The sequence below is a fragment of the Phaseolus vulgaris genome, chromosome 10 (genome assembly GCF_000499845.2).
Source record: "Phaseolus vulgaris cultivar G19833 chromosome 10, P. vulgaris v2.0, whole genome shotgun sequence".
Taxonomy (NCBI): domain Eukaryota; kingdom Viridiplantae; phylum Streptophyta; class Magnoliopsida; order Fabales; family Fabaceae; genus Phaseolus; species Phaseolus vulgaris.
Window position 1 is genome coordinate 8,047,132 of NC_023750.2, and position 144,179 is coordinate 8,191,310.

At 30.4% G+C, this 144,179-nt stretch overlaps 15 protein-coding genes and 1 pseudogene across 18 annotated transcripts; 11 read left to right on the forward strand and 5 right to left on the reverse strand.

The window, feature by feature from the left end:
* Positions 1–6,399: 6,399 nt before the first annotated feature.
* On the forward strand, positions 6,400–8,796 carry LOC137819557 (uncharacterized). The gene is made up of 3 exons (XM_068623443.1): positions 6,400–6,514; positions 6,611–6,812; positions 8,467–8,796. Exons 2-3 carry the CDS (start codon positions 6,655–6,657, stop codon positions 8,558–8,560), a joined length of 252 nt encoding a protein of 83 aa, XP_068479544.1. The 5' UTR covers positions 6,400–6,514; positions 6,611–6,654; the 3' UTR covers positions 8,561–8,796.
* Positions 8,797–9,858: 1,062 nt separating this feature from the next.
* On the reverse strand, positions 9,859–14,311 carry LOC137818281 (peptidyl-prolyl cis-trans isomerase FKBP20-2, chloroplastic). The gene is made up of 7 exons (XM_068621601.1): positions 14,189–14,311; positions 13,671–13,764; positions 13,366–13,580; positions 12,648–12,757; positions 11,656–11,764; positions 11,427–11,503; positions 9,859–10,223 (listed from the first exon to the last, which is right to left on the reverse strand). Exons 1-7 carry the CDS (start codon positions 14,205–14,207, stop codon positions 10,104–10,106), a joined length of 744 nt encoding a protein of 247 aa, XP_068477702.1. The 5' UTR covers positions 14,208–14,311; the 3' UTR covers positions 9,859–10,103.
* Positions 14,312–15,750: 1,439 nt separating this feature from the next.
* On the forward strand, positions 15,751–19,339 carry LOC137818283 (actin-related protein 2/3 complex subunit 5A-like). The gene is made up of 4 exons (XM_068621604.1): positions 15,751–16,066; positions 16,175–16,247; positions 17,010–17,110; positions 19,034–19,339. Exons 1-4 carry the CDS (start codon positions 15,969–15,971, stop codon positions 19,167–19,169), a joined length of 408 nt encoding a protein of 135 aa, XP_068477705.1. The 5' UTR covers positions 15,751–15,968; the 3' UTR covers positions 19,170–19,339.
* Positions 19,340–21,076: 1,737 nt separating this feature from the next.
* LOC137818282 (homeobox-leucine zipper protein HAT3) lies at positions 21,077–24,509 on the reverse strand. The gene is made up of 4 exons (XM_068621603.1): positions 24,220–24,509; positions 23,566–23,906; positions 22,701–22,780; positions 21,077–22,089 (listed from the first exon to the last, which is right to left on the reverse strand). The coding sequence occupies exons 1-4, from the start codon at positions 24,377–24,379 to the stop codon at positions 21,753–21,755; spliced, it is 918 nt and encodes a 305-aa protein (XP_068477704.1). The 5' UTR covers positions 24,380–24,509; the 3' UTR covers positions 21,077–21,752.
* Positions 24,510–52,074: 27,565 nt separating this feature from the next.
* LOC137818984 (transcription termination factor MTEF18, mitochondrial) lies at positions 52,075–55,491 on the forward strand. The gene is made up of 2 exons (XM_068622665.1): positions 52,075–54,092; positions 55,040–55,491. The coding sequence occupies exon 1, from the start codon at positions 52,135–52,137 to the stop codon at positions 53,773–53,775; it is 1,641 nt and encodes a 546-aa protein (XP_068478766.1). The 5' UTR covers positions 52,075–52,134; the 3' UTR covers positions 53,776–54,092; positions 55,040–55,491.
* A 2,696-nt stretch (positions 55,492–58,187) lies between these two features.
* Positions 58,188–61,039, forward strand: LOC137819662 (oxygen-evolving enhancer protein 3, chloroplastic-like). Its single transcript, XM_068623563.1, has 3 exons — positions 58,188–58,637; positions 59,980–60,275; positions 60,826–61,039. The coding sequence occupies exons 1-3, from the start codon at positions 58,361–58,363 to the stop codon at positions 60,922–60,924; spliced, it is 672 nt and encodes a 223-aa protein (XP_068479664.1). The 5' UTR covers positions 58,188–58,360; the 3' UTR covers positions 60,925–61,039.
* Positions 61,040–63,514: 2,475 nt separating this feature from the next.
* LOC137819525 (UPF0481 protein At3g47200-like) lies at positions 63,515–65,422 on the forward strand. Its single transcript, XM_068623403.1, has 2 exons — positions 63,515–63,755; positions 63,927–65,422. The coding sequence occupies exon 2, from the start codon at positions 63,946–63,948 to the stop codon at positions 65,326–65,328; it is 1,383 nt and encodes a 460-aa protein (XP_068479504.1). The 5' UTR covers positions 63,515–63,755; positions 63,927–63,945; the 3' UTR covers positions 65,329–65,422.
* A 3,853-nt stretch (positions 65,423–69,275) lies between these two features.
* LOC137819270 (UPF0481 protein At3g47200-like) lies at positions 69,276–71,518 on the forward strand. 3 transcript variants are annotated; one of them, XM_068623067.1, is made up of 2 exons: positions 69,276–69,779; positions 69,931–71,499. In XM_068623067.1, exon 2 carries the CDS (start codon positions 70,065–70,067, stop codon positions 71,448–71,450), a length of 1,386 nt encoding a protein of 461 aa, XP_068479168.1. In that variant the 5' UTR covers positions 69,276–69,779; positions 69,931–70,064; the 3' UTR covers positions 71,451–71,499. The 3 variants fall into 3 exon arrangements, with proteins under 3 accessions (XP_068479168.1, XP_068479170.1, XP_068479169.1); XM_068623069.1 differs by having other exon boundaries at positions 69,606–69,779; positions 69,968–71,518; XM_068623068.1 differs by having other exon boundaries at positions 69,682–69,850; positions 69,968–71,499.
* Positions 71,519–71,610: 92 nt separating this feature from the next.
* LOC137819272 (E3 ubiquitin-protein ligase MBR1-like) lies at positions 71,611–73,603 on the forward strand. The gene is made up of 3 exons (XM_068623070.1): positions 71,611–72,972; positions 73,085–73,243; positions 73,340–73,603. Exons 1-3 carry the CDS (start codon positions 72,685–72,687, stop codon positions 73,472–73,474), a joined length of 582 nt encoding a protein of 193 aa, XP_068479171.1. The 5' UTR covers positions 71,611–72,684; the 3' UTR covers positions 73,475–73,603.
* Positions 73,604–85,811: 12,208 nt separating this feature from the next.
* On the reverse strand, positions 85,812–89,056 carry LOC137819663 (UPF0481 protein At3g47200-like). Its single transcript, XM_068623564.1, has 2 exons — positions 88,949–89,056; positions 85,812–87,414 (listed from the first exon to the last, which is right to left on the reverse strand). Exon 2 carries the CDS (start codon positions 87,387–87,389, stop codon positions 85,998–86,000), a length of 1,392 nt encoding a protein of 463 aa, XP_068479665.1. The 5' UTR covers positions 87,390–87,414; positions 88,949–89,056; the 3' UTR covers positions 85,812–85,997.
* A 19,416-nt stretch (positions 89,057–108,472) lies between these two features.
* LOC137818923 (UPF0481 protein At3g47200-like) lies at positions 108,473–111,794 on the forward strand. The gene is made up of 3 exons (XM_068622582.1): positions 108,473–108,659; positions 109,101–110,014; positions 110,728–111,794. The coding sequence occupies exons 2-3, from the start codon at positions 109,161–109,163 to the stop codon at positions 111,371–111,373; spliced, it is 1,500 nt and encodes a 499-aa protein (XP_068478683.1). The 5' UTR covers positions 108,473–108,659; positions 109,101–109,160; the 3' UTR covers positions 111,374–111,794.
* A 4,763-nt stretch (positions 111,795–116,557) lies between these two features.
* On the forward strand, positions 116,558–120,287 carry LOC137812707 (UPF0481 protein At3g47200-like). Of its 2 annotated transcripts, none has more exons than XM_068614877.1 (2): positions 116,558–117,012; positions 117,964–120,287. In XM_068614877.1, the coding sequence occupies exon 2, from the start codon at positions 117,984–117,986 to the stop codon at positions 119,316–119,318; it is 1,335 nt and encodes a 444-aa protein (XP_068470978.1). In that variant the 5' UTR covers positions 116,558–117,012; positions 117,964–117,983; the 3' UTR covers positions 119,319–120,287. The 2 variants fall into 2 exon arrangements, with proteins under 2 accessions (XP_068470978.1, XP_068470987.1); XM_068614886.1 differs by having other exon boundaries at positions 116,725–117,001; positions 117,964–119,928.
* On the reverse strand, positions 119,664–122,886 carry LOC137812699 (obtusifoliol 14-alpha demethylase). The gene is made up of 2 exons (XM_068614868.1): positions 121,885–122,886; positions 119,664–120,826 (listed from the first exon to the last, which is right to left on the reverse strand). Exons 1-2 carry the CDS (start codon positions 122,344–122,346, stop codon positions 119,825–119,827), a joined length of 1,464 nt encoding a protein of 487 aa, XP_068470969.1. The 5' UTR covers positions 122,347–122,886; the 3' UTR covers positions 119,664–119,824.
* Positions 122,887–131,854: 8,968 nt separating this feature from the next.
* LOC137819417 (transcription factor DUO1-like) lies at positions 131,855–133,957 on the forward strand. Its single transcript, XM_068623265.1, has 3 exons — positions 131,855–132,054; positions 132,692–132,929; positions 133,410–133,957. Exons 1-3 carry the CDS (start codon positions 131,858–131,860, stop codon positions 133,920–133,922), a joined length of 948 nt encoding a protein of 315 aa, XP_068479366.1. The 5' UTR covers positions 131,855–131,857; the 3' UTR covers positions 133,923–133,957.
* A 1,824-nt stretch (positions 133,958–135,781) lies between these two features.
* LOC137819091 (uncharacterized) lies at positions 135,782–138,455 on the reverse strand. The gene is made up of 4 exons (XM_068622832.1): positions 137,990–138,455; positions 136,677–136,835; positions 136,447–136,558; positions 135,782–136,231 (listed from the first exon to the last, which is right to left on the reverse strand). Exons 1-4 carry the CDS (start codon positions 138,326–138,328, stop codon positions 136,047–136,049), a joined length of 795 nt encoding a protein of 264 aa, XP_068478933.1. The 5' UTR covers positions 138,329–138,455; the 3' UTR covers positions 135,782–136,046.
* Positions 138,456–139,268: 813 nt separating this feature from the next.
* On the forward strand, positions 139,269–140,956 carry LOC137818909 (sugar transport protein 1-like; annotated as a pseudogene).
* The last annotated feature ends 3,223 nt before the right edge of the window (positions 140,957–144,179 follow it).

Consider the following 144,179-nt stretch of genomic DNA (forward strand, 5'->3'; position numbering starts at 1 on the left):
AATCTTGCAGAAGTATCCATGGTGAAAAAGCTACTCTTAGAATTATTAACATATTGACCCGAAAAATCATCATATATTTTAAGAAAAATACTCAAATTTCTAAGGGACCTATTATCTGCCCTATAGAAAACAAATATGTCATCAACATATAAAATATGAGAGGGAGTGATATAACCTTGTGGACTAGCCATATGTTGAATCTTCTTATCATTCACAAGCTTAGAGATACCTCTACTTAGAACTTCCTCTACGAGGTAGAAAAGTAAGGGAGATAATGGATAACCTTGTCTCACACCTCTACTACAAGGAAAAAAACCACCAAACCACCATTTATCCTGATAGAAAGCATAGCTAAATGAAGGATTGTACTAATCCAACCGAAAAATGAGGGATGAAAACCAAAGCGTAAATGAGGGATGAAAACCAAAGCGTGTCAAAACTAACACTAAGAGCTTCCAACTCTGAGTGTCAAATGCTTTATGAATATCAACTTTGTAAGCCACATTAGCTCCTTTAACTTTTTTATAAAGCATGTTAATAGCTTCAAAAACAATACCAATACAATCATGAATATGTCTACCCTACACAAACTGATATTGATTAGGATAAATGATTCTAGTAGCCACAATTGCAAGTCTATCCACAAGTATTTTGGAAATAATCTTAAATTTGAAATTAGCGACAACAATTGGCCTGAAATCTTTAATGGATTCATCAGCCTGAGTCTTAGGAATAAGAGAAACCACATTACTTTTCATTCTAGGAAGAATCCAATTTTGTTTAAAAATTGTTGAACATCTTTACAAACATTTGTCCCAATAATCTCCCAACAAAAATGATAGAAAACACCATCAAAACCGTCTGAACCAGTAGCATTATTACCATTAAGATTAAAAGTTTCATTTTTTATTTTCAAATAATTCGGGCATTTAATCAAGATAATATTCTCCTCAGAGGAAACCGTTTCAGGGATATAAGTACAAATAAACTCTTTCATACTGTCAGTAGCCTGATCATTAGAATTAGACTCAGCATAAAAATTCAAAATATGATTCGTAATGAGTTTAGAATCCTCAATAACACTGTTATCAGTCTGTAATCTATGAATTCCACTAAAATTATTATGCCTTTTAACCACATATGAGAATTAGTGTTAGTATTAGTTGAATTTTTTTTATTTGAAAACAAAAATTATGTATATATGAATCAATTTAGTTATGAATAGAAAAATCAATTTTTTTACTTAATTATTTTTAATCTATATTAAAAACACAATTAAATTTTATATTTTTCATTTTCTATTAAAAAATAATTTGAAAACTAATAAAATAGTTAAAAGTAAAATGAAAGAAATCATAATAAGAATATAATGAAAGAGATCAAAATGCTCCTATAATCTTAACATATCTATGCATCCTATTTTGAAATATTTTGTTTATTTCTAAGTTTTTAATTATATATTTTGATTATATATATATATATATATATATATATATATATAATATCTTAAACCTATACATATACTAAATATAAGGATAAATTGGACTAGTTGTCTTGGAATTTGTGATGAATTTGGAAGGGATAAGGTGAGTGAGGAGAAAGTGAAAGCTATTAGAGATAAATTAGAAATAGATGAGTGAAACTCTCACTAATATAGTTTTATCTAAATAACCTTTTGTGAAGAGGATTATACAGTTTTACAAATATTTTAGTACTATAATTTCTTGTTTGAATAAAATTGTGAGGAGTTATCTTTGTCTTTCTCTAAATATCTCAAAATGAAATGTTTTATCATAAGAGATTTTTAATGAATTTTTTTTTTTTTTAAATATCATTTTAATTACACTACATTTCATACCGAATTTATAAACTTGCTAAAGCTTTATAAAATTAATAATACTATCTTTTTATTTTACAAAATTCAAATTTAAAAGTGGATTAAACACACAAAATTTCAAGTGAACCAACTACTCTAACAGTAAAATATTTTCTTAAAATGAGTAATGGTAACCTTTACTTTAGAAAATAAATAATGCAACTATATATTTTTACTATTCATTATTTTAACGAATTAATTTGTGAACTAATCACCTAATTAAAAATTGACAATTTTAGTAATGTGTTGGTTATTAATTCTGATTTTATTATTATTAATTCTGATTTTATTACCCTTAAACTATTATACCGTTATTATTGTATTAATGGTCAGTTTATAGGGTTGTTAGTATTCCTATTTTATACCTTCCAGTAATTGTAATTTTATTATATATATTATCGAAGTAAATCAAAATTAATAAGATCAGTTCAACAATTTTGCAATCTTGCAATTACGTTCAAATAGTTTCTACAACCTTTTCCTCCTGTTATTTCCTTCAATTAGTTCCTCCAACTGGTATCAAGAGCTAGTCCATTATCATGAACTTTACCCAATTATCAGTCCATATCCTTCATGAAAAAAATTGCAATCGATGGTGTGTGCAAATGAGAGTTTTGTTTAATTATCATGAGTTATGGGATGTCGTTGAGAGTGGAGTGTCTGCATTAGCTGCTAATGCAACTGAGACGCAACGAATAGTGCATCGTGATCAGAAGAAGAAAGACAATCAGGTTTTGTATCTCATCCATCAAGGGATGAATGACGAGACGTTTTAATAAATAGAAGGAGCTGCAAGTGAGGCTTGGACCATTTTGTCAACCAATTATAAAGGTGATGACAAGATCAAAAGGGTGCGTCTTCAAACCCTAAGACGCCAATATGAACTGCTGTAGATTGAAACCACAGAGACTGTTGATGTCTATATAAATAAAGTTTTTGCCTTGACAAATCAGATGAAGACCAATGGTGAAACACATTCGGAGCAGACAAAGGTGGAGAAGATTTTGAGATCTTTAACTCCCAGATTTGAACATGTTGTTGTCGCAATTGAAGAGGTCAATGACATTTCAAAAATGACAATAAGGTTATTGTCTAGTTCCCTACAAGCGCATGAGCAGCGGATGAATGACAATATTGAAAACCAATTGAACAGACTTTACAAGCACAAGCCTCAATTGGTAGCTCCTATAATAAACACGGTAGTTCACGAGGCAGAGGACGGGGACATGGTGGTAGCTATTCCAGCAAAGGTCGTGGTGGCTAGAATCATGGAGGCGTTGAGCAAAACAACACTGGTTTCAATCACATTCCAAGTTCAAATAACTTTTGGCACGAAGAACGTGGCCGCGGAGGACGAGGAGACATTTATAATAAATCAAATGTGGAGTGTTATAAATGTCATAAACGCGGCCATTATGCAAATGATTGCAGATCAAAAGGTGATAATCATGCTGCCAATTGTGCTCAAGAAGATAGTAATCACGAACAAGATGAAGAGGATCATGCAGTATTGATGGCAACCACATCAAATGAAACTCCAAACAATCAGACTTGGTATTTGGATACAAGTTGCACATATGTGTGGTTAGAAAGAGTTGTTTGCATATTTGGATGACTCATTTCGCACAAAAGTGAAATTCAGTGATGGCAGGTTCATTTCGGTGACTGGAAAAGGGCGAATTTTTATCACATTGAAAAATGGTGATCACAAGTACATCTATGATGTTTTCTATGTACCTGATATGAAAAGTAATCTGTTGAAAATAAATTTGATTCTTAAAACCTTCTTATAAAAAAAACCGCATGTTTTCCAGTAGAGATTTATATGAGTGATTTCAAGTGCTTGAATGCAATAGTGAATAATGAATCGTGGTTATGTCATTTACTCTTTGGGCACTTAAATTTTCAAAGTTTGGAAAATCTCTCCAAACGAAATTTAGTGAATGGTTTACCCCATATTCATCACCTTGATCAATTGTGTGAGGCTTGCATTTTTGGAAAGAATCACAGGATACCATTTGTTAATGAGCCTTGGTGTGCAAAATTTCCTTTGGAGCTTGTTCATACAGATGTTTGTGGCTCGATAAACATATCATCAATTGGGGGTAATAAGTATTTTTTTAACCTTTATTGATGATTTTTCAAGGAAAACCTGGATTTATCTATTGAAAAGCAAGGATGAGGTATTCCACTGCTTTAAAATATTTAAAGCTTTTGTTGAAAGACAGAGTGGCCAGACAAATTAAGATGGTGCGTAGTGATGGAGGAGGTGAGTACAAGTCTAATGAGTTCAAGTGGCATTGTGAAGAAATTGGGTTGCAACATAACATAACATGTCCCTACACACCTCAACACAACGGAGTTGCCGAGAGAAAGAATAGAACAATCACGGACATAGCGAGGAGCATGCTTAAAGCAAAAGGTATGCCAAATTATTTTTGGGCTGAGGCCATAACATATGCGGTATATTTGATAAACATATCACTCACTCGGAGTGTTCCTAACACAACTCCGATTGAGGCATGGAGTGGATTCAAACCCAATGTGCAACACTTGAAGGTATTTGGGTCAATTACTTATGCCCATGTCCGCAAGGCAGCAAGATCGAAGTTGGATGATAAGGCAGTGAAGACCATTTTCATTGGATATAAGCATGGAGGATACAAATTATACAATCAAATGGCAAAAAAGGTGATTGTCAGTCGTGATGTTACATTTGCCGAAGATGAAGAATGGAAATGGAATGCAGCAGCTGAAATGGATTAAAAAAAATGATATATTTACGTTTTAAATAATGATGTGGAAGATGGAGTCACTCTTGAAGCACCTGCAGTTCAACCTGAAGTTGTAGTTCAACCGAAAGCTGTAGTTCAATCTGAAGTTGTAATTCAACCTGAAGTTGCGCTCCAATTGCAACTATGATGGAGCGACCAAGAAGGCAACAACGACAACCTGTACACCTTCAAAATTGTGAAGTAAATCTTGATGATGAAGTTGATGACAATGGAGATTTAGTTCACTTTGCTTTTCTTACAGATTCAGAACATGTGAGACTTGCAGATGTCATTCAACACCCCAAATGGCAAAAGGCTATGAATGAAGAATTGATGGCGATTGAGAAAAACAATATCATGACTCAAATTGGTTTTAATCTAGATATTCCAATTAAGATTTATGTTGACAATGTCTCTGTAATTAATCTTGCAAAGAATCTGGTTTTTCATCAAAGAAGTAAACACATTGATATTCGATATCACTTCCTGCGAGACCAAGTTGGGAAGAACATGATCAAATTGGAATACTCAGAAGATCATATTGCAGATATTTTCACTAAGCCATTGAAGATCAATGCTTTCATCAAGTTAAGAGATCTATTGAGCATGAAGGTTGTTCCAAATCCGAATTAAGAATTAAGGGAGGATGTTGGTTATTAATTCTGATTTTATTATTATTAATTCTGATTTTATTATTATTAATTCTAATTTTATTACCTTAAACTATTATACTGACTCTGTTATTATTGTATTAATGGTCAGTTTATAGGGCTATGTTATTATTCCTATTATTGTGCAATTACATTCAATTAGTTTCTACAACCTTTTGACTCCTCTTATTTCCTTCAATTAGTTCCTACATTATAATCTAAATATAAAAATAACTAAGGAGTTATTTGTTTCCTCAACCTTCATATTATTTTTAAATAATATGAATTCATAAATATAGATAATAAATTAGGAGTGGCAAACCCATTCTAATCTATTTGGTTTAAAGTTTTTTTTTTCTTTTTCTAGTGCTTATTTCATCAACATAATTTTTTTATTTATATTCACCTCTAAATTTATAACCTAATATAGATAACCTACATTAGTTAGGTCAATATGATAAAAAAAACAATAAAAGATTCTCAATTTTCTTTGTATGAGTTTTAAATATATAGAAATGCTTTTGAATACACATGTATTTAAAACAAAACCTCTTTCTATAATATGATAGTAGGCATTTCTCAATAGGTAAGAAGTTTGGTTAAAAAAATTAAAATTCCAAAGATAAACTTTGTTAAATAGTATTACTTAATTGTAATTGGAGATAACCTACAAATATATTTTATCTTTATAGAATAATGTGTAAATATTTCTTCGTTTAAAATTTTTCTTTAAAAAAAGTTTGTTTTCTCATATTGTTTGTCTTTATTTTCCTTGTTTTGCCCATATTTTTACTAATCATTTAAACAAAATCTAAGAAAAAGATGAAAAATACACAAAAACCAAAACTATTTTTTAGAATTTAATTATATTTTGAGTTCTTAAATTTGTAGGTGAATCATGCTTTAGTCCACCAAATTAAAAAAAAAAAATTTTAATCTCTCAAATTTAAAGAAAAATACAATTTAATCATAAATACTAAATTTGAATAGCTAAATAAACATCTTATAAAATCATTTAGTCTCTTAAATTTAGTGTTAAGTATTTTTTTTCCAATTTTAAGGGATTAAAATAGTTTTTTTTATGAAAACCAAATTTATTGTAAATTTGGGACTAAAAATGTCATTTTTATTTTTTACTACAAAACCCAATCTACTTTCAAAGGCTCCTCAAGTTCGTAAACTGTTATCGACGTAACAATCTTGAAGTTTCAAAGGTGGATGCTTTTCTTTGTGCTTAAATAAGCTCCCATTTATAATTTATAATTATAATATAAAGCTCAAATCTTTTATTCTCATGTTTTTGTTTTCAGAAATCTCTTGAGGTTTTTGATTGTGGTGAAGGTTGGGTGATTCTATGCGTTGGTTGGCTTCATTTGATGAGAGAAAATTGTGGGGATGTTTGTTTCTGTCAATTGGCTCTGTTTTCTTTGTTGGGTATTTCTTTGTTGCTGTGATTTCCAAGCTTCTGCCACCTTCTCATGTTCCCCTCATTTCTGCAGTGCAAAATGACTGGTAATTAACTACTTGACTGCTCCTTATATTCACATGATTCTATGAGTTGGTTTTCATGTCAGTAATTTTTCAGCATGGTTGTTGGATTTTGGAGATGGTATGATAAAAGAGTGTAGAACATAATAACGGTTTGAAATTGCAATATGTTCTGTGATGGATTTGTTTTCTTTTTCTTTTTAATTGTTGTTTTGTTTCATATGCTGATGATAGTCAGTGTGTTATACCGTGTTTCGTGAACATGTCATTCATGAATCATGATAGACGGTAAAAGGTTACAGTATGTGCCATTCATGACAAGGATCTGATTTTCTTAGTTTAGAATTTGGGTTTGGTGATGACTCTAAACCCTAAACCCTATAATTAGATGGGATTGTGTTCTTGACTTTTTTTGTCATTTTGTGTATCTGGGAAGTGAAAAGTTGAGGATTGCACCATGTTTGAGTATGCTTGTTTCATACATCTTTGAGGGGGAAAAGTGTTTGTTTTTTAGATATATATTAGAATGAGTGTCTGTGGCTAATGAAAGTTGTATTGATACACTCAAAAGTCACATATGACTTAGTAGTGAAGATCAATAATATTTTATGTATACCATTTTTCTTAACTATATTTTAAGAAAAAAACCATGACAAATTCGAATCCAAGTTCTAAAGGAACAATGCCTTGATGCATTAACCCTAGCAATGTCCAGCAAGTTTGTAATGATCATTGACACTTGAGGTAAGAGTTCCTAGGCCACTCAAGTCCCTTAGTGTAGTCAACTAGGAGTCGAGGACAATAGTAATTCATAAATATCTTTCTCTCTTAAACCCACTGTAATGTCTTTTGAAGTTAGAGTCAAGTTTGAGCTCGAAAGCAAATAATACCTTGATTTTGTGACCGTAATGATGTCCAATGGAGTTGCTCTTATGGGAACAAAGAATATACCAGAACAATGCCTGAAATCCCCAGATAACTCTCATTAGTTCTCTACAATTAGGGGGTGATATTTGGTGTCACGGAACTGCATTATAGTAGCATCAAGTCTGCACTAGTTAAAGATTTTGTACTCTATTGCAGTCTAGACCAAACAGCTTGGATATCTTCTTATTAAGGCAGTGAATTTGGTAGCATAATAGCCCCACTGATGATGCTTTTTGGAAAAATGTTAGGGAAATGATCAAATCAGAAGAAACAAAATGGTGGAGATGAGGAGAGAAGCTGTTTTTTATGATTAAGTAGTTAGTGAAATACCATTTCTTGATTGATCCAGAATGATGTTTGTCCTAGCTTCCTAGGTGATTCTTTCTTTCTTTCATTAGGGCTTGAGATCCTCCAAACTTGGGTCTAGATTGTTGTAATTGCTGTATGGTTGATATGGATTAATGCCTTAAGTTAGGTGTTCTACTTTTTGTCACGGTTTACCACCACCAAAACATCACCCTGTTCTGGATTCTCGGACTAAAATGAGAAAAATAAATGACGTCTTTGATAATGATTGACAATTACATATATTGTTGGAATAAAATGTGTTGTTGCAATAGTTTTTGTATTACCAATTTTTGTTATCTCTGTAATTATTGTTGTCTGTTATCTCTGTAATTACTGTTGTCTCTACCTGAGTAAGACAGAAAAACTTATCATTTCCTGATTATGTTTTTGACAAATATAACAGGTACTATTGCTTCTTGGTGCCATTGAGTCTTCCTATCATAGTGGTTGCTGTGTACTTTCATTGGCTCAGCATGAAGTTGTTTAAGCATGCTTAGCATAACTTTGCCAAATTTTGAAGGCAGAAATACATGTATGCTGTTGGAGCAACAACCACCTATATCAATTTCTGTTTTATTAGATATTTCTGCAACTTGCACTCATCCCATCACCTAAAAAGAACATAAGAATTAAGATGTTAAATGGGACTGCATACCTGTCAAATACTATTCATGTTTGTTGTACATTTGAAGGTACTCAAGGCCTAAGGAAAGTTACGTACATCATTTAGTCATTCCAGCAGCATAACTTCTTTCGGAGGTTCATTTATGCCTAATTAATCTAAGAAGTTCGAACACATTTCCAATGACGTGTTCAAATGGCGTGTTCGTATCGGATACACATATCAAACAGAGACACGCGTATGATACATATTGGTCAATTCAAAAAAATATTTGTTGGGTCTCTGACAATTTTAAGAGGATTCTAATACAGATTTAAAAATGACAAATACAGTTATTTTCTAAAAATTCAAAATTATTGTTTAAGTTTTATTTTAATTACAGAAATTAGGAACAAATCATTTTGAATTAGGTATGAGAAACATTATTTCTCTTACAAAGAAAAAACTCAGTCATATTTATTCACATAATCTTGATTGTCAATTTATATAATTCATAATGATATAATATATAGATTCATTTTGAAGATTAAACATTAAACATCATTAGGTTAATTATTTTGAATTTTTGTAATGAGATTCACTATGTACCTTGTTAAAATCTTAAAGCGGTTGAACTATGAAAGCTGTCAATAACTCTTACATTGAAAGAAACGCACTATGCTTTTAATTGAAGATATCAAATTGTGTGTAAAATTAAAGAAACAACAACAGACTAAAATTATCAGTGTGTAAAATAAAAAGAAACAACAGACAGTAATGTCGTGAAGTTTATTCTCATTCAGTATGTCTATGATACGCACGATTGTTGGAAACTGGCTATTGGAAACAATTACATGATACCAATGTTGGCAATGATAATCCCTTTATTAAATGGCTTAACTCTTCTAATTCACATGACTGATGCACTTGAGTGTGTCAATTAACATGCAAAAGCACGGTGTAGGTGGATTTAAATATTGAATATGGAAACAAATATATAAAGGGTGCTTATGTATTGTCAAAGTTAAAGCCATTTTGTTCAGCAGAAGTGGAAAGTACTTTCTGGTTTAGTAACCTGTTTTTATCATATAAGGATGGAACCGTTTCATGTCCATGCTACAAAGCTGTCATTGATTTGTGATCCAATCAAACAAAGATAACAGGATCCTACAACTGTGAAAAACTCATGACAAATTTACCAATGAATGCTGTATGTCTGTAGCCTTTTTTGATGATTGACAAGGTTAACAACTTACAAATTAGAGAAAAAGAAAATATCTTAACAATGTCAAATGATGATTGCCTCAAAGCAAGAAGCTAAAAGTTGTGAGAGTTACTATTTCTATATAGTGCAATCATAATTGAGTTCCTAGCTAGAATAATCTGTGCTTTATGCTTTCGGTGGTCATGCTTTAGACAACTCAAATGGCAGCCTTGTCTCAATTGCAAATGACATCTGAGTAAAAGGCTACCGTCCTCCTTTCACAGTTCTGTACGCTTAATAGCTCAACATCAAAAACTTCAAACTGTTTTGCGCTGAAAAAGGTTGAAGGTCCTACCTGCAGAACACAAAACATCACTCATTCTACTCGAGAGAATACTTACTTTGAAATTGTGCTTCTGAGAGAAGTTCAGTGCAGGTGCAAGAACTGTAAATTAGACAGTCTTAGTAAATCGATGAGTTATTGTTAAAAAAGTGCTCAGGAATCTGATTGAAATCTATACTTCACTCCAATTTGGACTTAATATTGAAATGAAAATTTTTATGCAGAGAAATAGGGAGGGGGGAAAGTAGAGGTTCAATCTTCCAAGTAATAGTCTCCAACATATTAATATTTTTGTTTTATTTTTAGCGAATTCAACATATTATTGAACCATGGTTGATTTGCTCCATCACCGAGGGGCATTGCCCAGACAACAATGCTTGTCACAAATTCTGCTTAAGTGTTCCCTATCCTGGTGGTGGTTCCTGTATTTCAAACAAATGTTGCTGCAAACCATAGAACAACTCCATTTTTCTTCTTCTTTCTTCTCCATTAATAACACACATAAACATATTATTGAATCTCATGATAACAGTTTAGATTAGTTATCGCAAAAAGAGTAAGTTGGATCCAAGTAATAGACTACTTCACTATTCTGACAAAATTTCTTCTGCATTTGGTGGTGTCTAAGATCAAAATTTACCCACTTAAAAGAAAGGATCATGACTAATCATAACAAGCTGCTCTCATGGTTGGGGGTAAGGAGTGTGCATAAATTAAGCATTCTGATCCCAACATTGTGTCAGCCATTATTGAAAGATAATCTAAAATCCATTCAGGAAATGTATACACATTTATCAATTACTTGCTAATACAATGACATTAGGCATAAAATAAAGGAAACAGTAACTATTGACAGAAAATAGACAATATAATAATTTTCAATATAACTCTGTATGGAACTAGGTATGCTGTTTTCTTGACCAGAGATCCAACGAAACTGTATATATTCAAACTCCCAAAGACTATTCCTTCATTTTTTATCAACACATCTATTTTGTCCTAACTAGATCCTATCATGTCTCAAAGTTGAATTAGAGGCCTTCATTGTTGAAAATTGTCAATACATGACAATTTTGTGAGTAAAATGCAACAATAATTTCTTCGACCTTAGAATGGATGAAGTTCTATGCAGTCAATATCATATAATATGGAAAAAAAAAACCAAAATCAGTTAAGAAAGGTGATAAAAGAAAAATGAGATATTTTGGAACTCACTGGTGGTCCAAGTTCAGGGGGGATGATGATTCTTCTCTTCCCACCTGGTCTCATGTCTCTAATTCCTTCCTCAAATCCTACATTAGAAAATGTACTTTTCTCACTTCCTTCTGCACTAATTTCCTCCCCTTTTGGGTTCTTTAAGGGAGAGACAGAAATCAAGCAAAGGATGAATACTTTTTTCATAAAGTTGCAAGGAAATTGACGGTACTTAGTCTAAAAATTTAACCTGGAACTAATGCCTTGGTACCCATGCGGATTTTGGCAGGAGTACCCTGCATGTAAGAGCTGTCGATTCGACGACCAGATTCATTATAACCAACATAGTGAAAAGTGACCTGCAAGGCATGATTTACAAGCAAATTAGCGAAAATAATTTGTGCATACAAATCATGCTTCAAAATTTAGTGCCTACTCCTAGTGCCTAAAAGTTCCAGTTTTGCAGCTGAAAATGACATTTTTTAGATTGCTTCCCACTTTCAACCAATCACCATCTCACCTAACAATAGTCTAATCCTTGACAGATGATAAAACAATGTTAAAAAAGGGTAAAATTTTGCATTGACTAGGAGTTTATTTTGTTATACACTAAAATTAAGAAAGCTTAGTAACACAGAAATCACATATGGTCTTATTAATTTCACTAAGAAGAACCCAGCAATGCAGATTCACAAAATTTCTTGCAAAAATTCTTGAAGGAAGTAAAATGCTGTTGCCGTAATATTTTGGCTGACTTACTAAGCAAATTCCTCGAAATACATAACTTTGACATCATTAGTTTACACAAAACCAAACTTAAATATCAATTTCCAAATTTTCCCATCTCAACAAACTAAAGATATTCCTCAAAACAACACCGCGTTGCTACTACCATTTGATGGGAATGAACTGGAATCAGCCATGGTGGTTTTACTGTTTTAGGATCGAACCTAATGCTCTAGATAGCATGTAAGTAGGAAGGGAATAAAACTTTGTTCTAATTCTCACGTTAATGAATTACATCATATAAATAAAAAAGGAATAAAAAAACCTATTTCTACAATAACAAAGTATCAGCAATTGATTTGATCCTGATATATCCTCCCCTTAACTGTAGGGATGTTATTTCCTATCATAATCTGAATTTAACACCAGAATTTCAACCTTTCTAATTTACTGATAAATATTCATTTAAAAAGAAAAAAAAAAAAAAGCAGTAGATTGGAAAGAAAAGAAAAAAACCTGCTGACCATCCTTTGGGCAATCACCTTCACCAACTACAAAATCCCGGTATATGAGCCCTGAGTCACTCTTTACATAGTTCTCTGAAGATACTATTTTAACTTGGAAACCTGAAATATATAACAATAAATCAGACCATCATATCCAAAAAACCATCCAAGAGGTTCAAAACAAATGAATTTCACACTAGGCTCCTAAATTTAACTCACTGAACTTCAGTAGACAGCACAATTGAAACACTAACCAGCGGCCAGTGTAAAAAGTACTAGAACTTGTTTAACTAAACTTAGAAAGTAACATAATAACAACAACAATATCCCGTAAAATGAAGTCAGTTACGTGGATCATAGACGTCATTGGACTTAGTTAAGAACCAAATTCTTAAAGATATTATTCACTGGGTAGTCTCTCTGAACAACGTTTGCCTTGTGTGAACAAGTTTTACAGAAAGTAAGACAATCATGTGCCAAAAACTAAGCTCAGAAACCATGGTCCGATTTACAGAATATACCATGGAAAGTAAGACAATCATGTGTCAAAAACAAATGTAAGCTCAGAAACCATGGTCAGATTTGCAGCATATACCATAGAAAGTAACATAATCATGTGCAAGAAACAAATGTAAGCCAGACATTATGGAACGGAAACTGGAAAGCATATATAGCTAGCTAAATTATAAGTAGATCTTTAAATTGATAAAAGAAAAAATAATGATCACCTTCTCTAATAAAATTTGGGAATTCCTCTGGCGCATTGTTTTCTTTCTGTATCCGCCGATTTTGTTGTAGCAACCGATTTTCGTCGTAAGGATTCTTACCCTTTGTCTTCCCATAAGAAGACAAAGTTGGAAAAAAACCAGTTGAGACCAAGACAGAAAGGAAGAGTGTTCTCCTCAATGGCTTTTCAGAATGCAACATGCAACTATCCTGCACTCTATCCTCACAGACAAAACACAACACACCAAATCACAATCCATTACCGAAATTTCACAAAAGAATATCAGTCCACATGCCACTCTCTTACAGGTAATAATCCTTTGAATTTTGGTTTGTGCATCCATGAGTTAATTGCTTCCTTTGAGAAAATATAGTTCCTTGTACAGCACAAGGGAAGTTCACTGCCCAAAACAGTAAAACCCTTTTAGTACCTGCAAAAACTTCCATTCCCTAATTTGTTGCCTAATCATGTAAACCCTAAAGCAGCATTGCCAGCTCCAAAATTGTTCAAAGAACTACTATTAACATTAAATTTCACTTTCTCTTACACCATCACAAAACTGGGATGTGAAATTCCAACAAGAACTAGAAGATTCTACCATCATATGAGAAAAGTAAAACTGGGAAGGGAAAAGGAAAGTGGCATCAAACCCCAGCATCACATTACACCCAAATGCTAAAGATTTGGACAGGCACAATATACTAACTTTAACATCAAAAGAAGCATAATACCAATATAGTTCACAGAACACTGAACATAAACATAGAGATATATTTAAGGTGGAATTGGGACTTTGATGCAAAGGGTGTCTCAGAAAGACTTACAACGAAAAGACGACAACATAGCCTCTGAGAGTAGAAGCAAGCACAACACCTGTTTCCTGTTGCTTCTACGTTATCTACTCTGTTTGCTGCTTAAGCAAATAAACAAAAATTGGATCATTTTTTACTTTACACAATCACTTTTGTTAAATTTTTAAGACTTTATTCAACATAAATTATTTTACTATCAATTGTTTAATTCTATTAATATTTTTTTTAAAAAAAAAATCTATTGCTAGATTCGATTTTAAACATAAGGATTACCAGCGATAATAGTAGAAAATTAATAGATTAAAAAACATAATTTCTCTTAATCTTTTTTTAACAAATCTAAACACAAATAATTAAGATAATAATATGTAACTAAAACTCAACTGCTAGATAAAAATACTAATTTGCATTTAAAATGTCAAGATAATTTTAGAATTTAATTTTTATTCCATGTAATCTCATTATAAATTATTATTTCTATGACTTTTGAAATAATTATTATAAAACTTATATATAAAGATATATCAAATGTTATACCATAATAATTTTATATATAAAAGTAATTTTTGTTAATTAAATTATTAAATTATAATTTGATATTATCATAATTATTTATGTCAAATTTTATTAAAATTGAATAATTTAGTATAGTTTGAATATATATTATATCAATTTTAATTTTTATATATGTATTAAAATAAGTTCATATGAACATAAAGGTTTTATATATAATTTATGTGATATAAATTTTCAATACAATTATAAGTTTAACATATTATAATTTAATTAAATATATTAAATTGTGTAAAAAAAAATTTATCACATGAAAAAAAATATTATTAAAAAAAAATACAAAAATAAGAGAGGATTAGGTCAAAGTTCATATGTTAACAAAAACCATACATACTAAATTATATATATTCATAAAAAATTCTAAAAATACCAATAAAATTATTATCTATCAATAAATCATAAATTAGCCAACTTATCAGCACACACATTCCCTTCACGAAAAATATGAGTAACCCTAAACCTGATTTTCCTACTGTAATTAAGACAAGTATTCCATCGATTCTTCAAGGAACATTTGTCCTAGCAGCAGCACAAACCAAAACAGAATTATATTCCAACCAGAACAATCTGAACTTCAAGAAATGTAGAGAAAGTTCCAATAAATTCTCTCATACTCCCACGAAAAATACTTCCACAAGTAGCAAAACCAAAATATCCCTAGTAGCTCATCAGTGTAAATTTTAACTCAACCTGATAAAGGAAACTTCCTCGAAGAACTTTACCAATAAGAATTATTCATAAAAAAAAAACTTGATCAAGTTGAAATTCAAAATATCATTTTTTATAAAAGTTTTAGACATACCCACCAAACAAGTTAAATCTTTAATAACCAAAATAGCCGAAGAAACATCAATCTTATTTTTAAAACAAACAAAATTCCTCATATGCCATATTATGAGAAAAAGTTATCACGTAATATTTATTTCATGTTGACTTAATTCATGCTAGTCTAATTTGATTATATATATATATATATATAACATTGTTTATGATTGTATCACAGTTTAAAATCATTTTACACATGTTATATTTTTTTTCTCATAGTTAATTGATACATTTTTATTGTTTCCATTAATATTTCTTTGTCTCTTCAATTTTATTTTATTTTAATTTTTAATAAGCAAGCATTGTTTTTGAGGAAGAACATAGGACCCACCTGACGAGGTAAGGTTCTTCCACCCTCGGCTTGTCTCTGAAGAGGAAAGGAAGAAAATTGAAAATGGCAGATGCAGAAGGGTTCGTTGAAGCAGATAATGCAGAGGCCATTATTACCAGAATTGAACACAAATCCCGCAAGATCGAAACTTTACTCAAACAGTACCAACCCCTCTACTCCTTTTCTCCTCTCATCACTGCATCCATCAATTAACTGTTTCTGTTTTTTGTTTACAATTATATCGTCTGTGGTTTGTGATGCAATTTCAGGTATAAACCTGTAGAAGCCCTTAAAACTGCCCTTGAAGGCACATATGCCATCATTGGGGATGAACGTTGCAAGGTTTCTCCCTCAGCCCCACTATTTTGTTTTGTATTTTTTTTCTTACATCTTTTTTCAAAAGAAATATTTATACTTAACTGTTATTTTGACAGTGTTTGCGTTTGCATTTTATTTGGATCATTGTGGAACTGAAGCAGTGTTTATTTAGTTGGGAAAATTACCCTGATAGTCATGATTTCTTCGAAATTCACATAAAATTCCTGGCTTTTTAATGTAGCCCCTTTTAGGATCACAGTGTAATTCCTCTCATGGATAACAGAACTGTCATTGTAATTTATTTCAAACAATTAAGGAGAGATACTGTAGAAAAGCAAAAGTAAGCTCATGTGAATTTCAAAGAAATCATGGGAAGTGTCGGTGTAATTTGTTCTTGTTATTATCATCATTAATAAGCTATTTTCAGCTAGCAACAATGTGTAGTTTCTGCCCCCTATTGTTGCTTTGGAGATCTTGTGCAATTCAATTGATGTTTTCTATTTTCTTGAAACCATACCATATCTTTCATGTATTTTGGATTTCTTTTTATGTTTTCCTTTTTACATTTTAGAGTTTGGTGATTAAATATTTGTGAATACCTTTTATTTTGATTGCTGAGTAACAAAAACAGTGTTCCCCCCTCCTCCTTTATGTCCAAGTTCAACCTGGAAAGACTACTCTTTTTATTACATGCACAATTGTAATGGAACTTTTGTAATATGTTTAAACTTGAAATCGCGGCATATTTTATTATGCCTTTGTCTTTTCTTTTCTTTTCTTTCCCAGTCAGCACATTGGATTGCGGTGCATAGAGCTATAATGGCTATAAAAGATGTGGATGGGATGCTTTCTTCATTGGATCCTGAGTACTATGATATCCTAATGAAGTGAGTGGTGAAGTATATCTTACTTGAATTCATTTTTACTTTTTAGTTCTAATTTGGCTAGCTTGTCATTCTTTCAGTACAAAATTCTTGCATGATATGTGTTGTACCAGAACAGTTTGGCCTGTTGTGTGTGAATCGATATGCTCTTTCAGTATTTTTTGTAGAACTTTCCTTGTGTGTTGGTGAATTCTAGAATTTCTGTATGTATTCCTTGGTCATTTCATAGAATGATAACTAGCTCACCCTTTTCATATCCCTTTCATTTCTGCCCTTCATCATTTTCCCCCTTCTCATATTTCAGTTATAGTTGATACATTAACTCATAATAACTAAGTTACAGGATCTTAGCTGGACTCTCTGCACACAATTCTTTAAGAAAATTATCTTATAATAACTTGTAGTAAGATGCTTTAAATCTCTCATTAGTTCTCAGGTGCTTGTTATATGTTTATAATAACTTTCGAAAGATCAATTTGATGAATGACTTTGGTGTACCTCTGCTATCATGTTCCTCTATTTTCTTTCTCTGGCTGTCAGATCTCTTACAAACCCTGTGTGTAGTGAGACAATAGTTAGGCCTCAAGATCCTGGACACAAACTTTCAAATCTATTTACACTTTAATTAATAAATCCAATATAAATTTGAATTTAAGACTCTGTACTCTATGCCAAATGTGTATTTGAATCTCTCAATCTGTGTTAATGTTATTCCAAATTTATCAGACTCCAATCTGTGCTTCGCTGTATATATTAATACAACCACAGATTAGAGGAGATTTTTACTATAAAATTCTTTTTCGTTGGTTATGCATGAGGTCTATGTTAAAAGTCACAATTTTAGGATCCTCATTGATAATTTTGTCAACGTCAAGTATCTGCTCAGGATCAACAGGATTATTGTATCCATTCAACATCACTCTCACTCGTGAATAGTTTTTTGTCAACCCTCATTGAAGCAAACTCCAGATTTCTTTCAAATTCATTTGTGATTTTCTTAGATTTCAGGTAGAAATACTCTTGCTTTGTAGTTAATGTCATTCACACAACTATATCTCCAAGTTAACATGATGATCCCTCCTAGAATCTCCTGCATGACCAAAATTAAGTGATCCATAATTTTTGCCACCCTCAGGAATTTTAAAAAGATATAATATATAGGAAATACATAAAAATCATTCCTTAAGTGATCTTCCAAAGGCCATTTTAAAATCTCAATCAATCAACAGCAATATGCATATCAGACTGCTTTTAGCCGTACTAATATGCAGATCATGAACTTCCTGTAAAGTTTGAAACCTACAACAAAACACAACATTTCTGAAAATATCTGTTTTCTACTAGAGGAAAAGGGATAGCATGTTTGTCTGCAGACCACAAAGGGATGCCTCTATCTATTGTTTTTAAAACCAAACCGAATGTGCCGATTCAACTGAGAACTTTAACACCTGTCATCACCTTCCTCTAGTTCCACCAAAAGGCCTTTAACAGAACCTCACTTCCAACCTTTCATTAGTTAATGACTGAAGACATTCATCACCTCAGTGAACATAAAGGGCAATAAGTTCAGCACTGCAACCTGCCACGGTTCTCTTTACTTGAAACTAATTTCTACCTTCTCGGTTCATTAACTGTAACCTCAAAGGTAACTAAATCTCTCCCTTTCCAATACCTAATGTCCTCTACAACTTGCTTAGCAAAAAGAACTCCACCTAAGATATTCCCACAACAGAAATTCTTTGAAACAACACTTTCTTCTGTTCTTTCAGATTTTTAAGAAAGTTAAGGCATTAATGAGTCTTCTTTTAACAATATTATAGTTAACTGTAGTAGATAACTACTGGTATTTAACAATATGATTGTAAGTAGTAGATAACTAATGATATTCTTGCACCATTTTCTGTCCTAAGAGGTTATCTGCCTTAGGTACTTGTATAGAGGCTTAGCTACTGGAGATCGTCCAACATGTGATCAATGTCTTCGAATTCATGAAAAATTGACAGAGAAAGCAGGACTTGGTTGCATCCTACGTTTCCTGACTGATACTGTAAATACAGTTTGATTTCTGAACTACCTTTATATTTGAATTTTTTGTTCTTTTCCTCGGGTGTTTTTTATTTTTCTTTTGTCCATGAAAGACTACAGCAGTCAATGTAGTGAAGTATCAGGGAAATATATTAATCTTGAATTATTGGATTCAAAGTAATATGACTTTTACCTTTTCAATGCTCATTGTATAATCTTAAACCTCAAACACTTTTACAGGAGCTTCTAACTTCATGACTTACCTCTAGCATTCTCACAAAACACACTTTCCCCTGACCTATAGAGTTTTGACTTACTTTTGGAGAACTTCAATACATTTTGATGGTAAAACATTCTTTCAAATAGAATGAGATATGTCCAGACATTAAACTCATACCATAGGTTGAAATTTAAAATGAATTTTGATGTCATTGGTCAACTTTTTCCTTCAGAACCCTGTATTATCTAAATATGTACCTAGTTCCAGAAAAAATACTTGTGAATCTCATTAACTTCATGCTAGGACCCTTTAACACATTTTTTTATTGGCTAAAATGTATGAGAATCTCATTAATTCGAGAATGAAATCTACAAAAATGAAAAATATAACTTACACATTTAGTGAGATTCATGAATTTTACCCAATAGAAAGTATGGATTAAAAAGAGTGTATTTAAAAACTGTTTTACTAAATTTTTCAATATAGATAGGGTGGCACCAGACTTATCAATGGTGAAGGTTTTATTTTATCCAGTTTGATTTGGACCTGGAAGTTGCATATTGATTTTTTATTTTTTTTTACTTTGGTTAACTTTTATTCTAAGTGTATTTTGTAAGTTGGCAAATTCATTCCTTGATTTTGCTTATACTCTAAATTAATTTTTTAAATGTTTAATTGCAGCTTACGTCAGAAAATAATATCTACCTGACTTTTACGTAACACTAACATTGTATCACTTTCACTTAAATAATAACATGAACGAGATTAATTCAGAAGAAATAAAGAGTATAAAAATACTATATTAATTACACTTAGAATCCCCCGAGAGTGTTTTGGAAAAGAATTGATTTCTCCATTTCAGCTGTATTTTAAAAGATAGTCTTTTTTTATCAGTCACTTTTAATTCAAAAATAGTTTTTCTTTTAATACAACAATAATCAACTACCCTTTTTTTGGTGATTTACTATATATAATCATTTGTTAAAAAACACTCAAACAACTTACTAGATTAAACTTGATTATCAACAAACTCATTATAATTCTTTTAATTATAATCTATGTCAATGTAATCTAAGATGTCTAGAACACACTTTTTTTGTTAGTGCTTTGCATGCTTAAAGAATTGTGTAACCTCAGCAGAGAAAGAAAATAAAGGTGAACAAAAGTGAACATGTGGCAACTGCTAAATAAGTTTTATGTTACTATATGTGAGGTAATATTATCTTTTATCAGGAAACAAGAAATAGAGTGGAAGAAACAGTTAAAGGGTTGTTAGTGGATCAAATTTCACACAGCACCACATAGATAGACAAATTCTTTGTATACAAATTTGATAATAAAACCAAAAACCAAAGTCAAATGCAAAAAAGGAAAACACTCAAACACAGCATTGGCTAAAGTTACAACATAAAAGTTGTAGTCATGGGCATGATGTGGCCCATGATGCTACCTTTAATCATGCTTGTTAGTTACTTCCCTTTGAAAAACTTTGACACACCCGTGATGATGATACAAGTTCTGTCACCACTCACTAGTGCGTAACCACACATTTTTTTTTACCTTTGGTGTTTGTTGTTCACTTCTGGAAAAAGGGTATTGCAAATCCACATCTTAAGGAGAATGAAGTGTCCACAAAGAGCCAAAGTTGAGTCCCACAATCTGACTCACCCAACCCCATGTCCCAAGCATATTAGACCAAAAAAGATGAGAATCAGAGCAAAAGATAGAGAAAATCATTTATAATTGAGACCACCCTCATTATCCCTTCATGAGAATCCCTTTGATTCTGTCCCCCTCCCCTGCCTTGCACAAAATCCCACCTCTCATCTCACCATGTGGCATCACAAATCCTATGAAAAGAAACAGATAAAATAAAATAAAACACATTATTCCAATCCCCTTTCCATCTTTCCAAGGTTAACAAAACTATTCAGCATATGAAAACACTAACAACTTTAACATATCCAAACTTTACTAATCCTAAAGTTCACTAAAGCATGTTCTATCCAGGCTCAAAATAAAATAAGCCTAGACAAAAAGAGTTCATAGCAAAAACCATGATGATTCCATTTGCCTCCCTTTTTTCTCTTCACAATTCCCACTTTTTTTTACATTCTGGAAACTAGTTTTTGGAATGTATTTTCAGAACTGTATTTATACAATCCAAAAAGTAATTTCTGGAATAGTATTATCCATTCTAGAAATTAATTTTTGAAATATAAATAAAAAAGGAAAGTGCAACAAAAAACAAGGAAGCAAATCAAATTTTCCAACCTCAAGACCTAGTGAGTAACCAACATCTAACATAACTATTTTTGTTGATTCATTTCTGTCTAACACCTAAAAATGTCTTAGTTTCCATCGTGATCATTACCCTACCACCTCAGCAGCCAGGATTGATCAATTACGGCAGGGGCGTTGAATTGACATTGCTGCCCAAGGGTTGACCGGCACTGGCCGCTGGATGGTAGGGCCTAATGGGTTGTGATTAGCTGGAGGTGGCACAGAAGGCATGGCAGCTGATGAGGAGGAGGATGCAGATGAGACAGCAACACGCTCACAGGAAGGACACATTGTAAGAGTGGTTGGAGGATTCATGTGCATGTAGAGCTGTGGAGAAAACTTCAATGCTCTTAGCTCTTGCACTTCCTTCTGTAGCCTCCTATTCTCCTCAGTTAGATTCTCACAACATCTCTTTAAGTATTCACAGTCCACTTCAGTCTGCTTCAGCTTGGTCCTATTACACCAAAAGCATTGGCATCACTTTCCTTTTTTTCATTAGACAATGCAAGACAAAGTAGCACCACACAACAACAAAGCCAAATCTATTTTCATTGTCAATCATCACACTTTAGTTTACTAGTTCGCAAAATTGGAAATTTGTGTACTTCCTTTAACTAATGAAAAAATTAATGCACTCAAATGAACATCAAAGATTTCAAAATTTTACTTCAAAATTCATCTTCACCGAACATACTACATGTTTCTGTGTGTTGTGGGCCCAAGCATACACACTATTTACCCGTGCCCGAGTTTTATTTCAAAAACAATTAAAATCTAAACCATCTACAACCTTATATCTTTTCATGTCTCACAAATGTTGTTATTGATCACTCTCAAATTGGTCAAATTTCATTATGAATGTTGGAGTTGTCTTGAAGTTACTGTTAGTTAAAGAAGAATGGCATTGATATGAATCTAGGAAACTTTCTAAATAGATAACAACAGTGGGGCATACATGTTACAGAAAGTTGTTTAAATACAGACAATAAACAATGTCACACAATATTTATCATTCAGTGATCATATATAAAAGTGTCAATATGCCCCTTGGATGAGAATCCTCACCTTGCTCTTCTGTTTTGAAACCACACCTCAACCTGTCTAGGACTCAGATTCAACTGCTTTGCCAAAGCTTGCTTTTGTTTCTACAAATAACAAAAATAATTTTAAGACTAAGTGTCAATATTGAATCATACATCCAACACAAATGAAAACTATTATTCAAAAAATATAATTTAGAATAAACTTCATCCTATCCTGAAATTATAAAAAAAGTTTGATTTAGCAACTGATCTTACAATTCTAATCACTTCTTTCAATAACTTTATTGTCATTTTGTAAAAAATAAGAAAACCAGAATGATTTATCACAAAGTGGTATACTAGAGTCAATCCACTTGAGATTAAGAAGTAAATGTATGCAAATAAGAGTTGTTCTTCACTTATTTGAAGAATTTATGCAAGGTTTTAAGAAGATGACCGCAACCACAATTTCAGCCGCAAGGTGTTTGACTTCTTTTTTGTTTTATGTCACCATAACTGCAATTTCTGCCAAAAAGTTTCTGGTTTTGTGTCATCATGACCACAATTCCAGCTGCAAGGCGTTTAGTTTCATGTCACCGTACCCTAATTTCAGCCGAAAGATTTTTCATTTTGCATCACTGAGACCACATTTTGGCCGCAATGTAATGCTTTTGGTTTTATGTCACCGCCACCATAATTTCAGCCTCAAGTTGTTCAGTTTCATGTCATTTTGACTGTGACAAAAACACTTTTTTGTAGCACATTGCACAAACTCCAATTCTAAATCAAAAAACATCAAAATTACTTAAAGAAACAGTACCTAAGTTTTGTAGTTAGGAGTTTGGTTACTCCAAATAGGTATTATCATTGCAATTGAAATTACAAAAATTTCATTATCTTTGACTGACCGGATTCAGAGTGTTGTGTTCCTTGAATGTTTCTTCCAGCACCAAGGCCTGTTCCTTCGACAACCTCAGTTTCTTCCTTGACATGTCGCCATCGCCTTCACCACCGAACCCTCCGCCATCCTCATCTTCACTTCCATGCGAACACGACCCTCTCTCATTCTCCTCTCTTTCGCTCCTCTTCCCGCTGATGCTTGATACTGCGCTGTTCTGCGAAGACACAAGATTGTCCTCTTCGCATGGTACCACCGACGGTGTTGGTGTTGGTGGCGGCGGCAAGTTAACATCTATTCCAAAGAAAAACGGTGGCGGCTCGGAGTTCCGATTTGTTACATGAGAAGCTCCTGAATAATGACAAAAATTCTTAATTTACACAAATTAAATATCAAATATAAAAAAATAAAAATAAAAACCTGTTCCTCATTGCATGCTTTTTTTTGTAAAATATGAAACAAAAAATCAAAGGGAGAGTGTTCTTCGGCCCATGAAAAATGGGTTTCTTGTTTCAGCAAAGCATGCATATGAAAGAAGAAAAAAGAAATGTTTTAAAAAAAAAAAAAACATTGGGAGGAATCTAGAAGCCATGGAAAGGGAACAAGTTAAAAGGATGAAGAAATGAATTGAAAAAAATGGAGAGATTGTGAGTAAAAACTTTACCATGGAAATGGAACAAATTATTGAAAGAAGTCCTTTGGTTTGGAACAGGTTGAGGAGGCTTGTGCATGTTGAAAGGGTGTTGTTGATTCATGTTATTATCATCATTTTCTCCCCATCTCAAACTCAACCTTAACCCCAACCCATCATCTTTTTCACCCATTGTTGTGTCAAAGTGAAGACTTTTGTTTGATTTTGGACTATGTAGAAGAGATTAGCAAAATGGGGTAGGCTTTGGTGACAGTGAGGGAAGCTTTTTGAAGAACAGTAAAAAGAAGAACACAGAAACATATACATATATATATATATAAAGAGAGATGTAGATAGATGGATACTAGAGGAGAGGAGTGAAAGAGAAAGTTGAGAAAGAGTAAATAGGCACAATAGACTTAATGATGAGTTGTGTCAGAGAGCCAAATTGGTTCAATCATCATATGACATGGCTGGTACTAGTACTACAAAGCAACCTTGTCATACGATGAATTTCAAAGTTTAGGTACCTAGATATACCATGAAAATGTGAAAAATGTGGTTGTTTTTTAACCATGGTTGTGTTGTGGTGAAAAAAAATTACAATGATGCATTCAAGTGTTGTTTGTTAGAGTTGGGAAATTCATTTATTGCACAAGGTTCAAGGGTAATTAGAAGAGAAGTAACTTACCTAATTTAAGATTTGTATATTTTTTTAAGTTGACCAAGATTAATTTTATGGTTTCAGTTGCAATGCTAGTTAAGATATTTTATGTAGATTTGTTTAATCATGCATTACTATTTATATCCAATTTATTAGCTTTTATAATAATTGTTTTGAAAAGAGTGTATTGTCAATAGGATATTAAATTTATACATTGTTTAAAAAAATTTACTTAATTTTATTAATCTTGTATCAATTTTTTTTTAATTTTTCTTGTTAAATAGAATATGAAAATAATATTCATTAAATAAAATTAAATATTAAAACTTCTGTGTTTTTTCATCTCGATTAAGAGCTTTTTTATATTTTTTTTATAATGGAGTCAAATACTTTAAATTGCTTACAATTAATTAGTAATATAAATAAATTTACAATTTTCAAAATTAATTTATAATAGAATTAATTTTCAACTATTAATATAAATAAAATGTACAATGTTTAACATATTTGTACTAAAAATATATAATTTATTTTATAAAAAATATTTTTCAATTAATAACGGTGTGTAAAAATGTAGTATATTGTCAATATATACCTGTTCGTATTAATATATATATATATATATATATATATATATAATTTAAAAGGATAGAATTGAAATCTAATATTAAAATAAGAAAAACTTAGAAATGATATTAGTTATTTTTAATTTAAAGAAACGTTTAATTTGATAAATAATGTTAGTTTGATTATTAAAATAAAAATAAAGATTCTAATTTTTTAAATGATATTTCTTATAAAATTATTTAAATGTTAATTTTAATTCAAATAGCAACTATATTATTTTAACATAAAAATATACACTATCCATGCAACAAATAATAATAAAAAAATCCTAAAATTTATTATGATCAATTATTTATATTAAGAATAAAAAAATTTGCTATTACTTTACCTGTTTATTTATGATAGTCATGTGGTTTGTTTGTGTTTTCTGTTGAAGTGAGAAGAAAAAGTGAAAATTTTCATGGTTGACTGTTGAATTTGTAGATGAGAAGAGTGAGAAAAAGATTTGGTTTCACTTTGGAATTATGATCTCATCATGAACATGATCATGATGATGATAGATGATAGATGTTTGTGTGCCATCATTCAAAATGGGTCCCACTGTGACTAAATAGTGAAAGTGAAACCAGAAGAGTTACATAATTAATATTATACTAATATATCTTTTAATATTTTTTTAAAATATTATATCACCTAATTTTTTTTTAGTTTTAAATTAATTATTATAATAGTTCACTACCTTAAAATAAGGATTTTGATATAACATATTTTTTCTATTGAGGCACTCAAATATTGGAAATATATTATGAAGAGTAACAATATTCTAATAATTTTTTTAATATTTTTGTCATAAGGACAATTTTTTAAATAAAATAACTTTTCAAACACATCTTTTAATAACTTTTATAACATCTTAAAAATTTAAATTTAATAGTGTTAAATCTTAATTTTTGGTCATCATGTTTTAAATTTGAGTAAATGATAAATCAGTCTGCATGTTATGTTTTATGTGTGATAATTATCTTTTGTGCAATTTGGAATCCAATAGTGACCATGATGATATTAGAAAGTTAATCATAGTGTAATCTAGTTATTAAATAGTGTGGAAGTTATAAAATATTGTATTAAAGTATATAAGATTTATTAAAGTAGAATATTTTATATTTTATACTTAAAATGAAAGTTTTTATAAAAAATTATATATAAAATTTATACTTATGTGCAAATTTAGATAACACAAATCTTGGATAATTATAAAATTAACACTTAAATTAATTAACAACAATTTTGTTAGTTTTGGTAAAAATAAACTTTGTATTTTGTTGTAATCAATATGACTTCTCAATTCTTTTTTTTTAAATTAGTGACTTATTTGGTGATTAAATTTTCAGTCACTAAAATCAATCTTTGAAACTGATTATTTAAATATTAAATAACAGTTATTTTTTAGTTACTAATTAGAAAAAAAAATTAAGCTAAACTACTAGGTGTTTATATTATTTATATATATTTATAGTTTTATTTTATTTAAATCATAAAATAGAAAAAAAATCATTAATAAAATAAAAAATTATCTTGTAAATTCCTGCTTAAATTTGTTCAAACTAGCTTTATATTTATTTTGAAGACAACCTAATAAAATTTATTAAACCTTGTTTGTTAATCGTGTTTTGTAAACTTCTAAAAGTATTAACTAATTAAATTATGAGAATAATTGATTATTTTAAAGTCTTTACAACTTTTTTGAGTTATAAAAAAATTTAAATATCTATTTGTGGAGGTATTTTCATCGGAGTGTGGAAGAGTTTATTGGAGTTCTTTTTGTATTTCTTGAAGATTATACTGCTCTGGTTGTTGAATTTTATGGGGTTATATATGCTATGGAGGAAACTCAAAAGACGGAGCTTACTAATGTTTGGTTGGAATGTGATTATGATTTGATTTATGTTGCGTTTACTGCTAGGACTAATGTTCCTTGGATGCTTCTTAATCGATGAAATACTTGCCTTAATTACTGTGGGAAAAATCAGATTTAGGGTTACTCATTTTTTTTTTTCGTGAAGGAAATGTGTGTGGTGATAAGTTGGCTAATTTAGGATTTATTCATAGAGAATCTTTTCATTGGTATAATAGGCTACCATCTAGTCTGTTTTTAGAATTATTTATGAATAAATATAATCTATCCATGTATCATTTTTGTTAACATATAGATTTTGGTCTAATACCCCATATTTTTGTATTTTTTTTAATAATCTTTTTTTTAATGTGATGGCAAATGATTGTTGTTACTTAAGGTGTCAACATAGCTAAGATGTCAAGTTTCATAGTAATGCCTAACATGAAAACTTTTATTTAAAAATAATATTTTAAGTGAATAATAATTAATAAGTGAATAATTGATTATTATAAATGAATATTTTTTTAAAATAATTGATTATAGTAATAAGTTATGGATAATAGATTATAAACTAAATGTGAGGCCGTATCTCATTATAAACTTAATACTGGCTAGATTAACAAGTAATAATGACATGTTAATGTATCAAATATTATTTAATGTTGTTTGTGTGTAATATCTTGAATTTGTGATGAATTTTGATGTTTGATGTTTATTCGATTTTTTATCTTTTATTTTATTTAATACTTTAGTATCCTCCTAATGAATTAGAAACTATATCACTAAGAATTTGATTCATTCGAGTTGAATATTTAGTGAGTCAACTAATGATAAAAAATAACTCATACAATTAACTATTGTAAAATAGAATCAGGTATTGCAAATAAAAACAGGGTATGCGAGAAAACCCTAAAATCAAATGCATATAGATCTAATGCGTAGAGATATTTTTGCAAAATCCAAACAGGGTATGCGAGAAAACCCTCAAATCAAATGCATATAGATCTAATGCGTAGAGATATTTTTGCAAAATCCAAACAGGGCATGCGAAAAAATCCTAAAATCAAATGTATATAGATTTAATGTGTAAAGATATTTTTGCAAAATCCAAAACTGAAATGTTACCGTTGCAAGTGCACTTTCTGCTTCACCTTACCTGGTCTTTCGGAAGTTGAGAAGGCGTTTCCGCCCTTGCACTGGTCTTTCGGAAATGTGGCTGCAGTGGAGAAGTCGTTCCGCCCCTGCTATGCCTGGTCTTTCGGAGGTTAAAGAACGTTGTTGCAGTTGAGAAGCTGAAATGCTCAAATGCGGATTGAGAAGATTCAAATCGGTTGTGAAATTGGTTGGTTCCTCTCCCTATATAAAGAGAGCTCCACCCACTTCAAAAAATGCATCTCACACACTCACCTCTTCATTTTCTTCAAATCCACCACCGTGACCATCTTCTTCCCCTCACCTTTTCCCACTTTCTCTCTCCTCATTTACTTTATTTTATTTTAATATTATATAGAGTTCTATTGGGTTCTTACTCTTTTGAAGAGTAACTTGCTAGTTTTGATCCTCAGAAATTACTGGGAAAATCCTGTTGTATCTTGGGGGACTTGCGCAATACACCGCGAATAAGTCCTTATGGACAGTGATTACTCACGCCTCGGGAAACCAATTTCTTTTGTTTTAAAGCCTCATTTACTACAATCGTAAGGACTTATGGCTGAAAATACGGACAACAACAACGCTGCTCCGGGAACGTCAAATATTGTTTCCGCAACGCAAACCACTTTTGCGAAACTATTTTCGGATGTCTTAAAAATTGAAGTCTTCACCGGTCAGAATTTCCGACGTTGGCAAGAACGCGTGTCCACCTTATTGGACATGTACGGAGTTGCTCTTGCATTTACAACTTCCAAACCCAACTCAACCACGACTGCGAAACAAGTTGATGATTGGATCCATGCAAATAAGGTATGTCATCACACCTTACTCAGTGTGTTATCTAACGATCTGTTCGATGTCTATACTTCTTATAAGAATGCAAAAGATATTTGAGATTCTCTTATCCTCAAATATACGGCCGAAGACATCGTCAGACAAAGGTTCGTAATTGCAAACTACTACCGCTGGGAGATGATCGAAGGCAAAGATATCAAAATCCAGATAAATGAATATCACAAGCTGATTGAAGATATCAAAACTAAAAGCATAACCTTGCCGGATGAATTCATGACCGAACTCTTGATCGAAAAGCTTCCGCAATCTTGGATGGATTACAAGCAACAACTGAAGCACAGACACAAACAAATGTCACTATCATACCTGATCACCCACATCATCATCGAAGACACAAACAGGAAGGAGTGCGCTGCTGTAAAGGCCAAAACTTTGTCTGCCAAAACAAATGTGGTAAAAGACAAACTGCCTCCAAAAGGTACGAGGAAAATTTGATCATAAAAAGAAATATAAAAAATTCTTTCGTCCCAGTGGAACTAACCCCACTTTCAAGAAAAAGGGTAATTGCTTTGTTTGTGGAAAGCGAGGTCATCATGCACCTCAGTGCAGACATAGGGCCAAAAACGACTATCCTCCTAATGCAAATCTAGCCGAAGGGGAAGATACTATTGTGGCAGTCGTTTCACAAGTAAATCTTGTTACAAATGTGAGCAAATGGATGGTAGACTCTGGGGCTACCAGACACATCTGTGCAAACAAAAATGTGTTTACCTCCTACACAAGTGTGGGGGATGGAGAAGAACAAATTTATCTCGATGACTCCAGGACAACTCATTTCCTAGGAAAAGGAAAAGTTCTTCTGAAGCTCACATCTGGTAAAACTCTGGCTTTGAGTGATGTGCTACATGTGCCATCAATTAGAGTTAATTTGATCTTTGTGGCATTGCTAAGCAAAGTTGGGGTTAAAGTGTCATTTGAATCTGACAAGATTGTTATGACAAAAAACAATGTTTTTGTGGGAAAGGGATATTGTGATCAAGGTCGTTTTCTATTGAACATTTCTGAAGATATGAATGAATATGAATCTTCTGCTTATATTGTTGACTCCTATGATATATGGCATGCTAGATTAGCACATGTGAATTCTTCGTATGTTATGAAATTGCAACGACTAGTATTAATCAACATGCATGACAAACAAAATAGTAAATGTGATGTATGCGTAGAATCTAAAATAACGAAGAAAACATGTCACTTTGTAGAACGTCAAACTGAAATTATTGGTTTAATTCATACCGACCTTGCTGATTTAAAACAAACCATGTCTAGAGGTGGTAAAAATTATTTTGTAACTTTTATAGATGATTTTTCTAGATACACCAAAGTATATTTAATTAAACATAAGGATGAAGCTTTTGACATGTTCTTAACTTATAAAGCGGAAGTAGAAAATCAACTGAATAAGAAAATTAAAAGAATTAGATCAGATATAGGTGGTGAATATGTTTTATTTAATGATTATTATGTAAAAGAAGGTATTATTCATGAAGTAACCCCACTGTATTCACCTAAGTCTAATGGAGTAGCTGAAGGAAAAATAGGACTCTTAAAGAAATGATGAATGTCATGCTTATTAGTTCTAATGCTCCTGATAATTTATGGGGTGAATCTTTGTTTACTGCGTATTTTTTGCAAAATAGGATACCACATAGGAAAACTGGTAAAACACCATATGAGTTGTGGAAAGGTTATCAACCTAATCTGAAATACCTAAGAGTATGGGGGTGTTTAGCTAAAGTGATGTTACCTGATCCTAAGAAAAGAAAAATAGGCTATAAAACATCTTATTGTACGTTCTTAGGATATGCAGAACATAGTGCTGCCTATAGGTTTTTAGTTCTTAATAGTGATATAATTGAATGTAACACTATAGTAGAGACGAAAAACGTTGAGTTCTTTGAACACATCTTTCCTCTAAAGAGTAGTGATACATCTGAACAACCTATAAATAGTGCTAGTTGTTGAACCAAGTGGTGTTCAATGTTTTGAAGAATCCAAATCCTTTGAAGGATGTTGAAGCCTCTGCTTTGCTTGATGTTGCTGTGCTGGTTTAAGCTTTGTTCTGGGGTAGTTTATATGTTGTAATCCACCCTTTGACTAAATCTCAAGCAATTAGCATCTCAATCTTTATGAAAGTAAAATGTTTTTCAAACTAAGTTGAAATAATCGATTGTTTTGTCGAAACAACCGATTGTTTATACTTAGGTGTTTTGAGAAAGATTGAAAACTGTTTTTGAATGGTTGAAACTGTTAAGTACCAAAAAAACCGATTGATTCGAGGAAACAACCGACTGTTTGTTTTGGAATCATAACAGAAAAACTATTTTGTGTTTGACTGAGTTTTAAATGCTTTAACTGTATACGCTCCAGTCATTAAATGCTTTGACCAATCTTTTAATGCAATGTAAGAGTTTGTTAAGATTTGATAACAAACTACATCTTTGAATATATTAAGAAAAACAAATTTGAGAATTAAGAATCTTTTGACAAAGTTTTTCTAAAGAGTTTTTCAAAGAGCTGAGATTGCTAAGAGTTTGTGATTGATCAAGGTGTTGGAATAGGATTCTACTTGTATTGATTTCAGATATTCATCTGTAACAAGTGTAATCTTTGTACTCTGTTGAACAATTTTGTTTCTGTGTTTGCTAAGATTGGTTGTGTGTTCTTGACGTGTTCAAGATCAACAATCTTAGTGTTGGCCAAGGAGAGTGTTTCTTGAGGTGTTTAAGGTCATTCTCTTGGTTGTTGTGTAAGTGATCAAGGTATGGTTGCTTAGTGGATATCCTCAGGGTTTCTGAGAAGACTGGATGTAGCTCTGGATTTGGAGTGAACCAGTATAAACAACTGTGTACAATTTCTCTATCCCTATCTCTTTAAATTCAGTTTTGTCATTTAAAAACTGGTATAAACAACCGATTGTTTCGTTAAAACAACCGATTGTTTTTCCAGCTTTGTGCTTTTGCTTTTTGTTTTGAAAAACTGAATCCTTAATCAAGGTTTTCTAAAAGAATTTTCATTCTAAGCTTAAAAGTTTACTAAAATCTTTCTTAAACAATTCACCCCCCTCTCGCTTAAGGCCATATATTCTAACAATTGGTATCAGAGCTTGGTTTTTGAAAGTTATTCAAGTTGATCTAAAAAAAATTTTATGGCTGGAAAACTATCTTTTGAGGAGGGTGCTTCAATCTACAAACCACCTTTTTCTTATGGATTGAATTATAAGTTTTGGGAAGCAAGAATGAAAATCTTTATTGAATCTATTGATCAAAGAATTTGGGAATCAATTGAGAATGGTCCTTACATTCCAAAGTTCAAAAAGGATAATTTTTTCATTGCAAAACCTTTGTCCAAATGGACAGATGATGAATGTAAGATGGCTCAGCTTGATAGATCTGCTCAAAACATTATAGCTTCTGCACTAGATACTAATGAATTTTTCAGGATATCAAAGTGCAAAACTGCTAAGGAAATGTGGGAGACACTCAAGGCTGCTCATGAACCAAAGGAAGCAATGACAAAAAGTCAAGCAAGAAGAAAGAGAAGACAAAATAAGAAAAGCCTAAATCTTTGCTTCATGGGCAGAAAAGAGGATGACTCAAGTAGTGTAAGTTCATCAAACTCTTCAAACTCTGAAAATTATGGCCAATTGCTTCAAGCCTTTCAAGAAACGCATGAAGAAGCCAACCGATTGGCTCTCTTGAACAATCGATTAAAAGAAAAGAACATCCGGATGGAAAATAGAGTAAAAATACTGGAAGAGGATTTAAAACATTCAAAAATGGATTTTGAAAATTTGGAAATCATTTACAAAAACTCCTCTTTGCAAGTGTGATACTCTAGTTTGTGAAAATCTTGAAAAGAAGGTCCACTATCTTGTTAAAACAGTGGATAAGCTTTCTAAAGGCCAATCAAACTTTGAGAGTGTGCTAGCATCTCAAAATTGTGTTTTTGGAAAATCTGGATTGGGTTTTAATCCACAAAACAAACAAGATAGATTTTCAAAATCATTTTCGAAAATGCCAGAAAAACAATCGATTGGACCATCGAAACAACCGATTGTTACATGCTTCTATTGCATGAAAAGAGGCCATTCTGTGAGATTCTGTAAAATCAGAAAACATGTTGTTCCTAAAGGGCTTATGAAGTGGATTCCCAAGGGAAATAAAACTTTTATTGATGAGTATAAACCAGATGGACCCACATTCATAAGGGGACCAAACCTTTGTACTTGAAAATCTCTTTTGTAGGAAATCTTGGAGGAGAGTAAGCAACTTTGGTACTTGGACAGTGGATGCTCCAAGCATATGACAGGGGACAAATCAAAGTTTCTGAGAATATCCTTCAAGCAAGAGGGTCATGTCACCTATGGAGACAACAATAAAGGAAGAATTCTTGGAAGAGGATCCATAGGAGATGAGGACAACTTGGTAATCCATGATGTGCTCTTTGTTGAAGGTCTAAAGCATAATCTGCTAAGCATTAGCCAACTCTGTGACAAGGGGTATCAAGTGATGTTCAAGACAAACACATGTGAAATCTGTCTACCCAACACCAAAGAGGTAATGTTGGTATGTAAGAGAATTAATAATGTGTATCTTCTAGATATCTCTTCACCATGTTCAATTGGATGTCTTCTATCCAAGCAAGATGAATCTTGGCTTTAGCATAGAAGAATTGCTCATATTCACATGAATCATTTGAATAAGCTAATATCAAAAGATCTTGTGATTGGGCTGCCAAAACTCAAGTTTGAGAGGGATCACATTTGTGAAGCACGCCAAAAAGGGAAACAAGTGAAAAGTTCTTTTAAAACCAAAAATGTTGTCTCTTCCTTGAGACCTCTTGAACTTCTTCACATGGATCTCTTTGGACCCTCTAGAACTATGAGTCTTGGTGGAAATTATTATGCTCTTGTTATTGTTGATGATTTCTCTAGGTACACTTGGACCTTGTTCTTGGAATCAAAGAGTGATGCCTTTGTTGCATTCAAAAAACTAGCAAGAAGACTACAAAACACAAAGAGCAGTAACATAGGTTCTATAAGGAGTGACCATGGAGGAGAATTTCAAAATGGGAAGTTTGTCAAGTTCTGTGAAAAGTTGGGGATTCTACATAATTTCTCTGCTCCAAGAACACCACATCAAAATGGAGTTGTAGAGAGGAAGAACAGGTCTCTTGAAGAGCTTGCAAGAACAATGCTTAGTGAATCATCACTTCCTAAGTATTTTTGGGCAGATGCAATGAGCACCTCTTGTTATGTGATGAATAGGGTACTTATAAGGCCCATTTTGAAGAAAACTCCATATGAACTTTTCAATGGAAGGAAGCCCAACATCAGTCACCTTAAAGTCTTTGGTTGTAGCTGTTTTGCTCTCAACAATGGAAAGGAAAGCTTGGGAAAGTTTGATGAAAAAGCTGACCTTGGTATTTTCACTCACAAGCCATGCATATAGAGTCTACAACAAAAGGTTGATGACTGTAGAAGAATCAGTTCACGTTGTCTTTGATGAGGTAGATCACAGAATTAGTTAGATCCCAAAGATCAGTGCTGAGGAAGATGAACATAGCATCAGTTTGGAGAAGCTGGAAATCTGTGCAGAAAAACAACCAGTTGATTCGCAGAAACAACCGATTGAAATTCTGCAACAGAGTGAGCTGCCCAAAGAGTGGAGGATTCCTATAGATCTGTCAGTGGATAACATCATAGGGCAGATAAAGGAAGGTGTCTCCACACGTAGCTCCATCTCAAACTACTGCAGGCACATAACTTTTGTCTCTCAAATTGAACCAAAGTCAATTGAGGAAGCTCTCAAGGATGAGAAGTGGGTTGAAGCTATGCATGAAGAACTAAATCAGTTTGAAAGGAATGAGGTATGGTTTCTTGTCCCTAAAACTAATGAAATGAATATTATTGGTTCGAAATGGGTTTTCAGGAACAAGCTAGATGAGGATGGAGTGATCACGAGGAACAAAGCAAGGCTAGTTGCCAAAGGCTACAATCAAGAAGAGGGCATAGACTATGGTGAAACCTTTGCTCCTGTGGCTAGATTGGAGGTTGTAAGGTTGTTGCTGGCCTTTGCATGTATGAGTGGTTTTAAACTCTTCCAAATGGATGTAAATAGTGCCTTCTTGAATGGCTACATCAATGAGGAAGTCTATGTAGATCAACCACTGGGTTTTGAAGATCACAAGTATCCCAACCATGTCTTCAAGTTGAAGAAAGCTTTGTATGGACTGAAACAAGCTCCAAGGCAGTGGTATGAGAGGCTTAGCAACTTTCTGCTATCTCATGGTTATGAAAGAGGAATGGTAGACAAGACTCTCTTCATCAAGAAGTCAAATGCAGAAATAATTCTTGTGCAAATCTATGTTGATGACATCATCTTTGGTGCTACACAAGATAGATTGTGTGAAGAATTTGTAGCTGCAATGAAAGGTGAGTTTGAAATGTCTATGATGGGAGAACTATCTTTCTTTCTTGGATTGCAGGTTAAGCAAACAAAGGATGGGATCTTCTTAAGTCAATCAAAATATTGCAAGGAGATTCTCAAGAAATTTGAAATGGAGAATTGCAAAGAAGCAAACACTCCAATGCCATCAAGCTGTTACATGGATGTGGATGCTGCTGGAAAGAGTATAGATCAAACAAAATACAGAGGTTTGATTGGATCCTTGCTTTATCTAACAGTTAGTAGGCTGGACATCATGTTTGCAGTGTGTCTATGTGCAAGATGTCAAGCAAATCCTAAAGAGTCACACTTCAAATCTGCAAAAAGAATTTTGAAATATCTCAAAGGAACATCATTTGTAGGACTATGGTATCCTTCTCACTCTCCAATACATTTAATTGGTTATTCAGATTCTGACTTTGCAGGTTGCAAGCTAGATAGAAAAAGCACAAGTGGCACTTGTCACCTTCTTGGCTCAAGCCTAATCTCATGGCATAGCAAGAAGTAACCATGTGTTGCTCTTTCTACTGCTGAGGCTGAATATATAGCTGCTGGTAGCTGCTGTGCACAGATTCTATGGCTCAAGCAACAACTTGCAGATTTTGGTTTACAAATCAGCAAGGTTCCCTTGATGTGTGATAACACAAGTGCAATCAATCTCACCAAAAATCAGATTCAACACTCAAGGACCAAACATATTGAGATAAGACATCATTTCATCAGAGATCATGTACAAAATGGGAACTGTGAAGTGAAGTTTGTCGAGACCAAATTGCAGTTAGCTGACATCTTCACAAAACCTTTACCAAAAGAGAGGTTTTTCTTCTTAAGAAATGAGTTAGGTATTCTTGATCTTAATAATCTCTCTTAAACCTGTTTTTGGTACATGTTAAAGTCTATTTGTGAAGACAAATAGGGGGAGAATTATTGGTTCTTGTATATCTTTGTCTGGTATTGCATAAAATGTTAAAATCTCTGATATAAAAGTGTTTTCTGCTGCTGCTGATAGAAACAACCGATTGTTTCGTATTAACAACCGATTGTTTATTATGTTTAATACCTTGAATGTGTAATAAACTGTCTTACTGCTGTAAGAAGCTTTGGACAGTATAAATGTTTTTTTTGTAGGAACTACTTCAGATTTAATCAGATCAAACACAAGTACTAGAGATTTGTCTTCATCAAATAGGGGGAGATTGTTGAACTAAGTGGTGTTCAATGTTTTGAAGAATCCAAATCCTTTGAAGGATGTTGAAGCCTCTGCTTTGCTTGATGTTGTTGTGCTGGTTTAAGCTTTGTTCTGGGGTAGTTTATATGTTGTAATCCACCCTTTGACCTAATCTCAAGCAATTAGCATCTCAATCTTTATGAAAGTAAAATGTTTTTCAAACTAAGTTGAAATAACCGATTATTTTGTAGAAACAACCGATTGTTTATACTTAGGTGTTTTGAGAAAGATTGAAAACTGTTTTTGAATGGTTGAAACTGTTAAGTACCAAAACAACCGATTGATTCGAGGAAACAACCGATTGTTTGTTTTGGAATCATAACAGAAAAACTGTTTTGTGTTTGACTGAGCTTTAAATGCTTTAACTGTATACGCTCCAATCATTAAATGTTTTGACCAATCTTTTAATGCAATTTAAGAGTTTGTTAAGATTTGATAACAAACTACATCTTTGAATATATTAAGAAAAAAAGATTTGAGAATTAAGAATCTTTTAACAAAGTTTTTCTAAAGAGTTTTTCAAAGAGCTGAGATTGCTAAGAGTTTGTGATTGATCATGGTGCTGGAATAGGATTCTACTTGTATTGATTTCAGATATTCATCTGTAACAAGTGTAATCTTTGTACTCTGTTGAACAATTTCGTTTTTGTGTTTGCTGAGATTGGCTGTGTGTTCTTGAGGTGTTCAAGATCAACAATCTTAGTGTTGGCCAAGGAGAGTGTGTTTCTTGAGGTGTTCAAGGTCATTCTCTTGGTTGTTATGTAAGTGATCAAGGTGTGGTTGCTTAGTGGATATCCTCAGGGTTTCTGAGAAGACTGGATGTAGCTCTGGATTTGGAGTGAACCAGTATAAACAACTGTGTACAATTTCTCTATCCCTATCTCTTTAAATTCAGTTTTGTCATTTAAAAACTGGTATAAATAACCGTTTGTTTCGTTAAAACAACCGATTGTTTTTCCAGCTTTGTGCTTTTGCTTTTTGTTTTGAAAAACTGAATCCTTAATCAAGGTTTTCTAAAAGAATTTTCATTCTAAGCTTAAAAGTTTACTAAAATCTTTCTTAAACAATTTCCCCCTCTTGTTTAAGGCCATATATTCTAACACTAGTGATGCCTTGAGTGAGGATCTTAGGAGAAGTAAAAGACAAAGAAAGGAAACATCTTTTGGAGATGACTTTTATACTTATCTAGTTGAGAATGATCCAATAAGTTTTTTAGAAGCTACTAATGCTCCTGATGATAAACATTCTGATGGATCCATATAGAAATATAAGGCAAGATTAGTTGCTAAAGGTTTTACTCAAAACATAACATAGATTACTTTGATACTTTTGCCCCTGTTACTAGGATTTCCTCTATCCGTGTGTTGCTAGCCTTAGCATATATCCATAAGTTAGTAATTCACCAAATGGATGTTAAAATAGCCTTTCTGAATGGTGAATTAGAAGAGGAAATTTATATGACTCAACCTGAAGGTTGTGTAGTTCCAGGTCAAAAGGAAAAAGTATGCAAATTTTTAAAATCTTTGTATGGTTGGAAACAAGCACCAAAATAATGGCATGAAAAACTAGATAATGTTTTACTTTATGAAGGTTTTTCTACCAATGATGCTGATAAATGTGTGTATTCTAGATCTGAAAATGGTGAATATGTCATTATATGTTTGTATGTGGATGACATGCTAATTTTTGGTACATGCAATGATATAGTTTTTCAAACAAAATTGTTTCTTGGATCTAAGTTTGAGATGAAAGACATGGGTGAAACAAGTGTGGAGTTGAGAAGTCGTTTTCACCCTTGCACTAGTCTTTCAGAAATGTGGTTGCAGTGGAGAAGTCGTTCCGCCCCTGCTATGCCTGGTCTTTCGGAGGTTAAAGAACGTTGTTGCAGTTAAGAAGCTGAAACGTTCAAATGCGGTTTGAGAAGATTCAAATCGGTTGTGAAATTGGTTGGTTCCTCTCCCTATATAAAGAGAGCTCCACCCACTTCAAAAAATGCATCTCACACACTCACCTCTTCATCTTCTTCAAATCCACCATCGTGACCATCTTCTTCCCCTCACCTTTTTCCACTTTCTCTCTCCTCATTTACTTTATTTTATTTTAATATTATATTGGGTTCTTACTCTTTTAAAGAGTAACTTGCTAGTTCTGATCCTCAGAAATTACCGGAAAATCCTGTTGTATCCTGGTAGGCTTGCACAATATACTGCGGATAAGTCCTTACGAATAGTGATTACTCATGCCTCGGAAAACCAACTTTTATTATTTTAAAGTCTCATTTACTACCTTAACAACAACTTAATACAGTTAAAAAATTGGAGGGAATCTCATTATTTTAAAGCTTACTAGTAAGCTTAATCATTTTAATACACCATATTACCAATCTATAATGGACTGAATTGGTTAAATACTCTATTTTAACAATTGTTAATATAAGATTAGTCTATTTTAACTAGTGTTAATATAAGACTAGTGATTAAAATCAAATTGTGAGTAAAAAAATATATGTAAATGATATTGTGAATAAAAATAGTTAGAATTTATTATTTATGATATATTATATTTAAGATTTTGTCTTTGAATACGTTTTGTAAGCCATTTTCTCTTTTAAAAGGATTTATTAATTCTTATAAGATGGCTTAGATATACTTTTTGGTTCCATAATTACGTAATTTGAGTTGTTTTAAAGTTTTAATTGTGAGTTTTTAATGTTTCATAATTAGCAATCTTGATCTATTGATAATATATGATTTAATTGTTGGTAAAAACTGTTAGTTTGTATTTGAGAATAATAATGATAAAAAATTGTTGTTAACCAATTTTGGGTTGATTTGGCCCATTGAGAATAACTCATCCATATTAAGATTTCTTTGGTCAAGTTAGTGTAGTCAAATAAAATTTTGAATATTTATTTATTCTTATTTAATAATATTCATTTTCCTTTTGTTAAATTAAAAAACACACAAACTATATATATATATATATATATATATATATATAAAATTTTAAATATTTATAAAACATTACATATTTACTTTAAATATTTGTTTGTGGGTATATATATATATTGAGTTTTGAGTTCGTTATCTCCTTCCCTTTCTTTTTTTCTCTAAAAAATACAAAATCTCTCAATTCATGGTTTCTTTTCTCTTCTATTCAAACATTTTCAATTTCCCAGAGTCAATCGGTGCATGTACTACCTCTAATCGTCACAAAAATAATTACAATTTTTTTGAATTAATCGTTGCATGGGTCAATCTCAATTTTTTTAAGGTTACTAATAAGTAGAGTGGATCATATTAGCACACTAATGGAAAATTTTCCCTCTACCTCCTTCGTACTTTTTCATACATCTTTATATTAATTGTAAAAAGTTAATTTTAACTTTTTTAAAATTTTTAAATAACATTAGTTGCAATTTCGCACCCCATATCTTCCTTCCAATCGTAACATTTTCATTATTTTTCAACGACAACGTTTGAGAGAATATTTTTTTTTTTTTTATAAAAGTTTTCATGTTAGGCATCACTATGTAACTTGACATCTCAGCTAGGCTGACACCTCAAGTAACAACAATCATCTGCCATCACATGAAAAAAAGTATTATTAAAAAAAAGAAAAAGAAAGAAAATACAAAAATATGGGGGCACTAGACCAAAACTCACATGTTAACAAAAACGATACATAGGTAGACTATACCTATTCATAAAGAATTCTAAGAACAGACTAGATGGAAGTCTATTATACCAATGAAATGATTCTCTATGAATGAACCCTAAATTAGCCAACTTATCAGCACATGCATTCCCCTCACGAAAAATATGAGTAACCCTAAACCTGATTGTCCCACAGAAATTAAGATAAGTATTCCATCGATTACGAAGCATCCACGGAACATTAGCCCTAGCAGTAAAAGCAGCACAAACCAAGGCAGAATCACATTCAAGCCAAGCTTTAGTAAGTCTCATCTTTTGAGCTTCCTCCATAGCATGTATAAATCCATAAAACTCAGCAACCAAAGCAATCTGAACTTCAAGAAACGCTGAAAAAGCACCAATAAATTCTCCCATACTCCCACGAAAAACACCTCCACAAGTAGCAAGACCAGGATACCCCCTAGCAGCCCCATCAGTGTTAATTTTAACCCAGCCTGGTGAATGAAATTCCCATCTAACAGAAAGAGGACGCATAACTTTCCCACTACGATTCTTAATACCAAAAAACTTAATCACGTTGAAATCCAACATATCATTCTTCATTGAAGCTTTAGACGGATTTCCCACTAGACAAGTTAAATCTTTAATTACCGAAATAGCCTTAGAAACCTCAATCTTATCCTAAAATCTAGCATAATTCCTCATACGCCATATCATCCATATAGAAAAGGTTGTCACAACAAGCTTAATCACCATTTAAGCATGTGTGACAGGGTTGACAAAAAGATTTGTTGTATTCTACACTTCCCATTGTGAAGATAATTTTTTTTTTTTAATTTAATACTCCATTTTTGAATCTTACTGTTTTGTTTTTAAGTTTTGCATTTTTGCATCTTGTTGATTTTTTTCTAGGTTGTTTAATATGAATTTAAACATGAATTTTTGTTTTGTAAGTTTAGTTGCATTTATTCACCTTGCAATGATGTAATTTTCAAATACTATACAACAAGAATGGATGCACGTGAAGCAAAACCGAGTAGTGGACAGGGAAAGCATGCATTTGAGAGTGGTCATATCAAAATTAATTTCAATTACATTATCAACGAAGTAAAAGTTAAAGTTAAAGTTCAATACACTTTAAAATCATTATTCATGTTAGCTATCGTGGAAGAGATTATTAATATATGACATATCTCAAAGATAAATAACACCATCATAATTCAAACATGTGTATTATTTGATCCAAAATTTAGTTAATAAATAATATAAAATTATACAGAGAATAGGGGAGGGTAAATTTTTGTCCTATTCTCAATGGGGTAGGAAGGAACATCGAACTTTTATCCCGACATGGATAAGGATATGTTAATGATGATTTTGAAATAAACAATGGCATGCCACTATACACATATATGTCAGATTTGTTAGAATTTATAATTGGGGATTAGGAGCTCAATATAAATATAATTCATTTTCTTATGATGTAAGTATCTTTACCTATATTTCAATTTAGTTTATGTTAAATTATTTTTTATTGTGCCTTAACTAAAAACTTGTAGGTATTTGCATGAAGTTTCTATCAATGAAAAGAATGAAGATGTCTATGGATTCTTAGATCCCTCGTATACTAATCCCACTAGAATAAAGAAATTCGAAACCCAGTCATACATCAGTAACACCTTGGAAAAAGAGGGAAAAAAATTTACATATGCCCTTACATTAATGAGTAAGCTTAATTATAAGTCGTAAATTATTATTATTTCATATTTTAAATATTTACTAATTTTTTCATGGATGATATAAGGGTCATTGGTAGTTACTTGTCTTATCCATGATCGATAAGACTAATGTGTGGTTTTGTTCCCTACACAAGAGGTCATCCATACATCAGAAGAATATGATTGATACGTAAGTAGACCTATAAACTTAACTTTGTATGTTAGTAATTAAGCATCTACTAACGCGGTTTTTTGTATTAATCAGTTCATGAAAAACCGCGTTAGTAGATGCTTAATTACTAACATACAAAGTTAAGTTTATAGGTCTACTTACGTATCAATCATATTCTTCTGATGTATGGATGACCTCTTGTGTAGGGAACAAAACCACACATTAGTCTTATCGATCATGGATAAGACAAGTAACTACCAATGACCCTTATATCATCCATGAAAAAATTAGTAAATATTTAAAATATGAAATAATAATAATTTACGACTTATAATTAAGCTTACTCATTAATGTAAGGGCATATGTAAATTTTTTTCCCTCTTTTTCCAAGGTGTTACTGATGTATGACTGGGTTTCGAATTTCTTTATTCTAGTGGGATTAGTATACGAGGGATCTAAGAATCCATAGACATCTTCATTCTTTTCATTGATAGAAACTTCATGCAAATACCTACAAGTTTTTAGTTAAGGCACAATAAAAAATAATTTAACATAAACTAAATTGAAATATAGGTAAAGATACTTACATCATAAGAAAATGAATTATATTTATATTGAGCTCCTAATCCCCAATTATAAATTCTAACAAATCTGACATATATGTGTATAGTGGCATGCCATTGTTTATTTCAAAATCATCATTAACATATCCTTATCCATGTCGGGATAAAAGTTCGATGTTCCTTCCTACCCCATTGAGAATAGGACAAAAATTTACCCTCCCCTATTCTCTGTATAATTTTATATTATTTATTAACTAAATTTTGGATCAAATAATACACATGTTTGAATTATGATGGTGTTATTTATCTTTGAGATATGTCATATATTAATAATCTCTCTATACAAGGGACTAAAGAGAGGTTGTTTGCCAGAGGGAGAAAAGATATACAATACACAGTTTCGTTTACCACCTTCAGAGTGCCATTCACGGTGCTTCGATACGGAGGTGTAGAGTTTTGGTGTTTCTCGCTAGCTGACTTGAGCGTCGGAGTGCAAACGGCCGCTAGGGCGCCCTTTTGTCCTTCTTTGCAGGTACCCACAGGTAGCCAGAGGGAAGGTGTCCCTAGCTGACGGGCAAGGTTGCGCACAAAGACGTCCCAGGTCAACCGACCGGAACAATGTGAACCTTATTTTGTAATGCAGTTATTTATGGATGAGCAAGCACTGCCTTCTTCTGCCATAGATTGTGTGACACATGCTTGGGCCACATATTTACTTGATTTTTATAACTCTAGGATAGCTAATCAATAGTGTAGGAATTAGATAGATAGATAGGAATATAGGTAAAGATATATGTTATTAGTGTTTGTAATATACTTTTTTTTATCAATATATATAATTTGATTCTCTGAATTTATGAATTTGTCTGGTTGAATTATAATTGAACAAGTAAATTTAGATGAGAATTAGAATTAAAAAAAATGTACTAAAAAATTTAGCATTAAACAAAATCTACCAGGGCGACATATAATATATAAAAAGAATTGCATGCTTCTATATAGTTAAACTATAAATTATTTGAATTCCTTACACATAAATACTGACTATTTGAATAAAAAATTGAGAAACACACAAATAATTAACTAAAAACATATTTTGTGAGATATAAACTTAAATAAATAGAGATTCATAGATCAAGACAAACCAACAAATATTGAGACATATTTTAAGAGAACACTTAAACACTTAAAAATCCTACACTTACTTTAATTACACAATATAAAATCTAAATAGGTCGAACAATGACTATAAATAAACAAATAAACCATAAACACAGTTTAACCATTCAGAAATCATTTAAAAATCCTAATAATGTTCTTCACCTTCCTTATACAGAAACTTCACTCACTTTCACCTATGTTACACAACAATCGTTTTTTTTTTATCAACAAGAAAATACCCTCATCTCTTCTAAACAACCAAACCTTCTAAAATATAGAATAACAAACAACCCAACCGAAAAAGTACCTCTTATAAAAGCTCACTTAATTGAAAACATACAAGCCACATGATCAATGCACCACTCAGAGTAAGTAAAACTAGCAGAAACAATTTTAGATGTTACCCAAGACCAAGCCTTTAATTGTGCCAAAGTGAACATTTCCGAAAGGTCGATCACCCCTCCTTGGAAAATATGTTTATTCCTGTGCTTCCACAATTCACTAACTACAGCAATCCAAACACAATTCCAAATAACATTAACCTGGATAGGAGCATTTATCAAATTAAAATGCAAGAAGTGAGCAGTTGGATCAACAACAGACAGAGTTATTGAAACAAAAATCATAAAAAATGCGTAAAAAATAATAAACCTACCTGCATATGCACACAAACACTTTTACCTACCTTACACAAAAACATTTCACTTACTTTACATGGTCGCAACTTCATTGTAGAGTCTTTTCAGTCACAACAGACAGGTAGAAAAAAGTTAGTAAACCTAAATATGTATTCGCACAAGCAACCTACCTTACACAGAGAGTTAACTACTTTAACCTAGTTTTCACGTTGTCATACACTGCACTGCATTGTAGAGCTTTTCAAAAGCTAAACTACTTTAACCTAGTTTCCACGTCATCATACACTCACTCCTTTGCAGAGCTTTTCAAAAGCTCGATTATTTTAACCTACTTTCCACAATGTCGTATACTCCACTTATCCATAATCTTGAAAATAAACTTAAAAAAAATAGAGTCTTTAATTTTTTAAAATTCGTTAAATTTTATAATGTTTTAAAACTAATAATGAATTATTATAATAATATTTTATAAATATAATTTATAATGACACTTTGTAAATTTATAATGATTAGTTTATAATTTTTAATGATTATGTTCATATAATTTCAAATTAAAAAAAAATATGTAAATTAATAATTTAGTCAATGTTTAAGAGAATTTTTTAAAGATATGCATTTCATAATAAAAATAATTATGTAAAAAATTATAGTAAAAAATTAAAAATTTAAACTTTATTATCATTTAATCTTGATATTTTTTTCGTGTATTATATTTTGGTTGACTTTTTTTAACATTTTTTAATTTAAAATTTAATTCCTAGATACATATAATATATAAAAAAGAATTGCATGCTTTAATATAGTTAAATTATAAATTAGTTGTTTTCCTTACACATACAGACTATTTGAATAAACAAATTGAGAAATACAATTTTTTTTTAATTAAAAACATAATTTGTGAGATACAATAATAAACTTAAATAATTAGAGATTCGTAAATGAAGACAAAGCTGCAAATATTGAGACACATTTTAAGAGTGAAACACATTAAAAATAAAGATGAAAATTTAAACACATTTGTACACACAAACACTGAAACATCATAAAGACACTGAATCCACACACATTCAAAAATTATAAACACACCTTATGACTAATGAAAAATCCTAAACTTCTTTTAATCACACACTAACAAACCTTGCGTACAATTAGTCAAAAACACTTAAAAATCCTACCCTTACTTTAATTACACACTATAAAATCTAAATAGGTCAAACATTGACTATAAATAAACAATTAAATCCTAAGTAAAGTCTAACCATTCAAGAACCATTTAAAAACCCTAATAATGATTTAACTACACGCTATAAAACCTAAATGCAAATGACACAAACACTCAATGACCTTCACCTACCTTATACAAAAACTTCACTAACTTTCACCTATTTTACACAAAAACCGTACATTATACTAAAAATCTTTTTAGTCATAACAGGCAAAGTTATCAAAACAAAAACCCTAAAAAATGCGTCAAAAATAATAAACCTAACTACATATGCAAACAAACACTTTCACCTACCTTACACAAAAAACCTTTCACCTACTTTACATGGTCGTAACTTCATTGTAGAGCCTTTTAAGTTGTAACAGGCAGGTAGAAAAAAAAATTCTAAAACTAGACAAAAGTTAGTAAACCTAAATATGTATCCGCACAAGAAACCTACCTTATACCTACTTTAACCTAGTTTCCACGCCCCTATACACTGCACTGCACTGTAGATTTTCTTAAAAATTCAATAACTTTAACCTAGTTTCCACGCCGTCATACACTGCACTGCAGGTTTTTTAAAAGCTCAATTACTTTAACCTAGTTTTCACGCCACCATACACTACACTGCACTGTAGAATTTATCAAAAGCTCAATTATTTTAATATAGTTTCCACGTCGCCATACATTGCACTGCATTGTAGAGTTTTTCGAAAGCTCAATTATTTCAACCTAGTTTTCACACTGTCATACACTACACTGCACTGTAGAGCTTTTCAAAAGCTCAACTACTTTAACCTAGTTTCCACAACGTCATACACTCCCTCTACTGCAAAGCTTTTCACAAACTCGATTATTTTAACCTACCTTCCACAATGCCATATATCTATAATCTTGAAAATACACATAAAATAATTAGAGTCTTCAATTTTTTAAATTTTTTTAAATATTTTAATATTTTAAAATTAATAATGAATTATTATAAAAATATTTTTAAATATAATTTATAATGACCACTTTGTAAATCTATAATATTTAGTTTATAATTTTTAATGATTAAGTTCATATAATTTCAAATTTTATAAAATATGTAAATTAATAATAACCTAAACATTTATGAGAAAATTTTGAAGATATACATTTCATAAAAAAAATAATTATGTCAAAAATTATAGTAAAAAAATAAAAATTTAAACTTTATTATCATTTAATCTTGATATTTTTTTTTTGGTGTATTATATTTTGATTGACTTTTTTTTAACATTTTTTAATTTAAAATTTAATTGCTAGATACATATAATATATAAAAAGAATTACATGTTTCTATATAGTTAAATTATATATTATTTGAATTCCTTACATATAAATACTGACTCTTTTGAATAAAATCATCGTGAAACACACAAATAATTAACTAAAATCATACTTTGTGACAGTGATAAACATAAATAAATCGAGATTCGTAGATGAGGACAAACCTGCAAACATTGAGACACATTTTAAGAGTGAAACACATTAAAAACATAAAAATTTAAACACTTTTTGTCACACAGAAACACTCACATCCTAAAGACACTGAATCCACACACACTCAAAAATTAAAACGCATCTTAGGACTAATGAAAAATCCTAAACTCCCCTTTTAATCACACACTAACAAACCTGGCGTACAATTAGTCATAAACATTTAAAAATCCTACACTTACTTTAATTACACACTATAAAATTTAAATAGGTTGAACAATGACTATAAAAAAAACAAATAAACCATAAACACAGTCTAACCATTCAGGAACCATTTAAAAACCTTAATAATGATTTAAGTACACGCTATAAAACTTAAATGCAGATGACACAAATACTCAATGACCTTCACCTACCTTATATAGAAACTTCACTAACTTTCACCTGTTTTACACAAAAATCGTACACGGTATTAAAAGTCTTTTCAGTCACAATAGATAGAGTTATTGAAACAAAAACACTAAAAAGTGCGTCAAAAATAATAAACCTACCTACATATGCACACAAACACTTTAACCTACCTTATACAAAAACCTTTCACCTACTTTACATGGTCGCAACTTCATTGTAGAGTCTTTTAAGTCGCAACAGGCAGGTAAAAAAAAAAATCCCAAAACTAGACAAAAGTTAGTAAACCTAAATATGTATCCGCACAAGCAACCTATCTTACACGGAGAGTTAACTACTTTAACCTAGTTTTCACGCCGCCATACACTACACTGCACTATAGAGTTTTCAAAAGCTCAATTACTTTAACCTAGTTTCCACGCCGTTATACACTGCATTGCACTGCAGGATTTTTCAAAAGCTCGATTACTTTAACCTAGTTTCTACGCCGCCATACACTACACTGTACTGTAGAGTTTTTCAAAAGCTCAATTATTTTAACCTAGTTTCTATGCCACTATACACTGCACTGCACTATAGAGCTTTTCAAAAGCTCAACTACTTTAACCTAGTTTTCACATCGCCATACACACCCTCCACTAGAGAGATTTTCAAAAGCTCGATTATTTTAACCTACCTTCTACAGCGCCGTATAGTCCACTTATCCATAATCTTGAAAATAGACTTACAAAAATTTAGTCTTCAATTTTTTAAACTTTGTTAAATTTTTGTAATATTTTAAAACTAATAATAAATTATTATAATAATATTTTTAAATATAATTTATAATGACCACTTTGTAAATCTATAATATTTAGTTTATAATTTTTAATGATTAAGTTCATACAATTTCATATTTTAAAAAATATGTAAATTAATAATAAAATGAATATTTATGAGAAAATTTTGAAGATATGCATTTCATAAAAAAAATAATTATGTAAAAAATTATAGTAAAAAAATAAAAATTTAAACTAAATTATCATTTAATCTTGATACTTTTTTTCCTGTATTATATTTTTGTTGATTTTTTTTAACATTTTTTAATTTAAAATTTAATTGGTAGATACATATAATATATAAAAAGAATTGCATGCTTCAATGTAGTTAAATTATAAAAATTTTAAATTCCTTACACATAAATACTGACTATTTGAATAAAAACATTAAGAAACACACAAATAATTAACTAAAACATACTTTGTGAGATATAAATAGTGATAAACTTAAATAAATAAATATTCATAGATGAGGACAAACCTGCAAATATTGAGACATATTTTAAGAGTGAAACACATTAAAAATAAAGATAAAAATTTAAACACATTTGCACACACAAACACTGGAACATCATAAAGACACTGAATCCACACACACTCAAAAATTATAAACACACATTAGGACTAATGAAAAACCCTAAACTTCTTTTAATCACACACTAACAAACCTTGTGTACAATTAGTCATAAACACTTAAAAATCCTACACTTACTTTAATTACACACTATAAAATCTAAATAGGTCGAACAATGACTATAAATAAACATATAAAACCTAAACACAGTCTACCCATTAAGGAACCATTTAATAATAATGTTTTAAGTACACACTGTAAAACCTAAATGCAGATGACACAAATACTCAATGACCTTCACCTACCTTATATAGAAACTTCACTGACTTTCACCTATTTTTCACAAAAATCGTACATTGTATTAAAAGTATTTTTAGTCACAACAGATAGAGTTATATGCATTTAGGGTTTACGGTTTAGGGTTTAAAATAGGTAAAAAATAATAAATCTAACTACATATGTACACAAACACTTTCACCTACCTTACACAAAAATCTTTCACCTACTTTATATGGTCGCAACTTCATTGGAGAACCTTTTAAGTCGCAACAGACAAGTAGAAAAAAATCCTAAAACTAGACGAAAGTTAGTAAACCTATAAATAATTAACTAAAAACACACTTTGTGAGATATAAACAGTGATAAACTTAAATAAATAGAGATTTGTAGATGAGGACAAACCTGCAAATATTGAAACACATTTTAAGAGTGAAACATGTTAAAAATAAAGATAAAAATTTAAACACATTTGCGCACACACACTGAAACATCCTAAAGATACTGAATCCACACATGCTACAAAATTATAAACACACCTTAGGACTACTGAAAAACCCTAAACTCCTTTTAATTACTGTTTTTTTTTTAGTTTTGTATTTTTGCATCTTGTTGATTTTTTTCTAGGTTGTTTAATATGAATTTAAACATGAATTTTTGTTCTGATAGTTTAGTTGCATTTATTCACCTTGCAATGATGTAATTTTTAAATAGTATACAACAAGAATGGATGCACGTGAAGCAAAACAAAGTAGGGGACAAGGAAAACATGCATTTGAGAGTGGTCATATGAAAATTAATTTCAGTTACATTATCAATGAAGTAAAAGTTAAAGTTCAATACACGTTAAAGTCATTATTCATGTTAGTTATCGTGGAAGAGATTATTAATATATGACATATCTCAAAGATAAATAACACCATCATAATTTGAACATGTGTATTATTTGATCCAAAATTTAGTTAATAAATAATATAAAATTATACAAAAAATAGGGGAGGATAAATTTTTGTCCTATTCTCAATGGGGTAGGAAGGAACATCAAACTTTTATCCCCACCTGGATAAGGATATGTTAATGATGATTTTGAAAGGTGGAATTGAGTGTTGCCATACTTTTGAACCAACAACATCATCACACAACTTTGAAACACAATGATTCTAAAGCAAATTGCATCCATATTTTTTGTTGCATGTTAAAATATGATTTTTAGAAAATGAGCAATTTTGTTTTATTCATTTAGAAGTCCTAAAGGAAAAGGAAAAAACAACTTGAAAATTGAAAATAAAGAAGAAAACACCACACTCTCTACCATACTCTGAAATATATTGTTGGAATTAAAAAGAATATATAAAGTGTAGAGAAAAGGTATAGAAGGTGCATGAAGAATTTGCCCACTTTAAATTACCAATCTATAATGGGTTGAATCAGTTAAATAATCCATTTTAACAATTATTAATATAAGATTAGTGCATTTTAATAATTGTTAATATGATTAGTCTATTTTAAGAATTGTAAATATAAGACTAGTGATTATAATGAAATTATGAGTAAAAAAAAATATGTAAATGATATTGTGAATAAAAATAATTAGAATTTATTATTTATAATATATTATATTAAAGATTTTGTCAAAAATTTGGAATGTTGATATTTTTTCATTATTTATTGCAAGAATAACCAGCTAATGGTCAAGTTTTTAGGTTACATAATACATAATGTATTATGTATTATAAATAATTTAATATTGAAGATATTTTTTTAAATTTGAAAATATATCTTAAATTATACAATCTAAAATAAATTTTTGTATCTATAATATATTTTTTAAATTTAAAATATATTTTAAATTATATAATTTAAAATATATTTATAGATTCTAAAATTTAAAATATATTTTTGAATTTTAAATTACATAATTCAGATTCAAAATAATTTAGAATGTTTTTTATACTTACACACCTAAGGAAGAAATATACATTTGGCAGGCCCGTGAACCAATTTTGGGTTGAGTTGGCCCATTTAGAATAACTCATTCATATATATTAACATTTCTTTGGTCAAATTAGTGTAGTCAACTAATATTTTGAATATTTATTTATTCTTATTTAATAATATTTATTTTCTTTTTTTAAATTAAAAAACACACAAACTACATATATATATATATATATATATATATCATTTTAAATATTTATAAAAAAAATCATATTTAAAAATGAGTAAATTTTAATTAAGTTGATTCTCAAGCAGTATTTAGTTTTCAAAAATGTGAAAAATATTAATTTGTTAAATTAAACCAAATTGTAAAACTCACAAAATTGTATGAAGAACAATTTGTAATTATTAAATAATAATGTAAAAGTATTTTAAATGGTTAGTCCATGAATTTATAATAAGGTGTTTTTTGTTCCATTTTACTATTATTAAGAAAGATGAGTTGAAGAGAGAAAGAAACCAAACCCTGGGTTTGGAGCAAACATGTCTCTCCACCGCCATGTTTGCAACAGCTCAAAGCTATCAAAGATCCCTTGGAAGTACAAGAAGTTCGCCATAGCACAGGGCCAGAAGTCTCTCACTGATTATCTCCACGCCACGCGCTGCATTCCTTACGCCTTCGCTGATCAAATCTCCAAGAATTCCAACACTGCCCTCATTAACCTCATCACCAAGCTCACTTCTTTCTCCCCTCCCCACTATCCCCACAACCTCAACAAGTTCCTCAGGTACAACCCCATCAACGAATTTGAATTCTTCTTTGAGAGCATTGGCATACACCCCTCCAAGTTCCCCTCTTTGTTTCCCCAGAACAAGTTCTTCTTTTCAGAAGATGGGACCCTTTTGGATGCTGCTTGTGTTCTCAGCGAATTTGGGTTTCCCTGGGACAAGCTTGGGGTGCTGTATGTGGAGAGTGGGTGTGTGTTCAACTGGGGCGCTTCTGAGTTGAAGGGTAGGCTTTGTGGGTTCAAAAAGTATGGTTTTTGCAATATGCAGGTTGTGGGGATATGCCTGGCTTTCCCCTTTGTGTTTGATGGCCAGAAGGGTGTTGAGGTTGAGGCTTTGTTTTGTGATCTGAGGTTGCTTTTTGGGAAGTTTGGTTTGGCTGGGTGTGTTGAAGAGAAGGGGAATGGTGTGGATGATTGGGTTGGGGTGTGTAGGAAGATAAGGTTGTTTTATGAATTGAATGGAGGGAAGAACATAGGGGAGTTCATTGGAGGGAACAATGGTGTTGGGGTAGGTGTTATTGTTGAGCACGGGGAAGAGGAGTTGGTTCAAGCAATTGAGTATTTTTGTAGGTTTGGTGCAAAGAAAGAGGACGTGGCACGCTTGATTGTAAATGGACCGGAATTGTTGGAGCTTGAATTGAAGACGGGGATGGTCAATGTGATGAAGCTGTTGAAACACTTTGGAATCAGTTCCAATGGTGTTGATATTGTTAGGAGGGATTCGGCTCATGTGTTGGGGACAGTCAAGATGTGTAATCTGCCAAATGTGATGAGAGCTTTGGGTTTACATGAGTGGTTCTTTGAGAAGATTAAGGATGGGAATCATAGTTTGTTGGTTAGTTTTGTCGCGAGCAATCCCAATGTTGTACGAGATAAAGGTTATCTAGATTTTTTGAAGACTATTCAGGTGTCAAGAACTCCAACTCACAATATGAGTAAGTTGAACTTCTTGCATGCCATTGGCTTTGGAGAAAATGCTCTGACCATGAATATTTTCTCTTATATGCATGGAACAAGTGATGAGTTACAAAGGAGATTTGATTGCCTTCTACATCTTGGTATTGAGTTTTCAAAGGTGTGTAAGATGATCACAATTCATCCCAAGATTCTTAGCCAAAACCCTGAAAGTTTGGAGCAAAAGATTAATTTCTTGTGTCAGGAAATGGGACACTCATTGGAGAATTTGGTCACTTTTCCATCATTCTTGTGCTTTGACTTAGAGAATCGCATTAAGCCTAGGCATAGGTTCCATTCGTGGATTATGGAAAAGGGTCTGTCTTCCAAAAGATATTCCATTGCAAGCATGGTTGCAACAAGCAACAGGAATTTTGTTGCCCGTGCTTTTAAAATCCACCCTGCAGCTCCAAAACATTGGTTTGAGCAATTTTATCTCTGAGATTTTGCCAGTGTTGTTGACTATGATTTTCTTAACAATTGTCTATGAAACTCCAGCAGTTATTACAAATGAAGTTGTACAGATTCTTAAATTTGGTTACTTCCCATATTTTGCTTTGGAGTTGAAGACAAACCGTTCGATATTGTTGGAGAATTTGCGACAGTGGTTTATTTGCTTCGCAATGATAGTCAGAAATTAAGAATGAACTGCAAATTTCTTACCATGGTTTCTTCATTTCCAATGACCTCCTCTTTGTTCTGACTTATGAGATAAATCACAAATTCTGTTAACAGTTATTAGAGGTTGGTTGACCACTTGTAAGTACTTGTACTTTTTAGCATGACCTTATTGATTTGATATTTTCAAATGAACTCATTCTTTTTTTTTTTCATTTTAAAATTGTATATATGATGAATTGTTCAGAAAGATCAAGTGTAACTTTGGTGAGATGGTAAAAGGCTAGAGGTTGGCTCATATACTAGATAACTGAGAAGATGCACCCAAATGTAATACTTTATTACATTTTAAAAGCTTCTTAGACATTGCCAATGGGTCATATCCCTAAGCATTTTCAGATACTAAGATTCTTGGACTTGGTGCTTGTTTTGAATGTCTTAAACATGTGCTCAGAAAACATTGTAATGAAAATGAATGCAGTGAGAACTAGTGGCGGAAAAACTCTTATAAAATTGAACAAAACCAAGCTTATGGTTACCTATTGCCAAGGATATATTGTTAGATATCAGAGACACATCTATATGCACTCTTAAGGTTTTACCATTTCTGAATTAAAGGATCAGATTATTCTAATTATTTCCCAATATACTTGTTAACACTAACAAACTGAAAATATACCTCTTTCCTAATGCATAATTTTAATTATTCATTTCTCTTCCTCTTGGATTCAATGTTGCTTATGAATAGTGTCTTCCACTCTTCTCATTCTCTCTTGGATCCTAGTTCAAAGAGTTGATAAAAGAGTGACCAAACAAAATGTATAGATATTTTACTGTAGCAAAATGAGGAAATCTAAATATTTATAAGTTTCTTTTCAGTAAGTCCAAGTATCTACTGGGAACCAATAAGTTTCCTTCCAAAGTATGTAATACATGGTAATGGGCCCTTTGGGTTGAAAATCAATAAAACCCTTTGTGGAAGACCATAATCACAAATGATGGAAAGTAATATTATGTAATTCCAAGCTCTGCTGCATATTATACTAAAGCAATATTGGTCTTCATTTGTCTGCATGTTATACTTGGAGCAATACTGGTCTTCAGCATTATAAAATTGGAAGATTGTTCAAATGAATGCAAGTGTATGTAATGTAAGCCATTCTATGTAATGTAAGCCATTCTGTTTCTACATTTCTCAATGCTCATGGGTGGGACCATTACTAGCTCTTCTAATGATTTGGTGGGTCTTGTTTAGTTTTTTTTTATGCAGGAGGCATCTTGTATATTAGCTTTCATACAAGAGTTCTGTAAAATTTTCACAGAAAATGTATCTGGAATTGATTTAAACTAGTATCTGCCAGATTGAACTACACTGCAACTTTTATCACTGTTGATTCAGGACTTATATTACTAAAAAATTTTACACATGTCATGGTGGTAAGTTGGTAACTTATTAGGGTGATTGTTGATATTTTAATTCTTGTTCTCTACATTTTTGTTAAAAGAATTATGAATTTATATGAGAATTGATCATTGAGAAGCTGTGTAAGTGTGAAATAATTGTTCTAAAGTTCTTTAGATAAACCATCTTAGTCATTATGCAGACAAACACAAGATCTTTTTGTTGATATTACTGGCTAAGAATGTAAACTTAATTAAATGTAGCAGCAACAACAATGGAGGAAAAATATCTATAATTGATAGGGATACATCATAATAGCATCTTCATAACATTATTGTCTTGTTTCTCTAGTGAATTGGACTACTTCAACATTGCTCTATTGGATAAACTATCAACAAGTCAAGGTAAAGAAAATAAAAGTATATAAAAGAAAATTTTATATTATTCTTGTACATGTTTTTTTAAACTAATTTCTTATTTTCCTTATCACATTATCTATCTCATTTCACATTTGTCTCTGTTGTCTCAAATTTCCTAGTCATGGAAACAATTACAGAAAATAGTTACATTTTTTTAAAATTTAATAAGAAAATATCAATATTTTTATATTATTTTTTTAAATAGTTAAATATGTTTTTAATCTTTTGTCAAACTTGGTTTTGGTTTTATACTTTAAATTTTGATTAATTAGTACTAAAAAAATATTAGGTGGATTTAGTACCATAAAAATCATCACTAAACGTTAAATTTGGGTGTAAAAGAAAGATTAAAATTATATATTTTAAAAGTCAGAGAACTCAATTTGAAAATACAAGGATATTTTTTTTTAAATTACTAGTAAATAAAACATATTTTTCCCTTTTTAAATTAGTGATTCAAACGAATTTTGTAAGAAATTTCACTGATTTTTTTTATTAAAACTCAGTGATTCTAAAAATACCTGATTTCTTACTATATTATCAAATTAGTTAGTTCAATTCAATTTTTTAAACTATCATATTTGTGCAATATAAGTAATATATGAATTTAATACATTGTTTTTTCTTTATGATGTGATGAGTATCTTTAAATATATACCATTTAAGATATTTTTGTAATAGTTGATATAACTATATATTATCAATTTAATATAGTAGTATGAGCGAAGAGTTAAATATATTTTTAATATGTATAAAATTAGAAGTTTTGATTTTTATTTCTATAAATAAAATTTTTGTTTTTAATTTTTATAAAGTTTGAACTAACTATATGTATTCTTTATAAACTTTGTAAATTTTGGTTTTAATTCCTATAAAATATTTTTATTTTATTTTCACTCTTCCATAATTTCAAATTATTATTTTTATTTTCAAATATTTATTTTAAAATAGATAAATAAATTTTATATCACAACACTAATGTATTCCATCACTTAAAATGATTACATGATATTTTTTTCAGCAAATAAATAGTTAAGTGATGTTATAAAATACTCAAAATCAAAACTAACAACCAATGATTTTAGAAGGACTAGAAAAAAATATATGAACTCAAATTAAAACTCATTTATTTTACATGAACAAAAAATATTTAAGTATACAAGTGATTATAGTAGCACATAATTAATCCATCTAAAATGTGTAAATTACTAAATTATATATATATATATATATATATATATATACTTATGAGCCACTAATAAAATATCTAAAATTGATAGTGATGTACATTAACTTATCTATAATACATTTGTTTTCTTTCTCACTTCAACATTAGTCAATTCGTTGAGCTTTCAACAAGTGAAAGAAAAATGGAAATAAAAAAATAATTGGTAGAATAAAGAGTGATAATACATTCTTCAATAGGTTTATTTTCACACATATTTTTATTATTGGTTAAAATTTGTATACAGTCTGATAGATTTCTAATTACAAGTTAAAGTTGATTATATATATTATTAAATTATGACTAAAATTTATTAAGTTCATATAATTTTACCTTTTTAACAAATTCTAGTTAATAGTTAAACTATGTTAAAAAATGATACTATCCACAATTCTACATTTTAAAAAAGTTTTATATAATATCTTTTATAATTCTTTTTATCATATTATTATTACATTTACACATTTTGGTCTCTTTTCTTATCTCATTTCTAATCACATGTAAAGAGTATCACTCCTAATATAATCTTGTTAAATGATACACTTTTTTTAATAATATTTACTAAAATTTACAAATTTGTGAGATTCATTAAATAGTGAGACCCATGTAATTTTATAACATTTAATAAATCTTTTACTGATAATAAAAAAAAACATGTTAAAAAAAGGATAAATATTAACTAGTTTTAGAGTTGATAAATGTTTGTGTAAAAATTTGAGCATATTCTTTTAACAAGAGAAATTCTCATGGATAAATTTTATATGATTTTAGTTTAGTATTAATAATTTTTCTTATAAATTAAAAATATTGAAAGATTGATTTGGAGTATCAACTTTACAAATATTTTTCGAAATATATAAATATATTTTTTTAGAATAATAATATGTTTACAATTCTGCATAATATTACAACTAAAAGGAATTTTTTTTTATTAAAATGAAATAATTTTAAAATTACATTAGTGAAGTAATCGGATGTCTTCAAATATGCAATTTTCAAATAACATTTTCCTTTTTATTTATAAAATAAGTTTATATTGAATAATCCCTGAATCCAAGTGTCACATTGGTAAGAGTCCACGTAGGACTCAGAATCCAGCATGTCATGGTGCAGCCACAAATGATCGACCATGATTGGCCAAAACCACATCCAACGTTATCCAAGTGGAAAATGTTTAGATAAGGCACTCTACACAACCACTCATCATCACAAACACACCAATCACCACAAAAAAAAGCAAACTATATTGCACTCTTCTCTCTCTCTCTCTCACTCACACACTCACACTCACTCTTGTCACATTCCACAAAACCAAGCACAAGCGAAAGAAAGAACTTGGCTAGCAAAGGATCAAGGAAACACAATGGCTCAAGCAATGGCATCAATGGCAGGAAGCCTTCAAGTGAGTGGCTCCACACGCTTGCATGGCAACAGGGTGGCCTCAGTCACACGTGCAGGGTTCACAGTCAGAGCACAACAGCAACAACAACAACAAGTGAGTGGTGAGGCACAAAGTAGCCGTAGGGCAGTGCTTTCTCTTGTTGCTGCTGGTTTGGCCACTGGCTCCTTTGTTCAAGCTGTTCTTGCTGATGCCAAATCTATCAAAGTTGGACCTCCTCCCCCACCTTCTGGTGGATTGCGTAAGTCTCTCTTTCTCTCATCACCATATATAAATCAATTCATTCTGAAGAAATTATCATTCATCACAAGTTTTCAAAGGGTATACAATGGTTGTTTTGCATCCAATTATATCAACAATTAGTCCCATTTCATATTGTTTGACCCTTTCCAGAACATATTAGTCTTTTGTTATTAGGTTTGAGATACTATTTTGATCATGTTCATAGGAAAAAAAGTTATGTCAACAGTTATCTCCCATTTGTTCATAGTCTATAATACATATACTGTGAAGTTTTTTAACACTAGATTCAATTCTGTATAATAAGTTTGTAGACTTTTACAATACTTACCTTAAAAAGTTGTATTAATATTGATTTCTAATCAGTTCATTCAGTGACAGTGAATTGCCATTAAACTCTGACTAGGATGTTTTTGTAATATAGTATTTTTCATACTGCTTCAAACACAGATTGTTGTGTATAGGAAGTTTGTAGAGTTTTACAAAAGCTACCTTACCAGATATACTCATCCATGATGAATTGTCATGAGTTAACACTGTAAACATATTTACAGTGATAACTGTGTAAATATCTGTATAGAGATTATGTACGAATATTAAACTCCTTTTTTTTATATATGTAACAATTTCTTCACAAAACGTTAAAGAACAGCTGTTTCTTTATATTTGAATTTTGTTCAAATTTGCTTATAGTTTTGATCATTCAGATAAGTTGAATAGTTGACTCTTTTTCCCTTTAAGTCTAACTTGATATCATGTATATGTGCATGAATGTGTGTGTGCTGTGATCTTTACTTGTCAAGTGGAAATTATTAATAGATCATGGATGTTGTATTAAAGGATGAATGAAAAATGCAAATTTGGGTAGGGAAATTTAGAGGTAGAATTGAGTTTGGTTTTTAGGAAGTTTCATTTTATGAAAACAGGGTTAGAGGCAAAGCAAAAATTAGAAATGGGGTTATGTGAGATGGTATGTACCACAGCAGAATAAGTTTAAGTTTTGAACATAAAATAAGTTTAAGCTAATATTTTTTTTTTCTAATTCTTAACTGTTTCTCTGTTCTCTTTTCTATATTTCTAGTATTTATTTTGTCTTTTCTTAATCTAGTCAGTTTTGTAAGATTAAATTAGACTTAAAGTGGATGATGAGAGATGAATAAATGGAAATGGGGTAGAAATGTTTGAGGTAGAATTGAGTTTGATTTTAGTAGATTTCATTCATGATAAAGGGTTAGAGGCAAAGACAAGGAAAACAAAACAAAAAATGGGGCACTTAAAGTGACATGAAGAATGGTGTTTGAAGATAATTATAACCATGGTGGCTGTGTTATGGAATATGGCAGCTGGAACATTGAACTCTGATGAAGCAAGAGACCTTGATCTGCCACTGAAAGAAAGGTTCTTCCTTCAACCACTGTCTCCTACTGAGGCTGCACAAAGGGCAAAGGAATCAGCTAAGGAAATTGTTGCTGTGAAGAAGTTAATAGAAAAGAAAGCTTGGCCATATGTTCAGAATGATTTGCGTCTCAGAGCTGAGTATCTGCGGTTTGATCTCAACACTGTCATTGCTGCAAAGCCTAAGGATGAGAAGAAATCACTCAAGGAACTCACTGGCAAGCTCTTCCAGGATATCAGCAATGTAAGTTGAAAAATACTATAAATGTTTTTCCAATCAGATTTGAAGTTTTACTTTAATAATTTACATAGTAAAGTGTTCTTTAAACATCAATGTGTACTATACCGAGGTGAATTTCTAATTCTGATAAGAAAATAGCATGATTGTATCTAAAGGGAGAAAAAAAAGAGATAATTAAGTCTGTTGTTCTTCATCAATTAGGCAGAACTTAGATGCAAATCTTTGTGTGCTTTTGATGTTGTTCTGCAATAGTTGTTCTTCATCAATTGGGCAGAACTTAGATGCAGATCTTTGTGTACTTTTGATGTTGTTCTGCAATAGTTGTTCTTCATCAATTGGGCAGAACTTAGATGCAAATCTTTGTGTACTTTTGATGTTGTTGTGCAGTAGAATTTCTTCTAGATAATCTACACAATAAATGTTTGCATGAAATAGGTGAAACTCTAATTCAAATTGAGAAAAAATGGTATGAAAAACATAATTTTGTGCTTATAAGTTTAGGATTTTGGTAGTTTTAGAGTGCTAATTAGAGTTGTTAATTTTTGTTTAACAGCTGGATCATGCAGCAAAAATTAAGAGCAGCCCAGAAGCAGAGAAGTACTATGCTGTTGCTATTTCTACTCTGAATGATGTCCTTGCCAAGCTTGGTTAATGTGATTAGTTTCTTGCTTTCTTCTGTAAGCTGCTTTGTCCATGATTTTCTCAGACACTTTGTTGACTGGTATTACATGAAAATCAAATGATGAGGGAAAATTTTCTATAAATAAGCATATTTAACATTCAATATAAAAAAATGAATATCATAAACATGTTTTCATTTGAATGAACACAAGGAATTTGAAGGAACACAACAAAATTGGAGAAAAATCATGAAAGTAACATGAAAAGAAACCAAACAACAAGCTCAAAGTGTCCTTCTTAGATGATGTTTAACATATAATAAAGAATCATCATATTATTTCTACTTACTCAAACAAACTAACCTATGAATTGGTGAGTGCCATTCAAAACCTATAATAAACAAAATAAAGTTGAAAGAAATGGTATTAGTATGTTGGAAAAAGAGCTGTTTTCTATTTTGAAATGTGAACCTTTGAAAAGAAAACCATGCATGTTCTCTTCTTAATTATAAATCATATCATTCTTCTTTATTATATACATAACATCATTGCAAAATAAAGTTAAGGTTGCTGTCATTAATTTAGTAACTGTGTCTGTAATTGAAAATGAAACCCAGAATATAAAATCATTTAGTCTCCATCATGCAAACTTAATGGTGATATATTTAATTCATGAGACGTGCATGACACTCTCATCTCAAGTCATGAGTGATCTCATACTTCTCCAAATCAAAGTTGCAAAATTTTATAAATATATAGAAATTAATTTGCATTGACTGCATAAAGTAAAACTTACAGGTTGGAAAAAAAATCTCAAGAAGATTTTAAACTCAAAAACTTTATCATGTGGAACATTTTTCTAGGCACTTCAAGAACTTGTGGAAAATGACTTGGGTTTAAATATAGTGTTAGTTAAGCATAATTCAAACAAACAAGTGAATTTGATATTAAATGCAATGAAGAAGAAAAAAACTTCTCTCAAGTGAGTCTTTTCAAACTCACGTTTGGCACTAATATACTTATGAAGTATGACGAGGATAAACATTGAAGAGATTTTGTTATTAAGGAATGAATAAACTCCGTATGAATTATAACAATATATTTAATTCAAAAGTTTATGATATTAAGTATATACCTTTGTTGTATATTTTTGTTAACAAATATTATTCAATGTAAAACTTCTTGCTTACCTTTATGATGCAAATGTACTATATTATTGGTCACAAATCATTTGATTGTTTTGGTTTTATAAAAAAAAATAAAGTCTATAGAATGGGAAAATAGTATATATATATATATATATATATATATATAATACGAGAAAATAATTAAATAAAAACTAATTTTGGAAAAAAAATAATTAGTTACTATATTACCAAAATCTGCTGATAAAAAAAATATTAATAAAATTAAATACTATTTTATAGACTAAAAAGTTATTGGTATATAAAGTAGTTTCTGTTATTAATAAAAAAATTATAAACTAGTTTCTAAGTTGATATCTAATTATAGTTTCTCTTTAATAATTTTTTTAATATATATATTAAAACATTTACAATTGGTATTAAATATATATTTGTTTTTTATTATACCTTCAACACTTTTTTTTTTATAAAAACTTTCATGTTACTCATCATTATATACCTTCAACACTTTCTCACTTGAAAAAGATTCAAATTTATTCCGACTTTAAATGCGTTGAGATAATATCATTAGAATCAATCATTACATATAAGATATTGTTCGCTTTGAAACTCGGAGCTCTATCACATTTTTGTCCTTAAAAGGCACATCAAAGGTTTAAGAGAGGAATGTGTATTTAACTAAGATCAGGTGTACTCACTTAACTGATATTAAATCATTAATCAATCATATATTTTATCTATTTTAAATATCTTGTTGAATATTTTAACATAAACCCATAAATTTGTAAATACAAATGAATTTTATAGAGGGTATTCTCTTGCCTATACTCATTCTATAATTTTTTTCTAGCTCTTGTTAACTTGAGTTTGAGAATCTTTTGTATTTGGATTTTTGTTTGGTTTTCATCAACAAGTCGATCCAAAAAACTATTGATATTTAAAGTAATATATATTATTAATAAAAATATAAAGACTAATTTAAAATATACCGTAGTTAGTAGTTAAAACCTTAGTATCTAATGATTAGATAACAATTTACAAACTACTTTATAATTTTTTTATTAATAATAAAAATTACTTTAAATACCAATAATTTTTTTAATTAATAAAATAATATCTAATTTAATCAATATAATAACTAATTATTTTCATCATTAACATTAATTTTTTTATGTTAATAATTTTTTGTGAATTTATTCGAACTTTACATAACCACATCCTTTCGTGTAAGAACAGTGTTAAGAACAAAATTCATTGGAAAAATATGGGTGAGAGATTACTCAGAAATCTAAATATGTGATGATAGTTCTATCTTGACATAAATTTGGCAACAGTTTAGATCTACAGCTTTACACATTAGACTATGCTCTCAAAATATTAATATTTTTCTCGTATTGAAAATGTCTTTAGAGAGAAACGACAAAATGTTGAAAATTGAATGAATATTAAATGAATTCATCACAGCAAGTGGGAAAATGTGACAGAGTAGTGGGAATTTTAAGAACGCATCATGCAGGATCGAATAGAAAATGCAACATAGTTCGATGCAGACAAAATAAATTGCAAGTATAAATTAATCTCCAAAAGCTTTGGTAATGAAACAAATTCAGACACATTAGGAAGAGAGTTTCATGCATATCTGAAGGTACCATTTTGGAAGAAAGTAAATTTTCTGAACTAAGCCTTGCTGCTGAATCAACCGTCACTTTCCCTCACAGGTAATTACCCATGTTTCACCTTTGTTAACATAATTAATTATCAAAATGGAACAAAGATTTTGGCTTTAACAACCCCTTTTGATTTCCTTTGTTACTGTTAATCAAGGTTGTGTCTGTAAGTAGTGATTTTATCTTAGGTTGACCAGTTTCATCTTGATTGAAATGTTCTAGGAAAAAGGAAGTTGTTTCAATGGATTCTTCTGCTGCTACCTACATTGCAGTACCTGAGACAGATCCCCAGATAGAACACATAATTGACATTCCTAAAGACATTCAGCCTGCACTGCATGATCTGTGTTGTATTTACAAGGTTCCTCCAAATCTCAGAAAGTTGAATGAAGGGGAAGCCTATGAACCAGTTTTGATCTCAATTGGCCCCTTTCACCACAACAAAAAACCAGAACTAGAGCCAATGCATAAGCAGAAGCAAAGGTATTTTCTAGCTTTCTGGGAACGTGTCACAAACAAAAAGGCTTTGGTCAATTACAAAGCCTTCCTCAATGAAAACATTGAAACCATAAAAGACAGGTATTCAGAGCCAACTAGCCTCAGCAAAGAGGAGTTTGTGAACATGATCTTGCTAGACTCAGTCTTCATCATGGAGCTCTTTCTGAGAAAATCCAAGAAATCTGAACAGAAAAATGATTACATGTTCTCCACACCATGGATTTGCAAAGGCATCCAGAGAGACCTGTTACTCCTTGAAAACCAGCTTCCAATTTTTGTCTTGGAAGATTTATGCAGAAGGGTTTACGAGGTAACCGATCATAGCTTTCTTGAGCTTGCATTTAACTACTTTGAAGATTACTATCCACACAACACAACAACTGATCAAAATCGAGACATTGTCAAGAACTTCTCATCTTGCAGCCACTTCACTGACTTGGTAAGGCGTTTCTACCTTCCAGAAAAAGTTAATGCCAAGGAGTGGATGCCATCAAAACATTTCACTCCTTGCAGCAAAAACGAATGTGTTCTTAAGACTGCAACAAAGTTGAATGAAGCAGGAGTTAGCTTTGAGAAAGTGAAGTGTAAGAGTTTGTTAGACATAAAGTTCGAGAAGATTGAAGTTTTGAGCTGGTTTCTTTGCCTAGGTTGTCTACCATTCTCCACATGTGTGAAAGCTCGTTTCCAAATTCCTCAGTTAAAAGTGCTTCAAACAACAGAATGTGTGCTGAGGAACCTCATTGCCTTGGAGCAGTGCCACTATCCAGACCAACCATTCATGTGCAACTATGTTTCTCTGATTGATTTACTGATTCACACGAAAGAGGATGTGGAGTTGTTGGTGGACAAGGAAATCATTGTCCATGAACTTGGGTGCCACAATGAGTTGGCAACTATGATAAATGGTCTTTGCAAGCATGTGGTGGTGGATTGCGACTATTTTGGCAAAACCACAGGGAAACTCAATGATCACTACAATAGTGGTTGGAAGCGTCATATGGGTATGTTAAGGTCTGTGTATTTCCGTGACCCTTGGAGACTAAGCTCAACTGTTGTAGGAGTTGTTATCTTCTTATTTGCCATTGTTAACTTTCTTCGTGTTACTGGTTTCTATAATCCAAAATAGTGAACTCTTTTTGTCCATGTAATCTGTGATGTAATCACTTCATTTCATTGTAACCCTGTTTAACCAATAATGGATTAATTTGTAAGGGAATAAACGTGTCACTCTTACTAAAATAATAATGAAATTTTATTAGTCGTGACCTATGTAGCATAAATACGGACACGAAGATACGTATAATATCTAAAATGTAGGATACGGGGATACGAATCTATATATTATATAATTATGAATTATATAAATTGATAATAAATATTTATGTGCACAAGTATGTTCTGGATTATTATTTGGATCAGAAAAATGTTTTTCATGACTGGTTTAAAAAGATTTGTTTCTTATTTTTATAATCATAATAAAAATTTATACAATAAGTTTGAGTTTTTAGAAAATTAATGTATTTTTCGTTTTTAAAATTGTGTTAGAATCGTACTAGAATTATCAGAAATCCAACAAATACTTTTTGAATTAGACACTTCACGGATGCGTGTCCTACAAGTGTCATACGAGTGTCGGTGTCCGATATGAGTATCCGACATCGACACACCATTTAAAGGAAGTGTCTGAGCTTCATAGGTTGTGAATCTAATATTCAATTTCTTCGAAATTTATTTAAACTGAAATTTTCAATCCGATTAATAATTTTAATTAAAGTAGTAAATTAATTAATTTAATTAATATTGTCTACAGTATTTTGACAATTTTGACTCAGAAATGTTATTTTTTAAATTTTTTATGCATTTGTCTAATTTTCAAAATGAATTGCACCATTTTAATAATTTTTTTTCAAAGAATAAAAACAGAAAGAATAAAAATATAATAAAAAAAAATTATAATCCAACCATAAATTGCTTCAGATTATAATTACTAAAAATAAAAAAAGAAATAATATTTTACTAAAATGTGAGTCATATAATGAAATGGAAATTTTTTGAAACATTGTAAATTAGTATTGCACTGGTCACTTGGAGGTTGTCCACCCGGCTAATGTAAAAATATTAAGAATGAATACATGACAAATAAACTAATTCCGTTTTCAAGATTATACATATTAAATATTAATTATATAATTCATTATAAACTTAAAACACTTAAGGTAATCCATTTTTATGATTATACACACTAAATAGATCCATTAATTATATAGTCTATTACATATTATATAAATAAACATATCAAATATTGAATTGAATGTCGGAGAATCTTCTACGATTATTGATTGTACTCACATACCAAATATATCAAATATTCAATTAAATCAAATATTCAATTAAACGTAGAAGAATATTCTACCATTATACTTAGACTAAGAATCGAAGTCTGAACACAATAAAAATAAAAGAAAAGAAATCACAATCAATTCTGGGTCCGGTAGGATAGTAATTACTCTTTAAATCTCTCACAAGGATAGGTGGATTTAATTGTGGAGTTATCAAAATATCATTTCTAAAAACAATAATGTAAAGGTCTAAGTTTTCTTTTCCTTTTAATTTTTTTATTAATAGTTGGTTTCATTTTTCATTGCCAGTAGGTAGGCACTAGTTGATATCATAACCTTAGTAATGTGTAGTTTTTTTTAAGATCTAAATATATGTGTACTCGATTGTTTATTCTAAAAAAGAATTGATATATGATACGAATAATTTCTTACCAAGAAACTCGAATCTTGCTATTTTTTTATTGGATACTCATAATTTATTAAAAGATTTAACTGAAATCATCATGGAATGTTCTTTTTAAAACAATCTCAATCTCTTATGTTTTATTTGAATCAGAGTTTGGTTGAAAAAAAAAATGAAAGAACGGATAAAGAAAAGGAGTGGACAATAAAGTTGTTTGAATATAAAGAAAGTTAATAAATTTAAATAAAAAGTGGTACGAAATTTTGTAGTAAATTGGATTAATACGATAGAAAGAAAAAATATTAAAATTGTGTTATATTAAAGATTATTGATATGTTTTGGGTTAGTTTTTTAAGAATTTGTGTAAATTTTATTTGAATAGTAGATATTTTTTATATTTAAAGTTTAGAAAGAAATAAAATAATATATTTTGAGTATGAAAATAAATGCAATATTTTTAATTTATTTTAATATATTAGTTAATATGATTTTAAAATATTTACATATTTAAATTAATATATATTGGAAAATTGATTCTGAATTGGAAAATTAATTTGAAACTGAAACATATTTAAAATTATTTTATTTATAAATATATTTGAAGTATATATTTATATTTTTAAATATAACATTAAACATAAATGGAATCATTTTAAAATTAATTTCAATTAAAGTAGGAGGATGTTTTTAGTATTATTGGTTAAGATTTAAAATGTATCAAATAAAGTAATTAATTTATAAAAGTAAAAATATTATTTAAATTTTTTATTGATAGCATTTCATACCATTACACGGATTTAAAGAATATTTTTTTTTATAATTTTATATTTATTATTAATAAATTATTAAACAGAAATAATTTTAAAGACTAAATATGATTAGTTATCACATTATTATTTTAAAAATTAAAAATATTAATTTTTAAATTAGTCTTTATTATTGATAAATAATTTTTAAATTAATATTTAATTAGTTATTAATTATTTAAATTATAAAATTAGTAACTAAAACTTTATTGACTAATTAAATATTAAATTTAAAATTATTTATTAATAATAGAAATTAATTTCAATATCAATAATTTTTTTATTTTTTAAAATAATATTTAATTTGATCAATATACAAATTAATTATTTTTATTTTTTATTTATTTTTTAATAATTTTTATATAATTTTAATTTTTTTATTAATATTCATTTTACAAGGAAACAAATTATTACTATCAAATTTTAACTAAATTGATTAAAAATTTTAAGATCAATTTAAATTAGCAATAAAATATAGTATAGTATACTTTTCTACCGTATTGAGGTATGCATGGCCCTAATGACATACAATTATTGTGTATGTAATTATAAAATGTAATTAGTTTCTAATAATAAAAATATGTTATAATCTTCAAATTGGTATAGGGAAATATAGCAATTTCAACTTTAATGAAATTTTTATTATTTTTAATAATAAAATTATATGTCAAAATGAACTTTCATATATCAGGTTAAATTTTATTAAATAGAAATTAATTTTAAAAATAAAAAATAATTAATTATTATATTAATTAAATTAGATATTATTTTAAAAAATAAATAAATTATTAATATTTAATTTTTTTATTATTAATAAATAATTTTTAAATTAATATCTAATTAATTATTAAAAATTTTAGTTTTTATCGTTAAAATTAAATAATTAATAATTAAAACTTTCATAACTAATTAAATATTAATATAAAAATTATTTATTAATAATAAAACTAATTTAAATATCAATAACTTATAAAATAATATCTAATTTAATTAATATAATAATTTATATATTTTTTAAAATTAATTTTTATTTATTGATATTTGTTTCATAATTTTTAATAACATTTTATCCTTTTCTACCTTTTTGTTTTGCTTGTCCTTTTCAAAAACAGCTTTATGGAATTGCTTTATAATGTACTAACTTTTATTGAACATAAAATGCATTAATTTCAAATAAAGGTAACATATGTTTGCACATCTTTCTAAACTTTGAAATTTGACTGTAGTTTTTTATTTTTTTTAAATCATCATTTGTTTGTTGTCCATCAAATTTTAAAATTATATGATAGTTTAAGATACTCTTTCACTTAAATAATAATAATAATAATACCTACAAATTCTTATATTCTTATATATTATTATATCAATATTAGAGACCTAAAAGAAAGAAAGTGTACCCTTACCTACTACTCTGTGGCCAGCTAAGGAAGTCATCTACTTTGAAAATGGAGACAAGAGATTACCCTATTTATCAGCCTTACCCAATTACCAAAAAGATAAAAACAAACTAACACTGCATATTGTCAGAGCATTTCATTTTCTCTAGAAGCCTCTCTCAGTTCATCATTTTTAAGTATAATTTGGAAGTTAACCACACATGACTCAACTTGTTAACTTGATGATTTTGTGTTTAAGAAGAGTATTAGTAAATTTTTGAATGAATTAATTGTGCAAAGTGAACTAGAGTTGTTCAATTAGTCAATAAATAGTAACAAAATAGCAAGTAGGAAAGACCACCCACTTGTTATGAAAACTATCTATGGTGGACCAACCACACTTGTGCCATCATTAGTTATAATTAAGTTGCACTAATCTGAGTTACTATAATTAAACACATTCCCATTATGTAAGAATTCCTACCCTGTTGAAAACAAATGCACATGCATTAGTGCCAACAGACAAACACAGCATCATAGCTCAAATATCAAGGTAGCACAGTCTGAAAGTTACAGGAAGGTTTTATCTTTCTAACTTTTAGGCCTTGCAAGCTGTAAAACACTTTCTATTCCAGGTTACCAGAACAACCAAGGTTTGTGTTTTAACTCTAGGACTCATTTGACAGTGGAAAAAGATTTTTGTGTTAGCATCATTGTGAAACAGGTGTTTCTTTCAAGTCTAGATTCTTATGTGAAAGTGTGTTTCAAGTTCAAATTTTTGTTGTTTTTCTCACCAAATTACAGTTTTTTCCATCTTTTCTCAAATGCATGTGAAGTGCAGGCCATTTTGAAAACTGAAAGCATTCAAGGAGTTCAGACCAAAATCAAGGTTTGAAGGTTTCTACAACCTCGGTTTTTTCTTGCTAAGTTGTGTTTCAATGACTTCTACTACTAGTTTTACTGCATTACCTGAAAATAAACCTCAGATTCAGCACATAGTTAACATTCCTGAACAGACTGAGCCTGAGGTGCATGATCAATGTTGCATCTACAAGGTTCCTCCCCATCTCCTGAAACTGAATGTGGAAGCCTATACTCCATATTTCATCTCAATAGGCCCTCTTCACAGTGAGAAGCCAGAGCTAAAGCAGGATAAACTGAAGCAAAGGTATTTTCATGCCTTCTGGAAACGTCTATCTCACAAGCAGTGTTTAGCTTTGTCACAATATAAAGTCTTCCTTGAAGAGAGCAAAGAAAAGATAGGTAACTCTTACTCCAAGCCAGAAGTCCACAAGAATGAAAATTTTGTGGACATGATCCTTATAGACTCGGTCTTCATCATGGAACTGTTTTTGAGAAAAACAAACAAATCTGAGCAGAAGAATGATTTGATGTTCACCACATCATGGATTTGCAAGATGACTCAACGTGACTTGTCACTGTTAGAAAATCAGCTTCCCATGTTTGTGTTGGAGGAATTGTACACAAGGGTCATCCTTGGAGATGGTGGCACCAAGGAAAACTGTCTCAAGTTCACTGAACTTGCCTTTAACTACTTTGAAGACTATTATCCACACAAGTCCAGTCAAAAGGTGGAGATGATCAAGAATTGTAAATCTTGCATTAACTTCACTGATTTGATCAGATACACCTACCTTCCTAGAGAAATCCAGGTTAATATGAATTCATCACAACATTTCACTCCTTGTGCTGTAGAATGTGTTCTCAGGACTGCAACAAAGTTGAATGAAGCAGGTGTTAGTTTTGAAACAGTTGAAGGTAGGAGCTATTTGGATATAAAGTTTGAGAAATGTCCAATCCTCAGCTGGTTCCTGTGTTTTGGTTGCTTACCATTCACCAAATGTTTCAAATGTCGATTGCAAATACCCCACTTGAAAGTAGACCAGGTGACAGAATGTATACTAAGGAACCTCATTGCTTTGGAGCAGTGCCACTATTCAGACCAGCCTTTCATATGCAACTATGTGACTCTAATTGACTCTTTAATTCACACTCAAGATGATGTGGAACTTTTGGTGGACAAGGAAATAATTGTGCATGAACTTGGAAGCCACAATGAGTTAGCAACTATGATAAATGGTCTTTGCAGGCATGTTGTGGCGACTTCAAATTATTATGGCGAAATCACAAGGAAACTCAATGAACACTACAACTGCTGTTGGAAACACTACATGGGTGTGTTAATATCTGTCTACTTCCGTGATCCTTGGAGATTCAGTTCAACTATTGTGGGAATTTCTGTGTTCTTGTTTGCTGTAGTAAACTTTCTAAGGGTTATTGGTGTGTTTCAACCAAAATATTAACAGTGATATGATTAATTTGCCACACAAATGCTAACTACTGAGTTTGAAAGGTATGCTTGTTTTTCTTTCACTAGCAGTTTATATGTGCCAATTATGAGATCAATTTCTTTTTCCTCAATTAATCCGATTAGATTTCTGCAAATGTTATAAATGCAAACAGTTGGAGTGCATGGAGAGGCAATGGACCACAACACTACTGCGCTTAATTATATTAAAAGTATCGTGAGTTCTCATTCGAAATATTAAATCATTGTATAGATGGCCTCTTGTGTAGGGAATAAGTGAGGAATAATTATCACCTTATATATAAATTAGTTTCACATAAGTCAATTTATAAATCAATTTATTAAACAGAATCTCAATATATATAAATTAGTTTCACATAAATCAATTTACTAAACAGAAGTATCATAAATCAATTATCATAAATCAATTTACTAAACAGAATCTCAAGTATATATAAATTAGTTTCACATAAATCAATTTATTAAACAGAATCTCAGAAGGTGGATTTCTTTAGATAAATAATATAATATAAAGAGCTAATATATCTTTCCGGATTTCATCCCTACTCATTTAATCTACTCATTTAATAATAAAAATTAGTATATGTGATAAATAAAATTTTTAATGATAGAAGAACTAATGAACGCTAAAATATATAAAATTAGATTTTAAAGATTAAATTAACTTTAATAGAAGATATTTTTCTGTTTAACTTGATATAATAGATTTCCAAATAATATCATATCAAGATGAGATAACCTAAATATCTAAAATTAGATTTTAAAAATTAAAATATCTTTTAGAGTAAAGATTTCCTTCTTTTATCATCTATGATTACTCTTCATAAGCAATTCATGTTACAGTAGATCTACTTGAAAATTTCCTTATTTAGATCCTGGTTTCATCTGCCTTTTGTTCAAAAGAGAATTCAGATTTGGAAACTTAGGAAAAACTGTCACTTGATAACGAGGTAAGGTTTTGGTTTTGTTCTCTTCAATTTTGTTTGATCTTGTTTGATCAGATGATTGATCAGATGATGATGTTTTTTTTTTTCTGGACTTACTTTTAACATTCACACGTGAACACTTTTTTTTTCTTGGTCATATTTGTATATGCTTTTAATATATTTGTTTTTTTTATTCCATGCAATTATGTGCTATTTTCTTTAAATTCTTGACATGGTGAATGAATTCGGTCTTTTGATGTAAGTTCATTAGAGAATTCAAGAATGAATCGCCAAAGATATCACTTTACAAGTGAAAGTAGAAGGGGTCACAGATTTGCCAATCGACACTACCATCATCATGCACCGCCTGTGCAAGTGCAAGAGATCAGAGCTCACTCTCATTCTCGTAGAGACAACATGCACAATCATCCTCCTAGAGTTCACTCCAACTTTCATGCTCGTAGAGACAACATACATGATCTTTCTTCTATGGCCTTTCTTCCGGAAGTTGTTTCATTCCGTTACCATCATATTCATATGCAATTGGACATTAACAACATGTCACATGAGGCAAGTCTATTATGTATCGTCTGATGTATTTTGCTATGAATGTTGATTCACTATGAGGTCTAAGTGACTATGAAAACTTTAATTTTCTAATTCTTTTGGAATTCCACAACAGGATCTTCTTACTTTAGGTCAACGGATTGACAACGTAAAGAGGGGTTCGTCAGAAGAAATTATTGCAAGACAAATGCGGACAAAAACTTATCTACTACCTAATAATTTGGAGGGCTCAACTTCTGAGGAACAAGAAATTAATCTTTGCATAATATGTCAGGTATCAAATGCATTATTTTATAGTATGTACTATTAGAAACATGTTTTCATCTTTCTGCTATTAATTGGAATACTTATGCATGATATGATTTCACAGGATGAATATAAGAACAAAGAGGAGATTGGAATTCTTCAATGCGGACATGAATACCATGCAGATTGTATAAGGAGATGGTTACAAGAGAAAAATGTTTGTCCCCTGTGCAAATCAAAAGTATTGGTTATTGGATAGAAGCGAAAATAAATTCATTGTTCATGCATGCACCATTCTTTCCTCCTTCATATTTTGTTGTGTATAAAGTAGTACATACCAAACATTGGTGCAATATTGAATAAACTCATTGTTACAATAGTTAATACACATCTGGTTACATTCCCAAATGGGACAATAAAATATTTATCATTAACATATTTAATTCAAGTTATTTTTAGTAGATCAATATGGAAAGAAGCTTTCACGTTTTTTTTATAAACTATATATTGAATTTAAATTATAATATAATATTATTTTAAAATATTAACTTCTAAAATAAAGTATTGACATTTAAAGAAATTATGTTTAAGAATATTAACTTAAACAATCAAATATCTAAGAATATTATTTTAAAAAACAAATATACAAAAAATATTAATTTAAACAAATAAATATTTTAGAATATTAACTTAAACAAAGAAATACGTAAACAAACAAATATTGAAGAATATTAACTTAAACAAACAAATATATAAGAATAAACTTTTTTTAAAAAAGTCATTAGTCTACCCTTTCTATCTAGATATTAATTTAAGTCTTATAAGTTTTATAAGGTCTATTTTTAAAAAAAATAATAATTTGGAATTAGAACTAGTATTTTCGGAATTACATTAGCTTTCCACTTTACTAATAATGTTGGAAGTTATTCTCAATGGATGAATATGGGTGAGACTTTTACATTTTTTTTCATTAATTTTTTTTTTCATAGTTAAAATTACTTTAAACTATTAATTTTTTTTAAATATATTGATATTAAAAGAAATCAAGTTTAAAAATATTAGCTTAAATGATAAGTGTCTAATTTCAGTAATATTTCATATTAAAATATAGACATTTATGAGGATTTATTGCTAGTTTACATATAAAATAATCCCTAATTTATGAATTTATACCTTTTTACATTTATAACCTTATTTGAATAAGAGTATTTTATTCCAAATAAATTTGGTGTTAATTGCAGATTTCCAAGGAGGATTGAAGATTTAGAGTAAATGAGAATAATTTGAGAAAAAAGAGAAAGCTGGAAGGTCCGAGAATGAAAAAAGATACAAAGAAAGATTGTTTTTTTTATGTTTTATTATTTAGCCCATTAACCCGACATAGGAAGCAACCTAACCTAAAAAACTAGGATAAATAGAGGGCCAGAGGCTCAACCCTAGTGTGCCAGATTAAGAGGAAAACACCATAGAGTGAATTGTAACCCAATTGTAAGGATGGTAGGTGCTAGAAGTATGCGTGGCCAATTCTATGCTTTGGGATTAGGAGTAATCTGCTCAAACTCTTATGTATTGATGTGATATCTTATATATTAATATTCAGTTCTCGATTGATTATTGGTATTGTTGTTTTACTTTTAACTTTTCGTGACAAATTGAGAATTTTAAATATGACCGAGAGACATTTTTAGGGTTCAGACCTAAACATCAATACTTAACTTAACTTTGAGTGTTAGACATAGACTTTAAATGTTAATTGCCATTAACGTGTCTCATTGTGATTTTTAAGTTGTTTTTATAAGTATGCGAGAGATCGATATAAATGAATTTTCTACGGGAATCAATTTCAATCAAAGAACCTAATTGACATGTTAATCAAAATTATGTGAGCGAGAGAGATGAACCTAATCCCTATTTTTCCAATTGAAGCGACAAATTCTTTGTTTGTTTTCTTATTGATCATTGCCAACACACTCAATTCAACACTTTTTTTATTGTTTTCTTGTTATAATTCATTGTTCCTTTTGATATTGATATCCATCCATAGGGACAATTATTACTTCTGACAAACGCGGTGCACTTGCCGTAAAAAGTCATCAAGTTTTTGGCGTCGCTACCGGGGAACATGGTTGAGTTGTTGAGTATAATTTCCTAAATATTGTAAATATTTTAATTGTTTTGATTTGTTTTGATTTTGTTTATTTTAGATTTGATTTGATTTTAATAGATTTGCTTTTTTTAAAAAGAAAGTTGTTGTTTTTAATTGTTTATTTTCTTTACGTTATTTGTTTTAGTTTGTTTTTATTTTTATTTTTATCTTATTTTTATTTTATTTTAATTTATTTTAATTTTTTTTTATTTTCTTTTGATTTTATTTTAGTTTTTTTAGGTTTAGTTATGTAGTTTTATTTAGGTTTAGGTAGTTTTTATTTATTTGTTTTAATTATTTATCATTACTAGTTTTAGTTTTTATTTTTACGTTAGGTAGTATCTTTTAAGTAAGTTGGTTAGTTTTTTACAATTATAATCTTCTGTTTTATTTTGTTTTTATTTTATTTTATTTTATTTTATTCATATTATTTATTTGTTATTTTAAGTACGTTAGTATATTGTATTTTTAAGTTTTTTTTTTTATATTTTATATTTATTTATTTTCTTTTCTCTTGTTTTTAGTTTTTATTTTATGTAAGTTTTTATTTATTTTTCTGTATATTTTTGTTATTTTTCTCTTAGGGTTATTTTAGTGTTTTATTTTATTTTGTTTTTGTGTTATTTTTATTTTCTTTTGCAGATTTATTTTAATTTGTTTTCATTTTTATCTTCAAATTTATTTTTATTTTTATTTTGATATTTTAAAAAAAATATATATACTCTGTTTTTTTTTTCTCCACTAATATGTTTTAGGATGAAAACAATATGACAGAAGAACAAACACCACCTCTTAAAAGGACACTTGGAGATTATGTCATGTACCAAGGACCAAAGCATTATCTCCATGTTCACATTTGTCTACATTTTATGAATTGGTGGGAACAATGGGCTTTCAATCACGTGATATTGAAAATGTTTATATGCGCTTGTTTTATTTGTCATTGGTAGGAAAGGCTAAGGATTGACTCAGATCACTTCCAAATCAGAGTCTCACTAGTTGGAAAGATGTAGAGGAAAAATTTCGGCAAAGATTTTTTCCAATTTCTCTCTACATCAAAGCAAAGTCTGAAATTTCTGTGATCAGACAAGGAGAAGATGAATCATTTTGTGAGACATGGGAAAGATTTAAAATGATACTTAGAAAATGCCCAAATCATGGGTTTGAAGATATTGCTCAATTGAGCATATTTCTCTCCGGTCTCAGATCTGACACAAAGATGCTCCTAGATGCTGCAGTTGGCAGCACAATGATGGCTTTTGATGTAGAACCAGCGACAAGGATTATTGCTGCATTGGCGTCAATTGATTATCAATCCCAACATGATAGACAAAATACTCAAAAGGAAGGGTTGTTAGAAAATGCACTCTTGGCTCAAAATAAAATTTTGACACAACAGATTGAGCAACTAACCGCACAAATGACTAAATTGCCGCAACAATTATATGTTGTGCATTCATCTCAAAGCCAGAGTCAATCAATCATGTGTGATTTTTGTGGAGGTGATCATCCTAATGGTCACTATTCTTATCTGAACAATTCACCTGAAGTTGAGGATCCATCCATGCTTGAAAGAATGAGTAAAGTTGAAGAAGCCCTAACAAAGCTTGTGATAATGGAAGAAAATAGCATGGCAACGATCAGGAATATAGAGATCCAAATGGGAAAAGTGGTCAAACAATTTGAAGAAATACAGAGTGGCTAGTTTTCAGTTGACAACCAAACCAACCCAAAAGAGCATTGCAATAATGTAATAGCTGAAAAAGAAGATGAGACTGAGGAGTTAGAGAGAGAAATGAAAAGAAGTGAGGAAGAAAAAATTAAAAATAAGGAGAGAAGTGTTCTTGAAAAAGAATTATCATATCCTCATCCTCCTTTAAAAAAAAGAAAGAAAGAAAATTCTTTGACAAATTGCTCCCTAGGAATTATTTTGCAGGAAATCTGAAGCAAGATTCAACATTTGAGAGATTTCTGAAGAATAGGAGCTATATTGAAGAGAGAAATAGAGAGCTGGAGGCTAGATGTAGTGTCATGACTCAAAAGGACTTGCTTCAAAATTCCAAGAACTTAGGAGGTTTTAATCTTCCTGTGTCTATAGGTGCTTTATCTGTGGACAAGGCTGCACTGTATTTAGGCGATTTGGAGGTTCAACCCACCAAGATGCAGTGGGCAAAAAGATCCATCAAAGATCCTTATGGTGTGGTTGAAGATGTTCTTGTAACGAGGAAGAATGCATACAACAAAGAGAGTTGTCCATCTTGAAATAAACAAGCGTCAATGAGCGCTTACTGGGAGGCAACCCAGTCCACATTTTAGTTTTATGTTGTTTTATTACATTTGTTCATTTCATTAAACAAAAAAATTAAATAATTAAATAATATAAAAAAAAAAATCTTATATGTCTCCTAATGATTTTGCAGGTTATGTATTTTGACCTGGGGACAGGTTCTATTATTCAGGGGTTTAACAAAACGGTAGATAAAGATTTTAACAAAAAGCTGGATGACTTCTTAAGAAGAGAGGATTGAGCAAAAATATGGTTTTATCTTTCTAATTCTCTTTTCTTTTCAGTTATTTGAATTTTGTCTTATTTTATTTATTTTATTTTTCGGTTATTTTGTTTTCTGTTTATTTGCTTATTTGTTTAGTTTGTTTTAATTGCTTATTTTGTATTTTGAATAAATTTGTTGTTTTTGTTAGTTCTTAGTTTTAGGTTTTGAATTATCTTTCTTGAATAAATTTCAGTTTTAATTTGTTTATTTTCTAGTTTATTTTTTCAAATAAAAAAGAACTAGAATATTAATTTTGAATTGTGAAAAAAAGAATTTGTGTTTAAATATTAAATAGTGAGATGAATTAGACACATGTTAGAAAAGAAAATATGATTGAATCCCTATTGAAATGTAGTTAAAATTATGATACATGAAAATTTAACAAGATGATTGATTATGACAGATAATGACAAGAAAAAAAAGGAATGAGACCAATTAAACCAAGTGAGTGTGTGAACCTTAAACAGTTTTGAGAATTTTACTGATGAATTGACAGTTGTGGTTGCTTAATTTTTATTTTTGTTGCATCATAAAATAGCATGAAGATGATTGAGGCATTTGTTTGTGTTAATTAGGAGTCAGGGCCAAAAAGCCAACCTTTATATTATAATTCCATTTTTTTTATAAATCCCCTTTGGGCCAAGAAATTTTTGTTAATATTGCACCTTAACCTTTAATGATATATTTTCCTACCCTTTTGCATGTTTAAGGAAGGAGAACATAGATGCAATACATATAGAAAAGAGAATGGTTGGTTATGATTGTGAAAGCTCAAAAAGTTGAAAATAGAAATAATATTTTCCTATTATTGAAAAAAAAAATAGAAGAAGAAAAAGAAATAGAAAAGAAAAAAAAATCATCATGAAAATCATGAAAAGTTAGAAAGAAAATGAGGAAAAATGTGATCTTGAAAGAAAGCGGTGATTAGATAACATATATGTTCTCTATAAATTGGATTGTAGGTATGTTATTCTTCTTTAAGATGTGCATTTTGTTATTTGAAAAACCAATATTTTTTGGAAGCCCAGCCTCATTACAACCCTGGAAAAGACCTCAAGATTCATGTTTCTAATATGTTTGTGATTTGAAGATGAAATGAAAAGCAATCGTGATTTGTTATGATTTAGTGAAAATAGAGAGAAACACTTACCTGTGAGAATATGAGAAGATATTCCTTGATGAATTGTCATTTGTTTGTTTTGATTTGATCCTAGAAGTTGATTGTCTCTATATTTTTCTATATTTGAATTTGGAAGCATCATAAGTTTCTAATTTGATCTGTTGTTTGTTGTTTAGTGAATTGAGCTGTTTGATATTTAAATTCAAATATATTCATTTACTTTGCTTGAGGACCAGCAAAATTCTAAGTTGGGGAGAGTGATAAGTGTCTAATTTCAGTAATATTTAATATTAAAATATAGACACTTATGATGATTTATTGCTAGTTTACATATAAAATAATCCCTAATTTATGAATTTATATCTTTTTATATTTTTTATAATCTTTATTTGAATAAGAGTATTTTATTCCCAAATTTGGTGTTAATTGCAGATTTCCAAGGAGGATTGAAGATTTAGAGTAAAAGAGAGTAATTTGAGCCAAAAAGAGAAAGCTGGAAGGTCTCAGAATGGAAAAAATCAAAGAAAGATTGAGCCTTTTTTTATATTTTATTATTTAGCCCATTAGCCCGACATAGGAAGCAACCTAACCCTAGAAAACTAGGATAAATAGAGGGCTAGAAGCTCAACCCTAGTGTGCCAGATTGAGAGGAAAACACTATAGAGTGAATTGTAACTCAATTGGAAGAATGGAAGGTGCTAGAAGTATGCGTGGCTAATTTTATCATTTGGGATTGGAAGTAATTTGCTCAAACTCTGATGTATTGAGGTAATATCTTATATATTAATATTCAGTTCTTGATTGATTATTGGTATTGTTGTTTTACTTTTAACTTTCCGTGACAAATTGAGAATCTTAAATCTGACCGAGAGGTATTTTTAGGGTTCAGACCTAAACATCAATACTTAACATATTTGAGTGTTAGAGATAGACTTGAAATGTTAATTGCCATTAACGTCTGATTGTGATTTCTAAGTTGTTTTTATAAGTATGCGAGAGATCGATATTTAGGAAACATTCTTAAGAATTTTATATGCGAGAGATCAATATAAATGAATTTTCTACGGGCATCAATTTCAATCAAAGAACCTAATATTGACATGCTAATCAAAATACATGTGAGTGAGAGAGATGAACCTAATCCCTAATTTTCCAATTAAAGCGACTAATTCTTTGTTTTTTTCTTATTGATCATTGCCAACACACTCAATTCAACACTTTTTTATTGTTTTCTTGTTATATTTAGCGAATATTTTACTTGATAATTCGTTGTTCCTTGTGGGATCGATATCTGTCCTTAGGAACAATTATTACTTCTGAAAAACACGGTGCATTTGCCGTAAAAAGTCATCATTAAACAAACAAATATTTAAGAATAAATTTTTTTAAACTATGTATTGATAGTAAGAGGTAGATGATTAAAAATATTAAGTATACAAGTAAAAGCTTAAGACATAATTTCAAAAGTTCACTTTTTGTTATTTTTGTTGCTATTCAATGGTGGCAGTGTGATGTACGTCCAAATAAAAAAATTAAGTTTTAATTAGTATTTTGTTTAATACCATAAAAGAAAAAAAAACTTTAAATTATTGAAAAAATATAATTTTTATATAGACAGAAACTAAAGGTATAAATATTTTTACAAATTTAAGGATGGTGAAAAGGTCGGAAAAACATTTCTATGTCTAATTAACAAGTTTAATGTGTTTTGCATTAAAACTTTTATAAAATGAAAAGAAAAGATAGGAAAAACACAATAATAAAGGGATGAATTGTTTTAATTAATCCTTTCATAAATATTGTATGTCTAGTCGTCAACTAAGATTTTAGAAATGCATATACATAAAACAAATATTAATACTATCATTAACATATTTAAGTATATGAATTTTTTTAAAAAAGTTTGTTATCATCAGAACTCTAACTTTATGACCGTTATCAAAATTGTAACTTTATTCATAGACCGTCTAGTTGAGTTAATATCGTCTAGGTCTCAAAACTAGTTTGCGTATGAAGTAAGTAATTCTCAGAGACGATAATGTAGGACTTTGTAAAAGAAGTATATGACTCAATTAATTTAAATTTCTAATTTATATAATGGAAAAAATGAGTTTTTATGATGATTGGATTGGATGAATAAGAGGTTACAAGAGCGTGCAACACTCTTAATTTTGATTATGAATTCAATGGAAAATATATGTATATGATTACATCTTGTTACATCACACTCATATATTGCATTTTAGGATAAATTTTGTTTGTAATTGTTGTATAAACATTTTATGAAAATGATTTGAGGTTGTACACATCATAACGCTTTCTTCAATTTTCCCTTTGTTTAGAGAATCTTTAAATAGAGCTCGTGCATCCCATTGCTTTGTTTTCCATTGTAAGTTGTACTATTGTCTTCTCTAGATCCTTTTGGTAATGAGTCTCATTTTCCCCCCACGTGTTGTTTTCGTCGATGCTCTCACGTCTTTGACGTTTGTTATTTTGATGAGTCTTAAGAAACACTAGACCGTGCCGTCACATTCATCTCACTTGAAATTGAAAACGCTTCAAACATTCTTTTCATCTTTGTTTTCTCTTTATTCTCTACAGGCCCATCTCACCCACTCATCTTAATTATTCAATTTTTCCTTTATTTAGAGAATCGCCAATCTCAATTCTTTGAGCCACTACACCAATTTATTTTTTTTTATCTTGGACAATGCCTAAAAAACGTTGCCTAAAGTAGGAAAACCGTTGCCTTAACTTTAGACAACGCTTTAACAACACTTTTTCAGGCATGGAATAAGCAGCCATGAGCTTCGGTGTAGGCAACGTTTTTTTGCAGTCGTTGCCTTATTACAAATGTTGCCTTATACTGGTAGAATATGCAACATTTTTCGGAAAAAATTTTAGGCAACGCTTTTTCTCATAATGTTTAGGCAATTCATTTTCAGTGTTGCCTATTGTTTAGGCAACATTTTTTTAAATGTTGTCATTGGTAAAGACAACACTTATTTACATGTTGTCTATCTTGTTTTAGGCAACACTTATTTACATGTTGTTTGTCTTTTAGGCAACACATTTTTAGTGTTGCATATTGATAGATAGGTAACACATTTTCAGTGTTGCATATTGATAAAATAGGCAACGGTTTTTTTTATAATGGTTAGGCAACACTTATTTACTTGTCTGTCTTTTTAGACAATATTTATATAAATGTTGTAAGTATTTTTGGACAACACTTTTTTAATGTGAAAATTTATGAAATACATCTTAATTTATAAAATTACTCTATATGCAACATTTTCAAACTGCTTTAAAACACAATATTTATATAAATGTTGTAAGTATTTTTATTGTATACCAAAATAGTAGAAATTGAAATCATTACAACTAATTAGATTTAGGAAATCTCTCAAAATTTCTACATTTCTTCAATCGATCATAAATCTTTCTCACTAATTAAAGCGGGCGCTGGATAATGGCGACTAGGGCAACATACGGTGGAGGATGCGGGATGCGGTGGCAGCTAGGGCAACATGCGGCACGGCTGGTGCGGCACGCGGAGGAGTCTGGCGAGACGCGATTGGTGAGCTAGTTCGTGACGCGGTGGAAGCTTGTTCGTGGCGCCGCAGCTGCGGCTAAGGCAACACGCGACGTTGGTGAGCTACTTCGTGATGCAGTGACAACTGATTCGTGGCGGCACGATGACGACTAGGGCAACACGCGACGTCACTGGTGCGGCATGCGGCGTTGGTGAGTTAGTTGGTGGCGCGGTGGCAACTGGTTCGTGGTGCGGGCGCGATGAGCGTAGCAAAGTGAAGATGGGAGTTGGTCGGTGGTGTTGGGTCGCGGCGCTGGGTTTACAGTGACGAACAAAATCCACCGGCACAATGAGTGAGGAGCACAGACGTTATTGTAGTGGCAAGGAGTGAAGACGGGAAAAAAGTGAAGTGTGTAAGAGTGAAGGAGGAGCGAAAATGAAGTTTGCTGCCAAATGAGTGCGCGAAATTTTGAAACTCTAAAAAATGAATGCGTGAAATTTTTGAAACCTTAAAAAGTAACGACGTTTCCTTTCCATAACCGTCCTTATTTCTGCTGAACCTTAAAGTAACGACAGGTCCTCCCAAAAACCGTCGTTATAAATGCTTCCGTTTGCTTTATAATTACAAGTTTGACACCGTTTTTTTTAACGATGGGTTTAACTAAACCGTCTTTATATAGCGTCGTTATAGTGATATTTTGTACTAGTGCTATTTTCTTTCCTTAAAACCCGTGACATTATATGTTCTATATCCCCCTCATTCAAATATGGTTTTGTTGCTTAAGCACGAATTTCACAATTGCTTCTAAACTCTTAACCTTTTAAGTCACAGAGTTCACTCCAATAGCATACCCTTTATGGATAGCGGCAATTTTTTGTTGCTTAATCAGTTGCCTAATAAGAATTAACTATTAATTATATACGCTAATTATAAGAAATATTGTAATTCCAAAATATGCAACTGAGACATAGAAGATAAATCTGCAATTCTAAATTATAATCCTTAATTCTCTTATAAAAAAATTATTATAATACTTAATATATATGTGTCTATTTCGTTACATTTGAGTAAGAATTTTGTATAAAAAAGGAATTGAAATAAAGATATAAGATGAATATTAATTTTAAAATAAAGATAACACTAAAAAAAATCATCAAATAGAAGCCAACTTTTAGAAACTAAAATAATTAGTTGCAATAGTAACTAAATTAGAAACTATTTTAGAAACTAAAAAAAATATTGGTTTCTAAATTAGTTTTTCTATTATTGTTAGATAGTTTTTAAATTAGTATCTAATTAGCTACCAAGGTTTTAACTACCAATTATTTAGATTCTAAATTTGGTAGCAAAAACTTTGGTTGCTAATTAGATACCAATTTAGAAACCATTTAACAATAATAAAAACTAATTTAGAAACCAAAAATTTATTTAGTCCCTAAAATAGTCTCTAATTTAGTCACTATAACAACTAATTATTTTTGGTCTCTAAAATTGATTTCTATTTTATGATTTTTCTTGTAGTGTAAAAGATAATGAAGATTAATTAAAATAAAATTTATTAGAAAATTATGAGACTGAGTTTCAAACAAAAAAACTCTTATTTAGTTAAATATACTTATTCAAATTTCTACTTAATTCTCTTTTAATACTGGATTAATTTAAAAATGATTTTCAATCCTCTCACATTTTGGATCCTAATTAAAATGACACTTATTAAAAAATATTAAAATACAATTTAACTTAAATTTAAATATTGTTAATTCCAACCAAACACTTAAACTAGAATTGTAAAGACAAATTCAATTAAATTTATTTACTTAAGTATTTAAAAATAAATCAATTTTTAAGTCAATCTTTCATATTATTATCATAAGTTTGGCAAAGAAATTTATTATCACCAATTAGTATAAATTATACTTTTAAATTATTGATATGTATAACTTATTTTTATTCCACTTATGATATTATACTATAAGTATATGCTCATATGTTAGAGTTCTTTAAAGATTGAAAACAAAAAAAAAAATATAAAAAGGTGATTACACTATTTTTTTTAAAAGGATTCTTTTCTTACAATCTTGGAAATAACAAATTTAAAAAAGCGCAAATCTAACACTGTGAGACTACATTTAAAATTATTAGATATCTTGTATTTTCATATTACAATGTGATAATTCAAAATAAACAAGAATATTTTATAAAAAAAAATTCAAGACAAAAGCATAACTAAAATAACAAAATTTTGAAATATATTTTTTAAAAATAAAAACAAGTTAGCATGATTTATGGTAAAATCATTTCCCAGCAGGAGGATATAAAAATAAAATTTAACGATCATACATGTGTCCAATTTTTTCAAATTGAGCATACCAATATGAATGTCTAATAAGAGCAATGATATATGGACAACTTGCTTCACTATACAACTCTTTATTTATGATATAAAAAAAAAGGTATTTTTGTCATTTCATACAAAAGTTGAAATTTTAAGTAAAGAAAGAGAGTTGTACAGTGGAGCAAGGTTGTCATTGTATCATTTTTCCGTCTAATTATTTTAACATTTTACATTTTGCTTATATTTTTATTAAGGACATTTTTTTATTTTTTTAAATTTTTTTATTATAAATATTAATATTTTGTTGTGGGTGTAAAATGTAGCAAGGTGTCAAAATATTATTACCCTTTCTCCTTAGAAAATGATTTTTTGACATCCATTGCTCCACCCTACACCCCATTAAATATTAATATTTTAATTATTTTTAATTTTTTTAATTTTAAAAATTATTTTAATATTTTATATTTTGCTTATATTTTTATTAAGGACATTTTTTATTTTTTTAATTATAAATATTAATATTTTGTTATGAGTGTAAAAGGATAAGTCAAATATAATTTCCCCTTTCACCTCGTCTCCTCATTAGTCCATTGCAAACCTTACTGTCACATTCTTGGGTATGCTAAGACATTCTATTTGCTCTTCAATAGTTATCATGATAAGACATCACATACTCACATTAATGATAGCAATAGTCAAGAAAATGCATACTGTTCTGAAGTAGGTTTTGGACAAAATATTACGTTATCTCTCTACTCTTAAATCCAATCCATAGATTGAAACTGTGATGACATTAGCTCTATATTGAGTGAAATAGACAACTTAATGTCTCAACTCACGACATGTTAGAAAGAAATGAAAAAATGGGATTATATATAAACTTTTTTTTATCAATAACAAAAAAAATAAATAAATAAAAACCATTTCAGACTTATTTAATAATAGGACAGTTTAATGTTTAACTACAAATAGGTTATGTATGAATAACTTAAGATAACTTCAAACACAACAACAAACATTTGTGTTACATTGATACCAAAAGAAAAGTGACATAGGATGAAGCATTAAAAGTCACACACACAATAATCGAAACTTAGATTTTGTAGAGAAGACGCAGAGCTCGTATGAATTGGAACACAGCAAAAATGAGCACAGCAATTCCCACCACAGTGGAACTTGCTCTCCAAAGGTCCCTAAAGTACACCAACCTCAACGATGCCATGGTGTGGTACCATTTGTTCTTGTAATGCTGGTTCAGATCATTTATGGTCTCAAAGTAGCATGTTGATGAGTTTGTCACCACATGTTTGCACAAACCATTGACAAGAGATGCCACGTCCTTGTGACTCCCCAACTCATGCACAATCACTTCCTTCTCAACCAGCAACTCCACATCAAGCTGAGTGTGGATAAGAGAGTCAATAAGAGACACATAGTTGCAAATGTAAGTCTCCTCAGGATAGTGGCACTGCTCAAAGGCAATCAGGTTCCTTAACAGACATTCAGTGTTGTGATCCACCTTCAACTGGGGTATCCTAAAACGTGCCTTGAAGTGGTTCATGCATTGCAAAAAACCTAAACAGAGACACAAACTCAGAATTTGTTTCTTCTCAAAGGTTATGTCTAGTAGCTTTCTCTTCCCATCACCTTTCTCGAAGTACACTCCTGAGTCTTGCAACTTTGTTGCGGTTCTTAGAATATGAGAAGCTTCCTTTTGTTGTTTCTTAGTGGGAAGGTAAGAGAACCTTATCAGATCAGTGAAGTGTGCATGATTACCTTCGCTCTTTGGTTTACAAGTTTCCTTGGAGCTGCAGATTAGGCCATTTTCAACAGAAGAAGACACGTGAGGGTCATAGAATTCGAAGTACTTTAAGGCTAGATTAACAAAGCTAATGTGGTGTTCCTTGCATTGGTTATGTAGGACAACCGTTTCATAGAGTTCCACAAGCACAAAAAAGGGTATTTGATTCTCCAGAAGGATCAAGTCCCTAGCGATGTTCCTGGCGAGGCAGAACTGTTTCATGATGAGATCATCACGCTTTTGCTCGTGCGTAGAACTCTGTGATTTCAACTCATAGTTTCTCAAGAAAAGCTCCATGATGAACACAGCATCCAACAGCATCATGTCCACGAATTTCTCTGTGGGCAATTTGTCAGTGAACTTCTCCAAATAGCATCGTCGAATGTCTTGTTCTTTATCCTCGAGGTAGTGTTTGTAGCTCTGCATGAATGGTTCGTTTGACACACGATTCCAGAAGAATTTCATGTATCTTAGCTTGTATTCTTGCATTGTCTCGAGTCCTTGTTTTCCGAGGTGAATTGGGCCTATTGAGATGCACTCAGGAGTGTAAGCATCCTTGTTCACTTCTCGGAGATTGCTACGGTCAGACAACCTTAGCTCTTCTGGGACTCCAATGTCGATCACGTGCTTCACCATCTCAGCAAATTTGGGTTGAGATGAGGAAGAAGCAACATCATGCACCATTGTTGCACCAACCAGTTTCAACTTCCTTTAATTGTGCAGGAACATGACTTTAGTATGAAGGAACAAGAATTCAAGTTCCAAACCATTATCGTACAGTGAAAGTCCTTTTGTTTTCAATTAAAGTTTTCAACCACAAAGCATATACGGCAACACCAATTCGTAAATGACTCCACCTAACATATTAACTAACCTTGTATATAGGTTTAGAAATAAATATACATTCCTTAAAGATAAGTTTAAAATTAAATGATGTGAAAAAATATTAAAATAATAATATTGAAAATTATAATGTGTGATATAAAAAATAAACTGGTCAATATATCATTACCCAAAAATCAAAGGATTAAAAAGGAAAATCATATTTCCACCACCACAGATTTTAAAAAACTTGTTTTAATAATAAAATATTATATTCATACTATACTTTAATAAATAAATATAGTGTTACTTTGACAATGTTGTATCATATATTATATTATATCTGAATTGAGAAATTGTGTGATTTTACAGTTATAAACGGATTTATTTTCACTATTTTCTCAAAGAAAAATTTCTATTTGTAATATAGTATAAAGGTTGTAAATAGTATTTTATATTGTAAATAAATTTTAAAATAAAATAATATTATATTATACTGTAAAGAGTTGTATAAAATATAATCTCAAGCTAAAAAAATAAAATATTTATATATTTTATTGAAACAAACTTATTTTAACACTTTATAATTATTTTATGGTTACACTTTTTTGGACAACCTGTATTATTTAGTTTCCAGTGTTATATTATACATCCTAGAAGCAAGTTTCATAAGAAAATAAATGGAAAATATTACATATTGAAAGACACTATATTATATTATAATCATATTATATTATAATTGTCATCTGGTTAATACAATTTCAAAATCGATTTACTTTAATTAAATTTATTTTTCTTTTTAATTGTAATTTGATGCATAATTATTAATATATAAGTATGAAAGAGTGTTGCAGTAAGAAAACAAAGACAGTAAAACGAGTTTTATATAAAATTTATTTTGAATGCACTTTATTGACATATCTTTGTTTCATGTGACATCTTTTTCACGTGGCAAAATCTAATTTTGCATATATTTGACATCTAAGAATTATACATAGAACAAATCACATTCAAGATACAGAAACAAACATTATAATACTCACTCAAAGTATGTAACCATGGCTCTTTTCAACCTTAGTTGAAAAACCTGCAATATTTTCATTTTTCTCATACCAACATATCTGAGATGAAATGGTTGAAAACCATTCTGAAAACAAACATAATTTTCCTAAGAGGCTTCTTAGTGAAAAAGAAAGTAGTTTAGCAGACTTCAACCCCAGCCAGTATCTAAAGAAATCACAAAAAGTGAGGTGTGTTGCAACAAATAGCTAATGAATTATGTTTCTGAGAGAACTAGCAAATTCAGAACATGTAACAAATCAGCAAAGAGATATGAGGAAATCAGTAGATACCATGATTAAAACACCAAAATGGACACAAAAAAAGGATATAGTTTGAGAAATTGAGAATGGATACAGAACCTGTTAGTGGAGAGAAATTGGAGCTTTTGTTTCCCTTCAATAGTAGTTGTGACAGTGTCACTCCTTCTCTCTCACTTTATGTTGCCCAAAGGTATAGAGTTTCACTACAAAGACTTCATGCAACTTTATTGACTTTATGAGTGAGACAAGTCTTGGCTGAATTTTTTAGGGAAAAAGTATTTAAAAATAAAATCCCAATGGAAAAAAAATCCCAAACTGGACTGCTTTTGGGTTAATTTCCCACAGTACAATTGTCAATGAGTGTGACTCTGCTATTGAATCATAATAAAACTCTACGACATCATCATTAAAAAAATAAAATAAAATAAAAATAAAATAAAATAAAAATATATATATATATATATATTTTGTTGATAAAAACGACGTGAATGAACTAAAATCGATGCTTAAAACGTTAGATTTGTGATGATCAACCATCGAACGAAAAAGTTGCGAAGCAAAGTGATATTTCCGTCGATCACCGTAAGCGACTCACATTACGTGGATCAAATCGACAAAAACCGAACAGTTGGTCAGACTGACATAAAAACAACCTAATATGTGACACAGATGTAAGAAAAACGTGTATGCGTCGATTTATGGTCAACAAAATTAAATTAATGAGTTACTAAATAAAAACTAAATTTAGATACAACAAATAATTAGTTACTATATTGATTAAATTAAATATTATTTTATAAATTAAAAAATTATGAGTATTTAAAATGATTTTTATTATTAAAAATATTTATAAAAGGTTTCTAAATTGTTATTTAAACTAGTTATTAATGTTTTATCTACTAATATTTTATATTCTAAATTAGTTTTTAAAAAAATAAAAATTAATAAATATTAAAATCTTAATAACTAATAATTACATACCAATTTATAAACTATATTATAAATTTTTATTAATAATAGAAACTATTTTACAGATAATAATATTTTAGTTTAAAGATAATCTTTAAACTAATAATTAAAAAGGAGAAAAAGTAGTGATAAGCACTGGTTTTTAAAATATCTTAATTGGTAAAATTATTTGAAGTGATATTTATAGATAGTGTGATAGGAATTTTGGAGTTTTCATCTAACATGCTAAGTCATTACCGTTAAAGTCCTTTCTTTTCAATTAAAGTTTTCAACCACAAAGCATCTACGGCAACACGAATTTGTAAATGACTCCACCTAACATTATATCATGTTCTCTTATTTATATAATCATAATAAATGTTTTTGTTTTACTAGAAATAAATGTTTCATATTTGTCAAATTTCAGTGAAAAGAATAGTATGCATTTTTATTTCATAACCAAAAGAATATATTATCAAACTTACACCTTTCCATCCCATTATCATCCCTAATTAGGAGGTGATGGAGTATATTTTGAATTATATTTATCTTAATCAAATTTATTGAACATTTTAAAGGATTTCTATTTGTAATTTGCTAAGATATTAACTAACCTATATTAATATAAAAGATTAAAAAGGAAAATTATACTTACACCACCACCATTTTAAAAAACTTGTTTTAATAATTAAATATTATAATTTTTGCAAGTGATAAAAAAACCTTTTCAAGGACGATCAAGCCTGGACTGTCACAAATTAATATTTTCTTCATGATTTATATCATTATTAACTTGTATTAAATTGATAGAACTGACACTACAAGAAAAAAAGTTTTTAACGTTCGTTAATTTCCAAAGATTTATTTTAAAACCTCCACAAAATAACGAAGGTTTTTTTAACCTTTGTTAATTTACAAAGGTTTATTTTAAAACCTCCATAAAATAACAAAGATTTTTTTAACCTTCGTTAATTTCCAAAGGTTTATTTTAAAACCTTCGTTAAATTCTAAATATTTATTCTAAAATCTCATCAAAATAATAGAGTTTTTTAATTTTTTTTAAGTGTCAAAAATTTATTGTAAAACATCAATAAAATATATTTTCTCAATTCTTAATAAATAGATATAATTAAATTTTTTAGTGAGTTTAGCCTAAACTGGTATACATATTTAAATATGCTTTGAACTTAGGTCTTAGAGGTTGATTCATTAATTGAAGTTAGAAGGCACTTCATTAATTGAAATTATTATTTAATTCTTAAAGATTGTTTTTATGAATTTCAATAAGTAAAAATAAGTTGTGTGTGAAGTGACATTAACTTATCACATATATACATCATCATAATTTATTTTTTGGTTACATTTGCAGTATCAAATTTTGAAGAATCATACACTGGAAACTATTCATTATAATAATATTAATAATAATATTTATAATAATATTAATAATAATATTTATAATAATATTAATAATAATATTTATAATAATATTAATAATAATATTTATAATAATATTAATAATAATATTTATAATAATATTAATAATAATATTTATACTAATATTTATACTAATATTAATAATAATATTAATAATATTAATAATAATATTTATAATAATATTAATAATAATAATAGTAATAATATTAATAATATGAATAATATTAATAAATATTAATTATAATAATAATATTAATAATATGAATATAATATTAATTATAATAATAATATTAATAATATGAATATAATATTAATTATAATAATAATATTAATAATAATGTTAATATAATATTAATATGTATAAATTATGTTAATAATAATAAGTAAAATAAAAATGATAATATGACCAAAGAACTTCTATGGTCTAGTGGTTAACCCTTTCTTGGTTATTGGAAGGACTTGGGTTCAAATCTTGGTTGATGTGTTTTCTTTGCAATATTAATTGTGGGTGCTTGGGTTTTTTTTTTACGGAGGTTGTGAAACCTATGGTATTTAATGGAGGGAAACACGTTCCCCAGGGATGGTTTAGCGAGGGAAACCGCAACCCAGGGTAAACCACTTAATGGAAGTTTTAACCTTTGGTAATGTAAAAATAAACCCTCGTTAAAACCATTTTTTCTTGTAGTGTGAACTCTGATTTATAGGAGCATATATGTGATACAAACCATGATAAAGATCAATTTGATCTATCATCTTCAATAAATTCTTCTTTTGAATCGGGCAAGCATCATGTAAGAAAACTATTTGACAATTTAAAGATAATGTGAGTTTTTGAACATAGATGATATTTAAAGACAATTGTTGTATTTTATAAAACATTGTAAAGGACAAAATCTAAAGAAAGATTAATGGTTCTAGCATAGTAAGCATTAACATGTGTAGTATTTGAAAGATTTATGCACAACACTTTAATCTCAATCTCACACAATATTCCCATGATCTTGAAGCATTTCTGTGGACAAGCATCCAGTAGATGTTGATCTTCAAAAATGCTCCATAAAGAATCTATTCTTACAGTCACACTTTGGCAATCATGAAAAACAGAAAAAAAATTTCTTGTTGGGATTGTACCATTTCAAGTTGTACAATCTAGAATTTTGGATCCAAAAACACTTTCTAGATTGTAGAATACATAATGCATCAAGCTAGATACTATCCGGAAGGTTTTTTTTTTAAAATCTAATATTAGTTTTCTGATTGTATGATCCAGAATGTGTATTTTTTTAAACGTATTTTGGATAGTACAATCCAGAACATATTCCCAAATTTAGAAAAGCCTTGTCAATTTCATAATGTAATTTTTAAACGTATTCTGAATTGTACAATCTAAAGTGTATTCCTGAATGTAAACAAGCTTTCCAAATTATGTAATTTAAAATATGTTTTTTTAAAATATATATTTCAGATTGTATAATCCAGAGTGTATTAGATCCACAAAAGTCTTCCAGATTGTGCAATCTAGAGTACAAAATCTATTTGAGATTGTACAATCCATAATAGAATTTTGTAGTCTATATTATGTAATCTTCATATTTCACAATCTAGAATTGAAAAAAAAAACATGGATTCAGAAGGGTATTTTTGGGATTTACATAATTATAGGGGTAAAAGAAGAAATTATCATAGTGCTAAAAGGAAGCGTGAATAGAGTTTAATTAAAGGCAATTTCTTCCTGCATTCCTACATTTTTCTTCCTGCACACCCACAATGAATGTCCCTATTATTTTTTCAAAACCCTAAAACCCTTAAACCTAAACTGTTCTTTTTCTTCTCTGTTTGCTTCTCAGCCGCGTCGTTCCATTCCTCTTTTTCAGAGGAGCATCGTTCCATTGTCTCTCCATGGACCCCATTGCTCTATTAGCAGCACGATTCCATCTGGCGTTTCTGTTGGTGGTTTAGGGTTGTGGCTCGGAAACTTGCTGGGAGAAGAGTAGTTTCTCTTGAAGGTAAGTAAATTTTTTGTTCTTTCAAATCTGCAGTTCCACAATACAGTCGATAGTTTTACGGAATAAGAAATCCGTATTTATTTTTTGCATTCTGGTAAAATTTTGGATTGACACTTCAGGTAAAATTTTGGATTGGCACGTCTGGTAACCTCCCGAACTAGTGCTTCTGGTAACCTCCCGAACTAGTGCTTCTGGTAGTACATGAATGACAGTATTAATAAAAAAAATTGTGTCACTCCCTAGTTTTGAAAAAACTATGATCCAACAATGTGTGAAATTAAAAGAAAAATAAATAAAAGCTAGGGTTCATGCAAAAATGGATTAAATGGGAAACACATTCAATGTCCATAACAAGCACATACATGTTGCGATTTAAGGGAGAAAAGCTACATAGTTGAATGAAGAAACCTCAACTAATATGCAAATTGATGGTAATACAAAATACTCTTTTCACTAATGCCAGCAAAATTTGGTTATTTTATGTTACCTAATCCATTATCATCACAAAGCCAATCAAAGTTGCAAATATTATTTTTAATTATTGGAATTCAAACTTTTGAAATTTAAATTCAGGAAATTTTATTCTAAATCATTAGAAAATAAATAAGAAAAGGTGGTAGATTGATGAGTTATTGATTTTATAATATATGGGTTGTCTCTTTGATGAACTATGAGTAAATAAAATGTAAAACATTAATGTATTCTGATTCAGAAATCCATAACTTAAAAAAAAGCATTTTGGATTTAGAAATCCATAACTGAAAAAAATCATTTCGGATTCAGAAATCCATAACTGAAAAAAAAACATTCCAGATCCACCAATCCGTAATAGAAATTAGGCTTCTGGATTCGGTAATCCAGAAATCAACAATTTATGCAAATTTTGTTTCTGGAACACCCCGTTATCGAGAAAACAACACGATTCACTTCCGAATTGATGAATCCGTAGCACACTCCCAGATCCCGATTTCTGGTAACCCAAAAAACTCCAGCTTTTTCAAATAAAAGGTGAAGGTCAGTTTCGGGATTTGCAATATTATAGGGGTGCAGAAAGAAAAATGTAAGGGTCCAGAAAGAAGAAGCCTTAATTAAATTAGTGTTTGATTTTGTTAGGGTCAAAAAGCAAAAATGCAGGGTCATGTTCCAAATGCAACAACAGAAGGGGAAAATGAAAAGAAGAAAAAAATTGATATTAAGAAAAAATTAAAATAAAATTAATAACTGATATTCTACATAAGTAATAATGGAAGCTGTGTGGCCCCCACAAGATATATATCAATGTCATGTGTAGAAGGACTATAAAATTTGACTAATTTTGACACAAAAAGTCATAAAGCCTTAATTTCGAACTCTTCATATTGTGTCCAAATTTGACTAAATTAAAAGAATCTCCTGTATTATTTCTAATAAAGCAGATAACATTATTTTATGTTTTTCTCTTAAAAAATAACTCGTGTATTTTTTTATCTTTTAATTTTGATCTAATTCTTTTCAATAAAATTACACATATTACTTCAAATGTTCATCTTTTACTTTATATTTTTTTAAATTTGGCCTGAATTAATTTTGTATAGTTTTTCTATAATTTTAGTATTCTAAAATGTACCATCTTACCTCTACAAAAAAAAAAACATACAAAAGTTTCCTTTAATAAGGAATCGAACTAAAATTTTATATATTAACTATATTCTTTAAAATATGCCCAATCTTTTTCTTACATAAAATCAAATATATTATTATTTTATTTTAAAATTTTGTTTATATTAATTTGATTAAAAAGACATAATACTTTATTATTAAAAGGGGTTATAAAGTGGAAGTGAGAGAAAAAAAAAAACTAGTGTCAAATAAACTGTTTCCTTAAACTATTTCACCCATGATAAAGTTGGAAATGTTATTCATTTTCCTATTTAAAGTATTAAAGTATAGTGTTAAAGTTTTATATAAATTATAGTAATTTAATTTTATTTAATACTTTTTTTACTTTTAATTTTCCAAACATTATTGACTCTCTGGTTGGTACAACAGCAAAGAAAATGAAAAAAAAAAACAGAAAATCAAAGTATTATAGTTTAATCTAAGATCAAATGAAGAAAAAGCCTTAGATTTTTACTTTCAAAGTAAAGCTTTATCTCCTTTTAATTTCAGTCGCTATAAAAAAATCATCAATATTATGTTTTCCATACTTTAAAGTCCTCAATCATATATTTAGATAATAGTTTGAACAAGCTACCAAACAAAAACATGCATTCATAATTTTATAAAGTGGCATGAAGTCTTCATCAGTTTCTACTTGGTCAACATTCTTTTTTTTATTAACAATAATAAATAAATAAATAGAATCATTTCATGGATGATTCAACCCTTATACATATCAAGACACTGTAACACACGTCTCCCAAACACCCACTCCTAAACGAGGAAAAAAGTCACCATCTAACATAAAACAACCCAAAAACAATCAAAGCCTCTAAAGGGAATAACAAGGTAACTCAACAAACAAACAAACTAAAAGCCTCCTAAAGAACATCCAACCCAAACTCACAAACAACCATCACTCAACCCACACAAGAAAATCAACCAAAGAAAACAATAATCGAACAACTTATAACAAATTGAGACAAGATATAGGAGCCAAACACCAATCAGAAAAGGAAGGTAGATCATAGAATTCAAAGTACTTTAAGGCTAGATATCAAAGTGGATTGCTTTTGGGTTAATTTCCCACAATAGATATCAAACTAATTTTAGAGACCATAATAATTAGTTACTATTGGATTAGATTTGATACTATTTTAAGGACTAAAAAAATTATTGGTATCTAAAGTAATTTCTATTACTAATAATTTTTTTTATATAGTTTCTAAATTGGTATATAACTATTAGTTATCAAGGTTTTATCTACTAATAATTTAGATTTTAAATTAGTCTCTAAAAGACTAATTGAGACCAATTTAGAATCTAAAATATTAGTAACTAAAACTTTGGTAACTAATTTAGATACCAATTTAAAAATCATTTTATAAACTTTTATTAATAATAGAAATCGTTTACGATACTAACTATTTTTTAATATCTAAAATAGTATCTAATTTAGTTAAAATAGTGACTAATTATTTTTAGTCTAAAAATTTAGTTTCTATTTAATGAATTTTTTTGTAGTGTGACTCTCCTATTGAGTCACAATAAAACTCCACAATAGCATGTTTATGGTCCTACAAAATTAAATAAAATTAGTATACCATAAAAAGATTTACCACAAAATATGAGTTTTTGGAGAAAATATTACGTAATGAAATTATCCTAATAACAATGTAAGGAAAAGTTACTTTGTAAGGGAGAAAAAACTAGTGATAAGCAGTGCTTTCTAGAATATTGTAATTGGTAAAATTATTTGAAATGATATTTATATGATAGTGAAGTGAAATGAGAACATGCAACAATGAGCAACTAGTTTAAACTTGTGCAGGGACATAACAAGAATTAAAGTACTAAGTCATTATAGTACAAAGTCCTTTCTTTTAAATTAAAGTTTTCAACCACAAAGCATCTACGGCAACACGAATTTGTAAATGACTCCACCTAACATTAAATATATCATGTTTCGTGATCACAATAAATGTTTTTGTTTTACTAGGAATAAATGAGAAATAAAACTCATTGGTGGTATAATTTTAATATCACGTTTTTCTCACTTTCATTTCAATTTTTGTAAAACAAACTCTTTATAACAAATATTTAAGCCGATATATACTTATATATGGAATGATAATCCAATTTCATATTTGTCAAATTTCAGTGAAAAGAATAGTATGCATTTGTATTTCATAACCAAAAGATTATATATCAAACGGACACCTTTCCATCCATTATCATCCCTAATTAGGATCGATGAGGTATATTTTGAATTATATTTATCTTAATCAAATTTATTTAACATTTTAAAGGATTTCTATTTGTAATTAGCTAAGATATTAACTAACCTATATTAATATAAAAGATTAAAAAGGAAAATTATACTTCCACCACCACCGATTTTAAAAAACTTGTTTTAATAATTAAATATTATAATTTTTGCAAGTGATAAAAAAAAAACCTTTTCAAGGGTGATCAATCCTGGAGTGTCACAAATCAATATTTTCTTCATGATTTATATCATTATTAACTTGCATTGAATTGATAGAACTGCATTCTGATTTATACAAGCATATATGTGATACAAATCATGATGAAGATCAGATTAACACATAGTTAGCTGGCGAGGTGCGAGGGACAATGAGAGGGTGGAAGGTGGAGGAACCGTGGAGAAGACCGGTGGTGCGTAAACATCAATCCACGGCAAACTCTTTTACCACGTTCTTTTTTATCAAATTTTCCAGATAGTCATGGAGAATATGAAATGCTTAAGTTGTTTCAGAAGTGGGATAGGGTTGAAGTGGGATAGGGTTAAAGAAGTGTTCATATCAAAGCGTTTGAATAGACGGGGCAGAAGATTTGAGTTTGTGAGATTCTTTGATGTAGGAAATGTCGTGATTCTGGAGAGGGAGCTAGATCGTTGTTATATTGGAAACATGAAGCTTCATGTTAATCTACCAAGGTATAGGAGAGAAGGGTTTGAGCGTAAAGGTGATGTTCTTAATAAGGCTGAAAAGACTAGAAGTGGTGGTGGCGGTCTTTCTCATGTCCAGAGGAAGAGCAAGGAGGTGTGGAGGGAAAAAAGAGGGAAGGATGTCATTAGAAATGACAACGTTAAGCATTCCTATTCTGATGCAATAAGAAGATCAACAAAAGACCAATGGAGAGGTCCTAGTATAACGACTAAGGCACATATCTTGCCATGGATGACTAATAGTATGGTTAGTTGTATGTTGTCTGAGCTTAACTTTGAGTAGGTACAAGAAGAATGTATTAAGCGGGGGATGAGCATGTTCAAGGTGAAATTTATGGGTGATAACCTCGTCCTCTTGACACCTAAGGCTGAGGAAAGAATGGAAGACATCGTTAAGCTTAACAACGATTGGCTTGACTGTATCTTCGAAGACATTAAACCTTGGTCAGAGTCTCTTGTGGTAAGCTATAAACGAGTTTGGGTTAGATGTTACGGGCTACCCTTTTATCTATGCAGTAAGGAGTGCTTTTCGAAAGTTGTGGAGGAAGTAGCAACGTTGGGTGGAGGTTGACGAAGCTACTCTCTCCTGGAACCGCCGAGAGTATGCCCGTTTTCAGGTGTGTGTGTTAAAGTCTCGTAAGGTAGAGTTGTCTAAGAGTTTTGGATTAATGGGATTATGTACAATGTTACCATAGTTGAGGAGGAGAATAATTATGACGGAGAAGTTTACAAATGTAAGTGTGCTTATAATCATGAAGGCTCCTCTGATAGTGTATCGTCATTTGAATCCATTGTTGAAGATTCAATTTTCTCTGCAAAATTAAGTAACGAAGAGGGGGGAACGAAGGAGGGAGCTGTTGGTGGCCGGAGAAACCCAAAGGGGAAGGGAGGGGTTGGTCAATGAAACAAACAAAAAAGGCATTAGAAAGGGAATGTGCAGAATGCTTTGAGACCTGTCAGCAAAAAATAGTATCTCCTTTCACTAGAAAGGAATTGAGTCCGTAGGGAGTATCAACGGAGGGGACAATTAAACTGAATTTAAAGAGTTAGAGATAGAGAGATTGTACACAGTTGTTTATACTGGTTCACTCCAAACCAGAGCTACATCCAGTCTTCTCAGAAACCCTGAGGAAATCCACTAAGCAATCACCACTTGATCACTTACACAACAACCAAGAGAATGACCTTGAACACCTCAAGAAACACACTCTCCTTGGTCAACACTAAGATTGCTGATCTTGAACACCTCAAGAAGACACAGCCAATCTCAGCAAACACATAAACGAATTGTTCAACAGAGTACAAGGATTACACTTGTTACAGAAGATAATCTGAAATCAATACAAGCAGAATCCTATTCCAACACTTTGATCAAATCACAAACTCTTAGCAATCTCAGCACTTTGAAAAACTCTTTTGAAAAACTTTGTCAAAGATTCTTAATTGTCAAATCTGTTTTTCTGAATTTATTCAAAGATGTAGTTTGTTATCAAATCTTAACAAACTCTTAAATTGCATTAAAAGATTGGTCAAAGCATTTAATGACTGGAGCGTAAGCAGTTAAAACATTTAAAGCTCAGTCAACAAGAAAACAGTTTAGTAGTGAGGTGTGAAAGTAGGGCCCCTTGAGCTTATAGTGGACTATAAGGATGCGAGGTTCTGTAAGGTGGCGCGAGGAATTGGCTGTTGTTTACAATAATGAGAGCCTGGTCATGGTTCTTAACCCTGGAGTAGCCCAGGAGGGGAGCGAACGTAGCATAAGACGGTGGACTGAAATGAGTATGGAGCTGTTGGGGATTGGTGTGGTCTTTAGGGGAATGTCAATAGGGGTTGGAGCTAGATGTACTGTAGATGGACGAGTTGGTGGTTTCTCCGTTGTACTGGAGATGGTTCAGGAGCTGCTGGTGGGTGTGGCGCTGTGGTCTGTAAACTTAGGATCAAGCTGTAGGCAGATGCTGGTTTCGGGTACTGCTTTTCTGAGTCATGGTATGGTGCAGTCTCAGATTGGCAGTTGCTGGGGTTGCAAGGTGCTAGTGCCATGCAAGGGGTTCACCTTTCTGAGCATCCATGTACTAGGATGACTGTTTTCAGTATGGTGTTGTTAAGAAAGAATCACCCAGTGGTTTGGTGCTAAAGATGTCAAAACTGGTGGTGTAGGAGCTAAGATTTATAATCTTAAGCTCGGACTTTTTAGAAGGAAAGCCAGAGCCGGAAAAACTAAGTCACAAAGAAGAAGCTGTCAGATTTATGTTAATTAACGTTTGTTGTAGGTACTGCAGGTACATTTGTTATCCAAGTGAGGAGTTAGTAAGATGTGGGACAGTTGTTGGAATCAATGGAACTTCCTAGCTCTCTTCTGAATGCAGATGATGGATGGGGTCGCTCAAATGATGCCCTGGACCCTGTTCTATAGTGTCTATTTTCTGATTGGTTGCAGGAGTGGCGTGGCCATGATGGGCAGATTGTGGCTGATGCAAGCTGCAAATCTAAGGAAGGTGGGGATGGCTGGACGGCGTGAAGGTTGTTCTATGAAGCAGTGACGAAGGCCTCAAAGGACCATGTGGAAGAACTTGTAATAGAAGACTACCTAATCCCACTGAACCCTGTTCATCATGCAAAGTTGCAAAAGGAGCAGGAAATGAAGAGAAAGGGAGGTGAAAGTGAAGAAATAGAAGACCAGACATGGGTGCGTGAAGCATGTGTTGATTATAAGGGCAGAGTTCCTCTCCGTGCTGCCACTGGTGCAGGAAAGCTTCTCTATTTGTGCTTGCAATTGCAATGACTGAAAGGATAATCTTTTTTGGATTATCGAGCAATCTAGGATGGAGAAGTAGTTTGCATGCTTAAGTAGTATATATATAGCTACACCTAGTGGACAATTTTTTCTGCTTTGCTGGACAAATGGTCCCTGGCCCATGCATGCTGCTATGTATCCAAAGCTGAGGAAAACACTGCTTTTATTTCTCAATCTGGGTGTATTGTTTTTTTTTCTGTTTATGGGTTTTTTAGACCTGCTGTTTGTTCGCTTTGTATAAGGGTTGGGACACCCCTGAAGTGTCTCCTTTAATTTATTTAATTCTTTGCTGATCAAAAAAAAAACAAGAAAACAGTTTTTCTGTTATGGTCCCAAAACAAACAATCGGTTGTTTCCTCGAATCAATCGGTTGTTTTGGTACTTTAACAGTTCAACCATTCAAAACAGTTTTCAATCTTTTTCTCAAAACCTAAGTATAAACAATCGGTTGTTTCGACAAAACAATCGGTTGTTTTAACTTAGTTTGAAAAAATTTTACTTTCACAAAGATTGAGAATGCTAATGCTTTAGATTTAATCACAAAGTGGATTACAACATATAAACTACCCTAGAATAAAGCTTAAACCAGCACAGCAGCATCAAGCATAGCAGAGGCTTCAACATCCTTCAAACGATTTGGATTCTTCAAAACATGAACACCACTTGGTTCAACAATCTCCTCCTATTTGATGAAGACAAATCCCTGATGCTTGTGTTGTACCTGATTAAATCTGAAGCAGTTCCTGCAATAGAACTTTGAGAAAAACATTGAACTTTTGATATTTTGTTAGCATACAGATAAACAGTTAAAGTTCAAAACACCTAATATCATAAACATATTACATAACCCAAACAATTTTATCAACTGAAAACAGAAACTTAAAACACAGCATATATCTTCCCCTATTTGTCTTCACAAATAGACAAAGATAAGAGATAAAACAGGATATTGTTTTTATTACATCAAAATTAAAGCAGCAACAGCAGAAGGAAGGAAATTTTTTAAAAAACCAGAAATATCAGCCAAAAACAATCAATTGGTTATCGAAACAATCGGTTGTTTTTCCTTCATTCTTCTTCATCAGCAAACTGAAGATCAAAGATTTGATTCTGAACAGCTTCAATCTGTTCATCCAGAGTCATAAACCTTGCATCCATGTTGTCAAACCTGGTGCCAATCCTTTGGAAATTACTAACACGGAGATCATGGAGGCTCCTTTGATTTTCAGCAAAGCTATCAAGCCTATTCACCATGAGTCTTTCAAAAGACGACATGGTTTGCATCCTTTCTCCTTGATGTCCATCATCAGCACTTGGTCCAGCATCTTGAAAATCTTCAGGTGGATTTTCATGTTGAACATCCATATCAGCAGGTTCATCTTGTTCAAGATTAGCAGCACCACTAGATGAGGCACCATGATCACCATCCTTGCTTATCCATTTTCCACCTACTTTTGTAAAACCCATCTTGCTGAGTGATCCATTGTTCAACTCTTGAGTTGACTTGACTAGCTCAGAAGTTTCATCTTCAAGATTAACTGGTTTTCAGAGAGAGAGGACTTGACTCTGCTCTGCACAGAAAATGTCAGAAAAAGCTGAAAATCACATGGTTTTCACATGTGATCTTTAACTAGTCATTAAGGCTTTTGAATTTCTAAGATTTTGGAATATATTCCTTTATAATTGTTGTAACTTCTTTCTGAACATAATCAGCTTTCAACACATATCCTTTGACCAAGATTCTCTCTTTTAAATTGATCTGCAACGGATAGAAATTCAAAATAGCAATTAAAACAATTTCTTCATAGTGCTGTCAGACTCAAAACAATCGGTTGTTTTTCTGCAGTAGTTAAAAACTTGATTTTGAATTTTAACCATGAGCAGAAGCAGTTTAAAGCAGATGACATTGATTAAAAAAAATTGTTTAACCATAAGAAAGAACTTTGAAACAGAAATTGAGAACAAATAAAGGAAAGTCTTATCCTTATGTTGATTCTTCAATGAGCCATGTGCTTTTTGATCAAGAAGCTTCTTTTCACTGTTGAGGTCTTTTGCATAGTATTGATTCAGCTTCAATGACTGCCTTTTTCTTCAACAGCTTGATCAGATGACTCAGTTCTTCTTTTTCTCTTTATTTTTCCTGCATAAACAATTTCAAGTAGCAAGATTTGGTCCCCTTACAAATTTGGGTCAGTTTGACTTTTCTTTGCAGTTAGAAACATCACATCCCTTAGGAATCCATTTCATAAAACCTCTTGGAACAAAATATTTTCTAATTTTACAGAACCTAATAGAGTGGCATTTCTTCATGCAGTAAAAGCATGTAACAACCGGTTGTTTCGTCTTAACAATCGGTTGTTTTTCTGATTTTCTTGAAAAACTTTTTAAAAACCTATCTTGCTTGTTCTGTGGATTAAAGCCTAAACCAACCTTTCCAGAAACACAACTTTGAGATGCCAAGACATTCTCAAAGTTTGATTTCTCCTTTGAAAGCTTGTCCACAGTTTCAACAAGATAGTGAACCTTTTTCTCAAGATTTTCACAATTTGTGCAAATGAGAGTATCACACTTGCAAGAGGCATTTTTGAAATGATTTTCCAATTTTTCAAAATCACTTTTTGCTTTTTCCAGATCCTCTTCAAGTGATTTAACTTTCTTTTCAAGTCAACTGTTAAGATCTTTCAATCGGTTGTTTGAAAGAACCAATCTATTAGCTTCATCATGTGTTTCTTGAAAAGCTTCAAGTAATTCACTATAATTTTGTTCATTTAAGGAAGCACATGAACTTACCTCACTTGAGCTGCAAGATTCATCATCATTTTCAGCTACCAAACATATGTTTGCTTTTTCATCTTCACTTGATGAAGAACTTGATGATGACACCTCATTTTCATCCCAAGCTATGTGGGCTCTTTTTGTCTTGCCTTTCTTCTCCTTGTAACTAGTCTTTTTCTCTTTGCTCTTGTTAGGACAATCTGCCTTTATGTGACCTTGCTCACCACAACCAAAACAAGTATAGTTATTTGAATTGAATTCATTGGGTTTCTTGTTTCCATACCTATCCTTGTTGTTGTCTTTGTTGCGGTTTCTCTTTAGGAATTTGCTGAATTTTCTTGACAGCAAACTAAGGTTTTCCTCATCACTAGAATCTTGTTTTCCCTTGTGTTTGGATGCTTTCAAGGCTATGCTCCTTGTGTGCTTACCTCACTCTCTTGAACATTGAGTCTATTCATCTCTAGCTCATGTTCCCTAAGTTTTCCAAACAAAGAAGCAACACTTAATGATGTTAGATCTTTAGATTCGGAAATAGCAGTTACCTTTGGCTGCCATGCTCTATCAAGACATTTTAAGATCTTGATGTTCAACTCTTCTTTATCAAAGGTCTTGCCTAGGCTCATAAGGTGATTGATGATGTGCGTAAACCTTTTCTGCACCTCAGCAATTGTTTCTCCTTTAAGCATTCTAAACATCTCATACTCTTGGATGAGAGCATGCTTTCTAGCTCTTTTAACCTCATTTGTTCCTTCATGAGTGACTTCCAAAGTGTCCCACATTTCTTTTGATGATTTGCATTGCGAGACCCTGAAAAACTCATCAGAATTTAAAGCAGAGGTTATAATATTTTTGGCAATGCAATCGAATTTGGCCTTTTTGCTTTCTGCATCAGTCCATTGAGACCATGGCTTCTCAATGATAGATCCATCCTTTTCAAACTTTGGGGTAAAAGGACCATTTTCAATTGCATCCCAAATTCCTTTGTCAAGAGATTCCATAAATATTTTCATTCTTACTTTCCAAAACTAGTAGTTCAAACCACAGAACAAAGGTGGTCTGTTAATTGAAGCACCTTCCCCAAAAGGTAGTCTATCAGCCATTTAAAAAGATTTTTAGGATCAACTTGAATAACTTTCAAGAACCAAGCTCTTGATGCCAATTGTTAGAAAAGATGGCTTTAAACTAGAGGGGGGGTGAATTGTTTAAAGAGAGTTTTCGCAAACTTTTCAAAACTAGAATGAATTTATCTCAGGAACCAAATGATTCAGCAATTCAGTTAGCCAAAACAACAATCAAAAGCTGTAGTACCAGAAAAACAATCGGTTTTTTCGTAGAAACAATCGGTTGTTTATACCAGCAAACAACAAATAAACTAAATTGAAAGAGTTAGAGATAGAGAGATTGTACACAGTTGTTTATACTGGTTCACTCCAAACCAGAGCTACATCCAGTCTTCTCAGAAACCCTGAGGAAATCCACTAAGCAATCACCACTTGATCACTTACACAACAACCAAGAGAATGACCTTGAACACCTCAAGAAACACACTTTCCTTGGTCAACACTAAGATTGCTGATCTTGAACACCTCAAGAACACACAGCCAATCTCAGCAAACACAAACGAATTGTTCAACAAAGTACAAGGATTACACTTGTTACAGAAGATAATCTAAAATCAATACAAGCAGAATCCTATACCAACACTTTGATCAAATCACAAACTCTTATCAATCTCAACACTTTGAAAAACTTTGTCAAAGATTCTTATTTGTCAAATCTGTTTTTCTGAATTTATTCAAAGATGTAGTTTGTTATCAAATCTTAACAAACTCTTAAATTGCATTAAAAGATTGGTCAAAGCATTTAATGACTGGAGCGTAAGCAGTTAAAACATTTAAAGCTCAGTCAACAAGAAAACAGTTTTTCTGTTATGGTCCCAAAACAAACAATTGGTTGTTTCCTCGAATCAATCGGTTGTTTTGGTACTTTAACAGTTCAACCATTCAAAACAGTTTTCAATCTTTTTCTCAAAACCTAAGTATAAACAATCGGTTGTTTCGACAAAACAATCGGTTGTTTTAACTTAGTTTGAAAACATTTTACTTTCACAAAGATTGAGAATGCTAATGCTTTAGATTTAATCACAAAGTGGATTACAACATATAAACTACCCCAGAATAAAGCTTAAACCAGCACAGCAGCATCAAGCATAGCAGAGGCTTCAACATCCTTCAAAGGATTTGGATTCTTTAAAACATGAACACCACTTGGTTCAACAGATGTGTTGTTACCTTGGTAGGCAGGTGATGCATGCCTAGTTGTAGTTGTCTTGTGCAGGTTATGAGGTGGACCAAAGGTGTTATCCTTTAAGGTGAGTGAAGATCTTTTTGTAAAATCTCTTTGGGGTTGGAGGGCTGGATGGAGGTTTACGAAGTTCTTGGAGCCAGAAAAGCCAAGGAGCACTTGTGGCGTGCATGTGTTTAAGGGAAGAAGAATGGAAGGATTTAGCTTGACGGTATGGTAGTAGGATTTCTAGTAAGGATGCAGGGAGTTTAATTATGGGTAGGTAGATAAAGTAGGGACTGGTATACTGTCAAATGGTATACTGGACGCATTAAAACCATTTCTGGTTCATGGAAGAAGATGAATGCCAGGGCAGTGGATATCTTTAAGCTAGCATGTGGTATGGAGGTTGAGTCAGTTTTGAGATAGAAGCTTGGCATTAGAAGTCATATGATGGAGTAGAAGGAAGGGTAGAAGCTTCTCAATATGGATCAGAGCTAGTGGTTTTTCTGCTACTTGTCCAGCTGCTAAGGGCTACAAGTAAAAGTTTGTAGATTTTTTTCCCACTCTGGTTTATTGCTTATTGCAAGTTGTGTCTTTGCTGATTTTTTAATGTGGATGCACGTTTTAGCACACTCCAAGCCTATCTTTCTTTTTCTTTAGCTTATAAAGTTTAGAGGTGCAAAAGTGTTTACAACAGCCACAATCTTGTTTTCTCCACTTGGTTCTACAAAATGTGGTATAATGGGTGTTGTTTTGTGGTTCCTTGGGAGCTCTTAGGCAATGGTCTCTTTAGATCTTTGTGAAGTTTTTTGGGCTGGTAGAAGGGTTTTCTATTCAAGAAACCAATACCCTTAATTGGTGTGTGTACTGGTATGGGACGAGATCGAGCTGCCCAAGACTCGATCTCCCTGACCGAGATGACCGAGACCCCCGCGTACGACCTGATCAACCGACACATATAACCATTAACGCTCAAACCAAGGTCAATGAAGCTAAATTACCATTAAGAATTAAGTAATGCAACCATAAGTGTGATCCATTCCACTAATCAGGCCCAATAAGGTAAGCTCATTAAAATAATATAACTAGCACACATTCCAAGAAACAAGGTACGTCATTACCACTGTACACACCCAAATGTCGAATACCCTCTTTATTGACTTGAGCGTCGGTGTGTCTTCTGCAGGTACCTCCCCCATTTGGCATTCATTCGAGATTGAGAGCCGAAGGAGTAGCGTGACAACCAGAAGGATCACAACAAAGCCCTAGCAACCTGCCCGAAGAAAGGAGGAAGACGAAGCTTTCAGTAGTTCTCTAGGTCTCATTTCCCTAGCAGGAACAGTTTGGGTTTCTTGGATCCTGTATACGGGTTGAGGTACCCCTGAAGTACCTCTTTTATTATAATTTATTTGTTGCTGATAAAAAAAATGATGAAGATCAGTTTGACCAATCATCTTCAATGAATTTTTCATTTGAATGCAAGCATCATGTGAGAAAACTATTTGACGATTTAAAAATAATATGTTATTTTGAACAAAGATGATATTTAAAGAAAATTGTGGTATTTAATAAAACATTGTAAAGGACAAAATCTAGAGAAAGGTGAATGGTTATAGCATAGTAAGCATTGACATGTGTAGTATTTGAAAGGTTTACCCACAACACTTTAATCTCAATCTCACACAATACTCCATGATCTTGAGGCATTTTTGTGGAGAAGCATCTAGTAGATATTGATCGTCAAAAAGGCTTCATAAAGAATCTATTCTTACTATCACAAGTTGGTGACCATGAAGAACAGACAAAAACTTTCTTGTCGGGATTGTATCATTTTATATTGTACAATCTAGAATTCTAGATCTAAAAACACTTTTTATATTGTACAATCTATAATGCATCATGTTATACAGTATAATCCGAAAGGTTTTTTTTTTTAAATCTGATTTTAGTTTTCTAATTGTATGATCCAAAATGTGTATTTTTTGTTGTAAACGTATTCGTGATTTTTTTTTATTAGCAATCAAGAATATAAATATATACACAAGAACCACTTTAGGGTGATTCAACCCTTATACAAAAAGGTATGAGCAACTTAACCACATAACACATTTCAAATAGCTAAGAAACAAAACAGCTCCTGACAATAACCTGACAGAAACTACATCCAGCATCCTACTAAAGCGAATATAGACAAACCAAAGGAGTGAGACATCAATCAGAAAAAGAAAAACTAGTTATGGAAAACTTAAACGTGAGTCAAGCCCAAACCTTGAACTGAGCAAAAAAATTCAGAAACATCCGATCCTTTTCTTATATAAAATCAAATATATTATTATTTTATTTTTTATTAAAAAACATAATATTTTATTATTAAAAGGAGTTATAAAGTGGAATCATACTCAAATAAACTTTTTCCTTAAACTATTTCACGCATGATAAAGTTGGAAATGTTATTCATTTTCCTGTTTAAAGTATTAAAGTATAGTGTTAAAGTTTTATATAAATTATAGTAATTCAATTTTATTTAATACTTTTTACTTTTAACTTTCCAAACATTATTGACTCTCTGGTTGGTACAACAGCAAAGAAAATGAAAAAAAAAACAGAAAATCAAAGTATTATACTTTAATCTAAGATAAAATGAAGAAAAATCCTTAGATTTTTACTTTCAAAGTAAAGCTTATCTCCTTTTAATTTCAGTCACTATAAAAAAATCATCAATATTATGTTTTCCATACTTTAAAGTCCTCAATCATAATAGTTTGAACAAGCTACCAAACAAAAGCATATGCATTCATAATTTGATAAAGTGGCATGAAGTCTTCATCAGTTCTACTTTTGGCCAACATAAAAGCACACACTCACACACACCAAGTATGAGCATGGAGAAAGGTAGCAGCTACTGAAGAAGAAGATAAACTTGAAACTCTTCAAATAATTTCTCCCCTCAAACAGGTTCTGAATATTCTATCCATTCTCATCTTCTTTTCCAATTCTGGTTTTATCTTTTTTGGTGTTTTAAACACAGTGTCTGCTAATTTCTTTCCTATTATTGCATGTTATCTATTTTCTAGTTCTCTGATATTCATCATTTACTAGCCATTTGCTGGATACACTTTTTCTTGCATCTTTCTTCTCTTTTAGATTGTATTATTATAAACTATGATTGCATCTTAATAAAAAAAACATTAAATTTAATTCAACTGTATAAAATTATTCACATTAATCGAATCTTCAACAATCAAACCTAAACCTAACCATAGATGAAGAGGTTAATCATAAACCAAGAGGTTTCTTATAGTTTTACTTTTTAAAAGTAGGTTTGTCTCATAAAAATCAAAGAGAACTTTATTTGATAATAAAGCATTTTTACAACATATTGGATTATTAATGCAGACAATAGTGGCTTAGTTTTGTATTTTGATAAAAGAAAGTTGAAGTTGGGTTTCTGCAACAATGGCACATGCTTACAAAACTTCTGGTTCTTCACTATCTGAAACCGAATTTGAGATGGTGAAACACATAATCGACATGCCAACTCTAGAGGAGTTAAGGTTGTCTGAGTGCATCATCTACAAAGTTCCTTACAATCTCCGAATGGTGAACATGGATGCCTACACCCCTCAGTGGATCTCAATTGGCCCAATTCATCTCACCAAACCTGAACTCAAGCCAATGCAAGAGCACAAGAAAAGGTACTTCCACTGCTTCTGGGAGCGTGTCTCAAACGAACAAGCCATGAAGATCTACAAGCACTACCTCCAAGACAAGGAAGAAAACATCAGAGAATGCTATGCAGAGAAATTCCCTGACATCCCCAGAGAGAAATTTGTGGACATGATGCTGCTGGATGCTGTGTTCATCATGGAACTCTTGCTGAGAAACTGTCACTGGAAATCTGAAAGATCCAAGCACGAGCACGAGTACAAGCAGACCAAATCGTTTAGGGTGAAGCACAGTGATGATCTTATCTTGACACAGTCCTGGCTCAGCAAGAACATCACAAGGGACTTGATCTTGTTGGAGAATCAGATACCCTTTTTTGTGCTTCAGAGACTCTATGACACTGTTGTTCCTGGTGACAGCAAGAAGGAGGAACATGCCGGGTTTGTTGATCTTGCCATCGAGTACTTTGCGTTCTATGACACCCAAATGTCTTCTTCTGATGAAACCAAATGTGTTCTTGACAAGCACCAGTCAAGGAAAAACTACTTCAGTGGCTCACTCCGAAGTTCCACCAAATATCCTGCTAAGTCAAAGAACAAAGATAGATGCAACAAGAGTACAAAGCACTTCACTGATCTCATAAGGTATAAATCAGTTGACATTATCATGCTTTTAAATTATGCATCACTCAACCCACACCATGTTTAAGAAGTTGTGGCAGCAATGTGGTTCACAATCTAAGAAGTTCGACAGATATTTTATTTTAAATGATGTGTGACACGCGTACTTGTTCTACTGTCAAATTCAAAAAATATTTTTATTTCATTTATTTTAACATGATTTTAATATAATTTTAAAAATAACAAATAAAGTGATTTTCTAAAAAATCAAAATTTATTATATAAACTTTTATTATGAATATACATATATATGTGTCCTTCTATCCAACATTTTAAATATTACATATGGTATATATGGTATCTTATGGTGTATGTGCTACATAGTTCACAATCTTTGCCACATCATATAGTTGTCTATAATTTTCTGGTAAAGTGAAGGTTTGCAACCAACCAGACCATAACTGTGGCTGACCATTATTTAAAATCATGTTTACGAAGCATACAATTCATCAAGAGTTAATAATTCTTTTTTCTAATAAATTAGTAGGTGATCCTGAATGTTTCTGTTATTCTTTACACAACTTCACTGAGTTTTGTAACTTCATGATGTACATGCAATATCTAAATGTATTATGTTTTTGAGATGACAAATATAAATGGCGGTTCAAAATGACCTGATAATATTTTCTCTTTCTCTGGGTGCTAACTAGCATGATGTCCACCAATTTTTTTTCTAGGTACTTTTACCTTCCCAAAGATTGGGAACGCAGTAATGGCTGTGCCCTTCATGTGCTAAGAACAGCAACAAAGTTGCAAGAATCAGGAGTGAGCTTTGAGAAAAATGTGAAGAGAAGGTTGCTAGACATAACCTTTGAGAAGAAGCCAATTCTGAGTTCCTTTCTTTGCTTAAGTTGTTTGCCATACTTGAAGCAGTTCAAAGCACGTTTTAGGATCCCCCAGTTGAAGGTGGATCACACAACTGAATGTGTGCTCAGGAACCTCATTGCCTTTGAGCAGTGCCACTATCCTGATAAGCCTTACATCTGCAACTACGTTTCTCTCATTGACTCTCTCATCCACACTCAGCTCGATGTGGAGTTGCTGGTTGAAAAGGAAGTGATTGTGCATGAGTTGGGGAGTGATAAGGAAGTTGCAACCCTTGTTAATAGTCTAAGCAAACATGTTGTGGCAAACTCAACATGCTACTTTGAGACTATCAATGAACTCAACAAGCATTACCAGAACATTTGGAACCGCACCATGGCAGCTCTGTGGTTGGTGTACTTCAGAGATCCTTGGAGAGCAAGTTCCACTCTGGTAGGCATTGCTGTGATTGTGTTTGCTGTTTTCCAATTCCTACGTGCTGTTCGTGCCTTGTTTTGATCATAAAACCAAGTGTTGTTTGTGCTGCTTCACGTTGATAATCTGCATGTACATGAACTTCTGAAGTGAAACTTCAATTCTAATATTAGCATAGAACACAACAAAACACGTAAGAAAGTGTGTTTGTCATATATATGTGCCTTTCATGGTTCATCACATGAATGATATACACACATTTGGTTGTTTTATTGTGCATATGCAATTATGCATGAGGTATTAATCAATAAACAGTGTGTTAATTGGGAATGTGTAATATCATCGATCAATGCAACAAATAATGCAGTGAGTTCTGAAATATTGTTATGATGCTACACTAGTAAACTCCATTATGCAACTTTACTGAGAGAAAATGTATCAGTAATTAGTTACTCATTTTGGAAAGGGTTATGAATAAACATGCACTCACTATTTTTGTTTGCCTTGTTTTGTCTCATTTTTGCTACGTTTTAGTCTCATTTCTTTCTATCTATTTCTTATTTTTCCATCTGCATAATTTATGACTATATCTATCTTCTTCTTTTTCCCTTTTCTCTCTTTTCTTCTACTTAAAAAGTATATGGACAATAATACTTTTAAAACCTTAAAAAAATAATCTCATTTAACAATCCACTTTAATAATATAATAATATATATTAAAATTTTAAATTAAAAAATAAATTAATGTTTTTATCTTTAGTGGTGTGTGGTTAGATGAATATATAACCATGTCCATGTATTCTATAGATTGTTTCCATAAATATTTAGAGAAGAAAATATGATAAAAATAAAATAAAATAAAATAAAATTCTTCATATGCAATAATTAGTTTATGTATCTAAAGTAGTTTCCAAACGAAATTTATACCAATTTTTTTAAAATTAAGTTTTTAAATAACACCTAAAGTAGTTTTAGTTAGAAGGAGAAACTGATTTTACTTTTCATATTGAAAAATATGTGGATATATTTTTATAGAGATTATATAAAGGAATAATTTACCTAATTATATAATAAATAATTAAATAAAAACTAATTTTAAAAATAAAATTTAATTAGTTAATATATTGACTAAGAGACTAAACAAAATTATTGATATTTAAAATAATTTCTATTATTAATAAATTATTTTTAAATTGGTATCTAATTAGTTATAAGTTTTAGTTATCAAAGATAATTATATATGAATTTAAAAAATTATTTATTAATAATAGAATTATTTTATATATTAATAATTTTTTAATCTCTAAAATTGTGAGTAATTTATACAAGTGAATTTAAATCCATTTACTGAAAGACAAAACAAAAAAGACAAAACAAAAGTTGTTCATACACACAATATTCCAAAATAATGTTTCTTTTTATGAGTGGAAATATCACAATCTTTAAATCTCAAGGTTTAACTTTTCTAGCTTTCTCTATTTTCCAAAGTTGATCCATTATTTTTTGCTTTACACATAATATGGACCACATCAATCTTTTCATCTTTACACTCAATTAATCTATATAATTGGTAGATGATGAAAGGTATTCATAAAATAAAATTATGTAAAGAACTTAAATATGATGCTGAAAACTTAAATTTGCTACCAATAATGGAAATCGACAGGAGATATTTACTACCAAAAATGAAAATTATTAAAAAAAATATTTTAAATATAAAAATAATTAATTATTATATTAACTAATTTTAATATTATTTAATAAACTAAAAAAATATTGATATTTAAAATAATTTATATTATTAATAAAAATTATAAAATAAATATTTAACACTACAAAAAAATCATCAATTAGAAACCAATTTTAGACACAAAAATAATTAGTTGTTATAGTGACTAAATTAGAGATCATTTTAGAAACTAAAAAAAAATGGTTTCTAAATTAGTTTATATTATTGTTAAATAATTTCTAAATTGGTATCTAATTAGCTACCAAGGTTTTAACTACTAATTATTTGAATTCTAAATTTGGTAGTAAAAACCTTGGTTTCTAATTAGATATCAATTTAGAAATTATTTAACAATAAGAGAAACTAATTTAGAAAGTAAAAAAAAATAGTCTCTAAAATGTCTATAATTTAGTCACTATAGCAACTAGTTATTTTTTATCTCTAAAATTGGTTTCTATGTCATGATTTTCTTGTAGTGTAACATTAATTATCAATATTTAACTATTAATTACTTTAAATTAAATTAATTATTAATTAAATTGGTAATTGATAATATATAAGTTTGTATCAAGAGATTTAATAATAAGTAGTTGTTTATTGCGAAGTACTCTTAATGGATATCATTGATTAGTTTTCTTATCAATTTTACAAAACTACTCAATATCTCATATCAGCATTCTCAAACTCCAAAAATTCTTATCATAGCCATAAGAAAAATCTCTTTCTATGGTAGGTTGCATTCATAATTTCTCATTTGAAAGATTTGAGGTAGGTTGCATAGTGCATCTTATAAATACTACTAGGTTTCTAACATTCTCCCATAGATATCTTACTGGACTTCACATTAAATTGTAAAACACTTTTTTTTTATAAATTAAGTAGTGAATTTTAGAAATTATTCAACCTTATAAAATTGATTCAATTGTATTTATTTATATATTATAAAATATTTTTATTTTTAATCGACGTGAGATATCAAACTAGATCACATTTGTATAATTATATGTTTGACATCCACTACTAGAAAATCATTAAATAAAAATCAATTATAAAGATTAAAAATAGTCAGATATTATATTGATTAAATTAGATATTATTTTAGAAAAATAAAAAATTATTAGTATCTAATTAATTTCTATTATTAATAAATAATTTTTAAATTGGTATCTATTTAATAATGAAGGTTTTATAGCTACCAATTATTTAGATTCTAAAATTTATAGTTAAAACTTTGATACTTAATTAGATATCAATTTAGAAACTCTTTATCAATAATACCAATTATTTAGATTTTAAAATTGGTAGCTAAAACTTTGATACTTAATTTAGTCTCTAAACTATTATATAATTTAATCAATATATTAATTAATTAATTTTTTTTTCTAAAATTGATTTTTATTTAATTATTTTATTGTAGTGATATCTATTAAAAGTTTCAACTTCTTGTTTTACGTACTAACTCCATCCATTATTGACATTAGATAAATATCCTCACTCTCTATTTATTTTAACAAAAAAAAATCATTCTCAATATTTAACATTTTCATGTTAATCTACTTTTATCTTAATAAAAAAAATCTTTAACGATAAAAAATATCAATATTGAATTAAATCACAAAAATATCAAATATTCATTTGATTCCTTCTTCTTTCTATAAAAATCTCTACCAATAACAATCTTAGGCATTGATGGTACATAAAATAATTGTTATGCTTTTACGTTGTTGTACGTCACTTTCCAAAAGTTGATTAAACGTGTGGTTGAAATTTTAAACAAGTGCCACCATTAACATTTTATCTATTAATATATTGAAGTTATCCATTATTAATCCCAATTTTTTTATGCCAATTAATATATATTTTTGAAAAATAAAAAATGATGGAGACTCTTTCTTATAAATTATTCATATCAACCACATTTTCTTTAACTAAATTTAATATTATTGGAAGGAGTCGAATTTTGTATATAAAAAAATGGAATGAAAAATCTCTTAATCTCTTTTACATTTAATTTTATGATTTTAATTATTAAATTTTTATGGGATGAAACAAATGTACATGTTGTAAAGAAATTGTATAATTAAGTACATATTTTTTAGATAATATGTGAAGGAAAATATCTATCATATCATGGATGCTCATTAATTTAAGAAAAGATGATCTTGTGAAATTTCACCTGTATTCAATAGAATATATTGGTAAACTTTATCAAATTTTGTAGGACTACATTATTAATGTTGTATTACTTAAATATAATATGAAAATAATTTAAATATAAAATTTTAAATTGAATGTTATGTTAATATGCATAATAAATAAGTAACCGTAGTTAAATCCAATTAAAAATAATCATTTAGACACTTAACTAAAATTTATTAAATAATTCATAAATCTAAAGGTTAATTTAATCTTTAAATAATGATATAAGATTTTAGTTTTTACAAATTTTACACTATAACATATTTCTTTGTAACGTATTTTTATCTTTCTTCAATAATATAATATTACCCTCAAATCACTCAAAGAGCACAATTTTATTTTTGTATTTTTAATATAGAGACATAAAGTCCTTTTTTACCAAGTGTTTTCTAAATTTATCTATACTATTTATATTAATTAAATATATATATATATATATATATATATAGAGAGAGAGAGAGAGAGAGAGAAACTAATATCAAGTGCTATATTTATTAGAACAAGTTACTATTTAAAAATAATAATAACACATTCTAAAATACATATTAAAAAATATGTTTTCATTATTAATTAGAAAAAACTATTATGTGAAACTGTTTTGTTAGACAGGTGCAATGATATTTCCTTCGTTTTTTTTATTAATAATGGTTTATGAACATAAATTACAAAAATAAATTATACTATTTTGTTAATATTATAATCTGTAGTAAATTATAATAATATTGATTTACTGCCTTTTATAGTTTTCCTTTAGTATTGGAACATTTTGTATTATTTTTCTCTCTTTGAAATAAGAATATAGCGAAGTAATAATTAATATTATTTAAGAATTGTAAAATGATAAATAAATAAATAGAAATATAATTTTTTCATATCGGATTAGAGCATGTTAAAACAATAATTGTTCACGAGAGTTGTAAAACATTTTCTTACATGTGCTATTTTTTCAAACTTCAAATTAATTGATAATTTTATAAATTATATAAAAACTAAATAAATATGTATGTTTTAAAAAATTATAATTAAATTTGTATAGTTATAAAGTTAGAAAAATTAGTCATCGACGATTTTAAGTATAATAGAAATTTATTAAATAAATATAAAATAGTAATGATTTATTATTAGATTAAATTAGTTTTTATCCTTAAACACAGATTTAAAGGGACTAAAGCAATTTAAAAAATATTAGTCATTTTGAAGAACTATTTTTTTTTTAATTTTAGAGATCTAAATTAGAATTAATCTAAATTGAAGTGACTACACTAATTAATTAAATTTATTTTTGAAAATAATGCAGTTTAGGAAGATTAATGATACTGAAAAAGCAGAAGCAAATACTCACTCACCTACCTGAGTGTTATAGAACTCATTTCGTGCACCAAAAAAACAAGAATTAAAAATCTGAGCTACCAATATTTTCATGCAATTAATTTCTTGGACCTTCAATGTCCATTGAATAATTGATCATTGAATTAACTATTTATCATACTCTGACAAAGTAGTACATATTTCGTGAATGCCAACTATTTCCAGCCTTCAAACAATCCATTTTTATCATTAGAACTGACAAGCATTAACAAACAAAACTTGAACATCAGTAATCACTTCTGTTCTAGTGAAGAATTTTTTTCTTTAACTAGTTGGTTTTTCTCTTACTACATCTACAAAGGGCACCCTAAAGTTCAAGCACACACCAGAAAGAGACTGAGAAAAGATAGAGTTTAGAAGTGAAGATCAAGGAGCTTGGACCTGAGAAATTGTTAGAAGAAGAAACAGTCTTTCAGGTTCATACAATGTGCGTTGTAGTTAACACAAGTTTGTGATAAGATAAATTTGTGATAAGATAATACCCAACTGGATCCTTGTAGTAGTTAAATTTTTTCAATCACTAATTGTGGTTTAGGCCATTATTTATGGAGTCATCAGTTTTTCACTCTGTAACTGTGATGATCTTTTGTGATGAAAAGTCTACTCTAGTTTCTGTGCTCTTCTCTCCCCCTCCCCCCTTTTTTCTGTTCTACTTCTGGTTTTTCATTTTGGTTGTTTTGTTTTATTTGTTTGAGATGTTGCCAATGTCACCTTACAATGATTATCTTTCCCTCTGTGTTCTAGTCTTTCTTATGTTTGTAGTTGATATTTAAAAATTCTAACTTTATCTTATACAAAGCAAGAATGCTTTTAGTCAAAGGGGAAAAGTCATTTGTTTGTTAAAAAATATCTTCACTTTATGTCTGTACATGAAGATGGATGGATCCTTTGTGTATCAGTGGAATCTGCCCTTTCCTTTTTCGAAGTCAGTTATCTTATTTTGAAGAGACATGTCTGCAGTGTAAATGTCAATTTACTTCTTTGTATTAAAATACATCTTTACTATACTTGATAGCATGGATTTGCATATTTATTTCCCAAGAATGCCAAATCTTGGTTTGATGTAGATAATTTGTAGGAATTTTGATGGTCATATCTCTACATAGCAAGTGTACTGAAGAAAGAAGTTTTTATCATTTTTTAGAAGTTTTGAAAAGGTAAACAGTAGAAATCCAAACTATGAACCCCTTTAGCTTGTTGTGAAGATAAGCCTTTTCTTTGTTGCCTGGAAGTCTCTAGAAGATTCTTCAATCTTTTTGGTGCTTGCTATTTTGAAAATAGACAATAAGAGTTCAAGACAAACAAATTTTCCAAATCTTGAAATTTTGAAAATGAAAACAGGATTTGTCTGATGGCTGATATGTTGTTTGCTCAACAGAACCACAAAAAAGAGTTGTCATGGGGACTGCTGTTGAACATAACATCCAACACATAATTAACATCCCAGAAGAGATTGAGCCTGCAATTTGGCCAGAATGCTGTATCTACAAGGTACCAACTAGTCTTTTGAAGGTGAAAGATGTGGCCTACACTCCTCTATTGGTCTCAATTGGTCCTGTCCACCATAAGAACACTCAACTAAATGAAATGCACGAGCAGAAACAAAGATATTTTCATTTCTTTTGGGCACGCCTAAGCCAAATGAGCAAGCTTGATTTAGAGCATTACAAAGCCTTCCTAGAACTAGAAGAGAAAAACCTACGACGTTGTTACCAAAAGAAATTCCCTGATATCAGCAGGGAGCAATTTGTGGAGATAATGTTGTTGGATGCTGTGTTCATCATGGAGCTGTTTCTGAGAGAAGCAAAAAAATGGGAACATAAGGAGGACCATCTAATAACTCAAGGATGTGTTAGCAAAAGTATCCAGTGTGACTTGATGCTGCTTGAGAACCAGCTTCCAATGACAGTGCTGGAAAAACTATATGATAAAGTTGTCCCAAGCAATGTCAAAAACCACACCAGATTTATTAACCTTGCTCATGAGTACTTTGGATCTTATTATCCTCATGAACAATCTTCAGAAAACAAGTTTGAGCTAAGAAAGTGGGAGAAATCACTACATTTCACTGATCTAATTCGAAATGCCTATCTCCCTAAGAACCTGAGCAGTCAGAAAAACTATAGTCATAAAGAGTGTGTACTAAGGACCGCAACAAAGTTGAATGAGGCTGGGATAAGCTTTGACATGGTTCATGACGGAAGCTTACTTAATGTTAAGTTCGAGAAAAAACGATTCTTCAGCTGGTTTCTTTGTTTGGGTTGTTTGCCATGCTGCAAGTTGTTCAAAGCTCGGTTTCTGATCCCCCAGTTGAAAGTAGACCACACAACAGAATGTGTTCTGAGGAACCTAATAGCCTTTGAGCAGTGTCACTATCCTGAGGAACCTTACATTTGCAACTATGTTTCACTGATTGACTCTCTTATTCACACCAAAGATGATGCAGAGTTGCTGGTCGAGAAAGAAACTATTGTACATGAACTGGGAAGTGATCAAGAATTGGCAAATCTGGTTAATGATCTTTCCAAACATGTGGTGACAAATTCAACATGCTACCACCAAATCATGGAAGATGTTAACGAACACTACAACAATAATTGGAAATGGGCAATGGGTACATTGAGGTGGGTTTACTTCAGAGACCCTTGGAGAAGCAGTTCTACTATAGTGGGGGTTGCTGTCCTAATATTCACTGCCTTCAACTTCTACCGTGTTACTAATCTACTCTTTTAGTAAATTGAGAATTACATTGAATTGATAACCAATAACTGTCTACATGTGTGTGATGAGGGAAAATGTAAATCCTTAACTCAGCTTTTAAATGAGCCTGTATCTTTTTAAACAAGCTACTTGAGTTGGTTGATTGTTATGAACTGATACACCCTCTAAGTAAGAACATATTAGTCAAAATTGTTTAGAGGGAGAAAGATTCCCCAGGTTTTAAATGGATCCAGTTTGATCAAATTTCATAAACTGAGGAAGTTATGATCAGAATACTTCATACAGCCCCAAAATATCCCATGCAGGATTTTACTTAAACCATTTCACTTGAACCCAAGTAACTACTATAGCCTCCAGTACACAAACCAAAACAAGTTAAAATCACTTATCGAAATTACAAAATAAGATCAAAATCAAAGATTCTAGACATCAACAATGAACTTGGACAGAAGCTGAACCAGGAAAGACTAACAATAGCTGCTTACAATGAAATCATGCATGAAAATGAAACATTAGTCCTATTGATTAACTGAAAGCGCCTTCCGTTTATATCGGACCATCACTTTTCCCTTCACTCCCACAACCATGGCATTCCAGTCGATCTCAGGAAAAGGTGACACCAGCTCCAGTTCAAAATTCCTCAGCAGATGAGTCCATATTGCTTTAATCTGCAGATATGCAAATGGCTCCCCAAGGCATCCATGTCTACCCCCTCCAAACGAAATGTATGAGAATGCACCAGCCACCTTGTCCTCTTCCCTCCCCAGAGAAAATCTATCGGGATCATACTTTTCAGGGTCCTTGAAAATGTGATCTAGCCTGTTAGCAAAAGCAGGTGATGTAGCAATTATATGACCTTTGGGAATGTCATACTCTTTCCCCTCTCGGGTTGTGACACTAAAATCACTGTGTGAACTTCTCAGCAGCATGATCAGAGGAGGGTGGAGTCTCAAGGCTTCTTTGATGCACCTATACAACACATCCATTTCAGCCAAAACATCGTGATCAACTCTGTCCCCATGCTTTTCCATCAACTGCTTCTGCTCCTCCTGCACAGCTGAAAGGTACTGGTTGTTACATAGCAGATATGCACCAGTCCAAGTGGAGGTAATTGAACTTGTGTGTTGACCCGCAAAAAGAGCAGCAATGAGGAGTCCAGTCACTTCAGCTTCAGTTGTTGGGCGACCATCTTTGTATTTTGAGTCGATGAAGCACTGCAGCATGTCATCTTCTGATTTGCTGGCACTCTTGCGAGAAGATATGATGGTTGCAAAGATTTCAGCTAGCTTCTTGCGTGCCTGATCACGGCGCTTGTGAGCTGGGATAGGCAGGTATGGGAAGAGCACACTGATTGGAAGCATCCCATTATCAAGATCATGGAACAATGCAGAGACATCATCAAAGAGCTTGTCCCGAACTTCACGCCCCAAGAGACATCTACTCGCTGTCAAGATGATAAGATGCTCAAGCTCATACTTCAAATCAACCTCACCACTTGGTCCCCACTTTGAGAAATAGTCCTGCAAATTGAGTTTGGTTTGGGATACAACAGGCTTCAATATCCAATTGTTATACAGCCAAGAAAAATTACAAGGTAAAGTTTAATATTAACGACATTATGAAAGAAAACTATCAAGTTTGAAGAACTTCTCCAGCTTAATATCAGAATGAACTCAAGTAGCAAAATGAAACTTTGTTGACAATTAAATGGCATATTCTCGTGAAGAAAAAAAAAAGTATGCACATTTTGTTATAAATAACGAAATTGTTAATTTTACTACATATTCTTGTAAAAGATTTATAATGCCACTCTTTTCACTCTATTCCAAAACCACCTTGTCTCAGATCCATGGAGTTGGATAATAATGTTCAGTTAGTTGCTGTTGCATAAAAGTTGGAATAGGCAACGCCATGCAGAATACACAGATCATGACAGGTGTTGCCATTGACCACCGAATCGTAGAATTGAACGCCCAAACATGTAATAGTCAATTAAAGCACAAAAGGCAATAACAAAAGCAATGTAACTAAGCGTATATGAGCTTCACAAGTGGCAAATTTGTAAGGGCATGACAAAATGCTCCCAGTCCCCCAATCCATCATTACACCCCCATAAAAATCAAAGAAAACAAAAGGGTTAATGGTGTTCATCATCCCTGTAAAATTGACAATTTTGGGCTTTTATTCCTAACTAAAAAAACATCATTTTTCGTCTTTGTATTTTGTAAACACCCAAAATCAATCTAGCTCTTCAGGTGTCGAATTTTTGCATATTAGACAGAGGGATGAAAGCTTGGGCATCTACAGAAAACATGGAGGAAGAGTGGAGGTTTTGAAAAGTGGGGATTTGAAAATTAAGGGCAAAAATAAAAAAACCTAAGATTGTCCAATTTTAATCCAAAATAAAATAGCTCAACAGATTCCTGTTTGCAATGATTAAATTGAAGACCAACAGAGAACGATTACACATCAACGTGAGAAACCAACATATTAGATCAATCACCAACAGCAACAACAAAAACAACAACAAGAAAAGGACCAAACAAGCACCAACAAGCATACCACCAACCACGCATACCTCTGCTTCTGAAACCATCTGATTGACATAGCTCTTGAGCTTGTTGACCCTAAGAGCCTCAGTGAAGAACCTGAATTGCTCCTGTCTCACGGAGTAGTCAACATCAAAGACCACCCCAGGTCCAAAAGTTGGCACATTGAACTGGTACACCTCTTGCTGGCTGAGATCAGTCTCCGGAGCCTTGAAGAAGTGTGCAGAGACCTCAGGGCCAATGAGGAAAGTGATGTTCTTGTGGAAGAGTTTGAGGGTGAAGACACTCCCAAGCTTAGGGTACTCCTCACGGAGCATAAAGATTGGACCTTTCAGGAAACGGACAAGCCCTCCAATCAAGGGCCACCCCTTCACAAATGGGGGCACCCTCTTCCTGGATTTGGGCACTATGAAGGCTGAAATGAGTTTTGCCACAATAATTGTGGCAACTAGGAGGAGCCCAGTGCTCAAAAACCTGCTATCAATTTCCATGGCTGCTGTGTGTGTGAATTGATGATTGAAAGTGATGAAAAAATGAGAGCAGATTTGGATTTTGATTGGTACAATTGGTGGTGATAACACCAATGTCTAAGAAGGTGACAGATCCAGTGACATGGGTAGATCTGTGTGAAATTGGTGTGTGGCCACTAAGCAGTGTGAAAGTTCAATTGCAAATTTATAGGGTCAGATTGGCTTAGCTGGGCTCACAGTAATCAAAGGGTTTGTGGGATGAAACTGTGGGTTAGGCTTTGGAATTTGGAAGGATATGACTAATATGCATTCACGGACCGAACATTTTGGGTTAATTTTATATGACTTCAAGGGGCAATTGGAACAAATGGGTAAGAAAAAGTTAAATACTTTGGAATTTTTTTTAATTTGTATAACAAAAATAGAAAACAACTAGGCTTAAATCTTCTATTAATATCATTTGCTTATGTGATTATTTTGACTATGCAGAAGGAATTTGAATCTTCTATAGCCGATAATTTCTGACATAAGATGTTTGAAAAGTTCCTTTTGTTTATGTGGTGCAAGGAGATGATGGAAAATCAAAATTATTATTGATTCAAATGAAAACTTCAATATGATTGTGTTTTATTTTATATAAGGTTATAATTTTTACATTAATTTTAAGTTAATGGGTATATGAAAAAGGACACAGTGTTTTAATATATATTTTAATTACATGCGCATTAAAATATATGCAGGTTTCTAATAAATGTATGTGTGCGAGAATACACAGAATCTATACGTACGAGAAGACACGAGTAGTCTCTTACATGTGTGTGCATGTGTGATAAGACAAAATGCTTTAAGCATTTATGTCATGGATGATAATGCGTGTTGATGGGTTACTTTGCTCATATGGTTACTATTGGTCCTTTCGTATTTAGTCCATAATGTGGGTTGAATTAATCGGTTTTGTGTAAGAAACGTAAATTGATTTTATTGGTTTGTTACATATAAGAACTAGTTTGTGTTTGTGAGTAATTAATAAAATAGAAATTTATGTTTTGTTTATTAAATTAATTTTATATTTTTTTAGATAAATTAGACTTAAAAATATTATTATGATGTTATGATTTTTTTATAAAATTTGAATTTTAATGGTGTTAATAAATTGATTAATAAAATAATTTATTAAATATATATAATTTTTTAAAGTAATACATCTAGACACGTGGTTGCTAAATATTAATATAATACTATATTTTAATTTTATTTTAAAAAAGACTAGATCTTAGTAATGTAAGTATTAAAACCTAAACAATATATGTATTTTAGAAAGACAAAAATATTATTATTGAATTTCATGAACGTGTTATGAATCAGGGATTAAGGGAAGTTTCTTCCTACAACTCCATGTTTTTCTTTTTGCACCCTATACTCCAAAAAATACTCAAATTATCCTTTGGAAGTTAAAATTTGTGTTTTCTATATTGCACAATTCAGAATACAAATTTATATTCCAAATTGTAGAATTTGAAATGAATAATTTTAGAAATTTTAAAAATATGAGGATGTAGAAAGAGATTATGGGGGTATAGAAAGAAATTTCTAGATTTTTAAGATATACAAACTATGGGTTATGCAGGACGAGCTCGCACTTGGTCCACGCGGACTGTTAGTTATGTGGGACAAACTTAAGTGAGCCAACGAGTTGAAATAAGCAATACGCCTCACGTTTTTTTTTCCTAACGAGTCGTGGGTTAGCTTGTAGAACCCACCCCGCATGGTCATACCTAATATACATGTATGTGAAAAAGCTCAATATTCTAAACTTATGCATATTTAAAAAGACATACAATGTTGTAAGTGTATACTGTATGAGAATAAGCTCTAATCTAAATGTATGCATGTTTGAGAAGAGAAGACACACAATGTTCTAAGTAACTGTTTGTGTAAAAAAAAATGTAATGTCCCTAGTATGTGAATATGTGAGACAGGACACATAATACTCTAATTGTATGTGTATGAAAAAACACATAATGTTTTATGTGTGTCTCTTTGAAAAGATGCATAATGTCATTAAGTATATGTGTGACAAGACACAAGGTTTTAAATGTGTGCATGTAAGGGAATTCATTCAATATTCTAGGTGTATGTATGTGTGAAAGACACGTTTTAAGTGTATATATGTGAGAAGACATGTAATGACTTAAGATGTTAATGTGTGAGAAAACATGTAATATTATAAGTGTATATGTGGAAGAATACATGTAATGCCATAAGTATGTTAATGTATGAGAAGAAAGACAATGTTCTAATTATGTGTGCATATATAAACAAAAATGTTGAATGTGTACATACATATAAACACATATATATTGTTGTAATGTATAAATGTAAAAAAATACACAAATACTTCTAAGTTAAGAAAAGAAGACCATAAAAGTTAAAAGTAAAGACTAATTTGTTTCAATAGATAGTTAAAAAAATTCATTTGTATCCTCAAATAAAGTGTTTGAAAAATATTTTATTTATTGAGTGAGAAAAATTTGGAAAAAAAAATAACAAAAATAGTAATAATAATAATAATTATTACTATGATAATAATGGAAACACGGACTGTATTTGTATTTATATTTTCTATTAAGCTATAAGCTAAAAATTAATTATTATATCAATTTTAATTTAATGAATGTAATATTGTTACATTTATGAAGAAATTTAATGTTTTAATTGTTTGTTTGGATGGGAATAATTGCAATGATTAAGTGTGCACATATGTTTTAATTGTGCATGTGCATTAAGGAAAGATTGCAATGTTCTAAAGAATGCATGTGAAAGAATATCCCAATATTCTAAATGTGTTTATCTATAAGAAGATGTAATTAATGTTTTAAATGTGTGCCTCTAACAAAAGAAGTACAATGCTGTAAGTGTATGAATGTGGCTGAAGACTCCCAATATTTTAAATGTGCATATAGTGAAAAGATGGCAATGTTTTAAGTGTGTATATGTAATACAAAATACATAATGTTATAAGTATTTATCTAAGTAAAAACACCAATAAGAAAAGACACTATTTCAATAATAATGTATTCATTTAATATTTTAATTAATAGTATAATTTCAATTATAATGTTTAAAAAATATTATTTACTTATATATATAATAATAATAATAATAATAATAATAATAAATTTATATATTATTAGATGTTACAATAATTATTAGATAATTATAATATCCAATACATTTTAGAGATATAAATCTTATGCTTATGTTTCCTAACCCACTCTTCTATTAAAATAAAAAAAAGAAACTAAATTAACACAAAAATTACCAATAAAAAAATACAATATAATGAAATAATTATTTTATCATATATTAAACGTGTTATTTTCAAATTAGAAGATTAAAAGTATCACTTTAAATTTGAGGAATCACATAACATTTGGCACAAGTTCAAGAGGCGAAAATTTATTTAATTTAAGATTTATTAAATGCAAAAGCAAAGAATGATATTATATAAACGGTTTTTAATTAAAAAATTTAACTAATATTTTTTTTTTACTTTACTATTTATCTATACCTATATATAAAGGGGATTCTCCACTTTAATTATTCTAAATTGTTTGTGTATTTTATCCTTGTTTAATATTTTATTTTATTAATTTATTTTGGTTACTTTTTTTAGGCAAAAAAGTGATATGTAAGAAAACTGTGAGAGAGAAAGAATATAAAAACATCATGTTCTTTCTATAGAGAACCCGCAAATTCAACAAATTCAATTCGTTCGCATTTTCTTTCATATTTCTCAAGCACAAGAGGAAGAACCAAAACCCTAACAATGAGTAAAAAAGCAAAGTGAGTGACCCTTCCGACATCTAAATGCAATTGCACACAGTCTCCCTTGGCTGCCACTACCATCGTTCCGTCTCCTCAATGCCTCCAAAATCCTAATTTTGAGATTCTAAAATTGTGTATTGTTGTTCCTCTTCATATTTCATCATCGTCACTTCACCATGTCTTTCGTCTCCTCAATGCTTCAAAAACCCTAATTTTGAGATTCTGAAACCGTGTATTGCTTCTTATTTTGCTTTTCCTATTTCTTTAATGTATACATTTTTTTTTCAATAGAGATGTTTGATTTATTTTATAAATCAATAACTTCAATTTCTTTACTAATTAAGAATCACATTGATAAAAAAATATAATTATTTTGATTATTATTTCAGAAGTTAATAAAACAGTTTTTGAATTTTAAAATTTTATTTTATTTGTTGTCTGACAAGAGAGTGGATAGATTGATACGTTAGTTTACTGTTTCAAAAAGTTATCTCTTTTTCTATTAAATAAAAAATTCAAGATATTCTCTAAATTCTTTTCCTATTTCATCCTTGCTTCATATTTTATTTTATTAATTTATTTTGGTTTTTGGACATTTTATAATTTCAGAAGTTAATAAAATAGTTTTTTAATTTTAAAATTTTATTTTATTTGTTGTCATTTAACTAGCAGGAGAGTGAATTTTAAAGTGATCCCTTTTCTATTAAATACAAAATTCAAGATATTGTCTAAATTCTTTTCCTATTTTATCCTTATTTCATATTTTATTTTATTAATTTATTTTGTTTATCTATACTTATATCTATATCTATACCTATATATAAAGGAGATTTCCTCTTTAACTGTTCTAAATTTTTTTCCTATTTTATCCTTAGATTAATATTTGGTTTTATTTCATTATTTTGGTTATTGCGTCATTTTCTACTTTTTAAAAATATTTGAAATAGATTATCGGTTTTGAATTGAAATATATGATTTATTTTAAAATTATGAGAGAGAAACAAATATTAAGAAACATGAGTAGTGGACAAAGTAGTGGCAACAATTTTGAAATGTAACATCTTCTTTTTAACTTCTTTCATAAATATTTTAACTCCCCACTTCTTGGGTTAACCTCCACGATTCCCCTTTAACTGTTAACTCCTTATTTTACGTCCTTTAATAGTGCTCCCCCTTTGACTCCTTATTTTAAGTCACTAACACCCAACCTTCTCAGAATGGTTCCGATGGAGTTATTGGAAAGAAGGCTTAACATATGCAATTAAGAGGTACCATCACTTAGTCAGACACCTAATTGAAAGGGAGACAGGCACAACTCCGTGACTCGATCATTGGTGCACGCTACTCCTCTCCAATCGGTGCACGCTACTGCCGCTTACTAATGCCATAACAACTCCCCTTTCTATTTTTTTTTTTTGTTTCGGTTCGTTCTTTTATAATAATTTATTATTTACATCTTTGTCTCCTCTTCCCTTTCTATCTTTTTTTTTGGTTTGTTCTTCTATAATAATTTATTATTTACGTCTCTCTCTTCTTATCCTTTTCTATCTTTTTTTTTCTTTCTATTGGTTCTTCTATAATAATTTATTATTTAGTCTCTCTCCTCTTTCCTTTTTAACTTTTTTTGTTCGTTCTTTCATAATAATTTATTATTTACGTCTCTCTCCTTTTCCATAACTATACCAACTTTTTTAAAAAATACCATTATCTTTGAGTTGATTTGAGTTCTAACAGGATCATTCATTTTTTAAATTGTTTTTGTTCAATATTTCTGTAATATAAAAATGTGTATATTTAATTGTTGTGTAATAACAGAAACGGTTAGTAGATTTTAATTTTTTCAAAACAAAAAGAATTTAACAAAATAAAATAAAATCAATAGATACAAGTGTATTATTTGTTTTTTTAATTTTTTTTATTCGCTGTTAGTTTGTGATTTTACAGAAAAAGGGTGCTAATTATTAAGGTAGTGTTAAAAAGGATGGTATAATTATGGAAAAATTAAAAAATTAATAATTAGAACCCTTTTTCTATAAAATCCCAAACTAACCGCGAATAAAAAAAATTAAAAAAAAATAATAAACTTGTATCTATTGATTTTATTTTATTTTGTTAAATTTTTTTTGTTTTAAAAAAATTAAAATCTACTAACCGTTTCTGTTATTACACAACAATTAAATATACACATTTTTATATTACAGAAATATTGAACAAAAATAATTTAAAAAATGAAAGATCCCATTAGAACTCAAATCAACTCAAAGATAATGGTATTTTTAAAAAAGGTTGGTATAGTTACGGAAAAGGAGAGAGACGTAAATAATAAATTATTATAAAAGAACATTAGTATAGAAGAACATTATTATAGAAGAACGAACTGAAAAAAAAAAAGATAGAAAGGAAAGAGGAGACAAAGATGTAAATAATAAAATATTATAAAAGAACGAACCGAAACAAAAAAAAAAGAAAGGGGAATTGTTATGGCATTAGTAAGCGGCAGTAACGTGCACCGATTGGAGAGGAGTAGCGTGCACCAATGATCTGGTCACGGAGTTGCGCTTGCCTCCCTTTCAATTAGGTGTATGACTCAGTGATGGTACCTCTAAATTACATATGTTAAGTATTCTTTCCAATAACTCCATCGGAACCATTCTTCGTCTTCCTCACTCTCCGTTAAGAGGAAACATACTAACAAAAAGAAGGAACATATAGAAGAATACTTCTCTTTCTTTCGCCTTCTTCTTATTCTCCAAAAGTAAAAGTAATAATTTCTTCTGAGAATGTTGGGTGTTAGTGACTTAAAATAAGGAGTTAACAGTTAAAAGGGAATCCTTGAGGTTAACCCAAGAAGTGAGAGCAGTTAAAAAGGAAATCAGGTATAGATTACTCTCCACTATTGTAGCAATTTTAAAATTTATTTAAAAAATAGTTTTTATGATTTTTTACTACATATAAATCACTTACCTACTTCCCACTTTCTCTCTCTTTCCTTCCCACGTACCTACTCTCCACATTCTTTTTTTTACCATACTTCACACATTTTTGTGGAAAACTAATATATCATAAAAAAAATATAATAAAATTAATAAGAAAAAAAGAGAAAACTCGAGAGAGGAATAAAAATTAGGAATAAATTGATAGTATGCTTTTCATGTTTTATTAATAGTTATAAATTTTCAATTTTTATTGTGTTGTAATATATGAGTTTTTAAAGACAAGAACAACCTTAGTGAATTTTAAAGTGATATCATTTTCTATTAAATACAAAATTCAAGATATTCTCTAAATTCTTTTCCTATTTTATCCTTACTTCATATTTTATTTTATCAATTTATTTTGCTTATCTATACCTATATATAGAGGGGATTCCCCATTATAACTATTTTTGGTGGTATAAATTTATTTTTCTATTTTATCTTTATATGAATATTTTATTTTATTATTTTATTTTGGTTATTTTGTCATTTTATAATTACTTAAATTTAAAACTAAAAAAATAGTTAATATTAAATTTGAAATATGTTTGAGAGGTGCACTACATTTATTATTCCTAATTACTCTCCACTATTGTAGCAATTTTAAAATTTATTTAAAAAACAGTTTTTATGATTCTCTACTGCATATAAACCACTTACCTACTTCCCACTTTCTCTTTCTTTCCTTCCCACGTACCTACTCTCCACATTCTTTTTTTTTACCATACTTCACACATTTTGTGAAAAACTAATATATCATAAAAAATATAATAAAATTAATAAGAAAAAAAAAGAAAACTGGAGAGAGGAATAAAAATTAGAAATAAATTGATAGTATGTTTTTCATGTTTTATTGTTTTATTAATAGTTATAAATTTTCAATTTTTATTGTATTGTAATATGTGAGTTTTTAAAGACAAGAACAGTCTTATGAAATCAGTTAAAAAAAAATCTTTTATAATGTTATCATTTGCATTTAAAATGGATCAATTTCTTCGATATTTTTTTTTTCTTAAATTTTATAATAAAGAAATATCACATAAGTTCCTTTGCAGATAAATTAATATGGTTAACAAATATGAAATTTACTTGAAACTAATATATCAATACCCTTTTATGTTTATCTTATTATTTATTAAGTTACTTTTCTTTACTTTAATTAGTTTTATAAAAAATAGTATTAAAAAATTATATAATTTTATTTTTTAAAAATTATTTACAATTTTAAAATTGTCTAATTAAAAGTAAATATAAATATTTAATTTTTTAAATATTTTGTTAATATTTATTATTTTTCCAAATTTTAATAGATTACATAACAAAAACAAATTTGAAGACTAAATGTTGGAAATAGTAAAGAGAAATAAATACACGAAAAAAAACTTATAGAGAAAGGAGAAACAATACTATTCATATGACAAATATGGTTTCAAAAATGAGATTGACATCTAGTTGACATTTGACTCAATCAATAAAAAATGCAGTTAACAAAAATGTTATTAATGCTCCATACTATGATTTTATTTTTATTGGTGATAAAATGCATTTTAAAATTTTATTTAATTTGATTAAAATTTATATTCAATAAAAATAAAACTAAATTGAATAATTGATAAATTTACAATGTATTACTATTATGTTAGCTATGTTTTGGTAATTTATGTGTCTTCTTACATGTTCGTATTTATTAAAATAAACTTAAATTTATATTGATAATATAATATAAGTGTGTGAATAATAATATTTATTATTCAATTTTAATATTAAATATAATTATATATAAATAAAATAAAAAATAAAAAAACACATACACAGTAGCCGCTAGTTATTATTAAAGTTAATATTATCATTTTCCAATTAAAATTAATGCAATATTTCGCTCCCTACATTAATTTTAAATGATATACTACTAATATTTTAAACATATATTGTGTTTAAATTTAATAGGAAGAAAACAGCAATGATTTAAATTTAAAATAAAAAAATTAATTAGTTTTGCCATTAAATTTATTTTAGTTAAAATTAACAACAATAATAATAACTTGAGTAGGAGAAAAACATTTTAAGAGTTGTGTAATTATTGGGACACGTTTCCAATTATTGAAAGTCTTCATATTTTAAAAAGTCCATAAATTTGCATCACTCTTTTATTAAGATTGTGTCTTTATTTTAAAATATTAGAGACTAAGGGCCTAAATTTTCTTAATTAGAATAGGGTGTCCAAAGTTTTTTGAAAAGAATAAGTAGGTTATAACAATTTTCTGATCTCTAATTTTTTTTAAATTATTTTATTTATACATTATTCTCAAATTTTAATTTCCTTCTCAAACCCTCATTTTTTTCTTTTAATAATAATGCAAAAAATATAGTTCTACTTACCACTCATTTTACGTTATTCAAGTATAATAAAACTATCCTTAAAAGGGTATAATGAAAAATTATTTTTTTACAAAAATATCATCAAAACGTATAAAGAAATTCCCATCTCAACTAAATAATGAAATAATAACAAATAAATAAATAATATATATAAGAGAGAGAAAAGAGGGAGAGAGAGAGAACGTGGACAAGTTAGTGGGAACGAGGCAATAACTGCCATGCATAACCGTAATATCCTAAAGAACATAGAACAGAACATATAAAGAATTTTAACGTAGTAGTGTGAAAAGTAGTTCGTAGAAAATCAGAGAAAAGATTGTTCAGAGTTTTGTGGGATGCATGTGAGAAAAATGCACGGGAAAAAGGAGCAAGAAGAGTATATAAGGAAAGGGCCATGGAAAGCAGAAGAAGACGAGGTGCTACTCAACCATGTGAAGAAGTATGGTCCCAGAGATTGGAGCTCCATTCGATCCAAGGGTCTTCTTCAAAGGACTGGCAAGTCCTGTCGTCTTCGTTGGGTCAATAAGCTTCGACCAAACCTTAAGAAGTGAGACAACAATGTTTCTTCATTTTCTCCTCCTTCTCTGCATGTACCATGTATGACTGTTACAATGCTTTTACAATAGTAACATAAAGGTTTTTCTACTTACTGATTGTAGTGGCAGTATCAGTCATGTTGTGTTAAAATATAAGGGAAACAACAATCACAAAAGCAATTTAAAACCATGGCTGTTGCTTCTACTTGTTTTTGTTTGATGAAAATGGTGTTTTTAAGCTTATAAATCACTCTTTTTTTAATGGGGTTTGCATATTTTGTATTGGCTTTTTGGCGTTTTGTCTCTTGATCTTACCTACAGTGAGTTCAAGTTTTTGCTACAAGTTGGTCCATGTTATTGTGTCCAATGGTTTATGGCTGTTACATGCACCTATGTTTGATGATTTTGCAATAATGGGCTTGCTTAATTGATCTCAAAATCTTGCCTTTTTTCAATGGTGTTTATGGTTTTTCAAAAGCCATTTTTTTGCTAAAGTTCTGTTAAAACCGTAAGTTCGTTGATTTTATCCAAACTTCACGCCTTAAAGATAACATGACAAGAGATGAAAACTTATCAGTTTAAGACAAAGCAAATAATTTTATGCTTTTTATTATCTGATTATTGTCTTCTCTCTTGGCCCTCTCAAAGTGGTTGCAAGTTTTCACTTGAGGAAGAGAGGGTTGTGATAGAGTTGCAGGCACAATTCGGGAACAGGTGGGCTAAGATTGCATCCTACTTGGCAGGGAGAACAGACAATGATGTGAAAAATTTCTGGAGCAGTAGGCGAAAGAGGTTGGCCAGGATTCTGCACACATCAGCAACAACTGCCAAATCACAGAAAAACAAAACAAAAGTTCCTACCCTTCTTGATGTTCCTACTTTGGAGGTAATTAGATGGAGAGGTTCCTCTATTTTCAGGCTTTTGTAGTTCTATCATTATGTTTTCTTCTTCTTCTATAGAATCCATTGTTAATGAATAGAAAAAAGAAAATGGAACTGAAATTTGAGACGCTACATCAGTTTCATTTCAAGCTTTCTTTGTTTTGGTGAAGATGATAAGATTTTACTTTATGCTAAACTACAGATTTCCACAAACAAGACATAACTGAAACTGTGACAGATCAAATCAAATTTCAAGAACTAGTTTGTCCTGTAGATGGTTTATTGTTGTTATTTACTGATGTCACTCAAAGGTTTTAAATGGCAGTCATAGATGTGGGTGTGAACACTCCAAAAACCATGACATTGTGGCCCTGGATCTGTTGTATGTACCTGGAAAAATGAGTAAAATGTTTTATGTGGCTGTGTTGTTTTCACTTCTGCAATTTTGTTTATATGTCCATAACATATATGTGTACTTGTACAGGCTCCAAAGTTCAGTTCATCATCAGAGGGAGAGTCATCATCAAAGCCTCAGTCATACTCACTACCCTTGATTGAGAATTCTGAGGTTATCAAAATGGTGTCTTTGCCAGAGCTCATCAAGTGTGAGTTACCTTGTTCTGACCCAATCCACATTGAACAAGAGTTTACCCTTTTTGAGAGCTATAAAATTAGTGAGCAGAATCAACAGATACCCTTTCCTCAGATGCCAGAACTCCAAAATGATCTCACATTCCCAGTGGGAAGCCAAGATGTCTTGGCCAGAATCGATGAGCCATGTTTCATTGAAGACTTTTGTGCTCTTGATGATGTATCTGAGTTTGGAATAGGTCTGCAACACCCCATTGGGTTCCCTTTCTTCGAGCCACCAGGAAGTTGCAGAATTGAGACAAGGGATACCATTGATAAGTTCAAAAGCAGTGACAGCTTCTTCGATGACTTCCCTATGGACATGTTTGATCTCATGGACCCACCTGCAAGCCCTTCTAACCTATGACTTCTAGGCTCATTGTCGTTTATTCCATGTGTTGTTGTGTTTAAGTCTTGTAATGCAGGCTAATTATTATGTCATACAAATAACTTGGTCATACATTGATGTTTGAAATTGTTGACACTGTTGTCATTCGTAGGATAACCAAAAACAGACATTGCATTTGTCCAAATTGTTGTTGTCTTTACTTGAGTTGCTTCAAACAAGTGATAGCTACTAGTAATATGATCTTTTTGTAAAAGAATGTGTGGCATCGATAAAGTTTGCTATTACATCTTAATTAATTCATCATTGATTGTTGAAGGCATCATTGCGATTATATTCACTTGCTATGCAAACAAGATCACATAAATATTAATATAAGTGTAGAAAGATAATAGTTAGGCAAATTCTTAAACCAAAGTAAATTGTCTTATATTGATAAAGGAAAATGTTTCATGCACAGTTAAAATGGTGATTTACAGAAAGACAAAATGATAGATTTCTAAAATATGATATGATAAGAGGTATAGAATGATAACAAATGTATAATAAATGTTTTTCTTAAAAAGGGTACATGTATATCATTTATCTTTAAATAAATTTTGGTAAATAATTTGGAGAAATTCACTGAAAAGTCACCAACATTTTTGGGACCTGTTAATCCGTAAGAGTTGGTTGACACATTAAGATGTTGTTAGTTGCTGTTCTGTTAATAAAGTCCGAATTAATAGAGGTTAGTTTAGGTTCTGTTCTTTTTCAGATTTACCACTTCTTTAGGAGATGTAAACGTGGTTGTTACATTTTGACCTATTTTTCAGGGCTTCCAACATTAGCTTCCTCATATGTTCAGTTGAACTGGAAGAAAATAAAGATTTAAAAATTGGAACCATACAAAATTAATGAAATAAAGATCATCAGAGTGCAGTTTTTGAGGAAACTAATTATTTTGAGCATAACATAGTTTTTTAAGATCTGACTGATCATTGGAAGAAAGTTGAAAATAGCTTTTAAGAGAAAGGATTATTCCTTTCAAATGCATACACAGAAGAACTAATATCATTTACAAGCATTTTCTTCCTTTCTTTCCTAAATACAAACTTTATATTTACAACACAGCAATAGGAAATGTATTCGATTAGGATAAGCCAATGCAACAACAATAATAACAAACCAAGGATTTTCTCCTAAGTAGAATTGTGTACTTAGATAAAGTTGTTTCTTCCTACACTTCCATAAATGATTGGGACACCACCTTAACTCTTATAACTCCAAAAACACCCTTATATAAAAAAGTTAAAATGTTTGAAAGTTTATTATAAAAATATTTTTTTTTATAATCCACCATAACTCTTATAATTCCAAAAACATCCTTATATAAAAAAGTTAAAATGTTTTGAAAGTTTAATTATGAAAAATGTTTTTTTATAGTCTGGATTGTATAATACAATAATTATTTGGATTACATAATTTTATTGACACCACCATAACTCTTATAATTCCAAAAACACTCAAAAAAAGTTAAAATATTTAAAAGTTTGGTTATGAACATATGTTCTTTTTAAATTCTAGATTCTATAATCTTTTACACAAATTAATTGAAATAGTTATATACTTTCTGAATTAGATAATCCATAACTTATTTTTTAATCCAATAAAATGTTAAAGACTAGTCAATCCATAACACAAATTTACCTTCAGGATTACATATTCCAAAAGCCAATTTATGATTTGGAAACCTTCTTTGGATTAGTAGAATCTGGAAGTAATTTTTGAAAAGACACATTCTAGATACATAATTCAAAAACTTTTCTTTTGAAAACAATACATTCTGGATTAGATAATCTGCAGGAAGAAGGACGGTTAGATCATCCATCACCATTGAGTTCTATCATAAACCAAAATTTCAGTAAATTCATATAATGTATCCATTAACTTATTCTGATTATAATGGGAGGAGTACAGCCCTACTTTTCTTTTCATCCTATGTTTACCATTCAATCGAGTGAAGAATAATACTGGTGTTTATGTGTTCCTACTCAATCAAGGTCAAGCATTCTGAATAAAGAAGTCATTTAGTCTTTGGAGGACTCAAGCACGAAGTAGCCACAGTAGTAAGTGAGAATCAGGCCTCGGACGTGTAGATGGCCATTACGTTTTTTGGGTGTATTTTATACCAGTTTGACCATTGTGCACAATAGCTTCAAATTCTCCTGCAGTGAATGATTGGTCTTTCTTGAAAATTGGGCGTCTGAGTTGGATGTATCCACAGTACTCAACATCATACACTTCAACCTCCTTTTGGAATGAAGAAAACGCCACCCCAACTCCTTCCCCTACAAAAGATGCAATCAGATCAGAATTCAGTTTGCATAAATCTCTTGCACACTTCAAAATATACCAACTTCTTCATCCAGTGACCACTACCAGATTCAGTAAATTTCATTCTTGCACATCAATGTAACATGGGGAACAACTCGAAAAAAACATTGCATTTACATAAAAAGGTGTGTTTACAGTTGAAAGTTGAACAATAAATTGAATATTATACCATGTGTGACAAGCAGCAAGTTCTCAGTATGATATTTGTCTGCAAGGTCTTTCACTATTTGCTTATATCTAGGCCTTGTGTGCAAGTTTGGATCTTCTTCCCACTGGGGCAACTGAAGTTCCTCAAGCAAAAAGATTTCATCAGCCCAAGTGACATTTGCATTCATACCTATATAACTGTCAAATGTGCCAAAAATTCTCAGTTGAAAATGAAGATGAAAACCTCCATACCTTTTTATAAACCCTTTCCACATTCTTATCCACTGTGCCCGCCGGAAGCATGGCCTCGAGCTTCGGTATATCGAAACCCCAGTTTCCATCTTTAGGAATCACATCAAGTCTGATCGCTGCTCTGCTCATCATTTCACACAAGCCATATTCAACAGAGACCTGCAGTTGTGGGAAAGAGGGTTAGAAGTTCTTAAACTCAATAGCTGCTGATATAAGAATCTACTCAGGATTTGTAAAGCATGTTACAATTCTATAAAGAAGAAAAATATGAAACTTCAGTTACTCTTTCACCTAGAAAACTATAGGATTCTACTTCTGCAGATGAAATGAAACTAAACCTCTGCTACAATGTGTGTGTATACACATTGAGTTTTCATCAGTGAGACAAAGGTTTAAATGTTAGCATTTATCCCATGAAGTCAAACATCCTAAACATACAAATTAAGCATAACCATTGTTTGCATTGCAGTATCATTACTGGAAAATTTATTCAAACATAATTTTGTTTTACTGTAAGAGAAGTTAATGTTTGTCCTTGGTAAACTACATTAGTACTACACACGCAATATAAAACATGCTCAATCACTTTCCTCTTTATTCTTTTTAGAGTAAAAGTTGGGTAAGTTCAATTAGAATGCAAAAGTTTAATTTCTATGCATCAAATCATAGATAATCATTAATATGATTTTAAAATAAATATTATAAAACTCTTGTAACTTTCCAAGGCAGGTTCTGATTGGATAATATTAGAGCTCAATGCATGCACTATTGATTTCTTGAGTGAAGACATGATTGTGAATTTGACTGTCTTTTAAATTCGAATTATTTAATTTTATACACAGAATAGCTAAAAGTCAAAGTTGTCATACCAAAATTTTCTCAGCAAGAAAGAACACAAAATTACCACAAAAAACTAACTAAAATGTTACAAAAACGAGTACCACATTATATAAATGCCTCAAAGCAGAGTTTAGAATCTGCTTAGTTATTAGTACTACCAGCCAACCCAGTTTTGATCCTTAAATTTAAAAGAGATTATTCTAGTCTCTTAATTTTTTTGTAAAAAATGAGTTCAGTCTTTAAATTTACTGTTTACTACTAAAAATTAATCTTAAAGTAGTATATTTTACTCCTTTAAACTAAAAAAGGTTTTTTTTTTTCAAATTTAAATGATTAAAATATATTTTCTAAAAAAATTAGGGCTCAAATCAGGATTCACCTCAGATTTCAGAAACCAATTAATCCTTAAATCTATAATTTCAATTAAACTTTGATGTTGACATTCTGCAAAAGAAAAGAAAGACGATTTTGACCTTGATTTTAGAGGGATCGATGGGGACGCCATCGCCAGTGAGGTTGCTGGGGTCCTCTTCGTCGGACACCGCGGAGAGGGCGGCGACCACTTCGGCGGCGGTTTGAACGCATCTGTGAAAGGGAGAGACGAAGACGCGGTTGAGAGTGAAAGGTAGCTTTTTGCGGAGCTCGCGACCCGTGGAGAAGGCTCGAACCCGACCCTGTTGGATCAGGGGCGGATCCCAGGGTCGGGTGGCGGAGGAAACCCACATGGGTTCGAAGTTGTCAATGCGATCGCCATGGCGCATTACGACGACGTTTTGGTAGAACTCTGGTGCCGCAACGCCACTTGAAGCCATTTTTGGGTTGAAAGAAAGAAAGAAAGAAAGTATGTTGAACAATTAATGGTGTTGAAGGTAAATGAGGTAGTGAAATAACTTTCTCTTCACAATTTATTTTTTCTTTTGCTTCAAATATTATTCATTTAATTTTATTTTAGGATGAAACACTTAATTATACTTTTAAGACATGAATATCTTTTTCTCTTAGGATTTTATAGAATATTTTGGTGATTGTATTTAGGAATTGATCTTTTTGTGTTTTCCCTTTTGTTTTTTATATGTTGAATATTTATATAAATATATAAAGATAATAGTTATTTTGTTGAATATTTGAATTAAATATCTATATTTATATATAAAAAGAATTTTTTATTATAATTAATTTTTTACACAAATTTATTCATATTTTATTTTTATTAATATTTTATTTTATATATTTCAATTATTTTTATTTTTTAAATATTTATTTAATAATTAATTATTCTTATAATTAATTGAAAATTGCTTTATTTTATCTTATTTTTAATATTAATATTAAATTTAAATTATAATTATAAAGTAGTTTGTCACACGTGGACAACACAATTTATTAGATGTAAAACAGTTTATTATTAAATATGAAATAAAACATTTTTTTACATATTTCATCTCTCCTTTTTAATTTTTTTCTTATCATTTGGTTTTGTTATACCTTCTTATTATTTGGTTTTTTATTTTTTCTTAAAAAATATATAAATATAATGAAAGTGTAATCGAATATTACATGAAAGATAAAATTATGCAATCTATTACATGGTTAAGAAATTTACGAAGAATGTGTAATCGAATAATTAATTTATTGCTATATATTACTTATATAATAAATAATGAATAATACAATTAAAGTTATTAATATTTTGTTTGAAGAGATAGAGATATAAAGAGAGAAAAGATAAGAATGTATATGATTTTGGAAGAGATAAAAGATAAAAATAGAAGATAGAAATGAACAAGTAACATTGTATTGGAGTATTTATTTCTTGAGATTTTGATTTGGGTAAAAGTAGAGTGTTGACTAAGTGGTTGAGAATGGCAGGAGGTTTGATTGAAACTGGGTCTTCGAGAGGAAAGAATTATCCAGGAAAACTCACATTTAGAGTCTTCATAACATGTTTGGTAGCAGCATTTGGAGGTTTGATCTTTGGTTACGATCTTGGCATATTGGGTATGTATTCATATGTATTTTTGGAATAACTTTTCCATCTACGCCTCTTTGTGTTCTTTATTAACGACATGAACATGTGCAGGTGGTGTGACTTCTATGGATCCTTTTCTAAAGAAGTTCTTCCCCACAGTCTATGAAAAGGAGAACAACATGAAGCCCTCTGACAACCAGTACTGCAAATTTGACAGTCAAACATTGACGTTGTTCACATCGTCTCTGTATTTGGCTGCTCTTGTTGCGTCAATCTTTGCATCCAGTGTCTCTCGAGTCTTCGGAAGGCGCCTCAGCATGATCTCTGGGGGTGTGCTCTTTCTTGCTGGTGCTGGACTAAATGCCTTCGCTCAACATGTTTGGATGCTCATTGTTGGTCGCATTTTACTTGGCTTTGGAATTGGATTCGCCAATCAGTCTGTGCCAATCTATGTGTCTGAGGTTGCTCCTTATAAGTTTCGAGGAGCTCTTAACATGATGTTCCAACTAGCAATCACCATTGGCATATTCATTGCTAATGTTCTCAACTACGTATTTGCCAAAATGGAGAACGGAGAAGGTTGGCGCTATAGCTTGGGCTTCGCTGCAGTCCCTGCCATCATGATCATCATCGGTGCAATCTTTCTTCCAGATTCACCAAGTTCTTTGATCGAGCGTGATCTGAATGAGGATGCCAAGAAGGAACTCATTAAGATTCGAGGAAGCAGTGACATTGAGGAGGAGTTTCAAGATCTTGTGGCAGCCAGTGAATCCTCCAAGGCAGTGAAACACCCTTGGGCTACTTTGTTGAAGAGGCAATATAGGCCTCAACTTACATTTACAGTGTTCATTCCCTTATTCCAACAACTCACTGACATGAATGTGATAGTGTTTTATGCTCCTGTTTTGTTTAAAACTATTGGTTTTGGAGCAAATGCTGCTCTCATGTCTGCCATGATCACCGGGGGTTGCAACGCAATTGCCACTCTTGTCTCCATACTAACTGTTGACAAGTTCGGGAGACACACTCTTTTCTTAGAAGGAGGTACACAAATGTTTATCTGTCAGATTGTGATTACTATGGCGATTGCATGCAAATTCGGACTTGATGGAAACCCGGGAGTGTTGCCAAAGTGGTATGCTATCGTGGTTGTGTGTGGCATATGCATGTATGTGGCAGGATTTGCATGATCTTGGGGTCCTCTAGGATGGTTGGTTCCAAGTGAGATTTTTCCACTTGAAGTGCGATCAGCTGCCCAGAGTATCAATGTCTCTGTTAACATGATCTTCACCTTTGCCATTGCCCAGATCTTCACCTCCATGCTCTGTCACATGAAGTTTGGACTCTTCATTTTCTTTGCATGCTTTGTCGTTCTCATGACTATATTCATCTTCAAGCTTCTCCCAGAGACCAAAGGAATTCCTATTGAAGACATGCATGTTGTTTGGCAGACTCACCCTTACTAGAAAAACTTTGTTCAACCACCTCATGTCCCACATATGGGTCCTTCTCAATGTTGATATTAGAGGTTCATTTCTAGATTTTTTTTAAAATTTTGTCATTGTTTAAACCAGGATTGGTGGTAGATATTTTTTATATTAGGGTTAGTAGTTTTTTATTTCTATATACCTAGAACAATATATAAAGAGGATAAGCCTCTCTTTTTTTTTTTTACATATTTTCTTACTGTTTTACCTTTTAAATATTTTTTTAAATTAAGATAACTACTCACAATAAAAAAAAAAACCTACTTACACATTAAAAAAGTTACCTACAATAAAATAAAATAATTTATTTTGATAATTGCTTTTAATAAAAATCTTTCTATAATTTTCAATAGATATTATAATACTTATAGTAATATATAAAGAGAATATACATCATAATAATTAGTCTTGGTATTTTCTCTCTATGAGAAGAAAAACTTCACAACAAAGTACTTATTTATGAATGTTAATAGATCAGTAACTTCATTCAGTTTCATTTCAGATATGAAAGTTAATTTCAATTTTAAAGTCAGTGTCTTTTTATTGCTATTTCTTCTCCCTGGGTTAATAATCCCTGAAATTATGTTCAACAAATATTATTGATTTCATTTCTGGAATATTGAAAAAAAAACATGTTTAGGATTTTAAGAAATTACCTTAAATACAGGAAAAAATTGAAGAAGTGCTTAAAATGAAATCAATAATTAACTTTCATATCTCCAGGTAATACTCATATAACTGGAGTTATAATATATCTGCTAATGAAAATGTGCATACATCCATTTTCATGATTTTTTTTTATTTATTTTTAAACTTAATTTTTGAGTAATTTTTTATGTCTTCGTTGTTTTGAAAGTATGGTTAGTATTTTTCAAGACCGTGGCAAATAAGCTAAAAGAAATCAAAATAACTCAATTTTAAATATCAGAAAACTAAAACAGACTTCACAAATTTCCTCCATTATAATTTTTTTCAATAAAAAATTATAATTTTAAGTAAATTTTTCATTTTATTATTTTAACCCTTAGGCTACTCTTATCTCTTATCTATATATAGAGAATATTTTTCTTAACTGATTTTTTTTTATATATCTACTTTTCGATTTTATCTTTTTATATATATATATATATATATATATATTAATATTTATTTTATTTTGGATATTTCATCATTATAATTTTTAGTTATTAAATACTTTAGGGATCATTTTATTTTGTAAACTGTTATTCTTTTTTAAACTGATTTTTTTCTTTATTTTTAAAACTAAAGATATTTGTTGCATCTTCATTCACTACAAGAAAATCATGAAATAGAAATCAATTTTTAGAAACAAAAAATAATTAATTGTTATAGTGACTAAATTAGAAACTATTTTAAAGACTAAACAAAATTTGGTTTCTAAGTTAGTTTCTATTAATGTTAAATAGTTTCTAAATTGGTATCTAATTAGCTGCCAAAGTTTTAACAACCAAATTTAGAATCTAAATAATTGGTAGTTAAAACTTTGGTGGTTAATTAAATACCAATTTAGAAACCATTTAACAATAATAGAAACTAGTTTAGAAACCTAATTATTTTAGTTTCTAAAATAGTTTCTAATTTAGTCACTATAGCAACTAATTATTTTTTTGTTTCTAAAAATTGGTTTCTATTTCATAATTTTCTTGTAGTGATTCACTAGATTTTATTTTGCACACACAATCTTGCTTTTGAATACAATAACAAGACTCAGATGTTGTCAATCTCGATCTGATTTTAACTTCCTAGACTGCACTGCCGACAAAAATTAGGTCCATCCATTTTTTTATTTTTTTTTCCAGATGGCTAAATCCACCAAAAACCTACATGAGATTAAGTCAATCCTTATGGAAAATCAACAAACTAGATTCATCTTATGGGAACCAAGGATTGACAAGGGAGAAAAAATTGCATCAATCCAAGTATTACATAGAGGAAGAAAACTTACATCTGGAAGATCGTTCTCATACGCATCATCTTTCTGGTATTGGATGGATTATTTCAGTTATTGATTGTTCTTCTTTTGTGTTTAGTGGCATCATATATTATGGTCAAATATTTCTATAGTAATTGATAAATAGTTTTATAAATTTCTATACTCACATCAAATAATAGTATATGTATTTTAAAAATAATTATAAATTTATTATATGCATAATATAATTTATGTTTATAGTCATACATATCTTGTCATCATGTTGCATCACATAATTTAAGGGATTACGAATCAATAATAAATAAATAATGATAAAGATAAATGAAATAATTATGCAAATTTTTGGTGACTTTTATTTTTATGAACACAATAGTAATAGTTTATCAAAATTTATTCCATATTTTTTTATATCCTATTTGTTTTTATAATATATATTTTGTTTTATATATTAAATAGTAGTAGCTACAAATAATATATGAGAAATGCTAGAACTTTTGAATAGTCATGGGCAATATAGAGCAACCCAGTTCCAAATACAGAGCAAAGGCAACAACTTTGAGAGTCTCAGTTAATAAAAGTGTGAAAAATTACCTGAACATCCAAAAACCTCACTGGTAGATTACTTCAAATGTAAAGACAACCTCAACCTTTAAAATATAACTATGTTGAATAATAGGTTTTTATATTTGATTTATTTATTGTTGATAAAAAAAAATATTTGATTTATTTTTCCAAATCAAACTGATTTTATTAATAGTTTTACATTTTCAATATGATATTCAAAGTAATTATTACAAAATTAAGCAATTTTGTAACAATTTATTATTGAATTTTAGTATATCTTATTTTTAATGTTATTTATATTTATATTTTATTTGTATTTTAGTATTTTATGTTTATCACTTGAAATTAGTATATAAATACTCTTTTCTTTTATGTTTATCTTATTATTTACTAACCTACTTTTCTTTAATGTAGTTTTATAAAAAAAGTAGTATTAAAAAAATAATATAATCTTATTTTTAAAAAATAAATATAAAAATTTAATTTTTAATTCTTTTTAAAATAATTTTTCTAATGTTTATTATTTTTTCACATTATAATAGATTATATAACAAAATAGAAATTATAAGTGATAAAAAATCAATACGACAAAGACAAACTTGAAGACTAAATATTACAAATAGAAAACAAAGAATGAGCATTGAACAAATGACAAATGAACTATTTAGACGTAGAAAAACTTATAGAGC

Excerpts from the sequence above, each read along its gene's own strand:
- LOC137819557 (XM_068623443.1), top strand. The coding sequence starts at position 6,655 with ATGCGTTGGTTGGCTTCATTTGATGAGAGAAAATTGTGGGGATGTTTG. Across the intron at positions 6,813-8,466 it reads TCTGCAGTGCAAAATGACTG|GTACTATTGCTTCTTGGTGC; the intron begins GTAATTAACTAC and ends CAAATATAACAG.
- LOC137818281 (XM_068621601.1), bottom strand. Across the intron at positions 11,765-12,647 it reads GCCCAAAGGATGGTCAGCAG|GTCACTTTTCACTATGTTGG; the intron begins GTTTTTTTCTTT and ends CATGCCTTGCAG. Across the intron at positions 11,504-11,655 it reads TACCAAGGCATTAGTTCCAG|GATTTGAGGAAGGAATTAGA; the intron begins GTTAAATTTTTA and ends TTTCTAATGTAG.
- LOC137818283 (XM_068621604.1), top strand. The coding sequence starts at position 15,969 with ATGGCAGATGCAGAAGGGTTCGTTGAAGCAGATAATGCAGAGGCCATT. Across the intron at positions 16,067-16,174 it reads ATCGAAACTTTACTCAAACA|GTATAAACCTGTAGAAGCCC; the intron begins GTACCAACCCCT and ends ATGCAATTTCAG. Across the intron at positions 16,248-17,009 it reads TTGGGGATGAACGTTGCAAG|TCAGCACATTGGATTGCGGT; the intron begins GTTTCTCCCTCA and ends TTTCTTTCCCAG.
- LOC137818282 (XM_068621603.1), bottom strand. The coding sequence starts at position 24,379 with ATGGGTGAAAAAGATGATGGGTTGGGGTTAAGGTTGAGTTTGAGATGG. Across the intron at positions 23,907-24,219 it reads TAATTTGTTCCATTTCCATG|GAGCTTCTCATGTAACAAAT; the intron begins GTAAAGTTTTTA and ends GTCATTATTCAG. Across the intron at positions 22,090-22,700 it reads TTTCAAAACAGAAGAGCAAG|GACCAAGCTGAAGCAGACTG; the intron begins GTGAGGATTCTC and ends TTGGTGTAATAG.
- LOC137818984 (XM_068622665.1), top strand. The coding sequence starts at position 52,135 with ATGTCTCTCCACCGCCATGTTTGCAACAGCTCAAAGCTATCAAAGATC.
- LOC137819662 (XM_068623563.1), top strand. The coding sequence starts at position 58,361 with ATGGCTCAAGCAATGGCATCAATGGCAGGAAGCCTTCAAGTGAGTGGC. Across the intron at positions 58,638-59,979 it reads CCCACCTTCTGGTGGATTGC|CTGGAACATTGAACTCTGAT; the intron begins GTAAGTCTCTCT and ends GGAATATGGCAG. Across the intron at positions 60,276-60,825 it reads TCTTCCAGGATATCAGCAAT|CTGGATCATGCAGCAAAAAT; the intron begins GTAAGTTGAAAA and ends TTTGTTTAACAG.
- LOC137819525 (XM_068623403.1), top strand. The coding sequence starts at position 63,946 with ATGGATTCTTCTGCTGCTACCTACATTGCAGTACCTGAGACAGATCCC.
- LOC137819270 (XM_068623067.1), top strand. The coding sequence starts at position 70,065 with ATGACTTCTACTACTAGTTTTACTGCATTACCTGAAAATAAACCTCAG.
- LOC137819272 (XM_068623070.1), top strand. The coding sequence starts at position 72,685 with ATGAATCGCCAAAGATATCACTTTACAAGTGAAAGTAGAAGGGGTCAC. Across the intron at positions 72,973-73,084 it reads TTAACAACATGTCACATGAG|GATCTTCTTACTTTAGGTCA; the intron begins GCAAGTCTATTA and ends ATTCCACAACAG. Across the intron at positions 73,244-73,339 it reads ATCTTTGCATAATATGTCAG|GATGAATATAAGAACAAAGA; the intron begins GTATCAAATGCA and ends ATGATTTCACAG.
- LOC137819663 (XM_068623564.1), bottom strand. The coding sequence starts at position 87,389 with ATGGTGCATGATGTTGCTTCTTCCTCATCTCAACCCAAATTTGCTGAG.
- LOC137818923 (XM_068622582.1), top strand. The coding sequence starts at position 109,161 with ATGGCACATGCTTACAAAACTTCTGGTTCTTCACTATCTGAAACCGAA. Across the intron at positions 110,015-110,727 it reads CACTTCACTGATCTCATAAG|GTACTTTTACCTTCCCAAAG; the intron begins GTATAAATCAGT and ends TTTTTTTTCTAG.
- LOC137812707 (XM_068614877.1), top strand. The coding sequence starts at position 117,984 with ATGGGGACTGCTGTTGAACATAACATCCAACACATAATTAACATCCCA.
- LOC137812699 (XM_068614868.1), bottom strand. The coding sequence starts at position 122,346 with ATGGAAATTGATAGCAGGTTTTTGAGCACTGGGCTCCTCCTAGTTGCC. Across the intron at positions 120,827-121,884 it reads AGATGGTTTCAGAAGCAGAG|GACTATTTCTCAAAGTGGGG; the intron begins GTATGCGTGGTT and ends CTCAATTTGCAG.
- LOC137819417 (XM_068623265.1), top strand. The coding sequence starts at position 131,858 with ATGCACGGGAAAAAGGAGCAAGAAGAGTATATAAGGAAAGGGCCATGG. Across the intron at positions 132,055-132,691 it reads CTTCGACCAAACCTTAAGAA|TGGTTGCAAGTTTTCACTTG; the intron begins GTGAGACAACAA and ends GCCCTCTCAAAG. Across the intron at positions 132,930-133,409 it reads TTGATGTTCCTACTTTGGAG|GCTCCAAAGTTCAGTTCATC; the intron begins GTAATTAGATGG and ends GTACTTGTACAG.
- LOC137819091 (XM_068622832.1), bottom strand. The coding sequence starts at position 138,328 with ATGGCTTCAAGTGGCGTTGCGGCACCAGAGTTCTACCAAAACGTCGTC. Across the intron at positions 136,836-137,989 it reads TCGATCCCTCTAAAATCAAG|GTCTCTGTTGAATATGGCTT; the intron begins GTCAAAATCGTC and ends CCACAACTGCAG. Across the intron at positions 136,232-136,446 it reads CTTGCTGCTTGTCACACATG|GGGAAGGAGTTGGGGTGGCG; the intron begins GTATAATATTCA and ends CATCTTTTGTAG.